This window comes from Lepisosteus oculatus, chromosome 1 (assembly GCF_040954835.1).
Source record: "Lepisosteus oculatus isolate fLepOcu1 chromosome 1, fLepOcu1.hap2, whole genome shotgun sequence".
Lineage (NCBI taxonomy): Eukaryota > Metazoa > Chordata > Actinopteri > Semionotiformes > Lepisosteidae > Lepisosteus > Lepisosteus oculatus.
Window position 1 is genome coordinate 66,731,299 of NC_090696.1, and position 144,179 is coordinate 66,875,477.

The following is a 144,179-nucleotide window of genomic DNA, read 5'->3' on the forward strand; positions in this document are numbered from 1 at the left end:
CGGTGTTTGGTCTGCCAAGTAGTATTGTGGGTGTGGGAGCTGCTCTAGGAAGGCATTCTGTTTTACAAGGGTGATAGTTACAGGTTCTTCTAGAAAAGAGCCGTTTCTTTCCCAAAACTGAAATGCCTGCCAGGAACAGAAATGGCAAGAGACAAAGGACACAGAGGAGCGTTGGAGTGTGTTCACGTTCCTTTTCTGCCGAGCTGGGCTTCTTGCTCCTCGTCCACTGGCTCCTGGTTATTTGCGAGTGACCTGCAAGACTAAGGTTTTGGCAACGTTTACACCAGCTGTTCTCAGCTTTTTATTTTGTAAATGTTTTCTGCACGAAATTGACACTTGTTTTGCACCTTCTTTGACTTCTTGTGCAGTTTTTTTTTTTATTACTTTGTAGCCACCCTCCTCTCATACCCAGGTCTTTCAAGTCGCATATCTCAAACACTGAAGACTTGGCAATTTTATGAAATCACGAGACTTGGGCTGAGTATGTCATTATCCTAGGAAACAACATGGCTCGCACTTTTCAACAAACCTGGGTGCTCACTATTTAATATACAAATACAATTATATGTGATAAATAGTATTGATATAAAACGTAAGTCCTGCAATTTCACTGCACATCAGTATAAATCTAGGTGGGGAGCTGTGTCAGCATGTGTGGCCTACAAGTAATACAGTAAGTTTATTCCATGCTGAAAAGAGAAGAAAGAAATCACAACATTTCGGCTGTAGAGCCTTCTTCAGGTGTAAGCCCTTACACCTGAAGAAGGCTCCACAGCCGAAACGTTGTGTTTTCCTTCTTCTCTTTTCAGCATGGAATAAACTTATTACGTGTTCCTTCGCAGTATGTATTCTATATTTGTTCATATCTTTAAACTCTTCACCTCTGTCTTTGTTTTTGGAAGTATCCTGTTTTATCTGTATTGTTCCAATGACATTTAACCGACAGAGCTCCAGTCTTACTCATTCAGGCAGAACAAAACTGAGACGAGACTGGCCTACAAGGACCAGGATGGAAAATATCTGCTACAAACTGAAGAAAGGCAGATGCGGGCACAACAGTTGTTACTATTGTAAGGTCAAGTCATCTCTTCTTTTAAAGATTGATGAGGAAACACCAAAGATAATTGTTAATTTTGCATGAAGATAACACTGAGGGCCCCTCTTCAACAGGTGTGTGTACTGTAAATCAAGAAGCATCTGATTTGCAGAATTATGACAAATGCATTAAGAAAAGAAGCAGATGCAGATGTTTGCCAGAAGTGAAACAAAGCTTTCAGCAAGCAGCAACTTTCTAGAAAAACAAAGTTTACAGCAGGAAAAAAAAAAAGCTGTATCAGAAGGTTTACACTTTGCTTTGGACATAGTGCCGCTGTTCATAATCTGTTCTTTTTTTTACCCTATAAAGTGTGTAGTTGCTGCATATATGGTGTATATATATATATCATTCTTGCTGTGGGTGATGGGTAATTAAATACTATGACTACTCTCAGCATAATCCAAGAATTCCAATGATTCCAAATGAAATAGGAAGGAGGGTTTAAAACCACTTGGACACACTGTAGGGAAAAAAGAAATCACACCGGCTTCTCTCCACTTGTATGTTGCCACACTTCCCCTCCGATTTCCATCTCTAACTCCTACGTTTCCATTTGTCTTCCCTAGCCCTTCCTTTCCACAGAAAAAAAAAAAACATTTCTTTGTAATGAGGAGGTTTTGCTTATGCAGTATCACACATCTGATATCACACTCCATATTTACTGTAGGCTTTTAACATTTCAAGTAGCTTGCACCACATTAAAATTGGGAAAAGGGGCACCGATGCACTGTTAAAGAACTGGGATTTAGGTGATATTTGTATGGGCAGGAGAACAGTACAATGCCCAGTTTTCTTGGCTAAATCTTTGCAGTTCTGCTCTGCATCACCGCCGCCCTATCAGTATATCGCCGAAGAACAATTTCAGGTGCTTCTGCACATATGCATGTAAATAAGTAGGAATTCTAAATCCTTGTTGCTTGAAAACTAAGGAAATACATTTCTGTGCAGGCATTTGGATCACAGTTGGAGCCTTGGGTGCTTGGCAAAAATTAACATTGCCCTTTTACCAAAAAGGTAGAGAAAGTTCAAGAGCTTCTACTTTGTTTTCTTTACTTCTCCAAGTTCATTATGGCAACTACTTTTTAAACCAAAGTATCCACTGCACTCTCATTAGAATACAACTTATTACTAAATACGGTTTTCCCCACTGATGCTAAGAACATTCTGAGGATTTATGGAAAAGGTAGTTGTCAATGTGTTTATCAAAATAGGTTAGAAACATCTCATTTAGCTGTTACTGGAGTTTAAAAGCAATGTTTCAACAGCACTTAAAGCCATTGTCAGTCACACTGTCATTTAAATGTGATAACATGATAAAATTCAGATGAATATATCTATTAACTTGATTGTCAAAAAACTCATACGCAGCAAGTCTTTTTTTTTTTTTAAAGCAGCATGCAATATAGGTTACTGCACTGCCACATTTTATTTTAGGGCACATTTTCACTTTACAAATTCTTACACTGCCATCTAGTGCTCCAAAGCACCATTGTCTTTTAAAATGGTATCCTTGCAAAACTGACAGGGAAAAAATGCACTAGAGGTAAAAAACTATATATATATTTTATATATATAAAAGCTTTAAATACATTTATACTGGAAGAAAGACAAAAAGGGGAATTCCTGTATTCCCATATAAATAAAAACACCTGCCTCAGTGAAGAATGAGTGTCCTTGGACAAAGGGCACTTTGTGTGTTACATGGGCCAGTGGTGTTGACTGGTACAAATGAAACTACTTGAGATTAAGTCCAAACATTCATGCACACAAAGGATTTGTTAACTTTCTGTGTAAATCTTCTTAGGGAAAATCAACACCACAGCAACATTTGAATTTTTCTAAGATGTAATTTCTAAATGCTGTTACTCTTTTGTAGCCTTAAAAAAACAGCTTGTAACTTCCAGCAAGAGATCCAGCCTCTTTTCTGTGCCTATTCTTGCAACAGAGAGTCTATCAGGCGACTGACAGAAGTTGGGCCTTTCAAAACTCATTCCAGACAAGCCAGGAAAGCTACAGTCCAGACTGCTCAGCTTTGTTGAAAGGATATTTAATCTAGCTGTATTCAAATCCTCTTTTCACCAACCACCTTTCAACAGTACTCCAGGGCTAGAAATCAATATGAATAAATGCTACAGTAGATTAGAGCTTATCAAGGCTAGTGTCAACAGTTTATTAGTCCTCTTAAACAAAGATAGTTGAGCCTGATGAATTGGAAATGCTGGGCTATGCAAGTTGATATTCCTTGAAACAGACAGATGCTTTGCTTATATTGCACCTAAAGTCTCCAATAACATTTTATGCTCTACTCACCATCTCCTTATCATTGTGGTTGCAGGCGTTATTCCAGTAACACACCGACTGCTTTGGCTGAAGGCTTGCAGTAAAGAGTCAGCAAAATAAGATGACGATTAACACTAGGAGCTAATTTTAGCTTGAATTAAACATCTCTTCTTTACAGCTGTACATTATTATCCAATGATTCTGATCTCAAAGGAGTTCTCTGCACAGTATCTTTGCTCTTAGCACTGAGTCTCTATATACTGAGGTCACTGCACTCAACACTCCTTGACCATCCTTCTTCACATTCTCTGGTGCTCTCCTGACACTTCCAAGTAGACCTGTTGAGCAACAGACTTACAAAAAAAATCAAGAACTACATTTCTGCTTCATCTAATGATGACCAATAATCACCATCATTTTAAATTGACATTAAATATATTGACATATATTTGTTTCATTTTTGACAGGTGTACCATACATTGTAAAAGACCTGGGTCAACCAAAAGCAGCTTGCTTGGCTCAACTTGGAAAATACACCTTCAACTCCCAGTGAATGAGCAGGGATCTGTGAGCGAGCTGCCATAAACTCCCAGAATGCCCAGTCTGCTGAAGAGTCAGATGTCGATACCATGTGTCAGGCAGCCTTTTACAGGCCTTCAGAGCCTCCCTTTCATTGATTACCCCGTTCTGAAAAATCCCAAAATGGTGAAATTCGAAAAAGAGAACACAGAAATCCCAATTCACAGATTTTTAACCATCGGAGATACCTCTTGATAACCAAGTGGTGATTGTTGGGAAAGACACATATTATAAGTTGGTAATATACTACTTCAAGTAAACAGTTTAGGACAGGGATTGAAGAATTACAAAACCTAACTACAGACTAAACCCCTTCTGTTAAAAATATGTATCACCCCTTCACAACCACAACTGACTGCCGTGAACAACACTGCAGTTAGCTGCTGAAACACACTTGTGTAACTTGTGCTATGGAAGCAAGTTTACTTAGCTTGGCAGGTTTGATAAAGAGACCCAACAATGTTCTTCATGGTAACCTGTCTGCCAATCACTTTCACACCCCACATTATTTCGTATTAAACCTTGAAAATAACAAGCAGTTCATTATTTTAGGATTTACTGTCAGTGATCATCGAATTGTTCTCGCCAGAAAATCTCCTGGAAAATCAGAATAGGGATATTTCTGATTACGTTACCCAATCAATCTGGGAATCGCAGACATTATTTTTACTCAGGAGAAAACATTTCTCAGGAACCACTGCTGAAGTCCCCCATCAAATCAGGTCCGCTGAAGGGGTGAGAAAAGACTCAACAAACGTGATTAATCTGTAAGAAAATATCTGACTGTTCTGAACGAGAAACACTGAGCATTATGAAAACGGATGTGTTTATTGAAAGGCTTTGTTTTACTGGGCAATAATTATACAGATTTTGCCCCATTCAATTCTTGTACAATTTAGTGATTAAGGTTTTGTCTGGGAGGACATAAAAGGTAAGATTATACATAACTGTTAAAAGGCCTCTAATGTTTTGGTTATAATTTGAGCCAGAAGACATCACTCCTACACCACTGTCTTGCACAGCCCACTGTAAAGTATTCCCTTGGCTGTCCCAGTCCTTAGATGCCAGAAGTGTCACACAGCTTCAATTATTAGCAATTTTACAGACTCAAACAATTAGTGGCAGTCACGACACAAGCACCATTTCAGTAACTGCCAGTGGATCAGGGACTCCTGTTTTGAGTGGTTTTTGATCTGTTCTCCACTCTGACAGACTTTTTTTTCCGGGGTTTGCCTGAAGGTTAACCAGGTATTGGGACAACTTGAAGCAAAGGGTGTAGTAAATTTTCATCTTCACACGATGATCACACTGCCACTGAAAGGAAACTGAAGAAGGGCTCTCCTGCACAGTCTCATGACACACAAGCTTTTCATTTCGTGAGTGATGATACATTCTGTCCTACTCTCTCAATTCAATGGCGGTTCAAACACACGACATTACTGAGCAAAAAAAAACAGTCATCAGATGGAAACACTAATCCTCATACCTGGTTTTGGTAATGGTTCTTTTTCAGGGCAGGAGAGTCACTTAAATGTAATTAATGCTCAGCTCATAAACCTTTCGTAGAGATTCAGAAAAGTATTATGCAGTTCAGGTTTCATTTGCAAACACAACAACACTGGTTTCAAATGACAAGTGTCAGAAAACCAGCTGATCTCTAATACTACCAATACCTTTTGCTGATGCTTTTGTAAACATCTGCACCCATTTACGCTGCTGGGTAACTTGCTAGAGTACTTCTGGTGAAGAACCTTGCTCAAAGGCACAAAATCAATGTCTCACCTGGGATCTGAGCCCACACCCTTCCATACTGTGTGCAGAGAAGACAACTAAATGAAGGGAAATACCAAAAGGGAACAGTGATACTGAACATGATGTTTTTTGGGGGGCAAAATACCACTGGAACTGGTTTGTTCTTAATCTCAACACAAGCTAAATCATTTAAAAGAACTTCTGCCAAAGGTTATGGACGAGGTTTACGCCAGCTGGCTTGAAAGCGCCACAAAGGCATTTTAACTAAAAAAAACGAGGCATTTAGAAATTATCCTATGGGGGAACCAAAAAATGAGGCATAGCCAGGAAAAGCACAAATGTGTGGGAGCTGAGGCATTTCAGCAGGAGTCAGCAGTGTCACTTCTGTCGCCAAAATTGGAGCCTGTCCACATAAGCCAATACCAGGGCTGGGAGAGAGTGACCTTGCCAAGAACAACAAGCAGGTGTAAATATGCACCAAGTAGTATGTGCGTCTCTGGTACAAGACCTCTGCCCTTCCGGCTTGTACCGTCACTGTTTCCACTGCTTATAGGTCTTCTGATCATTCTTGGGGAAAAAAAAAACATAGAACCTAGATTCCAAATAGGGGAAAGAATCCCTCTGGCCTGCAAAATAAGGGGAAGCTAATAAAGAAGCTTGGTTTTAACTCCGTGTTTCCACCTTGCACTTATCTACGCCTTCGGGTAAGGAGGTCGGAATCTTCTGTTCCGCACAAAAATTAAGACAGACGTTTCAAAAACATAACTGCAAAAACAGGCCGACAGGTCTGTTGTAAAAATGTGATTAAGACATTTGCAGACCCTTCTTTGATAAACACCAAACTTGTTTTCCCTTCCTGAAGCAATGCTATTGTACTTTCTGCCTCTTTTAATGTCAATATACCTGAATGTAGTCGTGTTTGTATTTGAAAACATAATACCACGAAAGAGATTATGCTAATATGCAATTTAAGCTTCCTCTTTTAATTCTATTATATATGCACTTGTGGCTCTGTGTGTACTCACACATGAATATCTCAGCCGCGGTTAAAATACTGTGAAGAACATTTGTTGACTAAGCCAATGTGAACATACATACTGATACACCCCAACACTCCAATGAAGTGACTTAAGGAGATGATCGTGGGTTCACCACCTTGTGGGACACAAGAGTCAGATCTCAGGGTGTTTTCCAGGTTTTTAGAAGTCGAGAACAAAGTCAAACTGAACCCTCGACACCCTGAACAATTTACCTGTTCTGCTCGGGTCATTAGAAACCAATTCCAAGCTGTGATATTTTAGAGACTTCAAACACTGAATGCAAGTTAGCATAAAGAAAACCCACCCTAGTTGGAAAAAGTGACCCAAGTGATCAATTAGCAATAATTAAATATATTTGCATTAACATTTGTATTCAATCGACATGATGGTAAAATAATTACATACACAGTTACAGACAAAAAAAACTGATAAGACCATCCCATCACCAATCTAAAAGTGAACTCTGACCAGAGCTCTTTAACACTAATTTCTAAGAAAGGTTTTGTAGGTACTGTACTTAAATGTTCCTACTTTAGTCCATATGCCATAAGTAGTACAGGTCTTCATACTAAATCACAGTGGGTAGCCCTTAATAGCACATTACATTACTAGGTTACCCCAGGGTAAATATTCCATATTGTTTACAATACCCAAACATTTTTCCAACCTCTGTGCAGCCTCTCCAGAATTCTGCACTTCAATGTCAAATAATGACGCACAAAAGACATCAGTTGTGTTATTCAAAGAAAAATGATTTGCTACTTTTCTATATACAGTATATATATTTTAGCCCTTCTGTCATTGAAAAGTGGTCCTTGACAATATCATCTTTAATGGAGATGTGAAAATGCAGGCGCTACAGAATTCTGGAGAATCTGTGTTCAAGTACCTCACTGCTCATCACATAATGCAGCTGGTTGCAAACAAACTGATTCACTATAAACGTGACAATCATCTTGTGATAAGACTCCGGCTTTGGCATATGGGATAGGGCAATAACAGCCCTCAGTGATTCGCATGCATTGGCTGGAATTATATGTTTGAGAAACCAAACCTATTGATTCCTCCTAGTGTTTTACTGGGACAAGGTTCCGATTTTACACGCGATGTGGACGCCTAAGCCTAAAAAAAGATCTGAGGCCTGTGCCAAAAGAACCTCATGGGTAAGAAGAGACAGCCAAAACAGCAAAAAAGAAGTTTATAAAATCACAGACATACAATAAGTCACATTGCGGATAGTGGTGCCTTCCCAACACCCTGATTTCTTCAGCACTGGTCATTGAGAGTTTGAGCCCTTGAAACCAAACACGGTCTGAGCAATCCCAGAATGCACTGTGTTGCAAAGGGAAGTTTTAAGACATCCGTTCAGCTGGAGAGCAAACTTTGTATGGAGGGGGGGAAAAAAAGAAAAAATGCTCTTTACATTCCTTGAGCAATTGTTTTTTTCTCCAACAAAAGTTGTGATATAACGGCGAAGATAAAAACATCATGCATTTGCAATAGAAAGTTTCCCGATGAGGCTAAAAATTCACTTTTTAATTCCATGCCTTCGCCATTAGCATTCGGTGTGCAAAACATTTGAGAGAAACGGAACAAAACAAGATAAAGACCAGTGTACTGTACTAGTACTGTATAAATATCACAGGATTATGCGTTGCTCCTTAATAAAGCATGGTCGCGCGCACACACACTTCTTAACGCACGCAGAGACACCTTGTCTCTCACCATCCTGCCAGCCCAGAAAGAAACACAAAGGAATGTGAGGCAGTTACTCACAGACGCATATCACTCGCATATACACATACGCACTCCACTCACAGTTTTCTCATTCCATAGTATACATCGCTGTATTGTTTCAAGCTCCCAGTTTTGTTCCTTCTTAATATATAGACATTTTTATTATTTTTTTAAACATTTTTTTTTCCATATATAAAAAGCACATGCTCAAAGACCACCTCCATTGTAATCTTTTACAGCAACGCTCAAAACTCGGAATGCTCACACGAAAACCAGGGAATGTTAGTGCACACAAATCCAAAAAAAAACAAATTAACGTAAAAAAAAAGATGCAACAGGAAAGAAACAAAAATAATCTTTGGAGTTTCAATCACACAGTTAGTATAACAATCCCGCAATTTGTAATTCTGAAGACTAGTATATATATATAAGATATATAACTCAAAGTCACACAGTGCAAAGGAAGGTTCACTGACCCTTGTGTAAAAAGGGAGAACTGGAAGCCAGAAAATGAAAAATAAAATAAAAACGAAAATACGGAGTAGGGGGATGGAGGCAATGTAAAAGAGTCTGTATATACATTTGAACGGGGAGATCCGAACGGGAGCCGTGCCATTGCTCCGGTCATTCCGAATCCCGGTGAACCTCGGAGGCGTCGGCCCGGCAGATAGGGCAGGTGCGGTTCGCCTGGAAGAGAGAGGGAGAGAGAGAGAAGACTGGAATCAGTCCGCTGGGCGGCAGGAAACCGTCCTGGGGGCACTGGACGTGCCCGGTAGCTACTCGCCTGGGGACCGCAACGCCAACCTCTGTCCAGCTGCTTCCTTGCGAAACATCCTGCTGCGGGGCTCAAGATTAGGGAGGAAATCGGGTCGAAGCAAAATCGAGTGACGAAAACCGCAGTCCTCCTTCTTGTGTGTTTGGAAACCTCCTACAGCTCCTACAGCTAACCTGAATATCGCTCCCACAATGCTCCCTGTGCCCGTTACAGGCTGACCCACTGATGCACCCGTGACTATAAACAGTCTATAAAAAAAGGTCAAGCTGGAGCTTATGTCCTTATCCAAAGGCAACAGTGATAGCCCGGCAGGAGCACAAAGCACCAAGTGGACTGAGTGACACCAGGGTGTGTTCCAGCTGGTTGAGTCAGGACTCTCAGAGGCCCATGGGATCTGACAGTCCGGCCAACAAGAGCCACACCTCTCCTCCTATCAGCAGTGGCAGTGGTGATCAAGCCGGGTCGATTTAAAAATACCAAATTACGAGCTTATGTAAGCTCATCTGCTGCAGATCCTATGTACCCTGATAATACTGCACTTCATACACGGCCGTTCTGTATTTTTAGCGGAAAAAACAATGCACAGGCAGAAGACAGATTCAAATTGCAAGAGCTATCTATTCTTCTCTACTGCTGTTGCCATCATCTAAACTTACTGCATTTGGAGGATTCTGGATGTTCTTGATCATTGGCAAAAAAGACTAACCCAGAGGATCTGCGACACTAAATTCTATTATACACATAGCTTGAGTATCCATACCTTTCCAAAACAATACGACAGAGCTTGAGCAAGCTAGAAAAGAAGAATGGGAGAAAAGTGCACAGGTCCAGTTTGCAAAGTTGATAGAGATTTATCCAAAAAGGCTCACATCTATAATTGCTGCCAATAGTGCTTCCACCAAGTTTTTTTGAATTTTCTTTGCTATTGTTCCTAATGTTTAACTTCTTTTACCCATAAAAAAGTGTTCAGTTTTAGCAATCTCAATGCTCCAATAAAAAACATACATTGCCATTTCAAAACTTTTTCCTTACCTTTAACTCAAATAGGGACAACTGAAATAAAAGCCTGTGACTTCTGTTGCATTTCTGACAGAAAGAAATCCTGGAGAGGTTACTGCTGAGCAACAGGCGATACGATATAAGGAGTGATGCCTCAGTTCATTGTTTTCTCGAACAGTAGCTGCTTTTTTATTTTCAGTTCAACGCTTGACCTATTCTGGGACTGAACCAGAGTGCGCACTGTGGATCAACCACAGATCACAAATTCATTAACAGGCTGTGCATGTTCTCCATTTCATTAAAAAAAAAACATTCTTTCAGATACTACTCTACTCAAAACAATATGTGAATTAAGATACAGAAGAACAGTTACAAATAAGGAAAGCCTGTTTGGTAGTTGGAAGTTAACTGATTCCACGATCTCATCCAGCTGTTTCTTGAAAGAAGCCAGGGTATCAGCTCTGACAAAATGGCTGGGTGGCTTCTCCCGAACTCCCACAATCCTGTGCGTAAAGAAGTGGCTCCCATGGTTTCCGTGGAAACTTACCTTCAGCCATTTGTCAACACACTTGGCGTGGAATTCGTGGTTACACGGTAGGACTCGAAGTAGTTGTCTGGACTCAAAGTCACACATACAGACAACACACCTGAAACAGAACACAGCACGTACACCGTGAACATCTGTCTATTAAGATGATTATTCTGTGCCGCTAACGAAAGTGCAAAGTGCACTCTGCATTTGTATCCAATCTTTAAAAAAGCAGTAATTAACATTTCCACGGGGATTCAAGTGAAATCCTGAGAAACTGCACTAAGTTCCTTTCTAGGCCTGAGTCTCTTTATATGACAGTGCTAACACACCTGAACAACTCTCATAAAGAACGGCAATATTAATCTCAGTGACAGACAGCAAAGGTAAATAAGGAGATCCCGAAAGATTCGGCCATCTCTTTTGCACTGCATTCTTTAAAGTTGCCCTAGTTTGCATCATAAAGCACCCTTCTCTGGTTTCCTGGGAAAAATCTACAAAGAAAGAGACAGGCTATACAAAAACAAATAACTGATTATCTGGTGTCAGATGAGCTGATCAGCACGTCTTTACAGTGCTTCAGTACTCACAAGGTCTGCTCGGACTGGTGGTTGTTGGGGTTGAACCGATAAGATGGAAGCTGTTCAATATCGGCTTTCATCAAGCCTCGGGGTTTGGCTTCTCCAAGACGCTCCGCCAGGTTCAGCAAGGCCTGGAGTGACACAGGACGAGAGCCATCGTTACAAAGCCTGTGGGAAAATCGCCCCCTTCCAAACGTGTTGGGGAGACCACCGTGTCGAATGCCAACCCTAACCTTTTCCAGTTGCCACAACCTTTAGCAATTACAGCTTGTAATGCCATTTCAAAAGTCTAAAAAATAAACTAAAGCCATCACCCTCGCTCCGTCTTTTGTTAGAAAAGGGCTGGTGTGTCTGGTATGAGGTCAGTGGTTGTCTTTCATCGTCTTCTGATTATAACCACGACAATGAAGAAGAACGTTCTAGGCCATTCAGGAGCCATTACAAACTACAACTTGAGAATTAAGTTTGTATTTTTTTGTTTTTTGAAATTACTGTATGTTTTACGTTATTATTATAATAGTTAGATTTTGTGACTGGAAGCTTGTAATAATTCTACAATTATACCAAAAACTGTTCCGTTTTGAGAGTAAACGTTTTCTGCTCATTTGAAAGTCTGACTTTCTGCATGTTATGCAGTATTAATGTTAGCTGCAACCCTTCACACATATTGAAATGCAGCCTAAGGCAATTTATTTCATATGCTAATAAAGGAGGGACTCCTAAGAGCTACAATCCTGGCTTTCAACCAGTACATTTTTGTTCTCATGCATGCATTTGAAATTCATCTCATCAATAAATCTTGAAAGCAAGTCCACACGAGAACATTTACATTTATGACAGCTGCAAAGCTGTGGGCTTACTGACCAACAGCCACAACCTCTTGACAACTAAAAAAAATTATCTTCGTCTAGCTTCAGCACTTAGTTTTGACCGTTTTTGGTAGAACAATTTCACGCATTTTCATCTTAGAAGACGACTACAGAAGCAAAGAACCCGAAAGTAAGGATACAAACGAAATGAGGCCATCTTGTTCACATGGTTGCTAGTAGGGATTTCATCTGGCTTTTAAAAGCACCGACAGCACTAGGGAAAAACACTTGTCCACGCAAGCATATTGTAATCGAGAAAAACAGAACAGAATGTAATGAGAACAAGCCTTGCCTCATAATTTTCTACTTCACCATCATCCACATCAAGCTCTAGACTAATGGCTGGTCCCACTGTGGGCTGTACTGGAAGCATTGAGCTGAAACAGAAGAGGGAAGGGAGGACAAGGGGACAAACAATTCACAGTTTCAATCGCAAGTTGTCAAAGTCACGGCCTTTGGCTCGTGTTGTCACAGGTCACTTGACTGCAAGCTGTCAGATGCTGGGCGGCAACCCCACTATTGGGAGGCTTACTGGAAGTGTGAACGTTCCTGCCTGTCAAATTAAAAGGTTCGTGAAAATCTTTTTTTTTTTATCGTGTTGCGTGGTAAGGTTTAGCTAACCATGAAGCCCAATACTTCATTTTACCATAAAGATAGCTGACATAAGGCAGAAAGACTCGGAGAAACAGCTTAGTCATCCATGCACCTTCACTGCAAGCCAGATTTTGCTTGCTGAAGCTGCTCTGCGACTGTAACCAAAAACCCACTAAGCCTGTCATAAAATAACAGTTCAGTACCTCCAGGTGTCTTGAGCAAACTATCAACAAAAACACACTGCGTCACGATTGATACCTTTTCATTTTCCTTTTAAATCTTTAGGAATTAGTATTTGAGTTTTAGGGTAAATTAAGGCTACTGAATACTTAATGCATTCATCCGTATTTAACTCGTATTTCATTCGGGCAGTTTTCAGGGTTAATGCAATTTTTTAAAATAGTATTTGAGGGGGAAGGAAATGGAGTTTAATAAAGAATGGATGGTTATACGCTGGGCCATGCATTATTTTGTGATGTGTAAGCAAAAGCAACCTAATTTTATGTCAGAGACACGCCTGTAACAAACTGTTTATAGAATCTTGATCCTTCAATCTGAGACTGATTTGCTTGGCTGTTCTTTTAAATAACATTCTTATTTCCTAAATACACTGTACCATAGGAATTTCCTAAATAGTTCCAAGGATTATTTTTAAACATTTACTTCACATACCCCTATTACATAACTGACAAGCACCAGAAACGACCTGCCAACCTTTTCTGTTGAGACTGCAGAAGCAGCACAACAGCAAGAGCAGTGCTCTGATCTGGAACATGGCTGGCAAAAATGTCTTCTTGCTACAAAACTAGCACACGTTTAAAGTTACTCTTGTCAAGACAGTGCTGTGTTGAAGACACTGTGGTGAAATGCTGGAAACTCGGAAAGTAGTATACGTGATAACAGGAAACGCAGTTTTCATTTTCATTCCTGCATGTGCAGGTGTGATGTTACGAAAACAACAAACCAATCCTAAAATGTCAGACTTAACACTTCAGGAACACAGTAATGAAACATTTGGCCCGTGCTGTCCGTGCCACTGATTGTTCTAGAAAATTAAGCTTAAAAGGCTCTAGTACCTCAAACAATAAAGATAATAATGAAGAGTTTATAAATGACATTAAAAGGGAAAATTGTACCTAAATATTTATGTTTTCACTGTTTTATATATAAATATACATTTTTTTACAATATTTATGTAGAGTGTGTTTAATTAGAATTGTATCACCTTTTGATGAGCATCTTTTGATGGGTACAGATAAATATAAATTTAACAACACTGAAAAAAAATCACTTATTATTAACTACCAGATGTTCACAATTTTGCTTTACTTACAGGAAGTATGGCAGGAAGCTGGGGTGATAAGGTGGAGGGGGCAAAGGCTGCTGGGATCGATATCTGCGCCCAGTGATGCGTCGAGGCATGAAATGTGGATAAGGCTGTTGGCGAGACACGAGACAAACCCTGTCACCCACTCTCCTAACACTGAAGCATCTTGACATCATGAGGTTATACAGCACGGTATTTATACTGGCTCTTAATGAGCGTAGTTCATTCAGTGTAGACATTTTTTTAATTGCTTTTGCCTTTACAGACAAGGTATCATACTTATGTTTAGATTTGGGGAGTGGACAATTACACAGGACCGTAATCCAAAACAACCTGATTGTGCAGGAGGGGTTTGCTGTATCCGTAATACATTTCTCAGACTTTCATGATATTGAAACTTGCATGTCATAGAAACGGCTCCATGGTTGTTAATCCATAATCAAAACAACAGTATCAAGGGATCCAAGTGGCTCCTCCTGTAAAGGATGGTTATGTAGGTTGAGCTCTAGGGGTCATAGTTTCCTAGCTTGAGGCTGGGTATTGTCACCAGCAGACTGCGAAATCCAGGTTTTGCTTGTATCCAAACAGTTTTAGTCAAGCAAGGGCTCTCTCAGCTTAGTGGGTACCCACAGGTCTGCAGTGACCTCAGCGAGAGACGAGCCACTCCTCCAATAGGACCGAACTCTCCTATGTACCGCTATGGAGCTCACTATGAGTCAAAAGACAAACGGCTCTGTGTAACAGCACCCCTACAGGTCTCATTGATGGCAGTTTAATGCCAGACCCCCAGTCACAAAAAAAACATCTGGTGGGTGAATCCGCAATGCATGGTTGCATAATACATTTCTGATTCTAAATTTTAAAAAATGAACAGCAAACAAGGAGTAAACATCCAAGTAACAGTAAACCGCACTAAAATACAAAATGTGAAAATCTTCCATTTTTAGTCTTCTGCATGAGCCAGTAATATGGCACCAATCGGACCAAACAACAGAACTCAAACTCTTCTTTGACCATTCATTTTCGTTTTCCCCCCATTTTCTCACTACGTTGGTATTTTTTCCATCTTTCTGCAGTTCTTTGTTCCATGTTCTGTCGTCTCAGCACATTTCCAGCATGACTCTACGTCTTGGTTGCGTATAAACAGTACCCTGAGGCAAATCTACAGAGCTTTGTGAACTTAAGCCGAGTGGGAACTTACAACTCCGAACAGCTCTTGATGCAGGGGGTCGTGGGATAGGAACTGGAGCGGTGTGGAAGGGGGCAGGCTGGTGGGGTGTGAAGAATGAGGGTAGTTGAACCCTCCCCCCACTGACAGGTGGTCACCCAGGAGCTCCACCTCGTTCTCTATCCTTTGTAGTGGCTGCAGAGGAACAAAGGCAGGAAGGCCCGGGGGTTAATGTACTGATATGGCACATTCTATAGACTCCAACATGCTGGACCCTGTGAGAGCGGTACATACCGCAAGCACACAGACCTAAGAACTACTGAAATTCTTCCTACATAATATCTGAACAAATCCAGCAAATTTTACAGAGAAGCTCACACATAAAAAGCTCAATCACAATATAAACTTCCACTAAACTAAGTATTCCAAATACAGGCACCAGCACTGTAGGTGCTGTGTGTGTTAACATAACCCCAGAATTTTTGGTCTTATTATTGTTAAAGCAGAGAGCATCCTTACTTTGTGTTTGGCAGATAACTATAAGATTGCAATTCCACAGTGCTAATTAACTATTATGTCTCGCCTCACTGAGTAGACAACTATCTACTAGCAAACCCTAAGTACTGGACATTTGATCTGACATTTATCAACAAGTAGAATTAAAGCTCATTTAAGTAGAACTTAACAGGAGCCATAGATTTCAGAAACAAATATATTTAGAATTAGAAACAAAACCTGCCCTACAAAAGAATAAACCTGGATTTTTCAGAACACTTTAGCTCAGAATTACAAATATAACTAGAATAGTCCTAACACTAAGAAGCGTGTTACTGTTACGACCCAGGTGGAATTCTGGATCCAAAAGTAGGACATTCACCACCTCAGTAGCACGTCCATCTGTGCGTTTTCTAACGGATTCACAGCCACCCAACGAATAACAGGGTTGCAGGAAGCCTGAACCTATTCTGGCAAGCAACGAGCGCAAGGCAGGATACACCCTGGAAGGGACGCCAGTCCATCACAGGGCAAACACACACACACACCACACACCAGGGCCAATTAACCTATCAGTATGTCTTCGGACCACGGGAGGAAACTGGAGCACCTGGAGGAAGCCCATACAAACGCGGGGAGAACATGCACTGAATCGAGCCCGGGGCCCGAGCTCCACTGAGCTGCTCTCCCCCCCAGAAACACATCTTCCCTTGAAAGACTTTCACCGGTGTGGAAACCAGCGCGACACTCACCGATCGGGACTGCTGGGTCTGGAAGGGGACGAACTGGCCGGGGGGAGGGAGGTGGGGTGGGTGGTGTGAGAGGTGGGGGGGGTGTATTAGGAAGGGGTCGCTGGAGATCAGAGACGGGAATGCATAGGGAACGGGCAGGTGCTGAACAGAGCATGCCTGCAGCATCTGAAACAAAGCCGAGAGAGAGAGCACTGTTATATTCAAGAGAACAGTGGACACCCATACCACTTTTTACAAATGGCCTTTCAAGAAAATGCGAAACCAGGACGCGTGTGAATTGTTACCCACGTTTCGAATAATCAAAGCCAGCTTCTGAACTCTGAAGAAAAATGCGATTGGAAGAAAAAACTCTTTACATTTGGCAGAGGTTTGGAAAGTGAAGGGGAAGGCGACTCATATATAGTGTTCACATCACCTTCCACTAACTAGTGTGGGTGAAGGCTAGCACAGAGCCTTCGAAATGGCACAGGAGACAAGTGTGAGACCGTTTACTGCGTCTTGCTTCGTGCCCTGTTCAATATTGTGTACACCCGTACGTTTCGTGAGAATATTTGTGTCTTAGACTTTATCACGGACAGTAAGGGTGTTATGAAAATTGTGAATGTGTGTGTAATTACATAAAAAGAAAACAAAATGCTTACAGTACTGTAGTTAGGTATGCTGACTAACAAGGTAAGCAGTGTTATTACTAAAAACACAAACCACGGTATGAATGTTAATTATTGTTGGTACTTTTGTCATTTTTTGGTGAATTAAAAATTAAAAGAAGGGGTGGCATTTTTGGGGTCCGGAATGGTTCAGAATTTTCCCCATAAGAAATAATGGAAAGATTTTTCGTTTTAGAAATTTTCACTTTTTGAAAGGGTTATTGGGAACGGATTATGTTCACAAATAGAGGAACTTGTGTATTCTATTCACCTTCATCTGAATCACAGAATGGAGACCGATATGTTACAGTTCTAGAACACATCCATTTCCTCGACAGTGAGAGATTGTGTCAAGGGGTGGACAATGAACTGCTATCTTTCTTTTTCCAAATGAATAACTACACTTGTTCAATCCAGTCAAGAGCTGTTGAGCCCGTCTTGGCAAAATATTTTTTTAAAAATATTGTATCTCCAGGTAGTTTGTTTAAAAGAAAATTCTCAACAGACTAAAGGGCATTCAAGTGTTCAACACTGAACAAGCCCTGAATCACCTGATAATCACATGATTTTCTTTTACAGCCATTTCCAAATATTCTTAAGACAGCTTTGAATTGTGCGACATTTTATCCTTTCATAATATCATATAATAACATTGGGAAACAATGTGCATCATTGCAGAATGACCTGCGTTATTTAAGTTTTTAATTAGAAAGTCATGACCCCAGAATTTGCCAAGCTTCTGGCACAGAAACCTTTGTCCTTTGAATAATTCAGAAAGTCAAAACTTCTTTTTAAATTTCAGATTTCTTTAACTGCCATGTCTTATGTGTCTTCGTTTGATAAAATATCATCTTGCTCAGAATCCTTTAAGTTTAAATACTGTATGCCTTTGATATTTTACATTTGACAAAATTCTTCATAATAAGATATTGCAGAAGTTGAACAGGCTCACCCATCCTGAGAATTACTGTTGCAGGCCACTAGAGGGCACCAATGTACAGGTTACTGAGAAAACTGCTATTGACTAGAAAGGGTTTTGCTGTGGAAATGTGTCTGATCAAACTACAGTGACATGGACCTCATCCAAAAGCACATGGAGCACCACAGCTAAAAAGATGCAAGCACAGTGAGGTACACTTTAAGGGGGGGAAGCAAAGAGATATTTCACGGGAACATTTTAAGCTGTTCCTGGGTGTAGGGATTCATGGACATAGAAAAAATAATTACGGGACACATCAAAGGCAGAAAATTAGATAAGACCTCTCTGTCTCGGTTCAGGATTCCCACTTCTAAAATAAAAATTATATGAAATTACCAGCTCCTGGTCATGCAATTAGTACCATTACTGACTGAAGCCATGGGATTCTGTGTATTCCTCATCTAGAAAGTACCAAAATCTTTATCTGGAGCTGGCTTTCCTCAAGGTTTCCTGTCCTTTAGGCCTGCGTTATGACAGCTCTAAAGCAGGGCAGGGAGATCGCATCCCTGTGGGGCCAGTGTGTCTGCCTCCAGGTTTTCATTCCAGCTCATCTCTTAGCAACCTAAAAACCAGCTCGTTCCCTAGCGGCCCAACGAGATCGACCTGACAGTTTCTCCCAGCACTCCCAGCATGCAACGAACCTACAGACCAGAGCCAGGACTGGATACCCTTGGTCTACGTTGTCGGTCGACACGCTTGGTGTACACTGGGTGCAGGCGGCGTGCGGAGGACTCACCGGGGGTGGGACGCTGCACACGGGATAGTGCTGCCCGCTGAAGACCACCGAGCAGCCCGGGACCTGCTGCGTGTGCTGGCCCGTGCACAGGGGGATGCCGTGAGGCGCCACTGTGGTGACGGTGTACGACACGGGCACGGTGCCCTGGTGAATCTACACGCAAAGCAATGGGTTAAAGGTCACGTACAGCCCACCACAAGAAAACACCACATCGCAGATGACGCAGCGCTTTCTTTCAGCTGCTAATTAACGGCGTTCGATATCTCAATCGCTGCGCCGGAGCTCAACCTGTCGACCCATGAACAGAGCAGAAGCCTGGACCTCGCTCGTTTGCCTTAATTAACTCACGATTTCTACCGCAAATCAAGAGGAGGAAAGGAAACGCAGGAACACTTCTACATAAAGCACTGCTTCCGATTTCACAGGAAAGGCGAACGTGGGAGCAGAAATGAAAAAGAGTTCTCCGGCGCATGTACGTTGAAGACCGTCTACATAAAGAGGACAGAGGGTTTAGGAAATGTTTTTCACAGCTACGCTAAGAGGAGTATTTCACAAAGAGAGAAGTGGGACAAAGTTTTCTTTTACACAATGTTGCGAACCCACATTCATAAAACAGAGAAGTTTCCAGAAAGTTTCTCAGATTTTTTACACCACATGGGGAAGAGCTATTTCTCTTTGTAGTTAGTGGCTTGTGTGCCTGGAGCTCGACAAAGGGATGGGTGGAACTGAAGTACCAAAGCTCGGCTGGAAGAAGACATGAAAGTTCTCGACGAGAATGGTGCAGTCAAAAACGCGAAGCCCTGAACGTGATGATCAGGTGATTTTCCATTGACCTCCATTTCCAAATATTCTTTGAATTGTGCACCATTTTATCCGTTTATAATAAGTAAAATAACACAAAAATGTGGGAGAAGGCTTTCTTCGACACCACGCAAACCCACATTCATAAATGAGAGGAGTTTTCCAGGCTGTCACATTTTTGACACCACAGGCGGAAGAGTTTCGTTCTCTTCTTCGCAGCGTGTGGAGCTCCACACGACAGACCCCCTCCCCCCCCCCCGACCGCGGCTCACCTGGTCGTGGATGTCCACCATGACGGCGCTCTGCTGGGGCGGGTGGGCGGCGGGGTGCAGGAGCCGAGGGGACATGTTGGGGGGGTGGAAGGCGCGGGGCTCCTCCAGGCTAGGGGGCTGGCCGTAGGGCAGGTGGTGGAAGTTCTCGTCCTGCCCGACGGCGCTGTGCCTGGACAGCCGGTCCCTGCGCCCCCGCTGCCGCCTCACGGGAGGGCTGAGGTCAAGAGGAAGAGGACGACACAGAGGTCAGAACAGCACTGCGCCTTGAGGAACAGGACAGCTTCTTCTGATTTCGACCTTTAAAACCACTCCCTCGCAATGGTGACCTGAAGAGTATCCAATACAATATATACAATATACGAGAAGATCACTTCATTAGCCATATACAATTTCTTGCATTAGGAATTTGTCTTTTCGCATACCCCAGCTTGCTCTCCATGAGACACACAGACAGGGAGAGAAGCTTGGGGTCAGATCGCAGGGTCAGCCATTGTACGGCGCCCCTGGAGCAGTTGGGGTTAAGGGCCTTGCTCAGGAGCCCAGCAGAGTAGGCCAGTTGGGGTTAAGGGGCTTGCTCAGGAGCCCAACGGAGTAGGATTCCTCTGCCAGCCGCGGGATTTGAACCGGCAACCTTCCAGCCACAGGCGCAGATCCTTAGCCACAGAGCCATTTTTCTTCTTTTGTACGTACATTAAACATATACAATAAAAGCAATGGAACAGGTAAAGGTCTATTCCATTCTGAAAGGAAAAGGAAAACATTTCAGTTTCTCACACTTGTGTCTTTTTTTTCTTCTCCTTTCAGCACGGAATAAACCTTCACCTGTTCCTTTGCAAGCCTATACATGCTGACGCAGCCCCCCACTCAAACTTCTACAATAAAATCATATACTGGGGCTAGGAAAATCACCTTGCCCAAGGTTTATCCCCCTTTGGGCTGGAACGCTTGACCTTCGTGTCTGGAGTCTCGAGTCCTAACCGCTACATCAACCAAATTCAAGACGGGCTTCAATACAGCCGGACTGTGACCGCGAGCAGAAAGCAAGCCTGGTACAAACGGACATTGTGATGACTGAGCACTAGGCGGCACTCCTTACCTTGTACCACAAACGAAAACGCCCATGCACAAGCACAGGCGTGTGCGACAGACAGTACAAAATACAATACTATTACAGTAATATAAATGATTACATTTTTGTTCCAACAGATGACAAAAAACAAAACAAAAAGAAGAACTGGTATCATTATTAAAAATGATTAAGGACGACAAAGCTACACTGGAGCCTATATTCTATAGAATTGGAGCTCAGAGCTACTGTTCATACAGAATCTGCGTTTTTGCCATTAAATCATAAAAACTTTCTATTGGGCACAGTGCAGAAAAGCTTGAGCTGAAAGTCAAGAATTTGATGTCCTCCAAACCTGAAATTGCGTGAAACAAATCAAGAACCACAAAGTAAATACTAAGACAATAGCCGCCCCAAGTGAAACCAAACTGTAGGGGGCACTATAACAGTCCCTTCCTCACCAGTCTTAAGCAACTGGTCAGATTCGGTCTCGATGTGTTGTCACAGCTTGTTATGGCGCAGCTTGAAGCTGCTGTGGTTAAGACATGAGCACTCCTATATAGAAAGCACAAAAATCATTGTTCCACTAAGAAAAACAAATCTCGGCAACAGTTCTAAACTGTTTCTGCCAAACAACTACTAGGTTTCATAGCAGAAAAGTTCCTTCTGTAACTCTAATCAGGGCAGCCTGGCTTGGGAGCCTCCGGGCCCAGTACATTTTAGGACACTGAGAAAACTCCGTTGTGTCATTCAGTAGAATCTGGCTATCTTATCATGCTGGAGTGGGGCTTGATTTCTGCACACTGCCAGTGTCACAACACTCATGTCCTCCCACTGCTGGGACACTCAATCATGCCAGGGACAGAATTCCAGAAGCCAGTTAACCTACGGTCTCTTGACTGAGGGTGGAAACCCTCTTCTCAACATGCTGCCTGTTACTTGTGCCTTAACCAGCTCTTACTAGCTGATGAGCAGACACAGGTAGCAATGATACCCCACAACGGGCATTTTTTCCTTCTCCGACTGGTCACATTTCAGGCACAAAGACTGACTGAGGTCAGTCCTGAAGCTCAGAATTCAGTACAGGATTGATACCATAAAAAAAAACCCATCTGACCTCTTAAGACGCAAAGGAAAACTTACAAATATGTCCCCAGACAGAAAACGGACAACCGTGAGGCTCGACGACAGCAAGAACTCGATGAGAGCAGAAACCTGAAGGGGCAGTGAACACGAGGAGGACGTACAAACTCCTCACAGACAGCACCCCGGGTCCAGAACTGATCCAGGGCCCCAGCACCGTGAGGCAGCAATGCTGGCCGCGGCGTCGCCATGGCGCCCCACCAGTCGTTTATGACGGAGCCGAACACGTGGACGCGCAAAGGGAGCTTGGAGCGCACGGTCCCGTCCCCCTGTCGTCTTAAAGGCGGCGCAGCGTCCCCAAAGGCTTCAAACCCACTGCGGCCCCCCCTCCACCGCGTACCTCCTCCTGTTGCGTGCCGGCGTGTGGCACCTTTCCCCTGAGAAGTGGTGCTGGTTGGGCCGGGCCGAGGGGGGTCTCCGATTGGCCGGCATCTCCCATGGCCGCATCGGGGGCGAGGGGGCGGGCGAGGCGGAGGAGAAATCGAAGACGGGGTGCGAGAGCCGCTGGCGCTTGGGGCTCGGGCTGTCTTCACTCTGAAATGAAGAGGGGGGTCAGTGGAGAGACGAGGAAATCAGGCCAGGCAACGGACTGGAAAACATTCCTGTCAGAATCTCACACTGCGGCTTCCAAGTCATAACACACAGACCTGTAGAGAACGGTTCACTCGTCTTAATTAACCTTTACCGCCCCGGGCTCACTGCCAGCCTGGTGCCCGCGGTTCTCTTTTCAGCGAATGGCCTGTGCTTTTAGGCTGTGGCGCAGTGACACCGCACTACAGTGTGAAAATGTTAATCTGACATCACCAAAATCTCAAACACTGCTCATGTTTTTTTGTCAGCCCCCTCCCACGCTATATGACACTAAGACCCACCCTGGTCCTGGATGAACACAGCTGCTACTCGTTTTCATTACAGCAGAGCTCTACATCTCCAGTGCTCAGTAATGGCTTCATTTATCTGCTTCTTTGTTCACACAAACTTTGTTTTTGCAGTTCTGAGTGTCACAAACACCTGAATTCAAGGGTACGGCTTGGACCAACTTCAGCATTAAGAACTTTACAAAGCCTCTTCTCAGCCTGTTGCCTGTTACTTGTGACTTATCAGCTCTTACTAGCTGATGAGCAGACACAGGTAGCAATGACACCCCACAACGGGCATTTTTTCCTTCTCCGATTGGTCACATTTCAGGCACAAAGACTGATTGAGGTCAGGTCTGAAGCTCAGAATATAGTACAGGATTGATACCATAAAAAAAAAAACTTTTGACCTCTTCAGACACAAAGGAAAACTTATAAATATGTCCCAAACAGAAAACTAAAATCAATGAGCCTCAACAAGAGTAAGAACCATCTATAAGACCATAAACTAGAAAAGACAGTGATCCCCTAGGGACAGGGTGGGAAACTACTTTCTCTATATCAAGAAAAAAAATAAAGCTATTGAGAGCATAAAAAAATGCCGGAGCTGCAGCAATGCTAGACCCAGCAGAGCTTGCTTCAAACTCAGCAGAGACACCTGAATATCTCTAGACTGATTTAAGAGACAGAAATAAAAGACACGGAGCTGTTTATCACGGTGTGAAAGACCGGCAACGAGAATGGATTACTGTTGCTTCTACACAAGTTGTCCACTGTCATAACAATATAATTACATGACTATAGCTGCAATCACAATAAACCTATGTAAAGCATCAGTATTCACCAAGATAATCCTAGTACATGGAGAATAATGATCAAACTAAACCTGCAATTACTGAGTTTTCATTCAAAGCCTACACAGATAGCGTAACAACCTGTATAAAACCACAACAGCCTAGAATTCAGTCATACTTCATTCTTGCTTTCCCTCTGCCACTAAGTTGTGTGGGACCTTTAAAGAACACACAGTCCATGCCAACCTCAGCCAGAGAAGCAGGCAACTGTCGCAACACGCCGATGACGCACGCGCACAGCGCATGCTTTGGCTCACTCTGCGCAGATTAGTCAAGCTTGCGATGATGTCACTTCCTGAACTGGAAGGTGCGCTTCTTGCTCATATCTGTGACTTACGCAGCAGCGTAATCGGACAGCACCATCGCATCCCAAAGCGGAACGGCCAGCAAAAGGGACCACCAGAGCACATGGCACACATGTCCATCCTACAGCCCAATGATCTCATTTCAGACTGCCTATTGGCACTGGAGGAAAAAGGAATTAGGGGTGGATCCGGAAGAAGAATGTTCTGGGGCACTCATCCCCTTCGAAAGGCAGAGGGCATTGCTCATCGCTTCTGAATAAAACCGAGTGATCATCTACACCCCCATGACACGGCACTGCTTTCCTGCCAGAAGGGGTGTTGCTCAGAGGATTTGAAAAAAAATTGTCTCAGGAGTACTTCACAATCCAGGCAGTATTTAGGAGACATTCTGGAACTACTCCCGAGACCCTCTTCTTCCTCAGTGAACCAGAAGTGAGCTGGCGTGCTTGTTTCCAAACACACTTTGCAGATTCTCGTAAACTCTACGCCACTGTGCATACAGGCCCTAGGTAGTGGGCCAATGCTGTAATAAGTGACTTTATATTAGAGCTCCTTTTCTGGTCTCTATCTGTATACTAACTGTTGTACATGTTCAAAGATTTGCTTGCTGTAAAATTAAAATGGTCAGATATTCGTGGCTTTTGTTTACATCCATTTACTTTAATGTACTTTAGCATATACTGAGAAAAGGAAGTGACATCTATGATTCAATCTATGACCCCCCTCAATGAAAACTTAATAAAACTGAGATGGTTTCCTTCCCATTTTCCTGAACTATAGTAGCAAACAGCTGAAATAATAAAATAATTCAGAAAATTCTCTGTTTATCCCACGGGATACTGTTCACTGTGTGTGAAAAACAGAAACGGGACAGCGAGCCTTTTTTAAAGCTCTAAAAAAAAAAAGCTAAGCGAACACAACAGAAACAAAAAGGGAAATGAGGCTGGTCACATTCAGGTGACTCAGGCCCTGCAGGGAGAGCAGGACTGGTTTGTTGGGGTTTTTATTTTTTTAAACGTGATGAAATGTTCTTCCTGGGTGAGGCGTCATTTTCGCAATCTTGTCTCTTCTCTGCGAGGACACCCCTTGGGTTCCAAAACAGATCCTCCGGGCCTTTCTGGAGGTTTTTTTTTTCTCCTCCCTCCTCGGAATCTGATGAGAAGAGACAGCCCCTCCCCTCCACAGAGGAATCATTAGGCCAGTGTTGCTAACAGCCAGAGGCTACAGTGAAACCAGGGCAACACACCAACTCTATTCCAGGACTGCCAGACCATAAGCAGCCTGCCCGCTCTGCGAGCTGAAATACTGCGGCCTGCTCTCAGTTTCATTAAACCACGCTGACAATTTACAGAACAGGGGCTATTTGTAACCTGACTGCTAAAGCTAAGTGTTGTCTGTCCTTTGAGCAACTCTTCTTACAGGCTCTGGCTAAATAGGACACGTTCAGATACAGAGCTGGGCAGGAGGCTGCATTTTGCCTGACAGTGCAATGATGGGCTCTGGGTAAATTAATCAAATCAGTGAAATACAAGCCTTTATTAGATTATATTAGTGATCTACTCTCAAAACAGGATGACTTTGGTAATGCTAGGGAGGGGGTGGATTTGAAAGATACTGGGCTGTCCTTATTGAGACATCTTTGAACTTTAAAAAAAAGCAGAAATTGTAAACTCCTCATTAAACCACTCTGGTTTTACCTGCCACATCAAGATGCTTGCTCTAGAAATGTAAAGCTTTTGGAAACAGCACAGCCATTAAAAGTGTTGTGTGGTAAAAAGCACTCAATGTTCAAGTACAGAATACTCTATTCATGTTCACGGTGACCAAGTCACGAGGTCTCTAGAGTTGTTTTACAGGAGGGCTTCCTCATCCTCAGTTCCTCAGGCTGTCACCAGCAGATCTCCCTAAACCATCAGCAGCTCAAGACCTCAACAAGAAAATGGCTGACCTGAATCGCTTTCCATCACAGTTGAAGCTGCTGCCGATGTACTGGGGTCCTGTTACACGCTTTCAGACACACAGCGCAAGCACAGATAGGAGGACAAAACGGAGAGAGCCAGGAGCCCTATATTTATGCACAGATCTACCAGCTGTAAGAGGCTAAATCAGCTTTGAAATACAGAAAATCCCAAACAAGCTGAAACACTGATGCTGCTCTAAAGTGCACGTCATCAGTTATAAACAGAGATACAAGCACAATTAAAGAGTAGCCCTGGAACAAATGCTATCTTCTGGAAAAATACTAACTGGGTTTTGGCTATCCCAAATTCGCCATATTCAAAGACAGAAGACATCATCTGGGACACAGACGACCTTCCTGTGCTTTCAAGCTGTTCTGCACATTGCCAAACCTTCACTCTGAGCTACAGTAAGCCTCAGTCTCAAGCCAGCGTTCCTCTTCTCACCAGAAGGGGACGTAAGTGGAATTTGTCCAGTACTGCTAGATTACAATTTGACTATCGTCTTGAAGAGCCATGGTAGATCCCATCATTATACTCCCAAATGATCACATTTGTGCAGTTAATCAGACATTTGCACAGATTTTTAAAAGCGTTTTGTACAGGAAACAAAGATCTGCACGCGTTTCAGTCCGTAAATGAATGGATCAGCTGCCTGCTCAAAATCGTTCAGAAATCACAGATGATTCTGCTTCCAAAAAGCTAACAAAAGAGGCATCCCAAATTAGTTCTGAATGGATCAGGAGGAGGAAAATGGGTTCATGAATACTAATGCTACCATATCACATTCTTTTACGCTAGGGGGTCAAGTTGAATTTTTAAAGTGCTGCATACGTCCAAATATTTCTCCCCTAAAATTCCAAGTTGTAGTTTACCATGCAGGTGAATTTTTTGTTTTGCTTTAAGATGTCAGTAAAGCACTGGCTTTTAAGCTTGTTGATAATAGGAAATACCAAATAATACATATGTTGACTGAACCTGTTGTTTTATTTATGTGTTAAATAATTCTGTGCTTTTCCATTAGGGAGATGTCTATGTTTAAAAACCAAAAATCCCATTTACTCTACGTGACTGCCTTATGAAATGTAGTTTCATCGTGCAACACAGCTGGAATACATTTTATTTAATGGACTACACGACGGGCAGGGATATGAATTAGTGTTTTCTTGAAATGTACAGTGCTTTTTTGCATGCATTAGCAACTGCATCGGTAAGTGTTGATGCTCAAGACAGGGTATGAAAACTACATTTCATGCAAAACGCTGCAGTTAGGTTAAGTCATAGACAAAGAGGACGGCAAAAACTACAAGCAATACACTATAGAGATTGCTCTTCTTAGTCTGGGACACCCCACACAACTTAATAAAATTATTTCTATTATGTTTTGTTTTTTTACTTACTATAATGTACAGTAAACTAGCACAATACATTAAGTAGTGATAGGAAATCCACCAGTACATTCAGTCTGGTGTGTCAATACTGTCCACTTTAATTACATAGAGCCCTAGGTAAAGCTCAAATCAATAACTGAATGGCTTGAGAAAAATCAATGTTTTTTCCTATACTCCACACCAACATTTCTCAAGGCAAAATAAAAACCAAGAATCTAGTGTCCCAGATGCTCTTATAAGGAGCTGCTGCTCCCGAGTCTCGGTTATTCTCGAGCTGTCATTCAGCAACGGCAAACGTTCCAAAATGACCATCAGTAGGGCGATGGCCTCCGTGTTACAAGCTGGAGTCTGCGCTGGAGGAAAAGCTGGCCAGCTCGTACAGATCACCACAGTGTACAGTTACAAACACGCTCGCTTCCTAGCCTGTATATATTTCTCTTGTCGTGCTGTCACCCCTGTCAGGCTGTTGCTGTTCTGAGCTCCTGCTGCATCAACGATTACACCTCAGTATATGTGCGCTTCATTGGCTGTGCGTTCTGGAGGTGCACTCAGTATGAAAGACTAACATTGCACAAGGAAGGCGGTTCATACTGAATCCTAAATGAATCGCATTTACAGTCACTAAACTTTTTTTTTATATATAGCTCCGACGGTTCGGGCGTTTCTTCTACAGCACAGAAGTTGCTAATAAGACATTTCACAGGAGATGTCTCGGTGAATGAAGCAGCTCTATAAATAAATCATCCCTGCGACGGTGTGACTGGCGGGAGGCTAAGTTTTCTGTCATGAGCAGCCATATCAGGATGGCACAGACACTCGCAAAAGAGACATTTCATTTACACTTCGCCCGGGTCTCTTTTTTCCCCCCCGCCTCGCTGCCGTTGGTAAAAAAAAAATCGACAGCTGGAATGGTCCTAACAATATAAACTATTAGCTAAAACACAAACCCTAATGGAAGACAAACTATAGTTTGTGCAATCTGTCTTCTTTACACAAGGTAGCATCCTATGACATCCAGTATGATCAGTCAAATATTTCGAGTGCCTTATTTACGAGCTACTGTACCACCACACTTTCAGCTTTGAACTGCAAACGGTGCTGAAATGGAGGGCAATACTCTCAGATAATCCCCTGAGAACCTGTATTTTCCCGAGCAGGAGACATGGCAGGTGTGAGCTCGAGTAGCAAGGGCTGAGCTGCTGTCATGACATGTTTAAACACTGGCAGCGGGTTTGGTGTGTGACGGGACGCCGTCTTCACCAGGTACTGCATGTCGTCTCGGGTTGTCATTTATCTGCTGCATCCCGCAGTAAAAACACCGCACCTGACAGACAGACCTCCATAAAGTTAGTACAATGTACACGGTGCTCCCCAATGCTGCCGGGATTAAACCAGACATCAATGAGAAACATGAGTTGTCCTTTATTAGTTATCATTTAATAAAAGATTAGTCATCTAGGTGACTAATTCTTATCAGACTTACCCACTATCCTTCAACTGACTAAGTACCCAACAGTCAGAGACATTTCTGTAGGTGGACATAGCTCATATCAAGGGCTCTGAAAATCATAATTAGATCAAGCCGGGCTAGGGATTTATTTTTGCAACAAGCTATCTTATTTTGATTGATACTGAAACTGAATAGCAATTTAAATATGGATATTTGACCGTTTACACTAAGAAATGTAAAGTATTCTTACCATCCGCAACAGAAGACAAACTTCATACAACGAAACTAAATTATTTTATTTAGAGTTTTATCATTCATTTGGTTGACAGTATTTTTTTCCCTCCCAAAATGACTTACATAAGTAATCATTCATACAGCTGGGTATGGTGTTGGCACAATCGGAGTTAGTTACCCGGCGCAAAACTACACCAGCAGCAGTCCCATACAAGTTTCGAACCTACAACCTTTCTGTTAAAAGCCCAAAGCACTAAATGCTCCTCCACACTGAAACTGAACGACTGATGAACACTACATCAAATGAAACCACTTACAGTATGAACACTAACTACTCCTTTTCCGTGTTAAAGTTAAAGGAGGGAACGCACATTGTCCGATTGCATTGTTAAATCTCTGGAGTTACCATTTTAATGATTTTGAAATAATGTTCAAAGACGTTCGGTGAATTCAAGTGGCCTGTGCCATATTCTCACGTGAGCTCTATCTAAACACTGGACACAGAGTTCTAAAACACCCCCTGAAAAAATATATATCTACAGCTCTCTACATATGCAATTTCTTGACGTACTTCAGATTCCATCTATTTTTATCCAATTCAGGGTCACTTGGAGCCCGAGCCTATCCCAGCAAGCAAAGGGGCAAGGCAGGGTACACCTTGGACAGGACACCAGTCTATCACAGGGGAGACACACAGACAGTTAGAAGTCAATTAACCTACCAGCATGTCTTTGGACTGCGGGAGGAAACCCACACGAACATGGGGAGAACATACATACTCCACACAGACAGTCCCCCAGGTCTGGAATTGAACCCAGGGCCTCAGTACAGAGAGGCAGCCAATGCCAACCACTGCATCACGATGCCACCCTTTCATTCACTTCATGTCAAAAAAGTATTTTCTTCTTGAGTCAAAACAGAATTCACATTGCTATACCATAACTGTATAGAAATAATCATGTGTCAAAGTTAGCTAGTCGCAAGGACTCAACTATAACCAGTAGCACTGGGACTTAATCAGACTTGCAAAAAATAACTCTTTTTCTATTCTAACTGAATTTTGTACACTCTCCCTTTACCAAATCAAATCAGATCTGTAGTTTGATGAGCACCTTACCTACTGTTTAACCAAGCAGCTTGATTAAAATGCACAATTATAGGCATTAATATTTATTATAATAATACTTAAATGTTCTTTTTTTCCGTTTCGCTCCTCTCTAAGGATACCCTTTTTTACAGAATTTCTCATTTACATAATCAATGTGTGACATTAATATTCCAAGTTACAGCATTGTGTGTTGCAAACCTAACTTTATTTTCCTATAACATGTAATTACAAGCACGTTGTCAAGGGCTGTGTTATAAATTACTGTGAATTCTAAAGGCAGGTAGGCAACAGAAAGCCATTACATTTATCCTGCAGACAAGTAAAGTAAAAAGTAAGTAAAGCTGTACCAGTCTATGGCTCAGGAGTTCCAGTTGGATCTCATTCCAGCTCTGGACTTAACTGAACAAACAAGTCTCTTGGCTGGATCCTCTGCAAAGTTTTTTTTCAGAGGATCCGAATACCTACAAGTCAATCTCCAATATGTTTAATTATGTTGTAAAGTTAACTAAGCATTCAACAGTCGAACTGGAGAATAAAATGAGATTAAAACCAGCCGGCTCACTGGTTTCTCAGGTAGGCTTAGGGTACCCCTGCTGTCAATGTTACCTTATCTGGCCACTCTTCTGCATTGCTGAGGATTTTTTTAAATTAAAGATACCACTTCACATTGTATGGTTGTCTTTTACCTGCAAGTTTCTACATTTTAAGCCTAGGACAACAAAGGCATCCAAAAACGATGCTACTGAGGCCTGAAGGTTTTAAATGCCACATCCTGTACCTTCAGGCAAAACGGATATTTGACTTCCTTGTTCGAACTACCCAACACCTACAACGCGGATTAGGAGAAGCAGCTCACAAGTCAAAGAGTCCGGCCCCTTAATTTGTCCTTCAAGGTCTCGAGCTGTAAACAAAACAGGAACTGATATATCAGGTTTTAAAAGTATTAAGATTTATTTTTTTAATGCCACATGCTGGATGTGTTGTGCTATTCCAAGCCTTCTTCTACCACAAACTATGGTACCAGCTACAGCTCTTCTGGAACAAACCCATTCAGGAGGACACTGCTGGTGTTGCTCAGGCTCCTGAAAGCTACTTTGCAACCGATTCCGAGTGATGATATCAGGTGCCGGAAAGTGAGACTGAAACGGGATAGAATACAGACCCATTAAAAACCCACTGGCGTACAGAAAACAGTAGCTGTTCCTTTTCCGCTAGCTTGCTCTGGAGAAGCTGCACATACGTTAACTGCTGGAGCTGAACATGGAAGAGCGAGCTGATCCAAGACACAATAGACACCATTGTTTTGCCATTTTATCATTCACTGGAAAGCACAACGAGCAAACATTTAGGCAAGCTAATATGATCTAAACAAAATATAGAGGGGCGGGGGGAGTGTTAAGTGAGCAGTCAAACCTCTTTATAAAAGTGGAACACTGTAATGCTATTTTCATATTTTGTTATATGAAATATTTGTTTTTTGTATATGTGTTATTGGGTTTGAAAGAAACAGCATTGATTAGTGCATTTCAAACCGCAATAAGGTCAAACGTACACAGTAACTTGTACGTTGGAGGTTTTTACATCATAAAATAGAATAAAGTCCCAGGTAAGCACAGTGCCATGTTCTGCGATTCAGAACTAGGCAACAAAACGTCCGGTGACGTGTGGAGCCCTACGATTGCGTAAACAAGCAGGCTTGTGAATACATCTCTTTAATCCAACAGAAACATTGCTTTCGATTTCGAGATGGTTTTGTAGAGAAATCTGTCTGCTGACTATGTTGGAACATTCCTGCAGTGAAACATCTGCTGCACAACCGGTATTTATTCGCTCACACATCACATTACGAAAATCATTACAGGGACTAGTGAGCAGGAAGGGCTGCATCGCCTTGCAGTTTGTGGGAACTCGAATGGGAGTTTGGACACCATGCTGCAATCCTTTCAGAATGTTCACAATTTAACGCCGAGTTCGAAATTTGACTTTTTTTTTGTCTATTAGGTCAATGAATTTATTTCGTTACCAAGACTTAAATCACCGGTCTGAAAAATCCGGACTACAATTCCCCTTTGGAAACCAAATGAGTCTGGCATTTTTTCTGAAAAGGCCGGACCAGGAAACTCATTCTCAAAACATTTCAAGAATGAACATCCGATATTCGAAAGGCAGCTACAGAAAGCTTCATTTCGAGAGTTCAAGCATTCCTGAACAGGGTGGTTTGTGTGCGCAGAAGGTCTAGAAATGTCCTTCATTTCCAGCCTCGTCCTTTGTCTCCCACTGAGGACTCAACAGCCAGGGACTGCAGCTGCAAGAGCTCTGTCAGGCTGGGGCACAGGGGAACCGCAACACTCCCCCACGCTTTCAGACAGCCAAGTCTGTGTGAATCAGTGGCAAACTGAGTGGCGCTCCAGGCTAGGACCCTGCAGTGTCAAGAGAATGCATCTTCGTTCAAGACGAACGGCGCGGATCCCGACAGTACAGCCAGTCCGCCCTTCAGCTGTGAAATGCACCATCCAGACCTGCCACCACTCTTTCTCAAGGCCGGGCGAGAGAAAGAGAAGGTCCCGTCTAGATTCTCCCAAGGTGCCGGCTCTCTGTACTCAAAGGGCTGCCTCTCGGGACGGAGGTGTGATCTAAGAGCGTGCTGGGGACACGGGAGTGACCCTCGAGCGACCTTCTTCAGCAAGCCCCCCCCTGGGGGGACCCCCAGACAGTCCGCGAAATGAACTTCAATTCATGGCTTCGCGCTCCGTGCGACGCTTTGTCAAAGAGGGCTGCATCCCCCGTAATCTTCTGATCCGAGGCTTGAAAATACAAAAGCTCTGCGTGCAGTGTTTTTGACACACAAAAAAAAAATCAACCGCTCTCTACATCATAAACGCCAGGAAAAAAAAAATCTCTGAATACTGCATTAAAAGGAATGTTTTATTTCCTAGCCTGAATTAAAAAGATTTGTTTGAGGTCTGAATACATTTACTCGGCATAGATTTTTTTAATTGCCTGTACTTAATATAAAAGTGCTTGTTTGTTCTGTGTCACCGCTGAGCATCGGCACTGGAAACATTTTGCTTCATTGATTGCTGAAAGGTATTTAAATGAACCTGGAGTGCTTACTGAGCACTTCTAAGAGCCCGACCGGGACGTCTCGCCTGGTTTTCAGAAGATTTGAGAGGTGAGGATGCCCGTGGAAAGAAAGGCTTACCTGGTCCGTCCACCCTCAATGATGACACAACGATAATAAGCCAAGGGAAAAGAAAAACATTAAAACCATTGAGCGGCTGCATTCGAGGAAAGCTGCCTGCATTTCTTTTCATATTAAATACTGCTTTTGTTGGAAGCATTTGTAAGGCACATGGCATTGGACGAGAAAAGCAGCTCGGGAGTCAGAATCCTCAATTTAATCCTGAAGCACGATTTTACTTACTGTACGGGGAGAACTCCTGCCACATGCCGAAGGCTCCAGATCACACATTACGGTGATGAACACCCCGGCAGAGCGCACCGTTAAAGGAGATAAGCCGGTTCCGCCTTCAAGGGCAGGTGGACCCGAATGCCTGCACCACCTTGGGCCGTCCCGGCTGGCGGTATTGTCGGCCGAATCGGGAGGCGCCGGCAGCCCCCTTGGCTGTTAAAACCCTGAAAGTCTCCCCTGGGCAAGCTCTCAAGTCTCGGCGATCAGTTTTTTTTGCAGCGAACTATAGCCTCTGCCCCCCTCCCCCACACAACCCTGCTCTCTGCAAAACCTCCAGGAACGCTCACGTTCCCACTGGGAGCCTGGGGATTTTCCTTAAACCACAACCTCCCCCCGCCGCCTTCCCCTTTCCTCACCCTGCCACCCCCACCCTAACTGCACTCTAAAAGAGAGCCACGGCCCATTTCAATCAACCGGCCTCGCTGCCCATTTTGAACCGTAGGCAGCTCCAATGCACACAGACAGGGAGTCCTATTATCATAAAACTTTTATAAGTCCGCCTGGGCTTATCAGAGAGAAAGGGGAAAGACAGGTTTGAGAGCGCCGAGTTTTTTTTTTTTAAAAAAGAGGCCATATTCAAACGTCACATTGAGTTCCAGGAAAGTAGGGGGGGGGAGAATTTACTGGTTCTTACACAGGACACAAATATCACAGTGGCTCTCAAAATGGTCTTCTCCAGCACCCAAGGAAGTCCCGTTTTCCTTATCTCGAAAAATAAACAACTCTTTGACAGAACTCAACGACGGCACGAACCCCTTCTGCACCGCGTGTTGCAAACGGAAGCCTCCACTGATGGGAAGCGAGAGAAAGGGGGCAATTTTCAAAAAACAGATCAAAAACTACACGCCACGAAATGGCGGCCAGGCTCGCTGCATACAGACACAAACGCTCTATTCTTTTGCTCCTATCTTGTGCAATGGTTAAGAAATGGGAAAAAAAATGCCTTGGGTCTTTGCTTTTTGTTTACTGTGCACAGAAACCACAGGTTTCAGCAGAAGTCAAGCAATGGACATTACAGATTTTTCACCCCATTTTGAATGGAGACCGTAGTGCAATTTTATTCCCCCCACTTGATTTCACAAGTTGTACACGAGTCAGCTTCTCCTACCTAGACGAAATGGAATCAAGCCATTGTGCACAATTTGTTCTGCGGCAGCGCCAAGTCCTTTCGCCGTCCGCCCTAACGGGCTCGCAATTATCTCCAACACAAGGGCAGCATGTGCTGTGTGCCCATGAGCTATCCATATTACACCACGTCAGGCGGTCTTATACCACATGGGTCACTGATGGAAAGTACAATCAACAGAACGAAAAGGCCAATGGACCCTTAAAAAGCTACTTTCCAGTTTTAGGACACGGGTGGGAGGATAGTTTCATGGAAAGGGAGCTAGCTACATTGCTTTAAAAACAAAACCCCCGGAAACATGTTCTTGCACTACACAATGCAGGGCAGCCGATTTCAAAGCAAAGCTATTTTGTCATGGACCTCCAGCAAATGTCTGAACACAGCTATGACACCACTTTATTGTTAACCTCCATCAGTCACTGGAGTCGCAGCTTAAGATCAAGGTAGGAAGAGGATGCTACTTTTTCTTTCTCCTCTGAAAACGGTTCAGAAGTTCCCAAGAAGAAACAGCTGCAGCTGAATATGCAGATTCACGCATAAACATTACTCATCTGCAGGGTTATTACAGGTATACATGCATTAAAACCAAAGGAGTTCTTTACACATTTGGTTCCATAAATCCAATCACTAGTTTGTATGATAAACATCACTGTGCCATTGCTGTAAAGGAAGCACAGCACATCTAATGAATCAGAGCAAACAATGAAATGCCCTACCCACTCAGACATCATGTTAAAAAACTTTTTTTAAAAGTATAATAAATGAAATGCATTTTTTACAACAGAGCATGTGACAGAAGACAGAATGCATACTCAAAAATACAGTAAGAACAACTCGAGCCTTATTTATGTACAGTGAAAACAACTCCAATTCAAAGAGAGAGGTATAGGCACCTACAGTCATATTTGAGTTTCTCGCAAATATGTCTGATGGACAAAATTACTTACTGTGCTTTGCAACACTAGTGTTACCATGCAGGGAGCGTAAATCAGCTATAGGAAATTGCTCCTCTACATTTCTCAAGCCAGTTCCTTAAATGCTCAACCTAGTTCTGATGTTGCTTTTTTGGTTCACTTCCATTTTAGTTTGTACAACAGATAACGCCCTCAAACTATTCATAACCGATTGGACAACCCACAAAGGGTGTGATTAAAGATGGTTTTCTTCAGATACAATTCAGTCCAAAAAAGTTATCAAAACCTTCTCTGTATTACACCCCATTATCTTGTGCAAATCATTACCTGAAAATGCACAAAGTGGAGGTAAAGGGAGCCGACACTAAGCACACATGCCTTAGTGACAGTAAGAGGAATGTGGTGCAAAAAATGTCCCCATCACAAGCGCACTACCCATTTTAAAACAAATTTAGAGCGATAGGATAGGGGAACATGCTTGTGCTCGCTGAAGAAGGCTTTTTTTGTTGTGTGTGTGTATTGCCCCTGAAACAATGCTCGCAAACGCATCAAAAACAGGACCATCTCTTGACGCATCAAGAAAGGCCAACATCAAGACACAATGAAGGTTTTATTGTGTGGACTCAGTGGGACGGGGTATGATATTCCGTTCCCAAACTTTGACCGTGGAAATCAAGCCAACAGATCCGGCAGGACTAAAAGACCAAGTGATGCCCAATCCCAACCGTGCAAAACAAGCACGGCAGGGGAAAGAAAAAAAAACAGGGCGTGAAGAGGGGCGCTTTCAAAATACATCATATAAGGGACCAGAGCCTTCTACCGGACCCGAAGAAAGATAAATAAATCCTGACAAGTTACCAGTGTTTGGAGCTCATTTAAAAGCCATTTGCATCTCAAAGACAAAGCTTTTGGAGACGAAAAGATTTTCAATACAAATAGCAACACGCAAATAATCATATGCAAATTGTTTGAAATACATACAGTGGACCTTGTCTTGCTCCTTTCGAGACTGGAGAGGAAGATGGGTCTAATTTGCTATGCGGCGTGTCTACAGGAAAACTGGGTCGTGTCAGCTCACGGCCATCTGGCCACAGCCAGGGTACAGAGCTGGTGAGAGAGGATAGGAGGCCTCACAAATTAAGAGCACCCCCCCCCGAGAAAGCGTTTGGTACTCCCTTTCCTTTGCCTGAAATCCGAACCAATGGTGACCAAGATGACAGTCGCACAGTGTCCAGGGGTCCTGCCCTGACTCGGACGAGGCGCCAGGTGTGTGTGTGTGTGTACGTGAATGGTGGGGGAGGAAAGGAGGAGGTGTATTCGTTAATGAGGGAGTTAATGAGATGCCAGTCCCCTCACAGATACTATCATAGGTTCCTATGATAGCAATTCTGGATGGCACACTTCCTGGCTAAAACTATGGAGAAGAGGGCATTAAGATATTCAGGAAAGGAACACACAAGGACGTTACGACATTTTGAGGCACTTCGGTCCTCAAATAAAACAAAGTTAAGGGGTTTCTGGTCTGAACGTGGAAAATTACATAATGATAAAGTAATTTTCAATTCAAGCTTGTCGAAAGAAAAAGTGACAGGGCAGCTCATTACCCCCATTTCTGATTATTTTACTTGGAAGTCTTAAGTGCAACGGTATCGAGTCCGTCGGCGACCTCTTTTGAATGTTTCATTTATTTCTAAGTTCTTCCATCGCAGCCCAGAGAAGAAGCTCGAGTTAAGGTAGATGCAGCAATTTAGGAACAAACCACACTTCAAAACACAAAGCAGGGCCAGGTCACCTCACTGAATGCAGGACAAGCAGCACATTCTCTTCGTACCGGGAACATTTCTGGTAGCCTGAATTCAATTAGAGTGGAATGACCCTCTGCTTCTTCCTTTATTTTTTTAGCGATTGGGAAACGGACTTAAAAGCGACCAATGCCAAAGCTTAAGAGACGGCCAGTACTACTTAGTCTACCTCAGTAGAATTTTAAACCAGGGAGCGAAACCTGACTGAAAGTGACATTTCCAAGCTGAACATAAGCGACAAAATCAAACAAGCGAACCAAAACTGATACTTTCAGACGCGATGAACGCAATGAAAACCGCCCCCTGTCGCTACACTACATTCTGAGAGCCCAAGGCGCGGTTTTCTGTCTGCAGAATACGTAGCGCGTTATTTTACTGTGCGACAAGAACAAATTGTCACGTTTAATGCAAGAGCCACCCATAGAGATAACTACCTTTTCAATCTTAAAACAGCATAACGCCGCTCAGAGATCATCTGCCACTACTGCGTTAACAAAACGCTCTTAAATATTCCCCTTTTCCAGTTGCGACACACATACAGATCTCTCCTTGGTGAAGAAGTTTTATCAGCACCTTGGTAAACAATTAATAACACATCCAGCTGAAAAGGGCATCATATAGCGAAAAAACACAAAACCAAGGTCGCATTGCTTTCCTCGTAGTCCGCTTAATGTTAGCATGAACTTTATCTTTGGCAAACAAGAACAAGAAACCCCCTCTCTCAGCCTGCTACACAATGCTGTTTATGCATGAATCAAGACAAAGCACAAATTTAACAAGCAAAAAACAATAAAAACAATATATAAGGCCATGTCACCATCTGGGAAATCCACTTAGCCTGTAAAAAAGCACAGGTGCAAGCCTTTGATGACACACAGCAATAACACACCTGGTTCTGACACGCTGATGAAAAAAAAAAAGATAAAGATAACAGGAAGCGTTTTGCACTTTAGGTTTTCAAATTAGCCATCCAACCTGTACGTCTAACGATTAAACCGGTTTGTCACCGGTCTTCACCACGGCGCTGATACACACAGCACATTTTCTGTTAGAATTGAAGTCAAAAGGCTGTCGAGGTGCGAAAGAAAACATAACTCTCTCAGCCTTCACTGCACAGTTGAGTGACAGAGAGTAAGAACCACACACAAGACAAAAAAAATCTCGATATAAAACATGGAAGCCATCCTCTAGTGCAGCGGTTTGCAGCCCACTGATCACAAGCTACATTTAGATATATACTTTTTATGATACAGCCAGTTATTACGACAATTTTCTCCAGGCTCCAAAAATTAAATTACAAAACAAGTGGTAAATAATGAGTTGCAAATCTGGAGATGCATTATGTAAGAAAACAATGAACAATTCCAGCAACTGCCAAAAATATCAACGAGCGTGTATTTTATTGAAAATCAAACACATTCTGAACAAACCCAAAACTTATAGAAAGTAACTTCTACTAAGTCTATTCCTATTTTGTTTTTCTATTTGCGGCTGTTGATGGTCCATGCATGAGGTAACTGCTTTAAATCCTCGCAAACGGATGAAAAAAAAAAAAAACTACCACACCATACAGTATAGCAACTGTTTGTGAACTGCTTTACCACGCTAAAACATGCCTGCTTCGAGGAAAAAAAAACAACACATCAGGCTCCTTTTTTTCCGGAACAAAACGTGTCAGAAAATCTCAAAATTATACGTTTCAAGAGATTTTGCATTGTTATTATTATTATTAATAATCCGTTACTATCTAGAATGGGTGTTGCGTTTTATCGCCTTCCTGGTGTCCTCCTTCCAGTGTGTCAGTCGCTGGCGGGTGTGGACAACCCACAGCTGGAAGGTTTTTTCCGGCTTCAGGCTCGGTTGAATTCTGAACATTAAGTTAACATGAAGGCTCTCCACCCGCGTTAAAACTCATCGAGCTTGTGGGTGACGCGAAGCTTTTGCAGCCAGGTGCTTCTGCTTTTGACACACACCACGCGCATATTATTACTATTTTTTAGGAGTCAAATTATCTGTCAAACAAAAAAAAAAAGTTCTATTTCAATTTTCAAGCACATCTTAGTGACGCTGTTGGATGCAAAAAAAAAACCCCGTTGAACCCCGAACCCACGCGCGGTTTTTAGCTCCGTGCATTCAATCCACGACGTCAGCAGTGGCATAAACATACTTTTTTTGTTTTGGCTGTTTTTATTACAGTTTTTTTTAAAAAAAACGCTACTTTTCAGTGACATTCACAAATGCAAGCTTAAAAGGTGCACCCGAGTTCCGTTTATTTCACATTTCGCCCGGACCGTGCAAGACCGAGTATAGGATGCAAAGCAACTGCAGTTTTAGTTCCGTGCACCTTCGAATCCGTCTTTAACTCCGGCTCCCTGGGATCATTTCCCACTGCCGGACTAGATCACTCGATCACCACTGGGCTCAACACCCTAGTATGCCGTTTGCAATGCGCCCTGCACACCGACAGCATGGGGGTGGGGGGAGACAGGTGCCCCCAGTGGTTTAAAAGGCTGCATGACAGAACCAGGAGGCGCCCACTCGATTCAGATCGTTTAGTCATCATACATAAACAGGAATGACTACACAACCACTCACTTTCGCAGCCTTCCGCCACCCTCTCCATTTTGTCTCCGCTTCCGACTGGTCCCTCCCCTTTCCCCCACAAACCAACCAAGCCCGCCTGGCGGTGACGTCACCAAGAGCCCGGACGCCATCACCCCCCCTCGTCCAATCGCACTCGAAGGGCCCGCCTCCCCCGACCTACACCGGCCAATCAGAACGGAGAACGGAACAACTAGAAACAGCTGACCCTGTAAAAACAAGCTAGTGTGAGAAGGGGCAGCGCAAGCGGTTCTTTGTTTTTTTTAAAAAAAAAAAACTGCACGCATTCCCAGCACTCGGCCGGCTATTCAAGCGGGCATAACCGCTTGGCCTCAAAATGCAAAGTGATACAGCCACACGGTTTGCTGTGTAGAGCTCCAGGACTGCCTGGAAACCAGCTCGGTGTGGCCTGGGGAATTAATGGGGGGGTGTGATGAGCGAAGTTACTGGGCACGGCCCCCTTTGTGTCGAACTGACATGTACAGTGCCGAGGAAAATTCTCATTTCCAGAAAAAAGGTCCCCACAAAAAAAACAGACAGACAGGGGAAAAAAAAACTATAAGAACTTCTGTTGTACTGCTTCTGTTTACATGCCTGAAGATGGTTTCAACCCCTACAGCAATGCGTATTAAAAAAAAAAGTATTTTCCCCCCTTGTTTTTCAGGAGTAAATTGAATACTGCAAGTCTCGTCTGCAACACTGTCATGTTTTGTATCTCTAATTATCTATTTGCAACTCGAATTATCTATCGTTTTTAATGTAAGCTAGTTGATAAAGTCGTGTGGCAGAGTAGTTCGATATACATTGAATACAGTTTTCCTATTAAATTCAAAACAATATCAGGAGAAGGTTATAAATGATTGACGGGCACGGCGTGAGTTGACGAATTGCGCAGGGGAGCTAGCAAGAAAGGCCGTATGGTAAAATAACTTTTTATTTTGTACAGATAATATGATGTGTTGTTATTGCAAAATTGCCTTATTTTCTTGAGATATGTTCTGGATTCTAAGAGGCTTAAATTCTCAAGATGATACAGTTTAGTCCGCGATTTGTTGGTAAGTAAACAATCCTTCAGCACACTCCGACCTCGGAAGCCGTCGTGTGGATCTCACTCTTGATTTGCACTGAATGCTCAAAGTGCAGTTTCAGGCAGGCTGCTGCAGTTAAGAGTGGTAGTAGTTACCCGAAATATGACAAAGACGGAGAACAAGACACCAACATTTTTGTGTGAACTGAATGAAGGTAAATACTAGGACACCAAACTGTTTTTTTTTCTTTCTGGATTGAGCTGTTGGTAGCTTGCATTATGAAATCATAAAGGTCACAACCGAAAGAGGCCATTTGGCATTAAGTTATGAAACTCGGAACAGAGGAGCCGCATTCAGAGTTACTTTATCAGCAATATCAATCAATGTAATCCTGGCCTGAAGGAACCAAGACCATGAAAACTAAAAGAATGAAATAACTTAAGCCCAGTTAATAGAAATAATTTAATTTTTAATACTGGTATTAGCACATTGAACAGCTAGCTAAAATATTACAGGCACTGTGTAATTCGCTACAAATGAAAAGTGTAGACTGACCACAGAGTTCATAAGTCCATTTTAATATTTTTTTTGTTATTCCAAAGTCATCTGCACTGAGTTAAATATATCTGCTTTTGTGGGGTACATCTGACATGTTTCCTTTACCTAGACAGGTTAGACCTTTATAGTAGATTAGAGGGAAGGAAAATAAAACCCAACTAGTTTAGAATGCAATCTACTTCAGAATGCTAGCTTCAATTAAAGTTTGTATTTCAGCATGTAAACAGACATTAGGGTCTCACTGCTATCAAGCCATTTCCACTTTTAAATTGCTTATCAAAACTTTAGTTTTGCTGTCTTACCTTGTCGCCTTCTTCAGTGCAGGCATGCTCTTGGTGGGCAGGTTGAGCAACAATTCCACCTATTGGGGCAAAAAAAGAAATTGTTTTTTTAATTTCTTCAAACATATCCTGTAGCTAAAAGTTTAATTGAGTCTGAGTGGTAATAATCTTAGACACCCACTGTTACTTCAGATAAAACTAATATATCTTCACACAATCCTGGTCTGTGAAACCAGCCCAACACACAACCAACTGTATTTAAACATGGCAGTTTGTCACTGTGTTGTAAATAGTACTGTATGCGAGTCTCACAGCTTCCTTCTGTCCAATAAAACAAAAGCAAATCCTGGGACAGCCAGTTTCTTCCTCAGTGTAAGCAGCATAAATCAATTACAGGGAAGGAACAGATTCATTCGAAAGATCAGAGATTAGCATGGACGGAACTCATAAAGTCTGCACTATCAAATGTTATCAGGTACTGTAAAATCTAATTTAAGGACTATAAAGTAGTAAAATAATGTATTATTTTCATTTTGGGAGAATAAGGTAATTAATTTATCTTTTGGGCAAATGAAAACAGAGTAAACCTTAATCCTCCAATGAGACCTTTCCTCTGTTGCTTTGAGTTTGCTGTGAGGCTCAGCAACTAAAATTATTCTTCACGGGCAGAGGCAATGTTTTTACACACTACAATGCGCCTGCCACTTTTCACTTCTGTTCACTTTGAAGCTGGAAGTATCACTAGGTCCTTGTTAATATAAATACCTTTAATTGTTAATAGGAGAGTGAAGGATTTGGCTGGGATTCGATGAGATATCAGGAGGGCTTTTCTAAATACAGCATATTGATTTGCTTTACACTGCATTCATCTCCGCTGGAAAAGGTCTGAACCCATCCATTCTCTCTCAAATTTGAATAATAAAGCCAAGTGCCATTTTAACTGAAACATTACTGCGGTGGGCCTAGCATCAGATTAGGCATTTATTCATTATTCGTTTAAAACACAGCAAAAAGCTTTATATTGAAAAGAATGACCAATACTGTAACTGTTCACTACACGTACAATTTGTGTTTATTTTGTCACTTTCTACCCCCCTTTCCTTTTACTGCCTCTTTATCAGCAGAAACTGTTGCTTTTCAACTACTCACATACCAAAACGTGTGAAAAACACAACAAATGCTGGTGGTTCCGATTCACTGTAAGGTCAGGATAGCCCAAACACTATACAAGAACTACTGGCGAAGGCAGAACTAAACATGATACTGTAAAATCCGTAAAATTAGAAGAAGGTAAAAAAAAGGCACTTTATTAAAAAACAAACAATTACCATTGGATTTCAAATTGGACACAGAGTACATTTTAAAAAATGACTTTGTTGTAAGTTTCCTAATGTCGCTTATAGTCCACGAGTTAAAATGTCAGTGAACTTTATCATTAACGTTTTGATACACACTCGCTAGTCATAATTTGCGGTGACAACATCCGCCCTTTAAAAATTTGTCAAGAACAAATTAGCACAGAAAACAAATACTCTACGCACGATGCTGGTTTCTCAGAACCAGTTATGTTTTCTTATGAACAACGTCACACTTCCAATATTTCCACAGGGATACCTCTCCCCATGTCCCCAAAGAAACCCCACAGTCAGATCAGAAGCAATGACATCACCGAGTACCAGGGCTTTGACTGCGTCTACAGCAACCAGACATCCAGCTGGACTTCTGAATCGCTCTTCTAAAGAAAAAAAATACATATTTCTTCATGCCGAAAGCGAGAAAATGAAAAATGTTGAGCTCTCGATAATGTTTAGCTTACGAACAAGATGTTCTATCGAATGATCAACAACAACAAAAAAAAAGTTCCCAACCTTGGAATATATTTTGTTGCAAACATCCAATAGCAGGTGCTGCTGCCGCTAAAACTCAACTATTGTTTTTTGTGGGAAGGGGGGCCAAAGCCAACATTTGTAGACGCAGGTGAAACTTCAGCCGCGGCTCGTTCAAGACAAAATACGAGACTACGTCGATTTTAGTACACAGTACACTTCACATCGAATTATATTTAATCTAAAAAAATGTTGCGTACAATGGATCATCATTCCTTCCTCTGTTGCACCCTGTATGGCCACCGCTAAGTCGTCCCCGCATTATCCAACCAGTTCGGCAGAATGAACAAGCGAATTGTTGTTTTCGTGGTCCGAAAACGTCCTTCCTTTTCAAACCCGTCAAACCTTCAATTTGTCTTTGCTTAGGTTGTGGTTTATGTTTACGTACCGGTATTGACATATTCCCCAAAGTTACGTTTTGAACCAGGAGTGTAACACCACATATATATATATAGTATTCGCAGTTTACTGAAGCCGCAATAAAAAAAAAACAGTAGTGCTTAACTGAACCCTTCATTTGCCTGCAGCCCGGAGTTCAAACCAGCGCAGAGCTCAAGTCCTAACTTAGAAAATAATTTTCAAAGACTTGTTCATCTTTGATATAGAAATTACTGGCTGGGGGACTGGCAAGCAGCAATGAATGACTTATAGTCTCTTGGTTGCTTCCCTTCATCAATCCCTTTTTTTTTACATAGGAACGGAAAAGCCCAGACACAAGAGTCATTTAGTTCAGTCCCCTGGAGCCAATTTCAAATTGCACCCAGTGTAGCAGTACAAAACAGAAGCATTGGGTCCGCTATACACTCCACTGCTGAGATAACCCAAAACGATATCCCCAGCCCCTTTAAAGTGTCCACCAGATTTGTCCAAATGCCCATTAACCCAGCACTGGGGAAATGTTGCTCTACACAGGACAGCTGGGTTAACCCTTTAGTTTCAGAAACATAACCCAAACAGCAACTAACAACCCCACAGCCATTTCAGTATTGTTTCTCCCCTTTCCAATATTTGATTAAGTAGAAGTTGCCAGAATGAGCCGATTGTGAACCTGTACCATCCTGTAATTTTGCACCAATGGAGGTTATTCGTCAAGCCAAATGCAGTAGGATTAGACCTCCGGCCTTTCCGACTGGTTTGGAAATAAATGGGAAAATGTAAATGTCACATTCTCAAAAAAGGAAGCAAACTCCAATAAGCGTCTTGCAAGTAAAATTAAAATGATTATATTTTGATTTTGGTGTTTCAAAGGTTACCATGGAATCGGAGCCAGTTAAAGCAGCATTTTACATTTTTAGACTGACTACGGGTCGACTTCAGCTGATCAATTACTGAGAAAACGCAGTTTGTACTGTGCTGTCTGTACCTCCCCTTCTTATTTGCTTCAGCACACCAGATTCTGCCATCAGCTGAAAAGCAGCAGTTCTGTACAAAGTCTAAAACATGCTCTCAATGTGCTCCTGAGCTCCCCTTTAATCATTATTTTATGGAGGGATGTGTCCTGTTCTTTAACACTGCAGAGCTTGTATTCTTACTGTGAATCCTAATCCTTCTGGCACGTCACGCAGGAGTAAATAAACCCTTACGTTTTGATAAAGAAAAACATCTGGATGTGATGAGTCCTGTTTCTTTATAGTTTCCACCGAACTGCCATTTGTGTAATAAGATACCTGCAAAACTATAGGTATGCGTGGACGTCCTCAGCAGTATTCTCCCATTCCAGGTCTTCTCGGATATTTCCTATCCGCTGCTAGGAAGAAAAAGGCAAAGCAGTCTGGCAACTGCTTGTGGGAGAAACTGTTATTAATTAACACCTTCTCCTTTTGTAGTCCTGGCAAGTGAGAGGAATGGGTAATACAGAGAGAAGTGGGGTATTCATTCCCTCCCAGTGATATAAAAATGGCTTTGTGAAACAAGTCAGACTGTGGTTCTCTCGCCCTTCCCCGCTGTCATTCATAAACACAAGTCCTGATGGCTTCTAACATGGAATCAATTATTCATCACGGGGTCATTCCAGGGGTCAGGACGCTATTTAGTTTGGTTCCCTCATTCCTTCTGCCAAACAGTCGGCCTGGGCCGCTGAAAATATCGTGCCGTATAAGAATCCGGAGTAAAAGATGGAAAACTGACGGCTCACGGGTCTAGCGCATGAACCTCCGCTCCGTTTAAATACCGACTGCTGTAGCAGATGTTAGCTGGTGTTGAGACAGAACGGGGAGCTGCCTTCAATACAGAACTGAGGGCGGGAGAGTGTCTCAGCTGTGTGCAGATAAGCGGTTTCGTATCATTGCAGAACAACAGCCCCTCACCCCAGTCTCTCCAAACACATACCCCCCCCCCCAGACAAATGGGGATTTTCAATCCAAGCTCTGGGCGTACTTAACACAAGCCCGTGCTCCGTGTGCCAGTCTCTGCTCTTTGATACAGTCAATAACACTTGGGTATCATTCTCCTCACATGGCTCCTGTGCAATTGGAATCACTGGCTGATTCCAACATCCAAATGTTTTGGCAGTGTGCATGTCAAATACCTCACAGTGAAAGACTGCTTCACTGTATTAGCGAGGAACACTTTTTGAAATTAAGTGACCAGAAAGCCAACAAGTCTGGCTTGTTAATAAAGGGAAACCAAACACTGCAAGGTACGTCATTTTCTGAACAACTGACATTTACTTCCCCTCCATCAAAAGCCATCAAAGGTCTGATTTACATATATGGCTTGAAAACTGTCTCCTTTCCCCCCTCTCCATCTTCCATCCAGCTGTTTTCTGATTGCTTTATACAATATAAGGTTGCAAAGTTGCTGGGCAAGCAGTGGGCAGGATACAAACATGGGGGGGACATCCAAACTCCAGACACACAGCAGCCCCCCAGGACTCCAGTGCTGCCAGCTAGCAGTGCCAAATGCCACCCTTGGTTCCAGCTTTTTGGCTTCGATTTGCTGCTGGTACAGCGCCACCAACGCCCGTAAGGTTTCCAGTCCACCTTTGGTAACCCGATCTCGCCTGCATCTCTCGCATCTTTAAAGACACAGGCCCCTGCTGGGCTGCTGGGCTAACCAGTCTGAGCTGAGGAGGAAGCCCTCTATTGTGCAAGAGCCTGAACAGGAGGCGTGGAAGGCCGGCGATCCAGAGGAATGATCTGGCTGGCCTTGAGTGAACTCGCTTTCACTCGGGCCCAGGCTGTCCGCCTCGAACAGGTGTCCCCTGAACCACAATGGGGCGAGCGGGCCTCGGGGCACACCTGTGCCGAACTCAAACCGCGGCTTAATTGACTGCGCTGCCACAGCACACAGGAAACCGTATCGAACCCCACAAGCGACTGACGCCGCAGAAACCCGCTCGGGGGTCGGCCACCTGGCTGCGACGGCAAGGCGGTCAGCGCCGAGAACAACCGCACTGAAGAACCCCGCTTAGCTGCAGCGAGCGCGGGTGGGAACGCACGTTTCAAAGCTTGACTCGTCCTGGGAATTACGAGGAGAGGTGGCAGCCATATCTCACGCCCTTGTGGTTCAATAACCACAACACCTAGGTGCTTCTGCTGCCTTTATAACTAAGGCTGCCCTGCAGTTCCTCCTCGCTGGACAAAGGCAGGAGGGGGAGTTATCTGTCCGGGTCCTGTAGGCGCAGGGCAAACAGAGCCGTCATGGTCATGAGGACTGCACCCAAGCCAAAACTCCTCTCCACCCTACTACTGGTTTGCACAGTGCTGTATAAACACACTCCTTCCTAAGCTGAGGCTATCTGGAACACACGACAAGTGTGTGATGATGAGCTGAAAGTCCCATGCAGCAGGGATCAGGACATACCCAGGTGGGTGCTGAACCTTGATTGGACAAAAAGCACTCGACGGATGCAAGGAATTATGAATTGTAACAATACGCAGAAAAGAGGAGTTAGCATGAATTACGGTACTGTGTGGCAAAGATCCTAATAAGCTGGCCCATTGCTCCCAATTTGATTCACCAGCAACTGCACGTGGTATTATCCAGCATGGCAGGTCAGAGCAAAGCAACATGCAGCATGTTAACGATGCTTCTGTGAGCATCCAGACAAAACGGTTTGAGGGTATCCCTAGACAATTAGGGTTTCAAAGGCTTTTTGCTTCGCACTCAACTTTGTGTCGAGTTCAAATTAAAGGTGAACCTGCAGACGATTAAATATCCGGGACATCGTGACAGAATTCTGTAAAAAGTATAGCACTCCTATTTATCTTCGTCATGTTCCAAATGAAAATATTTGGCCTTTGAGACAAAAATGAACATTGTACCCCATTTAAAAAAAACAACAACAAACCAATGAAAAGATTCTGTCCAAGACAAGGCTAAGCCTTTTTTATTAGTGTGCAAGATACTTGGTAGAATCTCAGAGCTCATCTGTCCACCAGCCCTGTGCTCCTTTTTCACTCTGCGGTTTTTCTACAAGACACTTTTACAGGTAAAAAACCCCCCGACTAATTCACACTCTGTGTAGCAAACTGCAAAGAGGCTCTTTCCGAGTCCAGTTGACCGCAGTGAAATTAAAGCCCAGGCCAGAAGCAAATCTGAAAGCTCTGTGAAAAAAGATCCGGACCATTTTCACCTCGGTTCCCCGAGGACGAACACGCAGAACCTTGAGTTTGCCTCCTGGCTGCCATGTTCACACCTGTTTTCTCCCCCATGGCTCCTCCATTCACCTCCCATGATGCTTTCACCGTCTCACCCACTTCAGTCCAGCCCGAGCTGTACAGAACATGGAGTTTGGTGCCAGAGGTCAGCTTGCAGGCTTCTTTTTCCTCTCTGGCTGGGGTTACAAGGACAGCAAAAGGCACTTGATAACTACCAATGGACCCGGCTCTATCATTCAACCCCAGAGCTGTTCAAAGTCTTTTTTATAACACTTCACACTGGCATGTCCCACTTTTTGTTTTCAAGTTGTATGCTATTGAACTTGTTGTTGCTGTACTATGTTTATGTGTTTGGCGATTCCTTTAATGCCTCTGTATTGGAGCACACAAGTTAATAAGCATTTCACTGCACTTGAGCACATGAGAAACAAGCTGGACTTGGAACTAAAAGGAGGCCCTTGAATGGAAACACTACCCTGGCGATTGGTTTTTCCTCCACCGCAAAAGTAAAAATCTTTTCCACTGCATGGACGCTCGTTTATAACCAAGAACGGGAGACACTTCTTTACCCCAAGGGTTATGGGAGTCTGGAACAAGCTTCCCGGCCATGTAGCCCTGGCGTCTTCCGGGAAACAGCTGGATGAGATCCCTGGATCAATTACCTCACTAACTACAAAGCGGGCTGGATGGGCCTCGTCTCGTTGGGAACTTTTCTCCTGCTCTTCTGGGTGTTGCGGACAAAGGAGATTCCTCCTCCAAGGCCTCCCCCCCCCCCCGCAGCTGTCAATCCGTTCGCTGCCCTGAACAAAACCGATCTGCTGTGCGCGCTGCTGGCGATGGCTTGGGAGGCTGCCGGGCCACAAAGGCAGGCAAGCTGGAGCTGCAGACCCTTTAGACTCTGAATCGCAATGAGGCGACTGTCCCCATTAATCTTGATCAGCTCAAGGAGCAGTGGACACAGCCGGTGGCCGATGGCTGCCGGAGAGGGTGGAGAGGCAGGGCCGAGAGGACGCTAGCCCCCCCCAAGTCCACCCGCCTCAACCCACTGCTAGGATGCCAAATACCCAGATACATTGCTCTCCAGCCATCCTCGCAGACAATAGAAAAAGAGGCATCACCATTACGAGACATGGAACCACACAAACAACCAAGGGATTTCCCTTACTGGGGGGGAGGTGAGTTAGTATGTTTTTTGAGACATGCACAAACCCGGAGATAAGGGAGGTATGTGAATTTTAAGTTCAACTGAATACACGTGCGCACGCAAAAATCTGTCCCTCATTGAAAATCCTATCTAAACCATTAAACTGAATGAAACAGATCATTTAGGTTAGGCCAACCCGAAAGAACAGCAATAGCTTGCTCGCGTCGCTACCGAGGACAGAACCAGGGCTGACATACCCGAAGGGCTGTCATTTTGTTCAGACTATGGGGCATCACGACGAAGAGCTCTGCATCTCCGTTCCCAGCGACGGCTTCAGACGAAGGCCTCTACGGTTCTGCTAGGACGACTTGAACTTTAAAGCTTGGAAGAAGCGCGTTCGAGTAGCAAAACCCGGGGAAACCGCTCTCCCTTCATCCCAGCCTTTAGAGCTTTAGGTTCAGCAAAAGATCCAAGCTCAGGGTTCTCCACAGTCATAACATCCTTTTGGCACAACTGAAAATTAAACAGCCGCCAGAGACAGCTACCTCAGGGTGGACCATAAAAATACAAAAGCCAAAGAATGCGATAAAACCAGTCTAATTGGCCACTTGGCCTTTGTTTTGTTTTTCCCTCCTCCACAGAAAAAGCTGTGCTCCCCATCAAGAGCACGGTGACGTCACACACAAATAACCTTTTATCACTTCACACCTCGAATTAACACCAGGCTGAAAGCACGGCAGCTAGCGTCTCAGATAACAGCTGCGGCCAGAGGAGATTGAATGTGTCTTGCTGCACCACCGGTGACTTTAGTTTAAGAGGGAAGGGGGAAAAACAAAAAAACAATTGCAATTTGCCACGAAAGGTTAATTTAAATACAGCATTATAAAAAAAAAGATGTATGATTCTTCTTACTAGCAATGATAAGTAGAGATTTCTTTGAGCACCTCTCGAAAACATTGTTAATAAGAGTGCCACCATATTTCAAACAGTGTTTGTATTGCAGCAGCTCCCCATATTGAAAGAGCGTACTTTCGGATGAAACCAGTTATTTCCAGGATCCCATTTTGGAAGGTACAGAAGTGGTTTATTGACTTATTCATTACAATTTCAGTAGTTAATGTCAGTGCTCTCACTACAGGTAAAAGTGCAAAACGTCCGACTGTCTAGTTTTCAACCCATTTATATTTAAATGTTCTCAACTGAAGTGAAAATTATCTACACATAAAAAAACAAAACGAATCCTTTCTTGCAGCACGCTGGGTAAAAAATAAAATCTTTTTTGTTCGGAAAAGGCCTCATTCTCAGAGAGGAGAAAAACACTTGCCGTTAATTCAAGCCTATGATGCTGAAAGATCAAATTCCCAAACACACTGTGTGCCTGGAAAACACTATGCCTCCTTACTTTTTCAGCAATTCCAAAAACTAAAAAAAAAAAACACACCTTTCGGCTTGAAAGCTCTTTCGCACTTGCGTTTCAGGCTCAAGGGAGATCCAAAACTTCTGAATTTGACCCCCTCACCCGCCACCCCTTTCCAATGGAAGCCTTTAAACGTGTCTGCTGGTGTCGAGAGACAGCAGAGCCGTTCACTGCAGGTGCAGCAGGTGAAACGAAACGGCTCAAGTTGCTGGGAGAAACGAATCGTTTACGAGGGCTTCTGTACAAATGGGACCCCGGAGAAACAGAAGAAGGGGAAAGATGTTTTAAATCCTTTTCAATAAATCATAATTATTATATATCTAATTGTAATCAGGAGGAATTTGTGTCAACTCAAACAGTAAAGACAGTCCTTATGATCTGCTTCTCACGAGGCACAGATGCTTTGGACTTGACGGGTTGAGAAGAAAAAACCAAAGCAGGTTGTTACTCATGTGTCAGTCGGCACCCAACAAACCGTAAACACCCCCACCCACGGAGCGCTCTCCGTTTGCTACTCTGCCTTTCTGCTTTCAGAAACCGAAGCAGTCACGCAGGCCGCCACTGAAAAGGCAGTCCCTACCACTGCACACACAGGAGATGGAGAGCTGCAGCCCTGCGCCCATATCTGAATTTATGCAAGCAGGGCAGCGGTCCATATATCCCCTGCCTGCCCCTAAAGGATTGCGCTCCGCACAAGGAGGGCTGCAGCCAGCCTAGAAAAATGCAGAAGGGATCAATGGCAGTGGGGGAGGTGGGGGGCCGGCCTGTGCACTGAGGAGAGAGGAGCGGGGAGGGAGGGGGGGTGCCTTCCCTTCACTACTATCGATTTTTGCTCTCCTCTCCGGCAGATCAGCTCCATTCCCCTGGCGCTCTTCTCCTGCCTTCCCCCTTCCCATCGGACTCCGGGAAACACGGCTCGGTTTGAACACCGGCAGCACCCTCCCTCGCCCCACCGGCTCCGAGCTGCAGAACGGCGCAGGGCCTGCGGGTTTCCAGAACCGCCATGGGGGCAGGAACACACCCAACACTCCCGCGCGCTGGCGTGGGTGGGCCGGGCCTCTACGGTGTACACCTGCCTGGCTGGGGGCCAAACCCCGCTCCCTTGAGCTCCTGCGGAGGACTGGACGACCGCCGTTGCAGAGCCAGGACAGGAGGGGAAAAAAAAAAAACAACAGCAAGTGGTAGGGGCTTGGAGAGACTCTAAATGGGCAAATCCAGCCCCAGAATCCACTCGCTTCGATTGGAAATGGACCTCTTCAAGAACCTCTGTTAGAGAGAGCGCGTGACCCGATAGTGTGTAGGCTCAACTTAAGATGTTAAGTGTGAAATAAAGTTGGTTTTGTTGGGGGGGGAATATCTCCCCTCTGTGTCAAGGTAAAGATGGAGCTTTTTAAGGGAAGTGGTCACAATTTCACTGGTGTCCTGCAGCCACCACACTCCTGTCCTTGAGCTGCTCCTGGCTGAAGTCAACAAGGGGGGGGAGTGTTGTGTAACATTTAAGCCTTTGGGCTCTTGCCTGGCAGGTTGTGGGTTCAGGTCCCTGCTGCAGACACGGCTGTTGTGCCTTGGGTGAGGCGCTTTATCCCAGATGCTCCAGTTTATCCAGCTGTGCAATGGGGACCAGCATTTCTGGGGAACAATCTCTGCAATGGAGGCATATGTTCTCAAGTCCCCCCCGACAGCTACAATAACCAGGACGGGCTCTGGCCCGATGAGCCTGTGTGTCCTTTTTACTGTGCTGTGGGGTCAGTACTGCACTGCAAGCATGCCATGTTAAGAAGCTGGAGTTAGGATCGTGCACATATACCGCCTACCTTATGGATCTTAGAGACAAGGAAAAGTTTCAACGAGATTTTACAAAAGAAGTCTCCCACATGTTAATGAGAGAACAGGGGCATTAACTGCTGTGCATATGAGCAGTGACATCTGAAAACACACACAAAACTACCTTTTCCCCACTAATGTAGCACCTAAACTACACTACTACAGACTGGATATAACTGGGCTAGATGACGTGTGTCCACTGAAGAGAAATTACATTAGGCTCTAGAAGTCATTCATAAGATCTTCCACTGGCCGTATCTCTATTACATCTGTACTCGCAGTGTTTGAGGACTCTGTTCAATGGCCGTTTTTCCTATTTGTAACTACACTGCAATCATAGCTATTTAGGGAGGGGACTTAGAAAAGCCTGGATGAGATGTCACAAAGGAAGCTTCCCTTCTCTATGCATTAGTTCAGCTTTGCCAGCGGGGACAGAGGTGATTTGAGTAGCATGTTCTCTTCATGCAGGTGTGGCAGGAAAGGCGAGACTGGCACACACAGTGCACTGCTCAGCGAATGGAAAATCAGCCACAAATTAAAGAAGAAACCCCCCAATTTTGCTAGCCATTGGCAATTAAGCACCAAAAACACTACTCTTCGGTAGAAAACCAGAAATGCTTTTGATCCTTTTGCAAAAACGTTCACCAAATACCGGCCAGTGGAGAACAGGGTCTGCAGCCAAGACTGTTTTGTTCACAGCCCTCGAGGTAATTGAAACTGTCCATCTTCATCACAGAAACGTCTCCGAAAGTTCAAGTTCCTGGTACAGGAGAGAAACCAGTTAGAGGCTTCAGCTCCTGACAGTTCCTCTATACAGGGTCTGAGCGGAGGATAAAACGTTTTCAGACGAGATCTCATCCAGGTATTTCCTAAAGGATCCTATCAAAGTGCTGATAATGCTAGAGTTGTCCCAATGTTATACTGTATATGAAGTTGAAGCACCTTGTGGTTAGACAAAGACAGGGAGTTTTTTATATTGCTCTTTTCCAGTCTGTTCTACTCAGTTGTTTTTTTTTTTACAATAATCCTTAAATCCCTACATGTAGTACAGTTTTCGTCTCAAAGCAGGTTATTCCCCAAACTCTCAATAAAATGACCCACAAATTCAGAATGGCTATGCAAACACAATCCTACAGAGTATCAAGCAAGGTAAAAGAAATATTGCCAATAAAGGAGGTGTTTACCTTCCTTGGATTAATCACTTGCGCTGAGCAGGATACCATACAGAGCTTTGTTTCTCTCTGCACATTTCAGCATCTACGTCTCTCAAAGTCAGGTGGCCCTGACACACGAAAAACTGTTACCATCTCAGGAAGGTCATGATGAGCCCCTGATTTTTCAAATATTTATTGAGAGCATCAACTGTTCCTTCTTTGACAGAGAAGAATTGAATTGGGAGGCAGCTTTATTTTTCACTCAAAAAATATAAATTTGCTAATTGTTATTGTAACATACCCACCCAATTGGCAATCAAATCCCATATCCGCACAAATTAAGTGCAGACAATCACCCCAACCCCAACCACTGTACCGCAAAAGCACCGTAGTGAGGTACAGGAGAATCAATGCTGATAGGAGGAAAACCACGTCCTTCAGTGATCCTTCACAGGGAGTCTGCACCCAATCAGGGGGTTTGCAGAGGTCACCATCTATCGCCATCCAAACCAATCCCATCGCTACTCACTGGTGGCATTAAGCAAAAGTGTTTAGCCACAGTCAGCGCTGACATGACCCAACCACGGCTCGAACCTGCAACACATCAAGCACAGATGAGCAGACGAGCAGTGCGATCCGAGAGGGAGAGCCAGATGGAAATCCCCCAAAGTGATTACGAAACTCCCAAAATTTGACACACTACACAAATGAGGTCTCTTTCTGCGTTTTTAATCCACTGTTCTTAAACCTTACTGTGCTGAGCAGCAATTACAAATTACAATGGCATTACTAAGTACATCTGGGGTAAACCCACTCCCATAATTGAATTAATTGATATTGATAAACCATAAAAAAACTTCATTAGTCAGACAAACAAAAGGGGTTTGTCATTCAGTGGAAGAAATTACAGTTTTTTACAAAAATTACAGACGGTCTACCTATTCATGTCGCTTTCATGCATTGAATAGAAAAGTATGTTCTGTACCTAGGTCAAAATAGGAGAGCATTTTTTTTTTTAAAAGACGTGTCCATATTTGTCAAAAATAAGAAACAGCATGCTGAAAATTGATCAGACACTGCAATGACGTAAAACTTGCATGGTGTGCGCTCTGGAAATTCTATATTCTAGCATTTAGGATAATCTAGCATAGGACACAATGCATTTTACTATTCAACAAACTAACCTTAAAAATCAAACCAACTCCTATACCCACTTATTTAGATTTGGTTTGGTTTCAATGCCAACAAGCAAAGATGTGACTGCTAAAAGGAAATATATCCTAGAACTGAATTTTGCCACACAACATTTTTTATGCAGTACAATATATCACAAAAAAATAAAAACCCACTCCTTGTACACGAACAGACAGACCACAAAACTGAAAAGTTTGCATTTAAATTTCAGAATTTTGTTTTCTGCCTTTTTTGCTACTTTACACATGAAATAGCATTCTTAACCTAAAAAAAAGACATAATTGCACAAAAATGATATAATATTGTCTGGGAGTGACTTCTGCATATTTCAAGGTCAGAATCTAATCGTGATTAGGGCTCAAGATTTTCAACCGACTTGAGTAAAACCTGCGCATGGATTAAAAGATTTACATTCTTTTGAGGCATAAGATCTGTCGCTTTGATTTTTTGACCCCTAGATGACACACGTTACAAAGTTACTGCTCATTGGGGTAGCTTACAGATCACAGACGTTTTCTATATCATAGCAGTACTTGCTGCATGTCTGTGATTTGCAGCCTGCCTGATGCCGATATTGATTCTGCTTATGTTGTCAGGGGTCATGGTAGCTCACTGGTAACAAGCCTAGCTCCAGTTCCAGACAAGTCAAAGCTCTTAAAGGAAAAGTCAAGAAGAAGCAAACAGGTGTTGAGAAATGCTACAAACCCCACTGCTGAAGTAAAAGGCACACAGGTGTGTGTGTGATTCTCCTGCTATCCTTCAGATTTCTCCCTCGGACACACCACCCAATTAAAAAAACTCAGCTCTTAACCCAAACATGAGATCTTCACCGGGGCTTTAATCACACCAAGCTGTTTGGGATGATTTAAGATTCCCAAGTTTGTGAGCCGTTTCTATTTTCTATAGGGATAGAGAGGATCCTAAATATATAATAATCTAACGACTGCAGTAAGAAGTCGCATAGAAAACGCGTAGCTTGTGAATCAACAAAAGTCTGTTTCACCATTGTTCTGCATGCAAAAATATCTTTACCGTCTCGCTTTCCTATGGCATCGATATATTATTTCTCACTAGTGTGCATTTCCGTTTTCTGCAACGCCCGATTTTTAGACTTGCATACTAGGGGCACACTGCTGCTCAATGGAATCACAAGTCAGGCGTGTGAAAAACTCTTTGAATCAGTATATTCATTGTGAATATTCAGATATTCAAAAAACATTTAAGAGTTAGCGTTATGTGTGCCACAATGCTTCAGAGAGTTTCTCCTTTTGCACAGATCAGATCTCGCCAGTGAGAGCAGTGTGGGAACACTGCATCTACCTTTATGTGACGCTACCATAATTAGATTTTTAAACATGTGCATACAAAAAGCAAATCCTAAAGCATACAAAATCCTCTTGCATAAGGTGGTGACATTTTAAACATTATTGAATAGTATCTGCGTAGCAAATCATACATGATAAACATCACAGTACACAAACCCTGTTTAATAGCCCTGCATATCATGGTCACTCTGCACTTAAGACTCTCGACAATACCTGCAGACTGCCTTGCACACCAGCTCAGAGAGAGGCTAATGCAACAAGATGGGTCACTGTGATGAAGCACCCTTCCTGTGCAGAAGACACTGTACACAACCATTTCGAAATAAACCCCCCTCGTCTCGTCTTGCACTGAAGTCAGGAAGGAGGTGGATTCATAAGCAGAGACCTGTGACTTTCTCTTGCTCTTTTCAGACAGAGCTCTCTCAATGACACTCCACTGCTACTCGAGTGTCAAATAAAAGCAAAATACACCCTTTGCAGAGAGTCTTAATTGTTGCAAAACCTGAATCTCTTCTAAGACTTACTGCTCTGATGCAGATTTTCAGTCAGTTATGCCATGTTTTTGCTCTAAACGCTGTTCAGCATCACTTATAGGACAGCAAGCAATTCAAAGTAGACTCAATCTAATCGTATTACATGATGAATGTCACCCCCTCCCCTTCCTATTTGTCTGCTCAAATAAAGACACGTGCTTCATGACATTTTACATTACGTCTTCTTCACTTTCGTCGAGCCCAAAGTGAATTCTATTGTGCCACTGGGCACTGTACATATCTGCGTGCGACTCACCGTCGCTTTGGAAGGAAATACAGACGTGTGCGAGTCCTTGCACAACTCTCCAGCTGGTGGAGGAGTGAGGCACATGCTGCAAGAAAACATCAGACCCGGTCAGACGCAAGTTGTCAGCAGATTCTGAAAAAAAAAACTTGCATAACTGCCTCTCCGAAGCAGAACGATGTACGATACTGGGAGAAGTGCCCAGCCCAACATCCACATACTATAAGGGAGTAACAGCATATGTGCTTTCAGGCCTGCTGTCGAAACCATACCATAACTTCTTTCACAAAGTCCCTGTAGAAGATCCTCAGGTCAATTAGCTACTAGATTAGCTCAAGGCAGTAATGGCTTTGTGGTTTGCAAACGTTGTGCTCTTAATATCTTAGAACTCATCAAACGTGTCTGTATTTTACAAAACAAAAAAGTAAAGCTTTAAATTGGGTTTAAAATTCAACGAATTCAACTTTCTCACTCACTAATATTCGACAGACCTTCAGCTTTAGCGAGAGATCCTCTCTGCAGTTTCATGTGCAGCACACAGTGGGGAGAAATGGATTCATCAGTTTTTAGCACAGGGCAGATTTCAGACCCGTTCCACTAGACGACAAACAAGCCGATTCATTTTTTACAGCACTGAAGGTAAAAGAGCACACCTGAAACAGTGCCCATGACATATTTATAAGAAGAGACAAAAATCAGTTTTCTCCTTTTCTAAAACACAAATGCAAATCTGGCAGAGTGCTTAACATTTTAAGCATCCAGCCCACAGAACGTTCTGCACATTCAAACACTATGTGTGTTCCTGCATTATTTTATTTAGAATGATAAATGGGTGCTATTGTGGATCCAACAAAAAAAAAGGAGGGGGAGAGATACTCAAGCACTTTTCACAGCAGGGCAAACGAGTCTCAATCATCAATTTGTCAGACTGACCTGGACGCAAATTCGCTCTTTTCAGCCACAACCTTGCCATCTCGTCCTCTTGGTGCATGGAAATAATGTAAAACCCTCCGTCTTACACTACAACAACGTGTAACACGCAGGATATGCAAACTGTTGTGTCAGGGTCCTGTCTGAAGTCAGGCTCCAGTCGGTGTCAGATCTATCCCAGCCTGGCACTGGGCTTATACTGTCAAATAGTGGGCTTGCTTTTATTTCTATCCCCACCTGGGGCCAGATTATCAAGGATACGGTGTCGTCATTGTGAACGCGAAGACGCAGCCCAAAGCGAAAAAAAAAGGCTTGGGTTTCAACCTCCAGAGGTGGTATACACTGACAGATTCCAGCGCTGAGCCATAAGGATAAAACACACACACACACACTTCCGTATACCGTTGACAAACAATGCTGCCAATTCTAACTTGGAAGTGAGGGGGGGACTCTCGATCCACGCCCGGCCGGCTTCAAATTTCACCGCGCGCACGCACACATTTTTCACCCCGCAGACCTCGGGTCTGTGCGTCTGTTTCACGCCGTCTCCACCGCTTACTTTTTCGCTTTTCCCACCCAAAAAAGATCTGACAGAGTGGTGGGCACGGCAGCCTAACCCCCTGCGCCAAAAAAAAAAAAGCGGAAAGGCTTCTTCTCGGATTGTCGCCCGCGCATCACCGATTTTCGATTTTTGATTTTTAAGAACTTTATTTTCTTTTCACAAAAAAATACAGGAAATCACAAATCAGAAAGCTTTACATTAATATACATACTTAAAACAGTATATATGATCACATCTCATTACATTTTGACACGGTAACAGTTACATAGCAACAATTTTCTTTTTTTCTGGTGCAAATCACTTCTTTATTTAAACATGATAATGTTTTTCACAGTTTCTTGAGATATTGACCTATGCTCTCTATTTCCCACAGACTTTCTGCTTCCTCCCTCCCTTCTCTCCTCCCTTCTCTCCGCGCATCACCGAATCCCCCGCTCTGAGCGAGCGATGTTACCCGGGCGGGAGCAGCCGCTGCCCTCGCTGTAAACCACACGGAAGTCCTGTCTCCGGCAGCTGGGTCTGGGGTTACTTTTTATCACGCACCTCCCAGCTGCTGCTCGCACTTGCCATTTACATTTTTTGCCCATAAATAACGCCCGCCCTGCGATGTTTCCTGATACCCGGCCCTGAGTTCCAAACGCAGGCCAAGGCCCCCTAAAGCCTCCCTCCCTGCCAGCACTGGAGGCGTCTTCCCTTTGTCGTGGTTCGGCAAAAGAGGCCTCGGTTCAGGTTAAATAGGTCACAGACGCACACACAAGCAGCCATTCTCTAAAGAGCTAAAAAAAAAAAAAGGGCGAGAAAAAAAAAGTCCCTGAACCACTGAAGAAACACAAATGACACCTCCACTGAAACCTGATACCCAGGCCGGGGGCCCCATCGCCGTCCTGAGGTCACCCACGCCCCAAAAGTCAGAGTTTTGATGCCTTTGTGGGCTCGACTTCAAAAAAAAAAAATCAAGCTGATGTAAAGAAGCCTGTCCCTGTCACTTGCCCCCAATCCTCACGACCCCTATTTCCAGGGGAGGGTGAGCCTCCCAAAGAGCCGAAACAAAGCCCCCCCCCTCACCCTCCGGGCCCGACAAGGCCGCCCTGTGAACGCCACTCAGGCCCAGGCCGCAGCAGCCAGGCCCCAGAGGCCCCAGCAGGGGGAAGAGAAAGGCAACAGGATACCGGCCGGCCGGGCTCCGCGCAGCCTGACGGGAGATGGAGCAGGGAGAGGAATTAACCCAAGAGCTTTTCCTGAGCTTTCGACACCCAGCTGCGCTGGAGACGGAACAAAAACCGCTCGGCGGGCCTGAATGCAAAGCCGCGCGTGGAAAAAAACGTGGAAGAAGGGCCCGGCGCGGAGCTGATAAACAGTTAGTAAAGCAGTCTGGTTGTTTAACAAAACGGAGACCACCCATCCTAGCAGGGTCTTCCCAGAGACATTTTTTGTTTGACCAGCCTCTCCCCCACCCCCCCACCTCCTCTAATTTGTTCACAAAGAAAGTGCAATTCTCTGTCCCCCCCCAATGTTTATCGCCCACTGGAGCACTCGCAGCCACTGATGACTTTTCAGACCACCCACAGTATCACGAGACCCTCTCGACCGGAGGTGGGGGAAAAAAACAACAACAACAAGTGCGCAAAATGAAGGTTTCTTTGAAGTGTCTGGACACTGGTCTCAAAACCTGCCAACCACTTCAGAGGGATGAAAGGAACCAAACAGCGGTTTTCTTTCACAACGTGTAATTGATATTATGTAAAGGGCTATTTTAAGCAAGGCGACAACATCCATGGTGTCGTTCTGTGGAACGAGGCCCCGGCACAGCAAGGGGGAAATGAAGAAGAATCCCATTGTGCAGCAGTTTGGGCCACACCACGGTTTAGCGGCTGCCAGCCCCTGGCACGCATTCAAACACATTAAACTGAAATGCATCCAAGTGCTGGAAACATAAGGTGGGGGTCGGATTTTGTTTAGAAATCAGGCTGACAATGAAACCCATTTTTTTTGTGAACGTGAAACCGAAGACACCTGAAGTCACCAAAGGCATCTGAAATGAATGAGGGGCAGGATGTAAATATTCACTGCTGATAATGACGATCATTTGTAACTTCACTTTTTCCAGCATCTCCCTTCCAGACACATGAAATATAAATCAGATTCTAATATGCCACAATACCAAAACAATGCTCCTGACAATGAACAGTTCTCCAGGGGTAAACGCATCGATTCTACCAGATGCTGCCATATTTCTGAGATGGTACTGGACCAAAAAGCTGACAGAAGATTAATGAGATGCGCTTTTGGTTCAGTAGTTTACAGCAACCTGAACTGCATTGTTCTGATGTTGATAGGTTATCATCTACCATAAGCAGCCTGTATACCCCCAAAATGTCTGAATTGACATTAGACGGGTCTGCTGTTGCTTTCCATAGTGTGCTGCATTCACACGCACGTCGTTCAAGCTTGTTGTGAGGTCACTTTCATTCTCAAGATCAGCATTTGAAAAATGCAACCGACATCTCTGCCCCAGGGCTGGACGCAAACTGATTCCACACTCGAACCCTGTGCCGCCATCAGTAAGCCAGGCTGGATGCTTGCCGCTCTGACTTGGTTTAAACCCTGCTTTGTTGCAGTTTCCAAAGAGAGAGCTGTCAGACACACAGCTGTTCTTCTGAAATGTGCCAGGAAATACTGCGGCGGCAGCAGCAGCTAAGGTGCAATAGGCCTAGCAGCTAAGTACTCCCAGCTCTAGAAATCCCACTAATGTGGCACCTTGGCCAACACACAGGACACTGCTCCAAACACTGATTGAAACTGGGCTAGACTGTGGCCTGGACAGGAGCATGTCCAAGGTAGAACAATTACAGAAAGCTGTAGAAGTAATGCATAAGATCTTCCTCTGGCCAAGTCTGTACTAAATGTGACTTAAAATCAAGACTTCGCAGAAGCTGAAGCATGTAACTTGTTTTAGGACTCTCTTCAGTGAGCACTGTATTGGCCCTGAATGCTCTGCAATAAAAGCTGGCTAAGGAGAAACCTTAGATGACTGAAGTTACAAACTAAGTCACTTCATAAATGTAAAGAAATAGCTTCCTCCAACAAAAACAAAAACCGGCCTTTTTATACCACATAATGCAGTATCTGTACTAACTTTAAGAAATATTTTTTTAGGCTCATGAATTATACCCTAAATCTCGATGCCTTACAACAATGCATTTAAATAATTTAAGTCAATTTTTCTCTTAAATGCTACGGGCAGACGCATCTAGAGCGCTCTTTAAAAATCACAGAGCTAGTCAGCTGCTCCATATACTTTTACGATACATGCAGTAAACAGAACGATATCTTTTCAACCTGTCCAAAAAGGCCGCAGATGGTTCACAGTACCATTGCACAAACACCACAAGTGAAAACACAGAAGCTCCGACTTCAAAATAAACAGCTGAACCCTTCGGTTTGCTTTCTTTTTACCAGGCTTGCTGCATGACAGAGGCTATACTGTAGCCCCGACTTTAAATAACAGGGCCAGAGACGACCACTGTACTGGAAAGTTCAGACTGTGCAGACTTTGCTATAATTAACCTAGATAAAGGCGTTTTGTTTTGTTTCCTCTTAAAAACAAGAGAAACTGGGGGCAACCTTTATGTGGCTCTAGGCCCAGATGTACTCGTTGCAGCCTGGATTCTCCCACAAGAAAGTTCTGGCCTTGCCCTTGAACACACAGAGCCCTGCACTGCAGTTAAAGGGACTGCAGCACGCCTGACAGCCCTGACAGCTATTTTGCAGCTCAGCAGGAAAAAAAAAAAGCTCGCAAATATGCTTCAAAAACCAAAAAGTACATGTTGGAACAGTTTAGCACAGTCGAAAGCCACTACTTGGTCCAACAGGCCTTGCCTTGTTTCTTTTCCTTAAACAGCTCCCAGCAGCTGAAAGGAAAGCCAATTTCTGCAGCAGTTCCTCAGCACTTCATTTTCTTCCCATTTTCTTCTTCTTCTTCTTTCGCTCCCAGAAAGCTGTACTGTCACGTACAGCTGCCGTTGCAGACTGCTTCAAAAACTATTTTCAAGAGGCCGGGAGCAAGGTGCTGGGGTGTGAGGTAAGCTACACAGGAGGCGCGATACGCCAAGGGTTGCAGGAGCATGGAACAAGCTACCCAGCCATGTTGACAAAACCGATCTTCCCCTGTAGGTTAGCCATTTGTGTCCCCCCAAAACCATTCATGAGGCAACGCTCCCTGCAGAAAATCAGATCAACGTATCCAGAACGCACTGCCAGTGAACCAGAGCACCGTTCGCACGTGCAATTGCACTGTTAAGATCTAAAGGTCTATCAGCAGCCTAAGGGACCACAGCACATCAAAGCCACAAGGCCAGGGGCCTCCAGTGTGGCATCATTGTTCAATAATACATGACCAGCATTGTTTACCAGGCAGGAGGTCCTCAGCTTTCTTTGACCTCGTCCTCAAGAGACCCGCTCTCCAGCTCTAGGTCTGGGAACAAACAAAACAGAAAGGGTACGCTTCCAAACTTCAATTTTCAATTTGGCCCTTAATGAGATCTGCTTTTTTTAAGAAGACTCAAGGCTGGAATCTCCTTATGAGGAACCCAAGCCTGCCATTGATGGGCAGTTTAAGCTGCATTACAAGGTCATAGATGAAAGTAATTTCCAGCCTTCCTCCGAAACAATGTTCTTTGTTCATTTGTTTAATGTGTGGATCAGCAGATAAGGCTGCGGACACACAGCTAGACGGTTGCGGGTTCAAATCTGAGAGGGAGCACAGCTGCTGCATCCTTGAGTAAAGTACGCCACTCAGATTGCTCTAATTAAACACCCAGCTGCATAAACAGGTCAAAACACAAACTGCTTTTGATAAAAGCAGCAGCTTAATTAATCGAAAATGTCATGATATCTCTCAGTACATTTATTAATGATATTTTCCAATTTTGTTGAACTCGTCCCAGTGAACGACAGTTTTGATTCCAGGAGAATCCGCGGCCATCCGGCGAAGGGGAGAGATGGGTCATATTTATATCCAAAAATCCAAAGATAACGCTGACAATTAACCACAGATTAATACACAATTATTAAGCTAAGTAGCACTGCTTCCATTGAGAGCATTTACAATGATGTGCTATAGGTAGACATGCACAGATGTGAGCAGGACATGACAAATATGTTGTTTAGGGGGGAAGTGTATTTTTTCCCCAATAACAGCCACATCGTAAATTTTAAATATCAACACAGAGGAGAAACGAATAGTTGGCTCTGCACATGAAAGCCCAGAGGAACCTCCAAAACTCGACTGCAAAGATTTCGCTTCTAAGTGCCAACTAAATAAAATAAGAATTTAATATCCCCCTGGGGAGGCCCCCTCGTCTCCCCTAATGAGTTACGAAGCCAACGCCAATTACAGCGAGTTCTGAAGAAAGTGCCACAGCTCACAGCGTGACAGCAAGACATGAGACACCATGCAGCAGGCAGACACCACTGAGGTCTTAAAAAAAAACACAGAACTCGCACCTCTCCCCAGCTGGGAAGAGTGAATGACACTGTCATGATGCACAAGTCACAGTACAATATGTACCATGACACAGCTGAAGGAGCTGAGAAGTTATTTTGCGAGACGAGAGGGAAGGTAGAGAGAAGCATTTTCCTGCAGGGTGTTCTGCTCCACTTGTTACCTACTGCAGACACTGTGACTGCCAACCCTGGGCTGCAGGTCCTGCCTTATGACACCTATCCTGCCTGCTAGCAAAGAAAAATCCCAAATTACCAAAAGACTTTGTATTCCTCCACATCTAACTTACTACAATGGGTTTGCTTTAAGTTCACAGACACCACCACTTAATGTGTGATGAATCCTACCTGGTCTAATTTCCACAACTGAAAGGGTCCTGTAAGTCTAAGGCAGCTGATGACTGGTGTCTTTCTAAGCTGGGGTGGCTACTTATTTGAACCCTTGGGATTACTTTAGTATGGCGAAGAGGTTTTTGGTATTTGAGCGTTACAGTTTATTAAATACTGAGGCTCCCACAGCTGGTCAGGTCCACAAAATTCTGCTAGTTCTGCTACCTGACGGTGTAAAATGTACAACAATCAACAGGTTTTTTGGTTACCTACATCTAAACGTTGTGATTCTTCTTAATGATCTGCCATAAAAGTTCCATTAAATGCCTAGTCTCCAACACACCCCAGTGCCACAGTCACTAAAAACGAATACCTTCATATTCACCAGTGGAAAATGGTAAAAACTAAATTTTTGTGTATACTTTTGTAGTATAGACATGCTACCTATTGGCAAAGTTAAAACCTGTTAACATTTGTGTCACCTTTTTGTGACTTAACTGTAACACTCTTGCATTATTGTTAAAAGTGTGATGCTGTGGAGTTTTAGACAAATATCCAGTGTGTGTTCATTTTCTAAAGTTTTGCATACACTTTAACTGTAGAAAAGAAAAACTGAAAGCATTTGTTTAATATTTTAGGTATATATTCAATGGAATGGATTAATCTAGGTATGAACAACTTGACATTTTCAATGCAAGTTATTACGTTTATATCGATATTATAGTTTATGTAACCATGGCCCCTTGGTAGCTGGATTATAACTTAAAACATTCAGAAAATGTATTAACAATAAGAGAAAGATTACCTGTAGTACCTGTAGAACAGAACTACACTGTAAACCATTAATTCAGCAGTGTGGTGGTGCAGAGAGGTCATGGTAACGGATCATCGAAATACAAGCCTTTACATGAAAAAGAAAAACTCAATCACCAAAAATATGTCTTACAAAAGTGTGCATCTTACAATCACTTTCCAAAAGTCAGTAACATTTTTTAGTTATGCGACCCCAGAGTTATGCGAGAAAGTATTAATAAACGTACATTGTTGTTGAGTGGGTTACCACTTGCTGGGTGGATGATTATTCAGTGTTCACATCACCTTTGAGAACTGCTTATCCAACACGGGCTCAAGGTTCCCCGAGCCCATCGAGGGAAATATCAGGGACACATCCTGGATGGGACAGCAGTCCATCACCAGGGACAAACAGACACAGACACATACACTCCTAAATACCTGTCTGAACTTTTATCGCCCTACTCCCCACCTCGCAACCTCCGCTCTTCAAATTCTGCCCTCCTTACTGTCCCCCAAGCCCATCTACATTGTATGGGCGACAGGGCCTTCTCCTGCTATGCCCCCAAGCTCTGGAACTCCTTACCCAAGGATATTAGAGAGTCACCTTCTCTAAACTCCTTCAAATCCAGACTCAAAACCCTCCTTTTCAGAAAACCCTTTACTTAACTGGTTCCATTCTTCACCCCTCTGCTCTTCTTAATACCATCTTCCACGGTCTCCTCTATTGTTATTGTTGTATTGTTGTAATTATAATTGTGTCCTGTCTTGTGAAATTTTCTTATTTATTGTTGTAGTCTTCTTATTTATTGTTATTGTCATCCTGTAAAGCGCTTTGAGAAGCCACCTTTAAAGGCGCTATATAAAATAAAGTTTATTATTATTATTACTCGCACCAGGGCCTAATTAACAGAAGCCAATTAACCTACTTGTATGTCTTTGGACCGTGAAACCGGAGCGCCTGGAGGAAACCCACACAAACGCAGGGAAGACATACAAACTCCACACAGACAGCACCTCAGGAACTGAATCCAGGGCCCTAATGTGATGAGGCAGCAATGTTAATCACTGCACCACCCTGCCGCCTGCTTATGCGGTATGATTAAATAAATAAACAATCAGAAATGAGCAAATCGCTCCAAGAATCAAAATCAACAACTGTACTCAATACAGTCAATAATAAATATTTGGTCAGCCTCACGTTGCCGCTTAGGAGTCTGGACATGTTTTGGTGCCTTTAGTGCCAACGACTTCTAACAGAACCTGACACAGCAGATACAGCCCTGCACTTGCAGGAGATCTGCCCAACTCCATCCACAACTGCTACGGGAACTCCTGTTCACACACAGCCCATATCTTACAGAAAAGCCGGTCACCCTTTAACCTGAAAACGGTAAAAGCCTTTCAAACCTGCCAGGTGATTTATTTCACTCAGTCCTGCAGCTTTAATAAACAGCCAAAAGGCACGACACGCCGGCTTAGCCCTTAACCCAATACAACCCACGAGGCTACGTCCTGTATTGCGCATATAGGCTTGGCAGCACTTTCGAAAGGGAATCGAGAGGCACGCAGGTATATTCATGACAGGCTGTATTTTTGGCCTTGCGTCAAAGATCCTGCTTCTGGATTACAGCCGAGGATTTCTCCCGTGCAATGCTGTCAAAGAGCAAGCTGGCTCTCCGAAAGGATAAAGCCCCCGCCTGCGAATCCTGCTCCGATTGCAAATTCTCTCACTAAACATTACAGCAGGAGCAGAATTTAGGAAAGACTTCTGAAGAGCATAAGCCAAGGGAGGGCACGGCCAACCGGCAGATCAACCGGACAGGGAAGGTCATTTTCCCAGGTGGAACTTCATAGGAGGCAAGGCGGAATGACACAGAAAGCATGCATTTAAACAAACACGGCAATTTTGACTTCTTAAAACCGGCTTACAAAAAAGGCTCCTTTGCCATCGTAAAACGCACCGGGACCCAGTTTTGCTGCCTCTCGCTGGAAACCGTCAGCCGACGACGCGCCTCAAGAACAACGCTTTGTCTGCCACGAGCATCAGTTTAAGCGCTCAGTCGTTTCAATCCCAGTCTCCGCGCAGCACGCACCCACGTGCGACGATGTCAAAAATGCTAAAAATACAGTAAGGCTATAAATACTCTGACCCCCCCCCCCCCCACACACACACACACACACACTACTCATCCCCAAACTCTGCTCCTTTCTCGTGCTTTGAAACCATTCTTAACATAGACCTCACGACTGAGCGTCTGAAGTCACTTGTCCAAGGTCTTCGCAAAGTCAGCGCAGAACCAAAGTCACAGTCCCCGCCACCCTCGGGTCTCAAGCTCCGACTCTAATAAAGCACTGCACCGGCCAGTATAGCAGGAGACCCACTGGACATTTCCCCAGACCGACAGGGGGCGACTTTCTGAGCCAGTGCAATTTTGGGGACGGTTTCCACCCCCCCCCAACCCAGCACCGGTTCCTTGCAAATAAATGCCCAGGACACGTCAGGAAGTTACTTCACTCCCAGGATTACCTCTTTCCCTTCACATCCCTACACTAGACTGGCTTAAATATAGCTCACTTCCCAGAACTCAAGCTGCAGTCCTTTATACTCAATTCTATAAATACACGCTTTGTATACTGTATGTAGGCCCTCTATATTAAATGCATTCACGGAAGCGTACATCACCCGCTGAAGGGAAAAAAAAAAAAGATAAACCTCCCAGCGGCTACAGCACAGAGAGGTGTGAGTTAGTTCAGGTTTACCAGCTGCTGGTTCTTGTGTGTGCCAAGACCAGGTGCGGGATATTTCAAGCTTATCTTACCTTATTTTGAGTACATTTGCATAGACAGATGCCTGAACTCAAAATAGTGCAAAACAGTTTATTACTTCAGCCTAATGTAGGTCCATGCAGTCGACAGGCGGAACACAATCCCACACGATGAGAGTCTTATAGTATTGCTCTGGTCTCTGCACACAGTTGCCTCCCTTTTTAGAATAATTCTTATTAAGAACGCAAGAGGCAGGGTTAGGGTTACCATGGATCTACAAACGCCGTTTCAATTCATAGCGCATCTCCCTATTCATCAACGCCACACCTCCTAATCCCATTTCAACCAAACACGATCCGCGCGCCTGGGTCGAAGTCAACCTGCCCGTGACCGTAACTGCGAAGCGTTTTCCACACAAGCTCAGCCGCTCCAGTGAATGGATCTGGGGCGGGTGAGGGGTCAGCGAGCATGTCTCTCACAGGTGGGTCGGACGCAATCTTGATCAAATCTGCATTTGGCCCCCCCCGGCTGACTGCAGGAAGCGCATGGCGTCCTTCAATTTGGAGCTCTGAGTGAATAGCCAGGTCACCAACAGTAGAGTTTTAAAACTGCATGAAGTTATGCGCACAGCCTCTTGTGACTCAGACATTCGCACTGTTCCCATGTGCATCAGAGAATGTACATGTTAATGTTTACCGTCCCAGGCAGGAATTTCTTGTTAATTTAAGCTAGATGTAGTTTGCTTTGACGAGAACTAGGTATCAGATACCCATAGCGCTAGCGATAGGGATTTTATATGCATGCATCTTAAAATGCCATTACAATTAAAAATGGGTCTTGATAGGTTCTATTAAGCATACACACACACACATTAAAATGAAAAACTACATCGGGTCACCAGCATACAGGGAAAGAGAGCCGGATTCTGTAAAACACAGGGGCACAAACACCGCAGAGCTCTTGGTGTGTGACAACACTAGGTTCAGCTTTTCCTGGGCAGATTTGCATATACAAATGTGTGAAGCAAACATGACACTGCATCTCTACCGCTTTCCTGTTTCACTGGCACAATTGACAGAGGAGTCGAACCATCTCCAAATGGATCGGTCTCCCATGCAACGGTCGGGTTTGCCTGTAAAAAGAACTGCAACTGGAGACAAACGATGGATCAGCAGCTCTAAGGAGCTGTGCAGAACATGTGGCGGCCAACCCGTTGTAATAAAATAGAAACGGTCCCCCCCCCCCATTCTGATGCCCAGAAAATCAGATGTGCTTGCAAGCCCAAAACATCGGCATAGGCACACCAAAGAGGCCTGCAGCCAAACAAGACAGCACATGGTCTCAAATAATGTGATCCAAGAGCATCCCAGACATGGTACTGAGAACAAACGTTGGCAGACCTAGCTATCCTGGATCGTGCTTTCCTTCCTGATGATGACAATGCCCCATCGGACTCAAAGAGGACAAGTGTTTACCATCCATTCAACTAAAGCCCTTGCTACAGAGGTTAAGGGGCGAGCTTGAAAACTGGATACCGTCTCTATCCATACACTTTAGAAACCAATAGGGATCTTATTGCATAGCCTCTCTTCAGCTTTTCTTCGAGGGCTTCAAGTCATGCAAGCCAACATCAGATGCCAGTCTTTTTTTTTTTAAAGACTTTATTCGGAATAAATGTCAGCGCCGTTTTCTCCAGCAGCTAGGAATACCTTGGAATGGCTCAAGCTGCGACACACTGGGTGTGCACACATCCCCTGGGCAAAAACCTGGTGCAAATTTGCTAGGTAAATGCTTTGTTTCGACGGTTAACACAGAAAGTGCTTCACAGAAGGCAAACCTGGTAAGTTCACAAGCAGTGTTTCTTAGTTGTAGCCTAGTTTTTTTTCTATTCACACCGAACCCCTAGGCCGTACAATTCCAGTTCAACTCTATAAAGTTATGCTGCATTACGTGGGGACCAAACATCAGTTATCTGTAGTTGTGAATGAATGCATACAACTGGGACCCACACCGTGCGAACAGCTTTGCAATGCTGTCTGGAGCCATTGTGACTGGCCCACACGCTCCAAGGTGGCAAGAAACAGGCAAAGACACTCCCTCCCCTTTGCCTCCAGAAATGGACAAACTGCTCCCTTAATCCAAGATGGTGCGCTGACCGTTCTTTTAGAAAATCCCATCACAGGTCATCAGAGTTGCATCCAGGTTTAAAAAAAGAGCTGTGCATAACATGATAATGATAATAATCATTGCTTACACTTATATAGCGCTTTTCAGGACACTCCACTCAAAGCGCTTTACAGGTAACGGGGACTCCCCTCCACCACCACCAATGTGCAGCCCCACCTGGATGATGCGACAGCAGCCATAGTGCGCCAGTACGCTCGCCACACATCAGCTCTCAGTGGGGAGGAGGGCAGAGTAATGAAGCCAATTCATAGATTCATAGATTGTGAAGAAAGCCTAGCAAGCTTACCTTCAACAACACAAAAGCTGCTGAGTTCTGGCCCTTGCGAGACTTTGGGGCACAAAACCTCATACATTCCAGGGCAAATTACTGATTTCTTGACTTAGCATTATCTAAACAGTAAAAAAAATTACTGATTTCTTGACTTAGCATTATCAAAACAGTCAAACATAAACCATGCCCAACATACGTTATAGATTGTGAAGAACAGCTAGTTATCCGTAAACAACGCTGTGGTGGCATTGCTAATGTTGAACTTGCCACCACAGAAAACCCTTCAACACCGCCCGTTAATTTCCCAAAAATGTACCATCACAGCTTTGGTCCCCAATGTGGGCCAATGACAAAAAACTTCACTTAAAAAGGGGGAAACCCCATCTTATGTGACACCTCAGCTCTTTAGGAAAAAAAAAACAACTCCAAAGTATAATCACCAGTACTTACAACTGATAACACTGTCTTACTCTAAAAGCAACTTTTTCTAACAAAACAGATTGATCACAAAAAAAAAGTTACAAGGGGTCGGAGACTATCTGGCCTATGTACTTGGCTTGGTTTAATAGATTAATTGATCCAGTGATCGGATCCAGACGTTTCTTGCAAAAAACAAACTAGGATATCCGCTTCCACAACACGACTGTGTTAATTCCGGCTCCTGCCACTCTCCGTGTCGAGGCGCGCCTCTGATCCCCGAGTTATTAGCTCACTTGCTCGTAGATCTGACATGTAAAACTCCATTTAAACAAAAAGTTGGCTGAAACCGAAGTCAGCAACTCCTGTCGCCCTCAAACTCCACCGTTTGATTAGTAGTGTCCGCGCTGCAAAAACAGCGTTCAGAGTGGACAGGAAATGAGAGGAGTGCACCCCTCTGAAAAGTGGGAGCAGCCTCCGTGTTTTATTAAGACGGATGTCTTTTTGGATCAGGGCGCGGGTCCCGAGTTGAAACAGCAGTTCAGCCCGGACCTCCCCATTCTGCATGACGAGATGTCGTAACACACAGAAGCAGCCGTAGCCCCCCCCCCCCAACGGGGTACCCCCCAATTTCCCCTGCCTCTCGCCAAAACCACCAACGGGCTGGTCGGGTCTGCCCGTTTCCCCCCGGAGCTTACCTGCGGCCGGCGCTCTGCCGGCTCCGGGCCCCGCGGCTCTCGGGGTGGTGGTGATCGGGTTACCCCCTGGGGTACGGTGGTTCTCGGAGGGGCTGTGGGCTCCGAGCGCCACGCACCCGGAGTTGTGCTGCTGAAAGTGGTTGACTCCGCCGCCGCCGCTACCACTGCTACTGCTGCTGCTGCTGCTGCTGCTACTGTTATTACCGTAACCGGGGTTGCTGCCACCTTGGTGATTGTTCATGCTGTACTGGTAGAGCCCGGACCGGGACCGCGATCGGGTCCTTGGGGGCTCCATGTGAGGGGGGTGGTGGTGGTGATAGGAGGGGGCGAAGGAGGAGGGAGTAGGAGGGGACTGAGAGGGAGAGGTGGGCCCGGCCGCTAGCAGCCTGCCGCCGCCGCCGCCGCTGCCGCTGTGGCTCCCAGATCCCCTGCCCCCCTCCGCTCCCCCACTCCCCCCGAGCTGGGCCTGGTCCTGCGATCGCGCCCCCCTGTCCTCACAGACATGGCCCTGCTTGGGGACGGCGTCGGAAATCGGGTGCAAGCGGGAGTAGAGACAAGGTTCCTGTGCGGGCTGCGAGGCAGTGGCGATTGGCATTTCCTTTCGGGATTTTTCGTTGGGTTTTTTTTTTCCCCTTGTGTTTGTTGTTTTCTGAAACACTTCAAAGAGAGTTCGGAGCTAGTTGGGGAGAGGGGGGGGGCCGGGAAGAAAACACAACCCCGGCGGCGCCTGGAAATTACTCCTCAATCGCGTGGGTCACCAAAACAGTAGAGGCTGTGAATTCTCCCCCAAGTGAGGAGGGAGGGTTTTAAAAAAAAGGGGGTAAAATAATAAACCGCTCTTTTGCTTGTTCAGCTGTTTCCTTTTGTTACAACGTTTAAACCACCGATCGGCAGCCCAAGCCCAGCCGAGAGAGGCTGAAGCTACAACCGCAGTTTTAGCTGGAGAGAATCCCCCAGGCGCCTCGTCTTCCCAGTTCTGGATTATCCTTGTTGTTGTTGTTGGGTTTTTTTTTTTAAATACAGGCCAGGTCTCCCTTTTAAAAAACTGTAGCTCCAAAGGCGAAAACCCCAAATCCTTCCAGGATAAACGAGATGTGTGTGTGTGTATATATACACGCACACGGAGAGGGGTGAAAAGCAAGCTCGCGTCTACTTCACTTCCGCGAAAAACTCGTCCATTGCATCGGATTTCGAGAGCGCACAAGAGATCCGTCTGCAGTCACAAATCTTTCCCTTTTCTGGTGGTGGTAGAAGAAGAAAAAAACAGAATCGGCGTCCGAACTAAAACCAAAAAGTTTCTTAGTTTCCACTTTTCTTCGTCTTCAATCGAAAGACGCCGCCAGTCGATGTTTTTTTTTTTAAAACTCTCGCTCTCTCTCCCCTCTTTATTTATCGGGTGACGGACTTTTTGTTTTCTTTCTTTCTTTTGACCGATCTCACGTCCTGAATGTGATTCATCTGCGCGTCGCGTTCTTTCTAGGAGCCCTCTGCCAAAAACATAAGGAGGTGGTGGTGGTGGTGGTGGTAGTGGGGGGTGGGAGAGGAAAAAAAGAAAAGGAAAAAAAAACGCTTGGGAGGTCTTTCAAAAAAAAAAAGTAGCCTATCGCGCACACAGGCAGATGAACGGATCTGAAGGAGTTCGGGACCGGCAGCGCCGTCTTTCCAGGGTCCTCGGGTAGCAATGTGCGTCTTGCCCTTTTTTTCCCCGTCCTCTCAGATTTAAAACCCTACCCCCAGCATGGGAACCCCGATCCGACTCGCTACGCCGAGCGTATCTGCCTCTGGTCGGTCGGTGTCGGTGTGAAATGTGACTACAGATCAATGGGATTTCAGATCTCTCCCCCCCTCTCTCTCTTCGCGCACACACACACATACATACAAGGCGCAACACATCAAGCCTGGAAAGTCAGGATCGCGAAATACCACTCGTACGAAAACCGAGAGAAGGCGACCGGGTCGTGGTTAAATCTCCCACGACGTTATGGCGAAGAGTTGTTTTTTTTTTTTCCTTGAGAGAGAGCCGAAAGGGGGACAAGGCCACTCTACTTGCAGGTCCTCCTCCCCCCTCCTGCTTCACTCGATTGCTTGCGCCTGCCCGGGATCCCTACATGCGCACAGCCCCGCCAGGCTGCTCAGCCAAAGGAAAGGGAGTTGTAAATAATTTACGAAAACTGTATAGTCTACAACCGGCGAAATTGATTGGACATGCCTGGTCATATTTATTGAGGATATCGCCCCTTAATCATATTTCACAGATTACATTTCATTATTATTGTCCTCCACCCCTCCAGCCCCCACCCAATGGACGTATAACAGGCGCTATATAAATCTATTAACGTGCTAATTAAAAAAAAAATATGAATCTATTTCGGCTATAGAGAGACAGAGGCATTCAAATTATTGTAATAGCCGGAAATCAAACTAATGAAGATGGTAACGTCATTAACTGATTTGTATGGTATTTTATTTACCTCACCTCAATGAATATTAATTGGGCATGTGTTCCCCAGTGCTGGGTAGATTGATCATAGCACTTTATTTCTTTTGTAGTTTTGATTTGTTGTGCACTTTGGATCAAAGCACAAAAGACTGATTTGACCGATGAGGTTTCTGTGCTACAGATGCAAATAAGTTTGAACTGCAGGAGAAATGAACACCTTGCGTACATGGTATGATGCACTGTACATTTTAAGATATACCAAAGTGTAAATATATAGCATTGTCATGCTAGAGTACTTACCATTTCATTATTGCTAGTGATTTGAATTCTCACACGCTGTGCTTTTCATGAAGGTAGACAAATAGGGTGATCTCATTGCTGCTCGATTCAGATATATCTAACAGGATTTGTTAATATCCATTTTCAGGCATCAGTAACATCATTCAACGGGACTGACTTTTCACTTGATGCTCGGTGGAGTTTGAGAAAAATTGTTAAAAGACCTCAACAGTACCAAGTACCGTGGAATGCACTCCACACACTGATAACAGGAAAACCAAGCGGATGACATACAGATGCAGAGGAACCTTACTGACAGAGATATTGCTGCCAGACATCTACAAAACAGTTCCTTGTAAAACCACATGAAAGCTGCAGAGAACCTGGTGACGTAATTCAGTCAAGCACAAATCAAGTTTCAGGGAGCACAATCATTAAAGTGCTCTACAGATGTAGTCTTTGGGAAGAGAAAGAAAAGAAAACAGTGTTGTGGAAAAAAGGAATTCAGCTAACATAGTCCTTTAAAAAAATCATGTCCTAGTTTTTGACACAAGATGTTGTGAAGTGAAGAGAGTAATTTTGCATTTCTTGATTGCAGTCCAGCTCCATTATAGCCAGCAGCCATATCATGAAGGTAGCCATATCAAGAAGGGACATTGTGGTGGCACTGTGGCTAAGGATCTGTGCTTGTGGCTGGAAGGTTGCCAGTTCAAATCCTGCCGGCAGAGGAATCCTACTCTGTTGGGCCCCTGAGCAAGGCCCTTAACCCCAGCTGCTCCAGAGGTGCTGTATAAATGGCTGATCCTGCACTCTGACCCCAAGCTTCTCTCTCCCTGTTTGTGTGCCTGAGTGTCTCATGGAGAGCGAGCTGGAAAATGCGAAAAGACAAATTCCTCATGCAAGAAATTGTATAAGGCTAATAAAGTGATCGTATATCACCCTGTAACTCACAATTAGCAGCCCACTGAAGCTAAGCAGGTGTGAGCCTGGTCAATACCTGGATGGGAGAAAAATAAGGTTGCTTATTTGCCGCTGGAAGAGGTGTTAGTGGGGCTCACCCTGCAGTCTATGTGACAGGGACACTATACTGTAAAAAGGCGCCGTCATTCGGATGAGACATAAAACCAAGGTCCTGACTCTCTGTGGTCATTAAAAACTCCGTCATTAAAAATCCCAGGATGTTTCTTGAAAAGAGTAGGTGTGTAACCCTGGCCAAATTTCCCATTGGTCCTTACCAATCATGGCCTCCTAATAATCCCCATTTATGAATTGGCTTCATCTCTCTGTTCTCCTCCCCACTGTTAGCTAATGTGTGGTGAGCGTACTGGAGCACTATAGCTGCCATCGCATCATCCAGGTGGGGCTGCACATTGGTGGTGGTGGAGGGGAGTCCCCATTACCTGTAAAGCGCTTTGAGTGGAGTGTCCAGAAAAGCGCTATATAAGTGGTAAGCAATTAATAATTATAAAGTGCCACAGACAGATACATATATAAGGAAACAAAATCCCCACTTGCTATCTTATGTGATAGTTCATGACAGCTGTGTTTGTGATGTGTCAAAAGTATTGGAGAATGTTCCAGGGATAACTCAGCTTGGTTTTGCACTTATTGTGCTCCAGTTCAGTTGATCAATTCTGAATGATCTGTCCAGAAAAAAACTGCAAAAGCTACACAGCTCATTCTATATCATGAGAGTTAGACACACTTCAAAAGGAAATTCGGAAAGCCAGCAAATGAGCTGAATCGAGGAGGGCTCGATCCAGGAGCCAGGATGTTAAAAAAGTGATACGTGTCTGAAAAACAAGAATTGGAAAAAAAACTATATTGATTGGAGTTTGGGTTTTGATGGAGATCACTTCAAATTCACATATATCACAAGAATATGTGGCACAGACAGCTTGAGTTTGCATTGCGAACAGGTTCCTTTTCATGCATTTGAGTTGTTTTAAAATTCTATATGAGGCGGCTCGCGTCTGTTATTATGTGAGTTATTTAACGGCTTTTGCACATGGTTAGCAGTTAGAATCTTTGCTTCCTCACCTTTAAGGCTCTGCATGGCTTGGCACCTCAGTACCTGTCTGAGCTATTATCGTCCTACTCCCCACCTCACAACCTACGCTCTTCTAATTCTGGTCTGCTATCTGTCCCCCAAGCCCTTCTACACTCTATAGGTGACAGAGCCTTCTCGTGTTATGCCCCAAAGCTCTGGAATTCTATCCCCAAGGAAATCAGAGAGTCATCTTCTCTAATATCCAGACATAAAACCTTCTTTAGAAGAGCCATTACTTAACTGGTTCTGCTCTTTACCCCTCTGCTGCTACTGTATTCAGTAACCCCATCTACTGTCTCCTCTCATTGTGTATTCATATTGTGCGTCTTGTGTATCTTTTTTATAGTTGTTGTCGTTCTGTGAGGCACTTTGAGAAGCCACCTTTAAAGCCACCTTATTACTGTGAACAAATAATTCTGTTTTTTAACATTCATTCATCCATTCATTATCAGAATGCTTCTTGTGGTGGTCAGAGCCTTGACAAGCCACGTATAACCACCAGACAGAATTGTTGTTCCATTTCATGTCCCTATACCCCCTCTTATTAATGTCCAAAATCCATCTGCTCGTATAGCTTTATGTCAGATACTCTTGTGACAATCTTCTATTTGGTTTTCACAAATTACTTTCAGAAATGATTTGCACTTTTTAACTTAAATCACAAAATAGACAACAATGCCAAATCCGTGTTCTAGATTAAGCTTTTGCTCCATTTTTATATTATCTGTCATATTCTCAACAAGAAGAGTGTACCACAGTCATGCACTTTATTTCAGGCACATAAGCAGAGGGGGGTCACCCTAATTCCAATGTGTGCTTTGTTCTGGTGCTCATTGTAAAATGTGAAAGTTTTAATTGTTAAGGTAGCATTTCCAGATTCATGAGTAAAGTGGACATGTGAGACTACAGGTTATGGATTTAGCTGTGAATGCCCCCAGAGGTCAGAGAGAGAAGTTTGTGAACTCTTTGCAACACAAAACATAATACTGACAAAATAGGTGATTAATAAAACAATGTGAAAAAAAAATAAAAAACAAGGCAGGAGCATATTTAACTATAGTTGCAAAGGATATAATTTAAAAAACTGTTGTCATTACTAAATGTGATGATCTGGTATAAAGATTTCAAAACCTGAAAAAATGGTCTGTTGACCAGTGATTTAGGACTTGTCTGTTAAATGCATGAGGTATTCATATTTCAAAACTGCATTATCATGCTGTACCATGATTATTGTTTACAGTTGTTCTTTATTGTACTGTATGTGGTACCATGTCATTTTCTTCCATCTTGTCTGAAAATCCAATACACAAATTGTACATAAAACTGCATCATCAATTGTTTTAAAACAGTTGCAAATCAATTCCTTTAAATCTTCAAAAGCAGTCGTGAAACTAAAAGACATTCATTCTAAATATGACAAATGAAAACTTAATCTTCAAGCTCAAGCAATGCATTTCTAAATTGAATATGGGAGATTCTAAATGTAGTTTAAAAGGATAATTCTTTTTTTTCAGTGTGGAATAGTGTTTACAGGTGGACTCTAGATCAGGACACTGTGGGTGTTGTACCCTTGAGTTGATTGTGTTTTTTCCAGTAAATGGTCTGTCTTATAAATCATTAGAACCCATTTTTGAAACGTTCGCTTATTGATAACAATAGGAGACCCCTACAGAGAAAAAGAGACTTTGTATGTGTGCAGTTCTTCATTTGGTTAAATCAAGTTAATTCTAGCAAAGTAAAGCATTATTTTTGGTTGCTTGGATCTCTTTTCATATTTTATTAAATTGTAGGTACAAGTGACATAAAAAAATAAAAACCCAGTACTGAAAAAAAAAATTAAATGTTACTTATTGTGTGTAATGACTGTAGGCCCCGTAGGAGTATCGCGTTTATTCACCCTATTTGAATATAACGCTGCTCTGCCATTTTCTGTCGAAATTCTGGCATGCAAATGACACAGTTAATTTTGCGAGCCTTCACACGAAAGCGAATTAACAAGACCAAGCGAGGAAGATCAATTTTTCACCCACTGTGCCGCTGTTATTCATGAGATAATGCGATAGAAGGAGGAGGGAGGGGAGGGGGCAGAGAAGGAGACGAGGGGGGTCTCCCGGGCTTCCCCATTGGCTGATTCAAACGCGGGGGGAGGGGCATCTGGCGAACACCCCAGCGGCACAGTATGTTATCACGAGCCCCCTCGAACCCAACATTGCTGAGAAGGATTGAATCACCACCACCAATGCAGGCCAAACAGCATGGAGCCTCTGCCTTCCCAGCACATGGGGGGTGGGGTGTACAGAGCAGAGGGAGGTGGCTGAGGACCAGACCAGACAGGACTTCTGCAAATTTAATGAGGACAAACACTTCTCTTTCTTTAAGGCAGCCAGACAATAGCAGCCAGTACAGTGCCTATGCATTGTGGGTGATGCAGCAAGAGATAGAGGTCTGTATCTCTTGATGCTGTTGCTGTTTGAGTAAATAAAAGAATAGTGAGCCGCAGATTAATTATTTCTGTTTCCTGCACATGAGAGAAAGAGTAAAACTAGAAAATGTTCTGTTTTATTTACACATGACATGGATTTGCACAGAGACTGTTTTGTGCCATGAGAGCAGACTACTGCCATCAGCGTATGAAATTTCAGTGCCCCATTGTTTTGTTTCATGAGCATAGTGATGATCCAAGTGCCCCATTAAAGATATGAAACCAGAGTGTTAATGCTGAAGTTCCCTTAATAATGAGCTAAAATGTGTAAAGAACTGCAAGGAGATACTGCAGATACATTTACTAAATGAATGCTTTACATACTTGTTCACAAGTTATGCCAATGTAAAGCTTACTGTTATATTCCACCAGTGTGAAATTAGTCGAAATGTATTTCAGGTCCCTAACAGTAAACCTTGACAAGCATTAAAAAAGAGAGATCATAAACGAATGAACTAAATTATCTGCAGAATACAGTGTTCAAGGCTCTGTTGCTTTGTGCTGGCTGGATGGGCAGTTTCAAACTCAGGTCCTGTAGGTTCTATTGTCTTCTAGATTATGTACCAGCCTGGTCTTTCAAACAATGAACCTGATTATTTTCTTACTTATACACACAAATCCAGGATATTTCTTAAAGTAGTTTGCTGCTGATAAACTATCCAACTCACTGTAAGTACAGTTAACTATAAAACAATTTGAAGACAGTTTAGAGATATTACAAGATATTCTACAGTTTGTTAAATAATTAGACCCCCTCTGTAACTGAGTTCAAGCTAAACAAAAACTAGAAGACTCGGATACCTGGAACTGAGTTTTCCACTCCTGTCTTAAAGCTTCTAAAACCTTTTTAAACACCAAAAGTAATTCCCCTGGATTTAGCGATGCAGTGGCTCTGTGGCTAAGGATCTGCGCCTGTGGCTGGAATGTTGCCAGTTCGGATGGCAGGCAGAGGAATCCTACTCTGTTGGACCCCTGAGCAAGATCCTTAACCCCAACTGCTCCAGGGGCGCCGCATAAATTTGATAAATAAACTTTGATTGATTGATTGATAAATGGCTGACCCTGGTCTCTGACCCCAAGCTTCTCTCCCTGTGTGAGCGTCTCCTGGAGAGTTAGCTGGGGTATGCGAAAAGACAAATTCCTAATACAAGAAATTGAAATATGGTCAATTCGGTGATCTTCTCTTATCTTAGATAAATTGAAATAGGTGACATCTGAATTTGGTCAGTGGCTTGATCAGACCTATGCTAAAAACCAATGTCAAGCTTAAAGGATGTGTAAAATAATATGGAACACTTTTCTAATAAAAGCTGCCATCAAACTAACTAAATTCAGGGTTTGCCCAGACAAAACTGATCAACTTTAGTTTGAACTAGTAATTGTCCTTATTTCATGTAATGCATGCAATATTGCATTGTGTGTATTAACACTGTACTTTAATGGACGGTTTCTCTCATTTCCAAGTGAACTAAATATTAATTTCATTGTTTTCTTGCAGCTGATAAAATGGTTCCACTGTTACTGTGACAGCTGTAATGTTACATAATGATTAGGTTTCTGGACCTCTTGCTGTTTGGATCTGGGTTCAAATTCCTGTTGCGGCACTGCTGTTATTGAATTATGATAGATTGCATCAGTTAAACGTCCAGCTCTGTAAATAAGTATGAAGATACAAATTTGGATAAAAGCATCAGTCAAGTAAATGAATATTCTTTCGTATTTTCCTGTCTACTGACATTGTGTGCTGCAAAAAAACAAACAAACATTTTTTCTGTTCACGCTGGGAGGATCCAAAATAAAGTGATGGCCAATGACAATCAAATTGCAGCAAAACTGCTGTTAAAATATTCAAACTTTTTTTTTAATGACGCAGAAGTAAACATCCAGTAAACTGCGTTTCAAAAGATTAAGGAGCAAAGTCTTTCAGCTTGGAAGACATAAAATGTCAAAAACAAAACATAAAAATGAAAATCCTCCCTTCTTCCATGCCTTGTCCCATTGGCTTTACTAAATAAAAATCGTAAATGACCTCAACTTATCAGTTTAAGAACTCTCAAAACTAGAGGAAATGAAAAGTTTATAAATGCAATACATCTGATTCTAAGCTTTTATGTTTATATATCACGTTTATATAGCATAATGAATGCTATAGGCAGTTTTTTAAGATAAGCGTTATGCACTAATACCCTCTGAGTATGGTGCAAAAGCAAAAAATCCCCAAAAATGAAAAAATCCATGCATGTCAAAGTTCCTTAATAAAATATCTGGGATGTTTTTATCATTTGTTTTGAAACTAATATTAAAGAGCTTCGTAACAGACTGCCAAGAATGGGATAACGCAAGTGTCACTAGGGATGTGTCTGCCAAACTTCTCAGAGTCCAGACTATCCCGGCAAATGTGAATCTGAGTGTGTGCGTGCGCGTGGGTGTGTTTGTATGAGGAGTGAGGATTGGGGGCACAGAGGATTGGCTCAGGTTAAAAGGAAAGATATAAACCAAAACCCACAAAGAACATTCACTCGGGGTTTGTGGACCTACATCAGCACTTGGCAAATTCACTTAAACCTGGGATGCCAGAAAAACAAGCAAAGTATATAAATCATTTTTTTTTAAAAAAAAAGAACGAGATTTGAGGCAGTTTCAATATCCAAGATGAAGTTCTGTCTGCGGTACAGCATTTCTCTTTCCCTCTCTCTTTGTCTTATTCCCAGAACCGCTGGAAACGTCACACAGAAAACTACAGCAAAAGCTATTCTGGTCAGCTCAAGAGGATCAAATGATCGTATCCTCACCAGTTCCTGGAGAAAACGAGGGCGGCAGATTGTGGAATGTGTGCGAATTGTAAAGAGGGGGGTGGTGGAGAAAAACAACAGTCTGGGCCTCTTGTCTTGTGGATTTATTACGGAAAAGGCATCGGGGAGAAGGCAATTACTGGACCTAACTTTCTAATGGTTTCTACTCAGACAGAAATCATCAGGAAAAACAAAATGGTTAGGAAACAACAGCAGAAAGGAGGCTTGGAGTCAACAATGACATACAACGGTTTGTCTTTACTTCTTTATGAAAATGAGCAATATGTCCTATGCAGGTTTTTGCTCTGTCCTCAGGGAAATAATTAGCAAATTCTGGCATCCATAACCACCTACCCAAAAAACAAAAGTTTCTACCCTCAGACCTAATCCTGAGTGGCAATAAGAAATGATATGTGAACACTTTTTTCACGCTCCCCAAGTTTTGGCACCGTTAATTCAAAACCAGCTTGCCAGATTACTACAGTCCTCATACTAGCATAGAAAACATGTTGACTAAACCAGCACTTTCATTGTCACCTGTTTCCCTTTCTGTGGAAACCGTGGAACCACAAAACATTTATTGGACACATTAGTTTGTTCTAACTAGTTACTGTCTGTAGTGAGCATCATTTGAAATGGTCCCTCTGTACTTTGTTACAACTATTGTGAGTTGCACAAAGAAATGTTTTTTTTTTACTTCCAAACTTTAGAAATTACACTCAAGGACCAACTTAGAGACAACTACAGTAAATATCAAGCCTCTCCTGCAACATAAACTTATACAAATTTCAAAATTGAGGAGTTACTCTGAGTCTGGTCTCTGTTTTTTTTAGTATCCATAACCCTTTCTCTGTTGTCGACGGTCACGTTATTGAAATTAATAAGCTTGTCACAGTTATTATATCTTAAAGGGCTACACACTGTCCCATGGGTCTGACAGCTTACAGACATCTACAGTGTATTACTCTCGAATGTGATATGCTTATTCCTAAAAAAAAGTTGATACAATTCCATCTGTGTGTATTTTTCTATGCATGAGCTATGTGTCATAAATTAATTGGAGAATGCTAAAAATAAAATATAAAAGATGTGATTCCGCAGTGATTTAGGGAAAGAGCTCATATAAATCTGGAATTATGAAGTGCCTCTTGAATATTTATCTTTAAAAAACACTTGTTCTCTTCAGTGTCTGTGCTGCTTTCCTTTTCTCACTATTTCCATCCACAACATGTCAAGGTAGTGCAGTGTTAAAGGCTTTTTAGCGAGAGGTGTAAGAGGGGACATTACACTTCCTTCTCAGACCACCAACTGCGATCCTTCAGTGATCCAAACTAAACTGCACTTCAAAGGAATGTAGAGAATTACAACCGTGCCGAGGCCTGGGCAATCATTAGGCATGAAACCACTGAGTCTGTGTGGGCTTGACCAATCTCTTCACAAAGCATCCCAGTAAAGCCAGTTCCCACAAAAGCTGTGTCCCAAAAACTGACCTAACAAAGCCATGGAAATGTACCACAGGAAGGCACCATCTTACAGAGAAAAGGCACATCTCTATGATCTTCATTTCCCACCATTTCTTCTTGATGTAGTTCCTGAAGGTTCCAGCCTTTTCAGATGTATTGGTTGATTTATAATGTCGGCTAACACCCACTGTTTTACAATTTGCTAACGCTGAGGTGAGATTTCAGACAACCAAATACCTTCATTATCTTTTAAACCATGACCTTTATGGAGATATCAATGGCTGGAAAGTTAGTTCATTGATGTACCGAACCACATAAATCACTAGAAACAATTTGTCAGAGCAGGCGTTTCTGAGATCAATATTCAGCAAATTCACAGAAGAAATCTGCACCACTGGAGCTCATTCAGGGTTTTGTAGAGTAAAGTGGACTGGAGAGCACTTTAAAGAAGCACCGATAATTTGTTTTTTTTAATGAATCAGATAATTATGTTTAGGTAGAATTTCCTCTGATTTCTCCAACAGGATTTGCATAAATATGTACAAATATATTCTACATGTCTTCGCAAAAAAGATATAATTTAATTCCCTTTTCCTGACCTATGCTGCCTCAGATTAGATTTTGCACCATTTTGCAGTAAATTAGGTAATAGATAATTGATCCAAGCATCTTATCCAGCCGTTTCTTGAAGGAAACCAAGGTGTCAACTTGATTTACATCACATTACCTACTCTGTTTTAACGTTTTTACCTAAATGTATTTTTACCCAGCCAATTCAAAGTGGGAACAGAAAAATTGCATGCAGTGTACCCTCAGCCTAAAGACTTATCAATAAGTCTCTAGACTACATTTAGTAATACAGTGTAAGAATGAAATGAGTTCTGACAGTAAAATGTTTACAGGCACATTAATTGGTGTTGGTAGTAGTGTCTAGGTAATCTAAAACATGTACTTGTATTAAGCAAAATATATGCTTCAAGAGCAATTAGTTACAAATAAAGATCAATTTTCCTCTTGAATCCTGAGCTTTGTTATAAATAAATTGATAAGGACTTCAACTTTACATTGAGGATTACCGTAATCATTTCTGAGTGGATGTATTCCACTATGGGGATTAAAAATTCACATTTTTCCATGAAAGGAAGCATTAGAACACCCTTGCCATGGTTTATTAAAACTCAGCTTGACAAAATGATATCAGAGAAATAATTCTTTTGGTGATCATGCATATTTATAGATTTTACAGGTGTCTTACAAGGATCATTTTACTTTCCTTGTTGGAAAGCCAGAAACTCTCTGGCTTTTTGATTACGGAGTAGATGTGAAAGAGAATTTTATGGTGAATGATGAGTTCTTGGTAAGATATCTCTTCGATTTCAGGCTGGTCAAATAAAGTGAGATGATGCACCTCATACACAATACACCTTCTTGCATAATACACTGTATAATTAATTACACATTCATAGCACATGGATCCCAAGAACAGTATCTCTGGTAGCACAGGCACTTGTTCAGAGCACAGGCTAAAGAACAGACATGTCAATGGTTCAGATATTGCCATTGGCTAACAGCTATGTAATTAACTATTTGGACGCGAGATATATTTGTTTCGGAATTCTGTTCAAGTTTTTCTTTACAGTCAAACCTACTCAAATTAATGTCAAACCACTTATCATCTTCAAGTTAAAATGTCCCAACTGTATTGATTGTAATGGAAATCAATGGAATCAAAGCAGGGTTAATTTCACTTCAGCTACTGTCATTCCTCTACAATCATAATGACATTTGTTGGATCTTACAAATAATCTGGTACTGTAACCTTTTCAGTTATCACAAATTAAATCAGAAGTCTCTAAAACCTAAATCTTAACCAACGAAAAAGCTTAAGTAATAATAATTGCTTACACTTATATAGCACTTTTCTGGACACTCCACTCAAAGCACTTTACAAGTAATGGGGACTCCCCTCCACCACCACTGTGCAGCCCCACTTGGATGATGCGATAGCCATAGTGCACCAGAACACTCACCACACATCACCTATCAGTGGTAATAGATGGGAATTATTAGGCAATGATTGGTAAAGGCCAATGGGAAATTTGGCCAGGACGCAGGGGTTACACCCCTATTGCCCTGGGATTTTTGAATGACCACAGAGAGTCAGGACCTCGGTTTTACGTCTCATCCGAAGGACGGCGCCTGTTTACAGTATAGTATATAATGCCCCAGTATAGTGTCCCCGTCACTATACTGGGGCATTAGGACCCACATGGACCGCAGGGTGAGCGCCCCCTGCTGGCCCCACTAACACCTCTTCCAGCAGCAACCTTAGTTTTTCCCAGGAGGTCTCCCATCCAGGTACTGACCAGGCTCACACCTGCTGAGCTTCAGTGGGCTGCCAGTTGTGAGTTGCAGGGTGATATGGCTGCTGGTGAGCAATGCATTCGGCAGATATGGAATAAAGGAAAAGGAGGAAAATTCTGTGTTTTACTTGGAATCTGCAGGTTTACTCCTCTGAAACCTTGAATATAGTTAATGGTGATAAAAACATACCAAGGTTCAAAGAGGAAAGGAGGCCACTTGGTCCACCCGGACAATTTGATCAGTGGATCTCATCTCATCATTTCATTTCTGAAAAAAAGCCAGGGCATCGGCTTGGACAATTTGACTGGGTAGCTTGTTCCACACCCCCACCACCCTTTCGGTAAAGATGTGCCTCCTGTTAACTGTTAAATGCACTTTCATATATTTTCTACATGTGTCCCCTGGTTGGCATTTTGTTGTTAAAATACATATTTTAGAAGATTTTAGAAGACCAAGATTGCTTAAAGGAATGTCCTTCACTGACAGGCTGAAATGTCTTCAGGTAACATGGCAAAAGTGCTTCAAGGTTAGTAATGGCACGACAAGTTCATTTTGTGTGATGACAATGGTTCTTAGTCTTCCTCTCCATACTGTTATTCAATTAGCCAGCAGCCATATCACCCTGCAAATCACAACTGGCAACCCACTGAAGCTCAGCAGGTGTGAGCCTGGTCAGTACCTGGATGGGAATAACTAACATTAGGAAGGAAGAGGTGTTAGTTTGGCCAGCAGGGGGCGCTCACCCTGTGGTCTAGGTGGGTCCTAATGCCCCAGTATAGTGACGGGGACACTATACCGTAAAAAGGCACCATCCTTCAGATGAGATGACGGTTGTAAACCGGCCTGACTCTCTGTGGTCATTATAAATCCCAGGGTGTTTCTTGAAAAGAGTAGGGCTGTAACAAGTGTCCTGGCCAAATTTCTCATTGGCCCTTACCAATCATGGCTTCATCACTCTGTTCTCCTCCCCCCTGATAGCTGGAGTGTTGTAAGCATGCTGCTGTTGCATCATCCTGGTGGGGCTACACATTGGTGACGATGGAGGGGAGTGGAGTGTCCAGAAAAGTGTCCAGCTATATAAGTGTAAGTAGTTAAATAATTAACTGGGAAACTGATTCTAAAATGCTGCTTGCTGCTCTGAGACAGGGAACATCAAAGACACTGGGAAGGTAATCAAGCATTTCAAGGACCTTCAGCTCAGCTGTGTCCTCCAACTGGCCACCCTGACTGTGTCACTAGTACTGTGAATGCTGTCCATCAGCCTATGTGTTCTGTGCACAAGGGTGGGCTGTGCTGTAGGCTCTCAGTTAAAGTACACAAAGAAATATTTCCCATAGGGAGCATAAAAATTCAGTGTCTGTGCCTGTTTTGCCCTAAGACCCCTGTTACTAGGCTGTGTGTACAGCTGTGGCTTGTGCCTGAGATCTGTTTGTTGCTAGGCACTGCCAAATGTGGGGCCTGCGAGCTTTAAGGACATTGCACAGATGCACCTAATGAAGAACAATCAATGTGTTGCTCTCCTAATTTCTATACCTCTCTCGGTGCTCGGTAGCTCCACGACACCCGTAATTTATCCGATACACACCTGCTTTGAATAACAAGGCTGAGTATTCAATCGTGTCGCAAGTCGGAATTGTAGAGAGCAAAGTTGTTTACAAATACTGACGGCGTAAGAAAAGTAGGTTCGTATGTTTTACGTTTCGCAAGGAGTAGTCCCTCAAATCTACAGGTGTCATGAATAATCCTGTAAATTAACTGCCATTAGCTGAAAGAGTTGAGCATGTTTTCCAGTTATATCTGCAATATACAGTGTTACGTCCCCTCCCTGCGTTGTCTAAGGAATAAGTGCGCAGTTGATACAGTCTACTCTGAACAACCTGTTGCCTATGGTACAGACATCATCGAGTGCATCAATTAAGCAACTGCTGCTTAGACAAAAGAGAAAAGAAGTAACAACATGTTAAAACACGAACTGTATGCCAAATCAAGGTTTACCATGTCTTATGAAAAAGCGATCATTTGTACAATAGAATTGGTGTTCCATACAATGATAAAGGCATTTTCAGGAATCATAGGAGTTTTCACTCTGTGAATATGCAAATGAATAGTCCTGGATTAACAATTCAGCCTGTCCTGTTATGGTACTCTACGTAACTTTGTTGCATTCTGAGTGAACTATTGTTTTTTAATGAAATAATACAGAAACTAATCTAACAATAAACGTATTATCATTTGAAAATACTAAAATCTGTTCAGTTATTGTTTGTTTTATGGTGCTTTGTCGTTCGGGGTTTTGCCCAGTTCCATCTCTGAGATAGAAATATTCAAATACTCAGTTGATGATTTGTTCTAATCAATAGTCTACGACGTCTTTCTTTTTCTGCGGCGATGCAGAGGTTAATTTCATACTGAAAAGGACATATCGACTGTTGTGCCTTCTTCATAAATTGGAAGTAATCACTACTTATTCCCCCGTCACTCATTTCCCCGTGATTCAATTCTTGAAGGATTGGTGTTATTTTCGAGTTGTTTCATTTTATTTAAAGTTGCCGTGTTTCGTCTATCACAGTCTGCCGTCTGCATTGGGGAAATGGGGGAATGAAATGATCCCGCACGGGTGAAGGGGTTTTCACGGTGCGGCCCGTTTCTAACGGGTAAATATCAAGCGAGGAAAAAGCAGCTTCGTTTACATTTTCATGTACAAAGTATTCATTGCCAGTTCCCAAAGCAAATTAAAAAAACGATACAAGGTTAAGTTAATGCGCCATGGTTTCTGCATCATGAAATATTGAAAAGTTAAACTGTTTTTCATTATTCTTATTCAGCAATATAAATTATACACATTGGGTCACTGTGGATGTTCATTTAATCAGATGGATCCAACACGAACACTGCTTAGCCAAAAGAAAGGAGAAGAGAAGAAACAAAGTGTTAAACACGTATTGTATGCCACACAAATATATTCAACGCCCACCATAGCCTATAGTTTGTTATACGACTTTTTCATTTGATAAGTACGAGATACCATAGCACGTTTTCTTTTTTTACTCCCTGGCGGAAACGTGCTTCCGTACATACTTATACAGATTATTTTTTACTAATACCTACACTTTTACATTTTGTCTTTTTCCAGGAGCTTTCAGATCACCGTATTTTGTAATATCTTCTAAGTCTCTTAAAGTGGTCGATGCAGAAATCACTTTGTCCACAGCAGCCTGTCAAATTAGACTTTTCTGTAAGAAAAAGAAAAACTTTATTCAACATCAATAACCAAACTTTATGAAAATCAAATAGAGAAATATGAAAAAAATATCTGCACATTTAAAAAATGTATAATTCAATATATATGAGGATGAAAATGATATAAACACCTGAAAATATAATAAAATACATATTTATAAATGTAATACTTTATATAAAATGTCTTCTATTTTTATTGATATGTCTAAAATGTCCTTTCAGAACCACTCCTGTATCAATAATTTAAAAATGTCTTATTCAGAATTGTGTTTTTGCTGTTTCACTCCCTGGGCTTAAACAGAGCTGGATACCATAGTATATCTAATACTGTGTACCTGTGCTAGAAACCATACAATGCTGTAGCTGAAAATCTGCAGAGAATTCATAACTGAGTGTAACAAAACAGGGGTTTCATTCCAAAGCAACAGTCACCATGTTTATTCTGAATTTTCTTATTCATTCAGTTGAACAATATGAAGGAATATAAGCACAGCCCACGTGATAGGGGAAATAAAATACATATTTTATAATTCAATATTATAATGCAGCCGCCTATATGGAGTGTGTGTTCTCCCTGATTTCCAATTTCCTCCCACAGTCCAAAAACATACTGGTAGGTTAATTGGCTTCAGGGAAAACTGACCTTGGTGTGAGTATGTGCCTGTCTGTGTGTGTCTGTGTGTTTGCTTTGCCATGGACTGGTGTTCTCTCCAGCAAGTACTATACCTTGTGCCCATTATTTGCCGAAAATAGGTTCTGGCTTCCCTGCGGCCCGAAGAGGAAGGAGAGTTTAGAAAATGTGTGGACGGATGGATAGATGGATGAATAATATAACAGATATATTAGCAGCATATAGCCCAAAACTTGAGAAAATATAGTAGAGCATGCAAATACCAACTGCCCCAGCAGGCAAAAGTGAAAAACCCTGCAGTTTTAAGTGATCATGCCCCACAAGTTCCCAGAACATCGTACTTTGGTATTTAGATAAGCTTTCTCGTGACGTGTGCTTATAAGAAAATGAGTAATAAAATAATAACATTAACAGTCGGTAAAGTGCCCCTCTCAGCATGGCTGAAATGCCACACTGCTTCAGTGAAATGCCATGCTGCTTCACTCGAAAACAGATCAAAAATGATCTTCTGGTAAGTAACATCAATTCCATTAGCAGGATTAGGGGCGTGCAAAGTACCTTTGATTGTTCTTCAAAATAGAACGTTATTTTCCTCACTAATGAACGTGTCAGGGAAAAATAAGTTCCAAAAAGGCTTTTGTGGAGAGGTGATTGCCGCAAAACGCACAAGGGGAGTTAATTAGTATTAGAAAAAAATCTAATACTAAAAGAATTTGAATCTTTATAGCAGGTAAAATGCTAATTAATTCACTTACATTGTCAGGATTTTCTTTGGAGTTGTTTCTTTCAGCTTATCAGCTTATGTCTACAGAGAATAAGGGTGTTTCTATAGAAACCTATAGGTAATTTATAGGTTATTTTTGTAAGGGAGGTATTGCTGTGGTGTGCATCACTTGAACACATCATTGTAGTCAGTATCGCTTGCCTACATATGGCACACTCTCTAATCTAAAGACAAATGGTGTTTAACGGGGTGTGCAAGAAGTAAGAGGGAATGTTATCTTATTCTGCTTCCATGTTATTACTCTAGATTGTGAGGTTCTTGTGAGTGAAGCTCTAAATTATACCTTACAGACAACCGTTAAGCAAATGTTACCATTGAAAGGTCTTTATAACATCTTCCTTCAATCCCGTGGGGCATTCTGACAGGCAGCGCATATTTTTAGTACAAAACCGCGCAAGGTTTTCTCCACCACAATCATTTAGGCAGACCTGCACAGACGAGGAAGAGACACAATTCGACAGGTCAGAGCTCTCTGACGTGCATGTTCTCCATTACACGTTTTGTTTGAAGGTGGAGAAATCCTGTCTATTGCATGACTGTTTTTTCTGACCTGAGCCACAATGCGGTTTAGAAACATTGACTTGTTTTAATCACTCTACTGCACCAGTTCTGTGATACTGTAAACTTGGGCAAGATTGAAGAGCAGGTCCCACTGCTGGAAATTTGACTCAACTTCAGGGTTACCAATTGGGCAGGGACTGGGACTTCATAAAGGGACTGCCACAGAGCTAAGACAGGGTAATCAACTAAAGCTCAGTGACACCTTAGGGTCTGCTGGTAGGATCATCAGCTTCCCTGTGAGAATCTTGGGTACTGGTGGGAGGTGCAACAAGGAAGCTGATTGGTTGCACCAATCCAACACACTCCAGTCTATCCCTCCCCTGGATTCCTTGTTCCTAAGCACATCTTTCAGCAGGTCTGTATGCACACATGATCAATCCTCCCACTGTCCCCATCCTGTCACAGCAACCTCTGTGTACCTGCCTACCTGACCTGGCCTGTTTCCAGTGTTATAGCTTGGATTAAGATATTGTCCATTTCTAAAACAAAAACACTTACATTTCAACACCTACCTGGCCTTTGGAACAAGGAGAGTCAACAGGAGTGGAGAACAATTTTCTCATGACTAACCGCATGCATCACCCCAAATTAGACAATCAAATAGGCTTAAATTACCTAGCCAAGAGAGAACCCGGCTGAACATTTTTAGGAAAGGCCCAGGTCTATCTGCAGCTGATGATCATCATCATCACGAGTTCTTCAAGCAAACAATTAGCCATTACTTTGCTCCGTGGATATGCTTTTACTGAACCCCAATCTTAGACCTTTCTTTGCTCATTCAAAGACAGTTGACCATTATTATCCCCACTTTCACCAGCAACACTTCAGAAAGGACCATTTTTTCCGAACCGTGCATGTGGATTTTCTGGACACAGCTAATGGAATAGTCAATAACTGACTGTCAACTTCCATTCAAGGAATGATTTAATTGTTTTTCCAGTCAATTTTTTTTTATGGCATTATTGTCAACTGGATTGTCCATTGATCTTGCACCAGTTTGCAAAACACATGCCTTTGGGTGAACCAGGCTGATGTGCCTCAGTTGCACGGAGGCCAGTTACTTCCAGTCTTCCACTCTGTTTTGCTCAAAGACAGGCTGATGTCCAGCCAACAGGATCAGTCTAAAGCCTCCTCATCCCACTGAAAACCCTGCAGAAAAATGGGGAGAGCGAGCCAGCTTCATTCCCGCCAAATAGGCCGAGAAGTTGGCAAGCATGGAATAACCTTGGTGTGTAGTCAGAAAAAAGAAACAAGAGAGAAATATGCAGAGAATGCAATGACTACACGTCCTGTTGAAAGCATTTTCTGAAGAGAGCGCAAACAGATTGTGCAGGCAGACCGGCTGGGAAGCAAATGAACAAAACGGGCAATTTGCAGACAGCCCTTCTGAAGAGAGATCTCCCAGTCGAGCACGCAGGCGGGTCTCCAGGCTCTGCTCGTCCTGATCGGCTGTTCACCGAGAGGGATTACGCCTGGTGTCAGTGGTTTGCTACGGTGAGGAGGAGTGAGGAAACAAACCTAGAAACTGTATTTATTTAGCTGCATCAAATTAATAGTTTTAAAAGCTCGTCGTGAGCAGCGTGTTTTCTGCCAATTAATTAGGCAGGTGTTAATTATGATGGTGCTCTAAGGGTGCTGTAGGTTGAGGCTCTGCCAACCTGCTGCCCACACACAACAGATGACTGCTGGTATCCCTCCTCCACACACACTGTCAAGCACAATAAGGTTCCTTTTCACAATTTACAAATAAACAGTACCAAACAAATTCAACATATTGGGAAAGGATATTCATGTAGTTTTCTGAAGTCCTCTAAAAAAAGGTCTTCTTGTATTTGTGTTTTGCAGTTTGTTCTTAGCCTTCGTCTGAAGCTGCTTCGCTGAACCCATCGTTTTTATTTCTCAATGATAATGTTCCTGTCAGCGTTTTTTTCACCTGGCAGGCAAGACCGGATGAAATGGGATCACGCAGCTGCTCTCAGACAGGTACATGAATCCACATGGCAAAGACAGAAACCAGCACCCTGCAGTTATTTTGTTTTTCCAAAGATCCCTAGGTTCGGTAATGTCAAGTGTTATCCAGAGCTGCTCATTTTCATAACCCTTCATAGCACAGGGGAGACACGAGGCAACACATACAGCACATATTCCAACTTGTTTGCAGAGGCCATCCACTTTCTGTTGCTTTCCAAATGCACAACGTGATCAGGGATGAAGTGTTTTATGTGATAACTGCTGAGGTTATTGTGGTTACGGATATCCCGTGAAAAATAAAAAAAAGTGGATCAGTTATTACAGCAATGGCCTCTTCATCTCCCTGCTCAAGCCTGCGCTCTAGACAAGTTGGAGTGATTCACCTGAGCTGATGACTGGCACTGTATCATGTGTGCCCAAATGTCTATTTCTGCAGAAGTCAGGATGACAATAACATAATGACGGTTAGAAACTAGTGTCAGCTATTATAGGTTGCATTCTGATAGACTGTCTAGAATGATCTGGAAGATTTTAAATTAATGTCAGTGCACCTGTGTCTCCACAGGTGTGTGAAAACATGAGACTTGAAATCCACCCTATCACTCTGCAGAACTGTATCACTGCTCATACGTGATGGCTTTAATGTCAATTAACTCAAGTGGGCTGGGGTTAAAATGACATTTCTTTCCTTCAGTGTGTAACTATCAACTCACTCTAGAAAGAACAAAACATGAGTTTCCCTAAAATGGCAGCGATAGACCCAGTCTGAATAACAATTACAAAAAATGTAGCAGTATGCATTCTTTGCTTGGTGCGTTGTCACAGTTCACACCATCTTTTCTGACAGCCTTGGACATGCATGCAAAAATAAACAGCAAAACTACTGCATTCCAAGCAAAGGTGGGAAAATGATTCACGTTTCATTTTATGGTAGGTTTCACATTGCTCTGTTTATTGCTGGGTAGCCCTGCTGAGGCCATAGAGCACTGGAAAGGAACTTTCAGCAGTGTCATAACAATAATAATACAACGGATTTGGCTTTTTGAGACAGAAACTAAAACATGTGAAGGCTCCCCAGTGTCTTGCTTGGTTGGAAAGCAGCACAGTGGGCAGAGTGATTCATCCCTTCACAGGCTGCTTGAAGTGACTTTGTGTTTAACGGATTCATGCACAGACCTGCCTTAGCATTTCCTCTTCCATTCTCAGTAGATGATCCTGTTGACCACACAGTCCAGACAGAAAGAAGACAGCAGGCCAGCTCAGAGTCCCGCATCTATATTCGGTAGAAAGAAGAAGGATGCTGATTGGAAGCTCTCCCTTCTCCCACATTCAAAAGTAGACCAGTTGAAGATCTGGACTGCCACTTCAATCAGGAAGCCAACTCTGCAGTGGACCTTTAATAACAATAACAATAACAATAACAATAACAATAACAATAACAATAACAATGACAATGACAATGACAATGACAATGACAATAACAATAACAATAACAATAATTGCTGACACTTATATAGCGCTTTTCTGGACACTCCACTCAAAGTGCTTTACAGGTAATGGGGATCCCTCCACCTCCACCAATGTGCAGCCCCCACCTGGATGATGCAACGGCAGCCATAGTGTGCCAGTTCACTCACTACACATCAGCTGTTACTGGGCCAATGGGAAATTTGGCCAGGACGCCGGAGTTACACCCCTACACTTTTCAAGAAATGCCCTGGGATTTTTACTGACCACAGAGAGTCAGTTTTACCCGTTTTTACTTCTCATCTGAAGGACGGCGTCTTTTTACAGTATAGTATAGTATAGTTTAGTGTTTGCCATCGTCTTGATGTCAGAGGCTTTCATGATCCACTCAGACTCAATGTCCAGGACCTGGGACCTGCAAGAGAAGTCATTCTGGAGGTGGGAGTTGAAATCCGTTCCACAGAATAAGATCCAACTCACCACCAAGTAGTGATCAGTTGACAGCACTTCCCTTCTCTTCCCCCGAGTGACAAGGCCTTACGGCCTTAGGCTCCTGTCCTATAATGAGAATTTAATGCTCTTCAGATTTCAAGGAGGGCTGACACTACCTTCAATAAAAGGCTCAGTATCAAATGAACCTTGATAAACGTGCAACAGAGATTCCAGGTTGTTTTCATGGTGAATCAACACATAAAAGAGCAGTAGAGCAGGATGACATTATGGCTGTCCTCACCATGGTATTGGGGTAACCAAGTACCCAGCTCCAATAACAACAAGCTGTATGTCTCAAGTTCATGTTCAAGATTATTTGTCAATCCAGCCATATACAAGTATACACAGGAGCGAGATATCGTTCTCCAGGTCTACAGTGCGAATACAGACAAGGCACTGACAAGTAAATGCTATACATAGACATTTCTGACAGGGTACAGGGTACATAAAGTGCAGTGTGCATAGTGCAATTTACTTTACAGGATTGTGCAAAAAAACTGTGCAAAGAATACATCAGACAGTATGCCTGACATTAGGCAAAAAAGAACTAAGTTTCCACATTTGGAGTAGGTAAAGTAGGTACCAGGGTGTTGAGGAGCCTGACAGCCTGTGGAAAAAAGCTGTAATGGAGTCTGGTGGAGCTGACCCGTATACTGCGATATCTATTACCAGATGGTAGGAGGGCAAAGAGATTGCAGGAGGGGTGGGAGGGATCGTCCACAATACTGGAGTATTGTGGAATACAGTACCACAATAGAAGGCTGCAGGAGGGGTGGGAGGGACCGTGGAGTACAATACCACAATACTCAACTATGCTGACCTAACATTTAACTTAAAAGGGCACTGAACGTAATGACCCTTGAAACTTTACAAGATGCCCGCCATTTTGGCAGGGAGCCGCCAAAATGTGTGAATTTTTTTAAAGTGCTATTTATATATTTTTTCCAATGGTAATATCTACCTGACTAGGCTATAGCCAAGGATAAATAGAGGGATTCATAGATACCCACAGCACAAGGTGAAGTGTTGCTCAGTTTCTTTTCAAAAAGAATAAAGCGAAAGAGAATCCTAAAACAAAGTGATGATTTCCAAATAAAAATGAGAAATGGTTTTCTGCTAGCATTTCAAAACGACTGCTGGCTAAGAGGACAATAGCTCACTGAAAACAGGGGGGCTTTGAAGTAGAATGGTACTCTGCAAATTATTCTGATTGGTCAATCAGCTCCCCACAGAGACTGTCTTAATTGTTCTTTCAGTGGGTCTTTTTTATTGTTTGCAATCTCTCTCTTCTGTGCGTTTCAGTGGCTCCTCTCACTGTTCTTTCCTGGCTCTGCATTGTTCCTCTCTCAGGCTCTGCTCGTCAATGTTTTATAACAGGACTGAAACTGGGAGCCAGCAGTAAATGCATAGTCACCTGTCTTTGCTGCCTCATGCACAATTAGACATCATTCTTAAATAACCCTGTTAACTGGGCTAGCAGACCAAAGTCTTGCGGCATTTCTCAGACCCAACCACACAATCTCATTGTGCATGTATAATCTATATACAATATCTAGCTTACTATGCTGTTTAAGGATATAGTATAATATTTAATTTTCTGCAAACATCCTCCTCTTGTACTTTTTGGCACAGAAATGCCAGAGGAATCTAAATGAAGATGCAATTTTCTTCAGAAAAATGAGTGAAATGTATTAATTTGAAAAAGAAAAACAATTCATAGAATCCTTTTGTTAGCAACTTTACATCTTCCGAATTTAAATGAAGATGGAAATTGATTTTTTCCCAAACTTTTGAGAAGCCATAAAATAAGCTCTCTTTTTAAATGTTGGTATTTCGCGTCATAATTTCAAATTCCGTTTTTGCTTTAAAATGCCAAATATGTCATTCGTGTAGATTAGTAAGGGAAAAACATCTCAAATAACTGACAACTTGTATTTTTAGAGTTTACTAATGTGCCAAATTAGACCTTAAAGACAATATTCTGAAATGTGTCTTATTTGTCAAAGTACATAGACATGTCAACAATAGGACCACATTTCTGATGCCAGTGTATTTTAATAAATGGCTTTTAGTGGTTTTAAGCTCAGAATTAGGTTTCTGTGAAACAGGTTTGGAAAAAAATAAGCAACTAACTTCTCCATTGCATGAAGTTTTATGTAAAGGCGTTCTAGTAAATTTGTATACTTTAGTATCTACACTACCATTCCACAGTCTAAGTGAAGGGTATAGAATATGTTGCATACATTGCATGACACATCCTGTGCAAAAGAAGTGGGAATGGCCAAACATGTGGAACTGTAGGTCTTTTCTTTAGTTTACTGCGTTATAGGAAAGTAGAGTGATGCAGACCTTGGTCATGTGTCACCTAAGACACTCATCTGATTACTGTCCTTGGTTGATGGATAAGACAAAGAAGACACAGGAAGCACACATCAATTAGAAACCAGAGAATGAGAAAGGTTTCCTCTGGGATAGACTTTCGGAGGCTTGATTATTTTGGTTAGCTTTCATTTTTTTTTAACCAAGTTCTTTCAAATGTAAGTTATGATTGCTCATTAACCTTTCCCTTTGGGTTTTTACCATACTGCAGAATGTCGATAACACAGAAGAACAGATGATTGACAATCTGGAAAAACTGGACTGTTCCATTATTCAGCTAGTCTTTCCTGCCACATGAAAAGGGTGAGAGAGCTGGAGAAGTACCTGGATGCCATCTATGGCAGTGAGCTGCTGGTTCCCTAAGAGGTCTGAACCTTATCTGTAGCCTAATAACAGAGTCTCAGCTCCAGAGTGTGGTCCTCTACCCTATTAGAGAAACTAATAACACAGACGTACAAATGACACAGTGCAGTGTCCTCTAAACGTACTGGGAAGCAATGTCATTTTTGCTTTGCAAATTTGCAAGCAATTTGTATTTGTGATCATGAGTATACAGGAACACATATGTGCTTTTTGTTCAGCTCAGTAAGTGCTCTTAAGTATAGGGCCACATTCACTGTGAGTAAATGTCACAACGTAAAAATCTGTATTTGGTTTCATATCTCTTTGAAGCAAAAACATCACGAAGTAAGCAAACTAATGAGCACACCAAATGCACTGTATAATAATTTGAGATGCTTTGCTGAAGGCACTGACAATTCTTGGCTCTTCTTGAGGTGTTGACGTCAGTATGTAACATGCATGCTCAGTTGGATTTAAATATGGAGATTGACTTGACTGATCTTTCTAAGGTTTTCCACTTTTTACTCCTGATGAACTCCATGGGAACATTGGCTGTATGTTTTGGCTCATTGTCATACTGCATGATGAAGTTCCACTCAATATGTATGGACACATTTTCTTCCAGAGGTAGCCATGTAAGCCAAGGGTAGCTATTGCTTTTCGGGGGGTATTCTTGGGAACATCTGGAGTTTCTTTCTCCACACTTACCTTTCCATCACTTTGGCAATGGTTTATCCTTGTCTCATCTGTCCATACCATTCTATTTCAAAACTCTCCTGGCTCACATTACTTCTGAGACAATTCTGAAGTATGGTGGTCATGGCCTGAGAAAGCTTGGTCGTTCCTAGAACTCTCTTTATTGATCTCATCTTCATTAAAGATGGAACACGGCTGCGTGTATTGAAGCAAGGAAGGCGAAATTGACCATTTTTGTTGTTGCCTCATGGTTTACAGGAAAAGATCTTGCTGTGCTGTATCCTGTGGTTTCTATCCCTTTCCTCTAAGATCATCATCCCAAAGGTTTTGTCAGTCACCTCAGATCATCAGCTGCTAAAATCTCGAAAAAGTGGGTACATCTTAACAAAATAATTTGAATTATTGCATTTCTGTATTATTCTTTAAGTTATGTAACTGAGAGTTCAACTGAAACAAAGCCTTGAGGAATTTACAGCTTTGAAGGACTGGATTTTGACAGGTCCACCTTCTGGTAGCCACCTCCTGACACCCCAGCAATACCATTCAAACACATTCCTGCTCATTTCAATAGAAGCTTTTGTTCAATTCCTAACGTACGCAAACTCAAATAACTGAACAGGCTTCAATTACATCTTCCTAGGAAGAGTACAATATTAACCTGCTTAGAACTAGAACCCAGCATCCACTAAACTCTGAACACAATAAGCAAGTAATCTTATCCTAACAGTGCAGTTTTTCACTATTCTCCGTGTATTACCGTGATAAGCGCAGAAGATTCTAGTTGAAACACGCTTTTGTAATTATATAGTGTTTTTGTGTCTTTCTGATATTCGGAATCTGAGATACATTAGCTGTGTTTAGAATACAAGGTAATGCAAAGAATTTGTACTTTTCAAATCAGAAGGTACACTAAACTAACGAACAGTTCAGCTTCCTTTAGCACTGTGCTTTCTAGGGCTTTAGTGGATGGAACCAGCAAGATACGTGCTGCCATCTGGTATCCATTGCAGCTGAGTTTCCATTAACTTAAATGTACGAAGCCTTATGTTGATGACACTGAATTAATGTGATCCTTACCCACTGGCTGAAGATTCATAGCATTTGAGTGATGTAGGCTCTTCAGGATTGAACATCAACTCATTTAGAGGCTATATGAAATTGAAATATGTAATGTATTATAATGTAATATACAATAAAGTAAATATACAACAAAGATATCTATTTTTTTTCTACTCCACATAGGAAAGTTCTTGCCTGTTAAATGCAACCAAAGTTTCAGACTTGGTAGGCTGTCAGTGGTTTGGTATAGTAAATATTTAGGCATGACTCTGTGGGCTGTTTCATCATGAAAAGGGCAAGATGTGCATCTTTTTCTCCAAACCACAGCTCATTTAAATAAGCCAAGAGGTAGCAAAAGAAGGATACTTCTCACTGCCCTCTAGTGAATTTGCTGATGCAACCACGATGTTTCATCAGTCCCTCTGTAATACACCCCACTCGTCATTCAAGTCTTGAGGGACTTGAGGTTTTCCATTCTCTGCTGCTCATTTCAGCAGATGCAGGTCACTCCTCAAGAACGCCAAGTCACTTGGGGTTCCAGCTGGAGGAAGTTAACCACAAGCATGAATGATGCTTAGGAATCACAGTCCTACAACAGTATTCAAAGGGTTTGAAGAAAGTTTCAAAACACATTATGTTGGCCCAGTGTGAATGCTATTTCTTTGCTTGATGAATTATTTGTGCTTCATATGTTGTTTATTTGATATGCCACTTCCTCCTAAATGAAAGTGTTTTCATAGCATGCACAGAGATGGTAAAAAACCAGAGGAGCTATTCTGTAGAATCCATACTATAAGTCCATCCATCCTATTAATTGTTATTGTGCAAATTTAAATTCTGAACCTTTCAGATGATGCAAGCCTGGACTCAGTTAACATTCTTCCAACTGGAGATAAAAATGCTGGTGGAATCTTGATATTTTATTGGTATTTTTGCCTGAGAGCGAATGGCAACAGTGAGGCAGGGGAGTTTGTCTCTGGAAGAAAACATGCATCATTTTTCCACAATGTACAGTACTTCTCATTTTAACATCACATGTTTTGAGGATGTTAATAGATTTTTTATTGCAAACTGACTGCAGTATTAGAAAATAACCAAATCATCAGTATGTTTTAAAGACCACAGCTACGACATCACATGGACACTAGGAACTGACTCACAGCAGAATACACAATAACAAGTCTTGAATCTTGAATCAACAGGAAGAAAACTTTGGATCTCTCATAGTTCAGTTTAAAGCAACACGAATGGAGTGCTCTCTTTGTGTCTATTTTAAGCTGTTCTATTTTTAATTATTCAAGTACAAGCACGAGAGGATGAAGTACATTAATTGCAAACGACCACTGGGGTCAATCCCATTTTTTCCTATCTCCAGGAGAATATACAGTATAACGTGTGGTACTGGTATCACATTCTGTGATTTTAAAGAAGTATTTGGCATTGGTATTTTTTGGAAAACGAATTTCAAAAATCTGCTTACGAAAATATGAGCATTTCTAAGTTGCAATTTCATTAATATAGAACAAAAGTTTTTTTTTGCAAAGTTCAATCAATCAGCAGTTCACCACACTTCATATTATTTTACTAATTCCTTAAGGGTGCGCTGTGTTAAAACCTGTACAAACAAGGCACTTCTAAAATTCCTTTTCAAAGCTTACATGGGTGCACCGTTCTTGATAATCTTTATTTTCATTATCTTTAAAGAACAAGAGAGAAACTGCTCAAAGTCATGCCTTAACACAAACCCAAGACTCCAAACTGCAGCGATTTCCTGAAGTAACTGAAATACTGTTCTATTGATATAGGTCGTTTGGGGGTCATAAGTAGCAAATGAATTCACAGATGAATGGAAATCATTCTAGATGAGTTGAATGGCCGTCTCTTGTTTGTAATTCTTCTTATGTTCATGCAACAATGTCATTTTCTGTAGGACCAAACCACAGTATGGAGTATACCCCTATGACAGACCTCATTGTCCCCAAGGGGCAATTTGTATTACAGCAGCGGACCATAGAAAGAAAAAACACACAAACAATACACATAAACATGAGCAAGAAAATCGACTGTTGAGCAAGGCTATGGTCATAGGTATTAAAGAGAATCTGGACCTGTTTAAACTGGGATGTCTATATCTGGGTATCATGGAGTAGTTCATTAAAGATAGGGTGTGAAGGGTCATCTATGGCGGAATATACTTTATGGAAGACTCATAACTCATAGACTTGGGGTAGGGTCAAAAGATCAACACCAATGACTTTTTGAAATAGTTTGACAATGCTCCACAGTTTGTTCTTACTGCTCAGATTCATATTCCCAAACCAGCAGATCAGGGCAAAAGTTAAAGCAGATTCAATGAAAGTCTGCTAAAACTTGATCAACAACAAATAACAAACCTAAAAATGCTGAAGTTTTCTTAAGAAAAACATATCCTGTTGCCTCTAAAAAGTTAAACTTCTAGTCCAGAACAGTCACTGAATACTTATATTTGCCAAACATCTCCATTGATTGTCCAGTGATGCATGGTTTGATTGGGGACTTTAGGGTTCTTGAAATTATTCGCCATGTCTCATCTACAATTGGCCTATGGCCACCCTCATCTGCTTGCTGCAAACTTACAATAACAGAGTCGTCTGGAAATTTAATTATGTGTTTTGAGTGGTGATAACTCTTACATTGGTGTACAGGACAGAGTCAGGGAGGACAATACATATCCTTGGAGGAAGAAGGAGGAAGACTACGGTATGAGCCATTTAACAAAACATTTTTCATAAAGAAAACAAGAAACAACAACATGTAACTAGCTGTTTCACAGACACGTAACTAGATGAACTGCAGTAATGAGTCTTTTTTTTGGCGTTTGCTCCCGAATATTTGTTTGACTGAATGGACAGTCACATCATAGCCACACTCCATGTGATAGTTTGGTGTTTCCAGGAAGGGAAAATATCTCTAAAATGAAAGTAATATAAATTTATAAATTATTTGAAAATTGCCTTCCAGAATGCACATTTTTGGAAAACAATTGGGCCATATTAAATCATTTGAGTTATCCCGGTGACTAAGAAAAGGTATTTAATATTGTATTGATTGGCGTAAATGAGTACATTTAGACTAAATACAAAAACACATGGTAGATTAAGAAATATACATCAATAAAAGATAAAACACAAACAGGGAGAATAAAAGGATATAATAGTTCACTCCAGCAATACCAAACCATCTGTACTGCCTTCAGCATTGCCACTGATACCTGACTGTGCCTTTCTTAGAAAGCTGGACTGCATTGGACTGACATCATCAGCATCTGAAAAATGATAAAATTGTGGAAGATGATGCTTATGAAATTGTAAAGGAATGATGGAAATTGATATAGCTTCAGCATGTTCTTTTGTTTGTTTCAGACACAGATTCAAAGGTGACATGTTCTTCAGAGCATAAAATGAATAATTCTGTCTATCCATTCTTGAGAAAATTCCCCTGCCCCTGCCTCCACAACCCCAGTTCACCAAGCACTTAAATTGTGCAACAAAGATGCTCCTCTCTGTGGCATAATCTGTGTTTTTATACAAGCATGCAATTTTAATCTTCAGACCAGTCATAATTTATGCAGAAAGTGTCTTGATGTTCTATGGGAAAGCAGTCTCCACAGAATGAGTATAAGCTGCATCAGTAACCAGCCTGCTTTCAAAATTGGATCAGTGCTTAAGATCCCTCTTTTTTTAATTCGTTCATTTAATCTACAAGGTGAAGGACAAGCCTGCCGCAGAAAACGGAGTGCTACTCTTCTCAATACAAAACCCCTGCAAGGTGAGGTTTAAAAAACAGATTTTTGCTTACCAGATTTGCCAGCAAAGCAGGAAGCAGGAACTAAAACTTAAAAAAAAAACAACAACATGTTTTAACTCATACATCAACTGTAATATGGTTTTATGGTTTGACTCTTTTTTATTGGGTTTTAAGGCTCCTGAAAGACTGGAAATGAAACCTTCCACAGACCCCTCTCCCCAATCACAAATACTGTAAGTGGCCACTATTGAGAGACCACAGAGACTGACGACTGACAGAGATTTCTACCTTCAGCTCAAAGAGATCCCCTTGTCATGTTTCAGATTGGAGATTTGCACTTAGGTTTTGATTTAATCCTTCCAGACCGAGGATGGACGTTTTTTGATTAACATAAGAAGTTTTTGATTTAAAAACACTTTTAAAGGAAATTCATCCAGACCATGAATGAGATGCCTGAACATGTGTTGTAATACAGAACTTGTGTTGTCACTTTGATTCTGTGCTTCGATTATGGCCTAAATTTTCTTGTCAAATCGGGGGTAGTGATCCCCATAGAGATGTTGTGTGTAATGCTTTGAATGTAATCTCTGAAAAAACTTGAGATTCTGAGAGGTTCCATAGGGGACTTTTGTGACTAAATTCCTGTCCTGAATCTCAGAGGTTTTTGCTCCTTTCCACACCTTTTTCCTAAGGGCCAGTAACTGTGACAAGTGCATCTCTCCCTGACACCTACCTGACCTGACCTGAAGTCGCTCGTGGGCAGTCGCTGAGGTCACTTCTGTAACTCACCCAGCTCCCTCTGTGTTACACGACGACAATACCTAAGTGAGCACAAAGTGGTGCAAGCCGTTGTCACAAAGGATAGAGTAGAGAAAAAATGAAAAACGCACGTTGGCGGTATGCAGTGAAATGGCCAAATAAGGACGCAGAATCTTCAAAGACCTTCACAGGCCCACATGAAAGGAAAGTCGGGATACATAATTTTCAAGTGGGACAAAAAAACATACGTACTTCAGTTTGTAATCCACACAAAGTAAACAGCGAGCACAGAAGGCAACATCCTGTGTTTGCTGGTCTAATCAAGTGCTCATCTTCCCATAATAGAAATGAAGTGTTCTTGTACCCTGCTGCATTAGTGCAGCGAACTTCTGTGACCCCAGCTGAAATGACTGACACAGCGGGATACGTTATCAATTGTCACGAGGCAAAACTAGAGGCAACTTTTCCATTAGGCCTTTCCATCACAAGCCTAAGAGAAATAATTTTCTTTTAACCTCTTCGGGTACAAAGCTCAGGGCTGCAACCCAGTTACCGAATTTAACATTTATTATTGAATCCAGAAGAGGTCAGGTGTGATTCTCAAATATGTGACCTTTCTGGTTGGTCTGGAGATTATCATAGCATTTTTGGCGGGATCCTGACTTTACATTAATTAGTACCATTACAAAGCATTAGTTTAGACTTCAAGCACAAATGAAATAAAGTCAAACAAATTAATAACATTATAGCAGCGGCTTTACAATTGCATTTTAACCCAGGTGCTGTGCCCTATGCGGCTTGCATTCAGCTCCATCCACCAGAGGAGTCGTAAAGAGACAAGAGCTGCAAAGCATTTCACTGTCTGTCTTGGCGTTTGGTCCATGACATGCTGTGACTTGCACACTCGCTTTGTCAGACAGGATTCTCACAGCCATCACTGCACTCTGGGAGATGATGAGTGACTGATGTCGAAACAACCCGAGCTTGTATTCCGTAAGCATGCAGTTGGTTTCAGATGCTTGAGGCTTTGTTTTAAAAACAGTAAAAATGAAATGAATCACCTGGCAGACAGGTTGGGCACATGATTTGATGGATTTCGCAAACAACACATTAGCCTTGGGATCTCAGAATCCTGCTTCAGTCCATTAATAGTGTCCAGCACAGTCTCCCTGATTTCTTGCAAGCTTCTCTCTCTCCTGCTGTATTAATCGTCCTTTGCATTGTGGGATAGATTGCAATGGCGTTAAACGAACTGAACTAGCGGAAAGCCGGAAAACGAAAGATCAGAAACATCTGTGTCGGCTGATGCCGGCGTCTTCAGGTTTTCAATTCTCCTTAATTACAAAACTATTTACAATTTCATAATGAATCTTGCATTCAACGATTTAAAAGTTCCTGGAATTCATTGACTCCCTGTGAGGTAAAGTATCTATAAAATCTCAGTTTCTAAATTCATTAAGAAACTGAAAGCTCAGCTGCACCCTAAACCCGAAAGCAATGCAACCTATTTTTCAAGTTAGGAATCAGTATTTTTTTCCACACAACCTTCTCCAAGCATTTGCAAATTAGCAGTTGTTAGCTGATTGGTCGATGGGTTGATGCTAGGTCCATCTCACTAAGGATGTTGAAAACATTTACACCTTTCTCCAAAACATACAGCATGGGGCCACCTGCCATTTTTCACACTGTGAGCCCCATAGCTCTTACAGCACAGTTAACGTAAGGAGGCAACTGCAAATCTCACTGAAAACACCATAAACCCCCAGGCTTCTGTTGAGACACCTGGCCAGCAGCTGCATGATAAATTGAACATACCAAATCAGTCTTGAACTGAAATTGGACAACTATACCTCTTCATTGTTCTCTGCCTTTTGGCTAAGCTCAAGTGTAGTACCTGTTCATATCAGTTAAATATCTGATACGTCTTCATTGCTGACTACTGGCATTTACAAGATTCAACCAAGAATTCTTAGGTCTACAGCAATCTACTGTATCTGCACTCCATACTGTGTGTTTACTGGCTGAGTCACTCACAGTCCCAAAAGCCATTGGCTTTCAATGATTTTTGAAATTTTGTTCAAGCAGATGCAGACTGGCAATGCTTGGGTAGCAGCCCATTTCTTTTATGACTGCGAAAAATGTAACATGAAATCCATTTAACATCAGGAAATCCAGCCTTTGTTGCATCATGTTAAAAACACCACATCAGGAGAAGACAGTATATTACCTGAGTTACAGTTTCGGTGTTCAGCGCCTGTCACTAACAGAATTAGTTCAACACAGCCTGTCAGGGCTGACACACTCTCTGTCTGCAGAGAGAGCTGTCTGATTAACATGGGCAGGCTTTTGTATCACAGTGACAAGGTGACAATCGGGACACAAGTACAGAACATTCCATTCTTATTTCTGTCCAGTCACTTCTAGGAAAATGCGTAACCTACTAAACCAAAACAATTAAAACACATTAAAATTAAGAGCTGTATTTATTTAAATTAAATGTTGTTTTGCTTGTGAGCAAATGTGCTAAAAAGAAAAAAATACATTTCTACATGAATTTGTTGGACATCATCTATCTAAAGATGAAAGTAAATATCTGATTTACTCTAGTGAATGTGTGTTGTCAATTAGGTAACACATGCAACCATCAGTGAGATTTTTCAAACTGAAATGGTTTTAGAGATTCTTAGCATTTAGTTTGCTGCTTGCATGTTTTTTATTTAAAAATCTATTTATGTTTAAGATTAATTTAAGCTTTATTTTTAAGCTGTTATATACGATTTCAGAAAGGTTTCAAAACAACTAAGGGCATTCAGCCTCCACAGTTATTTTGGTTGCTTGTAGCTAATAGTTAGAAGGAACTTATCCAACTGTTTCTTGAAGGAAGTCAGAGTATCATCCTTTATCCTTCGCTTTCCATGAAAGGGAATGATAGCTTAATCTGCTTCCTGTTTCCCTTAGTTTCTGCTTCTGTTGAAGCTCATTATTGAATCTGAACATTGGGTTGGCTTTGCTTATATGTTTGAAGATTCTGAATACCTGAATCAGGCCCACTTGCAAGATTTGGTCAGGACAACAGCGATTTAGTTCTTTAACCTGTCAGCATACCGTAGGTCATTTCTTCAGGCCCAGAAATGTCTGTGAATGATCTATTCTGGATGGATACCAGAGCCACAATGTCTTTTTTGAAACATGGTGACCAAAGCTGTATAACATTGTAAATGAGGTCTCATGCAGTACTTAAGGCATTGTATAATTTACAAAATAATTTGATTTATCTTGTTCACTTTTATTGATTCTAACATTTTGTTTATGTTTCTTATCCCTTTACATCTTTAAGATTGAGAACAATTACGTCAACATAAACATCTGAATATTTTTCATAATTTCTTCACACTCAATGTTTCTCACTTTATAATTATAGCTTACATGTTTGATACCTGCATGTGATATTGTGCACCTGTCTACATTAAATGTCATCTATCATGTAATGTCTGAGTCTTTTCAAATTTCATTTGCATGTTTTGTATCATTTGCTGGTTCTCCTTTTTTGTTTTAATTTGCTAATTTGACCAGTTTACTAACTATACCAGAAACTATATCTTGGATTTTAAATTAGGAAAACTAATTCAGTTGTACTCATACACATGTCTGTAGTAGTCTATATGAGCATTAACGTCTGAATTGCTTTACATGTATTACCATAATTACGGTTTTAAATCTGAGAATTAATCTTTTATGTGTAACTTCAAAAGTCTTTTCAAAACCTAAATATACATAATTATATATAACATATGTAAAGCATAATATTCTTGGGGTGTATCCATTGGTGCTGTTATTTGTTCATTAAAAATAAAAATGTAAATAGCCCCAAACTTCAAATTTAATAAAACATTATGAATATGAAATGTCTTAAATTAGATTTCAGGGATTCAGATGCAATGTGTTAAAAATAGTAAGGTATTAGCATTAGCAAGGAAAGTCATATTCAAGACAAAGTTTTAACAATTGCCTTCAACAATTTAGATACATTTTTGTGTTTCTGACGGCTGAAATGTTAAGATTTCATTCCCTGAGATTTTATCGTCAGATACATTTAGGAAGAGGGTTTCTTTGCTTCAGAGAAGCACGGCTCTCTCACCACAAGCTTACTGAACTAGCAGCCACTAGATGCTCCTAATGGAACATCAATGTTTTGTTTGTCATACCAGTCTATCAACACGTTAAAAGGGATTGAATTTAGTTCCCCTGCACACCATTAGCAGGTTAGCCAAATTAGCCAAAACAGACTTTACTGGACATGCTCCAAGATACTAACACTGTTAAATGAACAATCTGTGTCTCTGAAGTCATGATAAATTTGCATTTATCAAATTTTGATAAATAACTCAAGATATTTGTACTTGAGAAAGTGGTTCAGGTGATCAATAATTGTTCCTAGGAGAGAGAGAAATGCTCTATACAAGAAGTAATTGAAGCACTCTTCCAAGATAAGTGTAGAAACCTAATTTTGCTCAAATGTACTGTTAATTAGTATACTATAGGATAATAATGGTCTGTGTACGTGATTTAGCATCATAGCTTAATATGTTTAAATGTTTGTTTTATGTATGTATAAATCCAACACTTTCTCATGCAACTATTTTATAAACCAAAACACTTCAAAGTGAAACGAGAGGAACCATTTGCAGAGAAGTAGCATGAAATAGGTTGGAACTCAGCTACAAATCTAATTTAAAGTTAAAGCTAGTTAAAGTCTGCAGCCAGGAACATTGGAATAAGACAGCATTATAGATATGGCTCAAGATCTATTATATTCCATATCTGAAGGGTGTGCTGAGCAGTGAAGTTTTAAAGTTTGTAAAATATAACCACTCAAAGAGACCGTCAAAGATTAAAACTTTTCTAATAAAAGGCAAGGAGTTACAGCTATCTGCATCATAAAACTTTAATCCTTTTCTACTTGAATGCATCATTACAAAAATAAAGCACCTTGTCATAGATTTTCATCTGAACAAGAAGCACCTCTGCAAAAGAGCAATTTTCTGGTTTTCATCTTAAGATACTGGCATGCTATAGTCCTAACCCTGATCAACACTGATAATATTTCTTGTATGAATGATTTTTCATACATTTTTTTTATATCATATTATAGTTTTTCAGATTTAGGTTTCAGTGAGGTGCTGAGGCATTAAGGGAGCAATTTTTATATTTTTTTTATTGTGAGCATAGGTTTAAGACAAATGAGGAAAAGCAATTATTGTTGCATGTAGAGCAACTTGCCTTCTGAAATTGACTACTGTCAGCTGAGATAAAACACTCCACTTTTAATAAATTGAACACAGTCCACAGGACATAGAATAGTCCACTGTGCTTGGAATATGTCCTGCATTCTGTGCAGATAACCACTCCCCAGTATCAGAAAGAGTCTGGCAGCTACAGAAGAAATAAAATAATTCAACCACTTTAGTTCATAGCAGAGAAGATTGGTGTGTATTAGCTCCAACAAAAATGCTAAAGCAGGCTATTTGAGTCAATACCTTTGGACACATTATACGCACAGCGAAATAAATACATTTTTTTCAATATGCTCGATCTTACATACAGCCCATAAGCCAATACCATGGATCCTAACTTTTTACTTTATTTCAATTAAATTTGTACCGACAGATATAGTCACTGGCACTTGTGAAAATGCTTCTGGGTGAGGTCTTTTAAACAGCGAGCTAGTAGGAATAAGGTGAAAGAATCAGTTTGGTCAATTAATATACTACGCAGTGCCTGTTCATTTACTTGATGTGCTATAATTCTTGTTTTAATTTCTGTTTCTGTTATTTAAAAGACTGAAACTTGATTTATGTTTGAGAGAGGGCCAGGAGAGACATTAAAGAAAGTCCATCATCAGTAACATCAGACTCTAAAACCATTCTTTATCAGATTAATCTTTTACCACACATTGCTCCTTCCAGCTCCTAATACTTTCTTACGATCTGTTAAAAATAAATCAGGCACTTCTGACTTCACTTAAATTGGCTGCATTACGATATACCACTCTGTCCACAAACAATTTCGTACTATGAATCTTTCGATCCTTCCTGTGGCATATTTTCTCAGTCTTTGTAAATATAAAAATTTGCTTCATTCTGTAAAACGCATGCAAAGAACAAAAATGGTCTAAAATTGATGAAGGCATGAGGCAGTAGTGTATAGAGAAAATTAAATGTGGTTTATCTTGACATCTGTGCTGACCAATTTGATCTTTCTTTCTAGTCTTTCTGATGCTTGCTTACCTTTAAATCTTCTCTCTCATGGGTCAGCATTTCACATCTTTGTTATTTATTTAGATTGCATCTACCTTCAATATAATTTAACAAGGGCCTCAATTCAAGAACAGTGCAATTCATAGCCAACTAATTAAAAGGAAAAATCATAAAGGTCTAATAATTACGTAATGTAAAAAACATACAGTTCACTTAAGGATTTTACACACTACACATACTCATGGAGAAATACACTAAAAGGAGTGTAACACAAATTCAACACAATAGACAGGGCCATAGAGAACAGGAGAGACAAGTACAGCAGTCATTGGATGAGCAGAGTTTGCGATTTGTAGGTCTGTGGGTAAAATCTGAGCAGGCTGTTTGAATACTGTTTCAAATTCTTTCCTTCTAAATAGTTCATTTGAAAAGCACGTGGTTTGATTAGCAAGCAGGTGAGCTTAGATGGGCTGAACGACTTTGGTAATTGTTACAAATGAGAGAAAGCTATTTGGCCCATCTAGCCTGTTTAGTAGTTGGTAGCTATGGTGTCCAAGAATCCAGCTGTTTCTTGAAAGAACCCAGGGATTCAGTTCAACAACATTGCTGGGTATCTTGTTCCATTGTCTCAGCTATAGCTCCGAACTGTTTTCTGTACTTCTCACTACAGTTTTTACAGAAGCTGTCATTTTACAAAAAGCAATCTAAACAACAAACCTGCTTATGTGTCAATTGCTATGGTCTTATTTAAAAAACAAAACCCTACAACTGTTCAAAAAAAGCCTTTTATCAAACACAAAGACACTAGCTGGTATAGTCTGCGTTTGGTGGAAAGGTCAGGATCAGGTTTCATTCAGGCCTAAGTTAATTACAAGGATTTATACTTGTCAAAATCAAACATTAATCATGAAAATAGTGTGTATATACACACTTTACATGTATATAAGTATATCTAGAAAAATCCTAGATTGTATATAGACAATGGAACCTTACTGTAGTTATTCTTAGGAAATTTTATTTTTTAATTCTATTTAATTCCTGGGTTTGGCCCTAAAACAAGTGTCCTCTTATAGTCCAAAGGTTTGTTGCCGCTCCAGTTTATAATTTTTCAAATGCACCACATATGGAATTACAAATAAATATGCATGGCATGGACATTTCTAGCTTGGGCTAGAACAGCCTTCTCCCCTGTTCTATAAACAGTTTGTTGTCTCATAGTCCCGCATTGTGCAGAACGCTCAATAGACACCTCAGTGCTATGTGAGCCTGCACCACTCCCTTGTATGCATAATGGTAGCTCTGGCACAGACTGATTATGGGGGGAATCTGTCTTCAATATTGAGTTTCTGCTCTTTCACTGCTATACAATCATACAGAATTTTATCTCTCGGAAACACCTGAAATCTGAGCAAGACCCATCTGTTACCTGGCCTTGGTCATCTTCCTGCCACAAGAATAGGCTTCAGTCCCTAGTGAGGAGGCACTGCCTGGTTAGCCAGCTCAGTCTGGGTCAAGGATGGTGCCAGCTGTCAGGAGAGGAGACAGGAGGGGTTCTGAGAGTCCCAGAGAGACAAAAGGTGAAGTGTTCTGAGCTGTAATTCGGTGCGATTCCCAGAGGTGACTGTTTACTTCTAACTGTGCGGTGATTTTTCTTTTTCGATCTATGAATTTAATCTTCCTATATAACACCACACTTAACTCACTAGTGTCTAGCATCCTGTGTACATGAGTGATGAAGGGATGGGGGCTTGAAGATGTTTGTGTGTGTGTGTCCTTGTTTCTGTGTGTATTGAAAGGGAACAATGAAAAGGCACCACTGAAGCCTGTCTCACAGGTTGTTGCTCCTTCTAAAACATGGAAGCAGGATCCTTTTGTCTTTTCAACACTAAAACTCCACATTTTCTTTCACGTTAACTTTTACCACTAAACAGAAGCTGGGTCATTAATTCTGACGTCACTTTATTCCTTTGTTATTTCATTTACCTTTCTCGTTATTCTTGCAAGAATATATGTGAGTAATTGACCAACTTAACTACAGGTAATCTCTTTATCCAAGAATCCAACCATTTCTCGAAAGAATCCTGGGTTTTGGCTTCAGGAACATGGTTGGGTAGCTTGTTCCATCATCCCAGGATTCCTTCCGTTTGGAATAAGATGTTTAAGGAGCTGTTATTGAAGAATAAGTCAGTTTCCACAGATGTTATTATTTAACTGTTGTATACCCTGTTTTGCCTGCAAAATACTATGTCAGTTTTTAATTACTTAAAATATAAAAGAGCCTCTCTGTTTTAAAAGCTACAATCAAGTACGACACTCGAGACACCAGCAGAACCTTTTGAATCATTTCTGCTCTGGCCTGTTTTGTCTCTGCAAGGGCCATTCCTGAATGATCAGCACAGGCGCTTGCACACTGACAACGCACATTACAACAGCAGAGGGGCCTTGAGGTAATGGTAGGCAATAAAATACAGTAACAGTAGAGCCATCCAGAGCCATATTGTCATTGCACTGTCCAGTTTAATAATAACACAGAACGCCATTTTTTGTAAGAAAAGGCCAATTAAGGAGACGGTGTCATAGTGTTTCTGCAATTCATTCGGCACCAGGGATATACTGGAATAATGGGGGCCAAACAGGATTTTAATATTTTCGCACTGTCCTGAAAGCAATTGGCCTATGTTTACAGATAATACCAAATCCTTTCCTCCTCCTTCTGCTCTTAGCCAAATAATCAGTAGAAGATTATAAATCATAATCTATGAGCGGCAATTTAAAAAGCTACCGTGTGACCCAAAGTCCCTAGTCGTCTGGTAGGTAGTTTCAGTTCTAAGAACACTTGCAAGCAATATTCTAGTTCCTGTTTGTATGTCACCACCAAAGTCACTTACAAAGTTGTAAATTGCCTACGCCAGGCTGGAGCACACTTTTATCTCTTCAGTAGAATCACAGCTACATTTTTTACCGACAACACCCTTGAATTTACCCAGCAGTCTTCCTTTTTTCTGCCTGATTTTGTGATGAATCCGAAGTAAACGTGAGTCTCGCAAAGATTTCTCTCTCTTCTATTTCAAAGCTGCAGAGACTCCTGAGCAGCTGCCTACACCATACCACATCCTGGCTGTTGAGCCGAACACATCAGCAAGCTGTCTATGGGGTAACGTCTTTCCTGTTCATTAGCAAACCTGTACAGACACAGAGACAAGACCGAAAAAAGATGGTGGCTTACTGTCCGATTTGTGGGAAGCCTGTCTATTTTGGTGAGTCCAGGCCTTTGTTATTTATAGGAATAGTTATTCAGGAGGTGAGCTGGAAGCACAAAACTTTAATTCATCGTCTCCTTCTTTCTGCTTGTCGCTACTAAATATGTTTTAGCTTTGCCATGTATGCAAAGGGCATAATTTCCCTTATCTGACAATCAAAACAAGCACTTGTGTTTTTAGTGCTCAGTGTTAAAAAAACAAATTTGAAAACAGTTTGGCCGAACATATTACAATTAAAAAATAGGACAGGTGTTGGGAAAATGAGGGCAAAAGGTCTTAATCACATTTATTGTGTGGTTTACTGCTTCAACTGCTAATCTCATAATGCAAGGCTCACGGTTCTCTTACATGAAGGTGCACATAGGAAGAAAGAAGCAGAGAAACATGTCAGAAGGCTCTGGATGAGATTATCAAAACCATTCAAAATACCCCAGCCTCCTGTGTCAGAGTATTATTTTCATATTTCTGTTAGTCCAGAAATGTTTTATTTAACAGAACAGTGTTTTCACCGCAGAGTCAAGACAAAAGAATCACAGACCGTTACTTCACTACATTTTTTTACAGAGTGCAGTCTCAATCTTACAATCAATAAAATATGGCTTTTAAAGCAGAGAATAAACATCAACATATAACAGGGGACTCCAGACCTGGTCCTGGAGAGCCCAATCTAGTTATTCCCTATAGTTCTCCTTTGACGTGCCTTATTTAAAGATCAGGAACACTTGTTTAAGTAGCTGTCTAGTTAAGTGAGTAATGTTTTAATGAAGGAAGTAATGTTTGAATGAAGGGAACACTGGTCCAGAAGGGCAGAAGGACATTCTGACTGTTGTCAAAAAGATCTCTAAATTACTTTAAAAGATCATAATTAAATTGTTCCAGGTTTACTTATAAAACCTGCTGGACTGGGAACTCCAGGACCAGAATTAGAAACCTGATGTATGATGCATGAAGACCAGTCAACATTCTGAAGTACAGACGAATTCCATGCTTTTCTCTTACTCATTTTAACTCAAGATAACTGGTCAGGACACCTCCAGGATAACTCTGCTGTTCTGTATTTCTGTAGAAAAAATCTGAATTTCAGACAAATGTCTGTACAAAACAAAAAGGCACAAAGCTTTGAACGATACTGTCGTCACATTTATATCTAAATTAAAAGATAATAAGCCAATTGGCAGTCCGATATATCCTGAAGAGCCAAGCAGTTCATGCTGAGGAACCAGTGGCTGTATCTGTCATATAAACAGGCCTGAGGTGAAAAAAAATCATACATCCTCTTTCTCTCTTCTTGCGTGGCCTGTGTGTTATCTGGAGATGCTTTTAGAACAACTGAAAGGCAGAAGGATTTGCCTTCTTGCCATTACAATTTCACAGCTTCGTAGTGAATAAGTGTGCATAGGTGTCAATTTACACATTCATAAACTACACGGAGACAGCTCCAAAATTGTATGCAAGGGGAGAAAACAGATTTTATTTAATCTTGAGGAACAAATGTTACATAAAAAGGAGATAAAATGTAACATGTGTCGCAAATGTTTCATGACATATTACATGAAGTCAGTTAAGAAGGAAGGCTTCGAAATAGGATGTCCACAATGTTTTCTACTAAGATTGTAGTCCAGCAGGTTGTAAGAACACAAGAACAGTTACAAACGAGAGGAGGCCATTCGATCTGACGAGTCAGTGTGGTAGTTCGTAACTAAGTGATCCCAGGACTCTTGAAAGAAGCTGGGTTATTAGTTTCGACGACATGGAAGGATAGTTTGTTCCATATTCCTACAACCCGTTGTTTAAAGAAGTGCCTCCTGTTTTTGGTTTTAAAATGCTCTTTCACATGTGTCCTCTGGTTCATTCTTCACTTCCTTATTCTGGAGAGGTCTACCAGGTTGATGCTTTCAATGCCCTTGAAGATTCGGAGTTCTTGTAACAAGTTCCCTCCCGATGCTCTCTGGTCAAGACTAGAAAGGTTCAGTTTCTTCAGCTTGGTAGTGTAGGACACTCCCATTTCTCCCAGAATGTATCAGGTTGCTCCCCACTGGACTCATACCAGAGCAACAGCATCTTTTCTAAAACATGGTGACCAAAATTCTACACAGTATTCTAAATGAAGCCTTATTATTGTATTATTCAATTTGACCATAATTTCCCTTGATAGATATTCTATGGTTTCAGCATAGAATATCCTAACATTTAAATTGCTTTCCCACATTATCGAGAAAATGTAAATGATTTTTTTATAAGTAGCCTCTCATTTTTACATTTTGTATTTATATTGCTGCCTGTACCAAAAACCCTGTATTTGTCTACAGAAAGTGCCATCTTCCAGGTGTTTGTCCAGTCTTGTATTTGGTCTAAATATTTTTTTTAAGTGAATTTGCTTTTACGATGTTTGCCAATCCTTTTCTAGTTAGAAATAGGCCAGCATGGACAGGCTAGTGCCACCCCAGTGCCTTATCTCTTGGTGAACGACAGCTAGCACAGTAATAAGCTGTGCTGAACAATGTTGAAATCTGAGGAGACTGATGACAAACAGGAAGTGGCTAGGGTAAATTGAACAGGAAGGAAGTGCTTGCCTGAAGCTGCCTTAAACCAATAACCAAACTGCAGCTGAAGTCTGTCACTTTCCGCCAAGCAAGAGGATAGAAATCATTCATTTAAAAGGTTAAAAACTGGAGTGTCGTTTTACAGTTCTAGGCAATTTCGCTATGGGAAAACATACCATTGAAATAAAATTACCCAGAGTTTATTAGGTTTGCCTGGTTCAGTTTCAATTAATTGAATCGAAGGTTCCAGAGCAAAAATATAATGCATCACAACCTACAGTATACAAGAAAAGGGAGAATTTCATAGCTGAATTCAAGACCAGTTTTATAATAAAGAAGAAAATTCTTGTATCATCCTCTCAAGGCATATTCAGTTAGGATAGATTCTGGTGTTATCTGGCCTCCTAAATAAAGATTGCATAGTCTGGTTTACCCAGAAAGTGTCTTTCCTGTAGATTTTTTTGCTTCATTTTTCCTTGCAATCAGCTAATAGTTTTTCCTCCAGCCCTGGTAACTAACAGCCTGGTCCTCCCTACAGCGCTACAGTGGGATTTAGGTGCAGTGATTGTAATGGCCAAAAATGACCTTTTTTCCTCTTTAATAAGTTCTTGGTCGTCTGCTTATGATCACTGTCAGGCTGAAATGTGAAGCTACATCCAAAGACTCACGGAACACTGTATAGTTTCAGGCAATAGTGTCTCTATGTTTCCTTCAGTTCCACTAAGGTATCTAAACCCCAAAATACTGAAGAAGGCCCACATGCAGACGAAACTTCCACATTGCTTGACAGCAAGACCTTATAATGACCTTTTCCTTATAGGCCTCTCATTTTCAGTTTGCACCTACAAGCTATGGTCCCTAGCTCACATATTTTACTTATTAATATGACATACAGTATATACAGTACTTGTTTATGTATACTTTTGCACACTGAGTGTGTCTCCCGGGTGTGTTTGAGATCTATGAAGTACGATAACTAGATTTTCTTTCCTTGTAACTTATCTTGCTGCTAATTGCCCGTGCTTTTTGTATCCAGTAATGTATAGCTTTGTTATGTAACTTGATTTCATACTCAGTATTATACTCTTTCTTTGTGCCCCAATTTGAAAGTTTGGTTTCCACAGAATTGTTTGTGCTTAAACACTCTATGTGGTAATTAATGAACAATGTTTGTATTACAGTTGCATGTACATTATGTGTAGTGGTAAACTATATTACTGTGAAAATGCATTTGTTCATATAGAGTGTCTAGTTGGGCCCCAGACTTAAATCTCTATCACTGGCATATTCCCAAGCCTCTGATTTGCACTGCCCATGCTGGAAACATACCCTCTACTCCTGGTGACAAGATCTGGCATTGTCACAGACGTATTACACCCATAGTACTGTAGGTGCTTTGCACGTGCATAGTTTCAGCTTCTGCAATTCATCTTTGCTAAAACAATGTTGAAAATATCGTATCTGTTATTTGGTGTTGATCTGTTTCCAGTTACGCAAAAATAATAGCGTATATCTGAACCGGTTACTTGTGTGTATTCCTTATTTATTCAAGTTTCCACAAGAGAGCATTCTTGTACTTTCATGTATTCATGTAGTTTATCACCCCGAGACTGAAAAGTGCTCAGCGCTGTTCGTGTGGAATGCCCCTTCCAGTGCAACTGTTACAAAACAATCACTCTCCAATCACAATGGAAACTCATACCACAAGAGTCACGCCGCTAGTTTCCGTTCTGTAGTGCTTTAGATGATATGTCATTGTCTGTCATTACTGGATAAGGATTCTTTTTGCTAGTACGTATGAGATTTGTAAAGTGCTCTTTGGCAAAGCACCTTGAATCAAAGTCATAATTCATGCAAGTTCATACACTCTACAATCTCTCCCTGTCTCAGTGTTTACCAAGGCCACGTAGGAAATCACCGAGTTTTCCTGGGAGTTTGTTACAGTTTCATCAGCACTTCAGAAGCAATCAATCCTACACAGGCAACTTTGGAGCATTCCCAAATTGAATTTCGCCAGGTTTAGATCTTTGCAGAGGGAATCATTTCCTATGCCCTTCATTTCTCCCCGTGGAGTGAGGAAGAGATGCTGGAGGATCACCCGGAGACTCATTTACTTCAGAAACCGACCGATTCGGGGACTGCAAGGTTACCTGGCGACCATAGCACTTCTGCATTGACTGAGATCAATTCCCAGGCGGAGCGTCTGATGAATTTTGTTTTAGGTGGAGATACCTTAACTTCCAGACTTTTCCTGGGCGGTGAAGGCAGTCCTTTGCAGACTCGGAATGGTTTTCTAAATCGGACGTTCCTCTCGCCTTCTTAGGGGAGAAGAAACGCTCTCTGGGCAGAGACTACCACCCGCTATGTCTGAAGTGCCAGCAGTGCAAGAGACAGCTCAACCCAGGACAGCATGCTGAGGTAAGTGGGTAGGAACACCATTCTCAGCCATGATCCTGTTCTTGTGAGAACCATCTCAATACGGGACTTAAATTAAAGCTGGCTCATGTCCACTGTTTATTTCTGTCCTGCTCTGTCCGTAAAGTGCAAGTCAAGGAAAATTACATTTTTTTAATTTCTAAAGCACATAACAGATATCTCAAATAATGGAGTGAACGCCAATATTTTCCTAACAACTTATTGCTTAACCTCTTCCCAGTAGGAAAAACCCCAAATGACTATATAATAATTAGATTTCCCTTGTTTTAAAAGGAGACAAAAATGTCATTCACCTATGATGTCAACAAATGTGGAATATACAGTAATTGATAGAACTAAATTATGCCCAAAACACAAAACTAATTTGACGTTTAATGACAAGAGGGACAATTCAAGGACTTACTTGTCCCAATACTTTCAGAAAATTGTGTAGCTGTGGAGAGAGAGCTAGAGAAACAGGAATCCATTGTTGTACTGCAAAATAAAATGCAAGCCCATTGCTTTATTTAATAAGGGTGCACTCAGGTTTTTTCCAGATTTAAAAAATGTGTATACTATGGGCACGGCGTTAGGAAAAGACAGAATGCTCGGCCTTTGTTGTATCACACACTAACAAATTAGTCAGATGCTCCTTCTTGGTCATTTCCATATTTACATGCTTAATTCAGCTATTAGTCTACAGCACCTCAGCCTCTTGGTTTCTCTAAAAAAGAGAAAGGGAGAAAAACAGACAGGCATCCTGCAATGAGCACTGGATTAATTGACTTTAGAGTCTTGGACTTGTGCCAACCTCAGTTCATTGCATGCCTGAGAAAATGATCCCTTAAGAAGGACCAGAAATACTGGTTACAAAAGTATCAGAATGCCTCATTACACCTACCATTTAAATCAACAGTTTGCGGATTTGCCTTCTCAGTTCTGTAGCTGAATGCAAAGCACTGTTTGAGTGTTTTCTGTTTACGTTAGTTGGTTCAATTAAGTTGGTTGATTAAACTGCAAATCTTACATAACATTCAGATATTAAATTGCTTTATCAGAACTGATTCTCCAGTGCTAAAGAGAATTGTCCTCTTTTGTTTCAGCATGATGAAAAGCCCTACTGTAATTATTGCTACATGAAGCAGTTTGGCCCCAAAGGTAAGAAGTGCCTTTTTCTCTGTCAGTAAGGTGCATTCTGGGAATTCCCTTTGCTTCAGCAAGAAAAGCTATCAATAAGGAGGGCTCATAGCCAAAGTGTTGCTATGGACACCTTTATGGTTGGGCAACCAGCAGTACTGTGAGACTGAGGAAGACAGTAGGCCTCAATAATATATGAGCACTCAACACATAGTATTTCAGCACAAATATAAAGTCACTCGGAATTATTTAACACTCTTTGTTCATAACAATAATTCATTGCATTTGTAAAGTGATTTTAATCCTGAAGAATCCCAAAAGACATACTGCATACAGTTTGTCCTAAATCCCATTTTACCCACCACTGAAGGGTCACACTCACTTGGGTCAAGTGTAGCAGAGGTTGTGAGCCAGTTACTAAATACACAACAGATTCGTATCAGTTAAACTGCTAGAGAAATTTGAGATGTGAAAAGATTGCGCAAGCCTGAAATGGAATGTTACCAGGACTCAAGGTTACCATGCCTACACATACTACATGGAATCACCATACGTGACCATACGTGGGCCCTCTGTTTGACCTCTCGTCAATTTGACAGTTTGTCAATTTGACAGTTCTGACCTGTCCTTTATGAGACATCAAGACCCTTTTTTTATATCTCAGGGCCTGGAGGCTGTGCATTTTATTTGAGAATGATCGCTGGGAATACAATTGTATAACTTGGCTGAAGCTAGTGTGCTCCTGCGGAAACAACTGTTTCTTGGATGCCCAGAAATGGCCCAAAATACCTGCTGTATTTAAGATTTAATTTAATATTGGTGTACACTGTGACAGATTGTGCAGAATGAACAGGAGAGCATGGTTCATTTTTAATTACTGTAGGAATGAAAGATGTAAAGTTAACCATGCCATGCACATCACTTGGCAATTGATCAAACACTAATCTTACCCACATGCACTGACATTGACCTCAGTCAATTCTAAATTCCAAATGGCCGTGACAAAAAATACTGAGCAAAATCCTAACAAGCTAAAGACCTGTAAAAACCTGTTACATCTGCTGTCGTCAACTGGAAGATTTCCTATCCTCTAATTATTAATTTAATAATCACTTTTGGATCCCTTCCAAGTGCAGTGTGCATTTCAGAAATATTCAGCTAGCAAAGTGAGCTCATTGTGTGATTTGTCTATGGACAACTTAACCCAAAGGGACCAGAGGTTTGAGCTGCCCATTTCCTGGAGTTATCGTTCTGTTCAGCAGTCTTAGCAAAATCCACATGGACAGAGGATCACAACCTGCTTTGGTTCCTCTAGACATCACCTGTGTCTGATTCAATAAATGGCTGCATTCTTCATAGCTGACTGAAGGCCCATACTGGTATCACTGAGACTGACTTGTCTTAGTTTTGTCTGTAATATATCTGACAAAGTCCACGAGTTGTGTCTGCTTTGGTGACAGATAGTTACTGTTGCTCCTGTAATGTTTAGGGCCAACATTGCCAATGAAGTGTGGGTCACTTGAGGCAAATTAAACTTCAGAAAAACTGACTTTTTCATATTGTTTTACTATAAAGCTAACCAACCCATGTTTTGGAGAACCTGAAGGCTTGTTGATCTTTTCGTATTCATGACTTTTTCTACACTGTAATATTTGCTGTGGAAACTGGAAATGATTTTGAACACTACTGATATGAAAGAAATAGAGGTTCTCTCAAAACAAAACAACTGTATGCATGCTCATAGCCTCCCAACATCGCTTTTCAAAGCTGATGCCTTCAGTGTTGCTGAAGACGGAGTTAAAACCCCAAAACACCATCTTGGTATTCACACTGAGTCTGGAAGATATCACTATTTGAATTCAGCTTCACAACAAGGGAGAAATCTTTTATTTTCATTACTTTTAAAAAGTGTCTCTTTCCATGGGTTACGGTTTCCTTGGGTCACCAAAACACAGCTTGGTGTCAGTAGATCTGAGGTGTTGTCCTCTGTCTCCTGCAGGTAACCGGAGGCCGATGCCAAGTTCTTCTCTAGGAACACCTTCTTAAAGGCGAAGAGAATGGTCCAAAAGGCTGTACTTTGGTTATGTCACTGTAGGCATTGTGAATTGCAAAATGCCTGACACGCAAAGGGTGTGTGTAAATGGAAACCTTTATTTACAGTCAATATAACTATAGTTATCATTAATTGCATTTTGTTTTATTTTAAGGATGTAAAATATTGTTTTCACAGCATTTGGAACCTGTACATACATAATAGAGGTACATAGGTAAATATTAATCTGTCTGTAAGCATGCATGCCAGATCTATATTGCTCCTGTCTTTTTATTTAAAAAAAAGAGAATCCTAAATGAGAAAAAATGCAATCATTTTGCAGAATTTTGTAATGGAAGACCGAGCTTGAAGCTGGTGACTCGTAGACACATTTTAGTTCATGTCATCTCTATAAGCTCTAATCATATTCTATATGTGTATTGTTATAACAAGGGTGACTTTCACAGAGTCAGTGTTCTTGTTTTTGACAATGTGAAGTTAGAAGCTGGCTTTGATAACAGTATAATGTATAACAGAGCTTTTCAGCCTTGGTCCTGGAGAGCCCTAGTCCAGCAGGTTTTAGAGGTAACCCTTGAATCAACGATTTCTCTAAACCTGGCACAATTCAGCTATGATCAGTTGAACAGGTGGCGTGTTCAATTCAGTAATTTAAAGACCATTTGGATTAAAACACGGAATATCCTTCATCGCTCAATAAACACTGTGCCCCCCACTGAAACATTACTGTTTAATCGATCAATTACTTAAAACCCATGCTAAGTATTACATGAAAAAAAACAGTGAGTATGTAAATCATGCTACATAAAAAGTAGTTGCGTAAAAAGTAGTCTACATTTTAAAAAGTGTTCCTAATCTTTAACTAACAGGTGATTAAAGGTGACCGGCTAAAATAACTGGACTGGGTCTCCTCTGGAGCAGGGATAGAGACCTCTGACGTATATTATTGCAATAATAAAATTATTGCATAACACAACTGGGACAGGTTGGACAACCATGCAAAACTCTGATGCTTTGTAAATTATGTATTTTTTAAGGTTTCCCAGCCTTAGCCATATATTTTCAGAAGCAATTAGAAGATCTCCGTGATTAGGAACTGACAGAATCATTGTTTTAGTATCTGCCTTTAGATTTGTTAATATTATTGCTTGCTTGTATTTGTTATTTGAGTTTTGTTTGTAATCTGCATTTCATTTGTCAGAACTACAACCAAATGACAAGACCCAGCTCATTTAAATCTAAGGTTTCTAAAAGAAAAAGAAGTCTAAAACCAGCTGAGGTTAAAATTGTGAATCTATTAGGAGTACACTGTATGCAATGCAAGAGAAGAGTAACAATAAACTATTTTTCTTATTGATGGCTCTGTTGTTCATTCATAGTGATCAATAAGATTAAAAGATTACCTTTCTTATTTTTGTTTGAGATGTACTTTGACTAAATATGATTAGATTGCTTATGACTTATGAAAGTAGTTAGGTTTAATTTTGGTGGGTAGCTGCGTCAGCATGCGTAGGCTGCAAAGGAACAAGTAATAGGTTTATTCCATGCTGAAAAAAAGAAGAAAGAGAACACAACGTTTCGGCCGTGGAGCCTTCTTCACACCTGAAGAAGGCTGCACGGCCGAAACGTTGTGTTCTCTTTCTTCTTTTTTTCAGCATGGAATAAACCTATTACTTGTAGGTTTAATTTTGCAGAGTATTTACGATTGTGCTAAAAAATAAACACCTACAGCCTTTACACCCCCAGAGGACTCGGCATTGCACCTTGCTTTCCAACACAGTCCCCAATTAGCTAATTTATCCCATCTTATTAAATGTTGCTTCACAGTCTCCCCTGTGCTCAGTATTAGGGTTCTTCCTGGCTAGAGCTACTCTTATTCTTGCGATTACTTTCTACTTTTTTGGCTTCCTGATCCTGGTTTGTTTTTTGACCACGTCTCCTGGTGTTTTGGTTTTGGTACTTCGATTCTTGCTTTGGTTTCGACTCTCTGCTTCCTCATGGCTTACGGCATCACTTCTGGTTTTGTACTTTTGCACCAGCTTGTCTACCCTCGGCTTTCAGACCTCGGATTGTTCTATTGACTACGCTTCTGGAAATCACCCTGGTTTTCTGCATAGGGTCCTCACTACTAACTTGTAACAGTCTCTCAATCCACGAAGAAAGCTGCTCACTGCACTGATTACACCATGGCAGAACAAAATACCTAAAAGGGGAGTAACACAAAAAACAAAAAACCCACCCACCCAGTGGAAGCACCTACCATTATGTACACAACTCATGTAAACACAGCCCCCCTGCTGCTCACTGACTAACATGAAAGAAAAATGTTAGGCCTGGGTCAAGAATAGCCCTGAAACTTTTCATTTTCATTTCATTTTCATTTTCAGAGGAGAACAGCTCACATTCCAGCAAAAAAAAAGCAAATTCAAAGATTTCTGCTGAGTATGTCACTAAGTTATCATTAGACTTCAGAGGATGTGAATAACATAATCAGGTATTGTTCCACAGGTTTTCAGTCAGATTGCTGTATAAACATTTGTTTCAGAAATTATTTCAAAATGTAAATAAGGCACCTAAATTTGCATTAGCTAAAAAGGCTGGGGATATATATGTTTTTATTTTAATAATAAAAATATGTTGCATTTCTACAGCAGTTTTCATCTCAAACGATACTTTATATAAATGATAATGATCCACTTTGACCAGAGCTGAAGTGCAGAAATTGAAATTGTTTCACCAATTGAATTAAGGGGAAATTTAGGGAGAAGAGATTCCCAGAATGGAAATTAACCAGGACACTGGGGTAACACCCCTATTTTTATGAAAAGTGGGATCCTTAATGTTTAAGTTCTCGGGACCTGGGCTTAATGTCTGAGCCAAAGAAAGGCACCTCCTTCAGAAGGAGGTTTCTGATCACCATAGTGGGGGCACTGCTTTTATGGAATGTCTAATCCAGGGAGTCACCTTCCGGTCCAAAAATCCCACTAACAGCAACTACATGGTTTTGTTTCTCAGAGGTCTCCCATGCAGGATCTCGCTTAGCCTCTGAGATTTGACAAGATCAAGCTAAAAGGTGGTAACACAGCTACTGTTACACAATCAAATCCAATGTACAGGTTATCGAAACTTTATTCAGCCATTTGTGTAGAACTAAATTAAAACATTTAGATAAACTAATGAGTTGAGAATTAGATGTTTAGATTTAAATCTTCATCGTTCTACTGGAAAAATTAAAAGTCAAGCCCATGCTTATCTTATAAGTAGCAGCCTTCTTTCTAGATACTGTACTTAAAAATCCCTGTAGAACAATGCTCGTTTTCCAAAAGAAATGTTGATGGGCACTTCAGAAGAGCACACAGTATAAGGGATTTATTAATCTGTTAGGTGTGAAGACCAAAAATACAGTCGTGTTATGACACAATGTCATCAAAGTCCTGTGTTGAGACTCAAGCACAAACTAGCTCTAGCCATGGTATATCCCCAGGTTAAAAACCAAAACATAAATAACATGTAGTTCATAGCAGTTTATTTGAAATAAAATAGAAATAATAGGATAGAATAACTGCTGTGGTATACTATTTCACTGAAATCACAACTCACAACAGCACAGAGATGCTTTCATTGTTTATTCTAGTTGTTTATTCTAGTATTTATGCATGCACAACATCATACATATACAGTACCTTGGCAAAATATATATGCTTATTAATAATAAAACTAACTTTAAAACATAATTACCACGTTGTACCATTGCTTACACAACACAAATCCTTTAATACTCATTTCATCACCGCACTAGCACAGTAATGAACATATTAATTTTATAATTAACATTTTAAACTGGCCGAATCATCTATTGTTTTTGGCTCAGAGTAAACACTTGGATTGGCTCCCTGGTGTTGTGGTCAGCTTGTCTCCACAGGAAACAAAATAGATTCCTGTTCTGGGAGCAAAACTGAATTCGTTTTGTTCTTCCACTTCTGTTAAGATTAGATCATGTGCAAGGTAGCAAACAAGAGGAGGTTATTTGTCCGGTCTACAGTAGTGGGCTTGATAATTAGCAGCAAACAGATCCAAGAACCTGACCCAGCTGTTTCTTTAAAGATGTCAGGGTATCAGCTTAGGCTACATGGTTTGTTCCAAATTCAAAAAACGTGTTTCCTGTTCTTAGGCTTAAACTAATTTTTGTATGTTTTCCACGTGTATCCTCTTATTTAACCTTTGAAACTCTTGAAATCACTCATTCTATTATTATTATCATTTGTAGTAGTAGTAATAATATTATGAGTAGTATTACCTGTTTGCCAGCATGAAGCTGTGTAGTTTACGTTTGGAGTTGTAGCCATTATTCCACACTGAAAGCTTCTAAAGCTCACTTCAGTTAAGCCTAGCTAAAGGGACGTTCCTGGGATAAGTATCTTATTTTTATTGATCAATAAGGTGTTTATAATCCTGGCCCTAACATAAGGCTACTGAACTTAAACCAATGACTTGGAATTATGTGAACGTCCTGTGGGTATAGAAAAATAGGAAGCACACTTGCTGCACATAGGAGGTGGAAAAGCGTGCCTGAATCCACTCTTCCTCGCCATTGAATGCAGGAGACATGTGGTAGGGAAATCTGGACTTATTAGGCTTCCCTAAAACTCCAAGCAGACTTTCTTTTTTCATTATGGCTAGACACGTTATCAGAGCTGTAAAAACCCAGCTGAACATCGGGCTGAGAAGCATGGTATTGTGTAAATGAGGAAAAACTGGCTTAAGAAGATGAGCCCGTACTGTATTTACAACAGTCTTGGAGACATATTGCAGTATATACCATGGAACCATTGAATCTCTCATTTGTCCTCAGGTCCTCTGTAGTGCTGTCAGGATACCTAGCTTCAGAGCTCTGAATCAGCTCCTTGCAGGCGTCACAGGTAATGTTTTTAAGAAGGTATTCATCTGAGCCCTTCATTATCCTCCCTCTACAAAGAAGGTCCCTGTAACTCCGGAGCTAGCTGTGAATAGAGATGCCAATTTCTAGAAAGAGAAAATTACCATACAAGATCCCAGGGCTGATTCTGATGTGACATGGGCACCTTAGGCAAGAATGGATTAAGTTAGCCAGATCAAAGCTGAGAATGGAAATGAAGAAGGGCTGCATCATAATTTGAAGGTGGTTTCTCGGCTTTGCCAAAGAGAAACACAACCGCAAGGATAACAAGCTCACACCTGCTTGAGGATAAAAGATGGCTCATTTCAAGGCCTCTTCACAAACAGCCTTGCAAACAACATGAGTAGCAGTCTTGTAGAGACTCGGGCTCATATGAATGTCCTATTCTGAAAAAAAGCTACAGTAAATCTTTTCAGCGTTGAACAGAGCAGACATGAATTGAAGTCTTCAAAAATCTACAGACTTTTTCCAAATCAGCAGTAAAACATGAACACACATGTGCATTTGCATTTAAAATAGATATCAGGAGGCACTAGTTTAAACAAAGAGTTGTGGGAGTTTGGAACAAGCTACCCAGCCAAGTTGATGAAGCTAATATCAATTATTTCAAGAAACAACTGTCATAATCAAATCAATTATCTACCAAAAAACAAATCAGCTAAATATGCCATGTAGCCTCGTATCATTTGCCTTGAGTTCACGAGAGGAAGTTATGGTGAAAATTATAAGATCGTAGTGTGATGTATGGATTTTAATTGAATCTTAGCATTAGATCCTAAGGTAACAAAAGCTTGAACAACACACATTACAACTTAAACATGTCAAAGAAAGGTCTAAACTAAATAAGTGTCATCCTTAAATTTAACTTAAAACCTTTATAAGTTGAAAATTAAATTAAAAATGCCAATATTTTTCAAATGCAATTACAATTTCAACAATTTAGTTTTAAACTTTTCTTACTTTAAATTAGTGTGTCTATGAGTTTTGAATATGCAGTACTAGCCTAAATCTCTTAGATTCCACCTCAATTGAATAAGCAAAACTTACTTTCTGCCATCTTGCCACTATCACTAGTTAATATCACTATGGTTAATATACTGATTTTAAACTTTCAATGCATAGTCAGTTTTGATCCCTAATTGTAATGCTTTGTTACAATCAGATTGTAAAGCTCCCATTAGAAATCAACTAACATTATTGCTTGGATAAACATTTAACAGGCAGTTTTCAAGACGAGCCCAACAGAAACAGGGTGGGATTAACATTCATGATCGACAGAGGAAAACCAGAGAGGAAAGCATGATACTGTAACGCAACGGGGGCTCAGGCGGGCGCCCTTGCCGCATCTGGTCGGCCCAAAGTATAGGTGGCTCGAACCCGGGACTTCCGCGTCTCTCTGCAGCGACCTAGCCCCGTGAGCTAGAGAGAGATCTCTCCACAGCCCAGTAGCTGTGGTCCTGCTATCACAGGGAAGGGCGGTGACATCACCCGCTCTGGTACGCCGGCTCTTACACAGTGCCTGTCGGCCGTAAGCGTTACAATACCATGTCTGCACCCCACAGTTAAGAGAAGAGCTTTGGATAAAATAAAGCCATAGTCTTAGGTCCAGGAGGGACCCGACGGCATAGGCTTCACCACAGCGTCCTGACCATCTGGGTCTGGGGCTCGGAGCGCCTGGCCCCATTAACCCTTTTTAATCCCTGTCCCTGCATCAGATCCCGCTCCGGTTTTTAAGCTTTGTCTCATCTGTCCTGGATGGATCACCCGTCTCTGGACTCTTGCTATTCGCTCTGGATCATCCCTTCGGACTCCTTTGGACTTGTTTGCCTTGGCCACCCCCCCGCCCCCCAAGCACCAGTGCGCCGTCGTCACGCCCCCCCTGTTCGTTAACCTGCCCAGTTCCTAGTCGTCTCTTCCCTGTGCCTGTTTCACTCCCTTCCGGATTCTGCCGTCTGCATAGGGTCCTGATCCACGCTTCGTGCCGATATATATATTTCAATTACTTGTTCTTATTTATTACCATTCTCTGCTCAATAACTTACGGAATGTCACACAATATTTTCGCTGCCAATAACATACAGTATGAATAACATGGGTGGCCCATATAAAATCCAGGGGAACTCAATGTGGCTCCTGGGTGGACCTACAGTACACTGTAAGGCACTTTGAACCATGTAGTCAGGATTTTACCTGTTTGAGTTTGGGCTCAGAAGTTATGGGATGTCTTTAAGCAGTGGCGCGCAGGGTGATCTCACAGTATTGTCAGTGAAAGCTGCACTGCTCCTTGAGCTGGTGGTAATCCGACTGTGGGCACTATGGGAGTCACACTGAGAAAAGAGTCAGAAGACTCTGGCAGGAACTGTCCTTATTCCTGCTGTGCCAGTAAGTCAAGCCCAGTTCATGAACAACTGGTAGGTCAGATTTGGGGTGTAAAAAAATATACCACAAAATGTAATAAAAAAAACTACGACCAGGTGGTTTCAGAACCACCCCGAAGAAGCAACATTTTAAAAGGTGAAATGTGTAACACCTGAACCATATTAAGAAATGCTTCCCTCATGTACAGCTATTTTTAAGAATTTTTTTAAGCCTCAGACATGTTTTATGCTTCCCAATCCCAATAATGATTTGGTTCCAATTATTCCATTACGTTTTGTTCCTATTGCAAAAATATTAAATGTACGACTCAAAGTGATTTGAGGAAGATGACATTTGGAGATAAATGACTGCATTGAGCTGAGTGATTCATTACCCTTCAGATTAAACAATGTAGAACTCCTCAATGAAGTCAATATATTTTATTCTCAGCTTTCCGTAATTATTCATTCCTTTTTTTTCCACAGTCCTGCCATTTCTAACAGAAGATGTTCCATGACTGCTGAGCCATTAAAATGACAAGAAAGAATGAACTTTTTTGATGAGCACAGTGATTTGTTCAAAGGGATAAATGAACTTTGCCATTATATTGGAAATAATTTGGAAATGTATTATAATCAAATGCAATGTGTTACCTAGATTTAGTGAAAAAAACAGTTTTTTATATAGCAAAATAGACTTTATTTCACAAAAAACATCTTACACACTCTAACAAGTCATGCAAACTTTACGACATTACAAAAGTTCTTAAAAAGGGTGATTGTCCTTTATCAATCTGAGCAAAGTGGATGCTGGGACTGGTTTTGGACCATGAAAGAGTCCCTCCAAGCCCTACCACTTGCTGTTGTACATGTCATTCCCCTGTCCCGGCTCCGAAACTGCGGTTGTCCAGTCCTCCACAGGAGCCCAGAGCAACAGGGTTTTCCTCCTTAGTCCCTGTACAGGGCCCACAGTCCCTTCAAGCGCTCCTTCACCCTCAAGAAGCCCCACCTAGAGACATCGTTCTCCAACCTCCCTCTGAAGTCCGCCAGGATCCTCTCCTCCAGGTCCCTCGCTCCCCACTCCATGTTGTGCTGGATGAGAGTGTTCCTCGCCTTCCACAGTCCTTGTTTTGTTAGAGACACCAGCAGCCACAGCAAGTACCGTGTCCCCTTGTCCACTCTGGTCAGTGCCAGCCCCAGCAGGATGCTCCGATAACATCGCACCCTTCCCGCTCCCAGGAGTTGACTGCGTTGTCCATTCTTCCTCACACCGCTTTGGCGAAGGGGCAGCTCCAGACCACGTGCTCCTGCGTCTCCTAGACACGTGTTCTGGGGGAAATGCGGGTTCCTGGTGACCGAGTGTCGGTAGAGGACCTCTCTGGTCATCACCCTCTGGTGCACTGCTATCCAATTGAGGTCCTTCAGCTTGTTGTCTAGGTCTTTTGGCTGCGTCCTTTTCCAGATTTGTCCGGAAACTCCCAGTCTCTCTCTGATGACCACCTCACCTCTCTCCGGTTTCCTCCTCACCTCCTTGTACAGGGTAGGTACAGAGTTCTGGCTCCACTTGACAGCATGGGTGTAAGTCTCCGGTTGCTTTTCTTCTTTTGGTCCGGTGTTTGTCCTTTGGCTGTAGCCAAACAGGTGTTATCTTTACCAGAAAAGAAATAGTGCCAACAGTTTGCAATGTCAGTGAAACACAGTGCTGTTAATTGGCTCTTTTGCACTTTTCAGATGCCAATAGAAATTACACATTACTAACTTCATTAATAATGAGCAAGATGCAACCTTATAACTTCACCGAGAGTCCAGCCCATGTGGTTGGACCACAAAAAGTTATCCTAGGCTCACCTCCAAATGTCCAGCCTATATGTCCCAAGTGAGCACTGAGCCAAAAAGCCAGTCCTCTGTCCCAGAGTAGTGATGACACCTTCGTTATGAGACGGTAATGAGGCTGCACTACCCTGGTGTGGGCAGCGCCAGTAGACGGGGGAATTACTCCACTAGCTGGGCTCAAAGCGATCACCAATCGGCGAGCGAAAGTGAAAATGAAAGTCCACAGCACAAAAAGAAGACCCAGAAGTCGTGGTCAAAGAGCAAGCAAAGGTCTGTACAGAAAAATGGTTCCTTTCTACAGTGAGCATCACCAGACCATCCATCAATTGTCTAACCACTTTATCCACTACAGGGTCACGGGAGAGACTGAGCCTGTCTCAGCAAGCAACGGGCGCAAGGTGGAGCACATCCTGGATGGGATGCCAATTTACCTACCAGTATGTCTTTAGACTGTGGGAGGAAACTGGAGCACTCGGAGGAAACCCACACAAACACGGGAAGAACGTACAAACTCCACACAGATAGACCTCCAGGACCATGGGCCCAAGCGTTGCGAAGAGGCAGTCCTAACCACTGAACTACCATGCCGCCCATCGCAGAACAGTCTTTTAAAAAAAAATGAAACCTGTTACTGAGAAAATGAGAAGACTGAAGACTCGAATATTATTACAGTATATTCTCTTGAATATTCTTTCAGTAGGGTAACATCAGCCTGTCCTCAGGTGACACAATGCACGTTCTTGAACTCTCCTACAGAGATGAATATCAAACAAGTATAAACACACCTTTCCAGTACGATGAATGCATTATTAGTATTCTAGTCAAAAGGTTCCAGAAATTATATTGATTAAGTGGAAGAGATTCCCTGCAGATGACTAAGACCTTGGAATACTGATTGATGTTGATGATTTCTCCTTCTTATCCACAAAATTTAGTTAGATTTGCAATGTAAAGCTCTATTAAGCGTCAACAAAGAAGCTTTCAGAAATTGTATAGAATCAGGGTTATAAATGAATAATAGATCACAACAAAGAATCCATCCAAACGTTCTCTGTAGTTTTCGGATCCCGCGGTAGATTGTGTCCTTTGATGTCATAGTTCACGAGAGCTCAGAGAACAAACAGGGAACCCTTCCATGTATAACCAATTTTCCAGGACTCACTGGAAGCAATTAAAAACAATTCCACCACTAACGGTTACAATTTCAAAGAAAATGCTGATGTCAAAACACACTTTCTCTTTAACCTAATTGACTTACCTGGTTCAATTCACTGCGTCGATCTCCCATTTACTGTGTAAAGGACAGAATTATTGTGGATCTAATCTAATTAGCATCCAGTGTAATGAAGTGCTTGCTTTTGTGTTGCTTTCCTGAAATAAAATAATATAGTGCTATAAAAAGAAGCATAAAACGACATTATTTTTGGAAGCTGGAAAATTCCTTAGTTTGAGGCCGGAGAAAACAGCGGATAAAAACGTCCACCCGGAATGCCATTATATTCTCACATGTCCACATTTTTAGATCAAGGCACCAAATAAAGAAGGCAGTGTACAGAGCCCCACAGATAAAAGATGAGTGGTTTAATTAAGGAAGGCAATAACACTATATTAAACCATTCTCATTAAAAACAGCTTTCCTTAATTACAAGTGCCTAAGCTATCTCTTGTATTATTTATTTCAAAAGAGTACATTAAGATTTCGAACACTGTATCAGCTGTAGTTAACTCCACTGGGCAAACAGTGCAGGGTCATTTATATTTTAATTAGCAATACATCCCATTCAATGGACAGAAAATATAACACAGGATACTGGAAAATGGCACTGCCAATTACTTGCACCAGGATGCATGAGGTTCATTTCAAACACTTTTTGCACACATGACATATACACTATATACGTGTGAACTGATCGTTTTTACTTGAAACCATCTCAACCGGTAACGTCCTGTGTCCTCTGTGCCTAGTTTAATTTAGCATGGACTATCCCGAGAACAAGACGTTTCTGTCATATTCATATGCTGATTATATGGTAAGCTGTCACTGAGGTTGTCTAATTGCATGTACAACCCAGCGGTGAAAGAGTGAGATGGATTTAATGAGCTCTTGATATAACTGGCTGTCATGTGTCAATCAGGTAGCTGAGTGGTGGATGAAGCAGCTCACCTTCTATATGTAAATACTTTGGGATGCTTTGGGATGAAAACTACACTATATAAATACTAGGAAATCTTATTCTTAACATCATCTAATAAACAGTGTCGATATACTATTTGTTTGAGTCAAAAATGATTCCCGTATTACCATGATCTAAAAGACATACTTCCCTGTTAATATTGCATACAGCACCAGTGGGAACCAAAGACATGTGACCTCCATTACAGCAAAGAGTTAAAAAAGCTGCAGTTATCTGAAAGATTCGATTCACTGCCTTTTCCTTCATTTTCAACCTATCTGTCACTTATTCGGTACTATTTAAAAAACTGGAATCACCAAATTTTAGGCTTCATAGATTCTTCTCTGAGATTCTTCAATGATTATTCTTTTTAGATGGTTTGAAAGCATTAGTTGCTGCAAAGGGATGTGCTCTCAAGAAATAAATACAGATCCTAATTACACATTCATGATTGAATCTTCATATCAGCACCACAAATGTGAACCAATACAGCAAATACATTTTATTGCAAGTAAATAGCATGTCATATAATTTCGGATTTCCTGTATATGAGTAATACAGCTTTATTTACTGTATACCCTAAAAAGTTCTAGGCCCTGTCACCTTTCCATCCAGTTCCTAACCTCTTCATCAGGTTCAGGGTTGCGGCGGGCACACACAGACACATTCACACACACTCTCACACCAGAGCCTATTTTCCCAGAGGTACATTACCCTACCAGTGTTCGGAGTGTGGGAGGCAACAGGAGAGCTCAGGGGAAGCCCATGCAAACACAGGGAGAACATACAAACTCCACACAGATAGCACCTCAGCTCCAGAATTGAACCCAGGGCCCCAGTGCGGCAAAACAGTAATGCTCCCCACTGCACCATCCACCCAATTGCCCGTGTTTTTCAAAACAGGATTGTAGGTAGGCTGGTCCTGCATGTGAACATTGTAAATCAAAACATAAGGCATTCTAACCTCATAATAAAATGATAATGCTTTATCTTCAAGAGAGGGTATATACTACATCAGGAATCCTAGGGCATATATTCTAAATATGTGTATTTCAATTAGTATTTGTGATTTACACTGTCAGTAAATCAGTCCAGAGAATAAGAGAAGGCACACCTTCTGCATACATTTTTATATTTCTTATTGACTAGATTCTTAATCCTCTCTAAACAAAAAATGGAGAATTATTTTTAAAACGTTAAGATACAGCACATTTGGGACATATCTAAGACACACCACATCTGAGCAGTCACTGACAATGAAGTGTAAGATGCATTTTATTCCCAATCACTGATTGGTCATATCTTAAGAATCAGTTCTTCTTCTGGAATAACAGATCCCACATATGTACAATGTATCATAAGCATATATTTAATGGTAATGGCAGCAAAAGAAGTTACTGCATATTACAATAAATGTAACTGGTTCACCCTAAGGAGAAACATACATGCCCCAGTGAATTCTGCCCATTTTTTCCCCCACAGTTTATTTTTGCCTTCAATTTTCGAGCAGCAGCCCTGAATTCCATTTTCAGAGCTCCAAAAAAATAATAGGACCGGGCCCGGAATGAAGATTTGCAGGAGAAATCAAAATGTAGATTGAGGATCAGGACCAATTTGCTGCTTCCAATGAGCACAGCACATCTTCCCCATGGGAATTTACGACCCCACTTAAAACAATAAATAAATAAAATAAAAGGAGTTTCACCTTGGCTTTGATGAGTATGTCCAGGCTTATGAAGGACAAAAGAGACATACATTAATAAATGAACTGCAAAAATAAAGGGGAGGGTCTGTGTGTATTGCATAAGTATCACAGAGGAACTGCAAGGCATGTCAAATTGCTTTTCCAATTCGCTGTAAATTTGGCCCTCCAAAACTGACACTTTATCTTTGAATGTAAATCTGCCTGAAAGCCAATTGCTATGCCCTGTCAGAAGAATCTGTTTGCTCCCTGGATAGCATAAGGTTGATGAGGAGAGGATATGCAAATAGGTTTCGCCTTGATGAAGGCAAAAGAGTGGGGGTGGGGAAGGAGAGAGAGAGAAAGAGGGGGTGGAACATTACCAGTTTCACATTTGAAATGCAGAAGGATCCCTACCAGCTACCCTCATCAAACCCAACCTGGTCTTTGATCACCGGCTCCTTTCCTGCTGAACGCTGCGAGGCAGGGAGAGCAGGCAGACCTGCCAGTGGGGCTCGGCTCGGCTCGCCGTCCCCCGTCTGTGTGGGAATGGAAAGGAAACGGACAGCACCGTGCCGTCCAGTGGTTCGGATCGGCTGCCAGGGCCACGGTGAAGGGAAGAGAGAAAAGAGCGCACCTCACAAAGGGAAGAGCGGTGGCACTCGCTCTTTGAACACCCCTTGAGCTGTCATGTGACACAACTCCGACAGCCGGGCCCTCTAATTTACATCTGTTTCAACTCCAGCATAAATTCATAATTAGGGGGGGGATTGACGCAGGCAGTGGTTTTGCTGCAGATTGCCGCTCGCCCAATTTCTAAATAGGAACAATATGGAATTGTCATTCGTTTTATTCTAACACGGGCTAATTTGATATTCATGAGGGTTATACAGGTACAGAGGCGCGCCGGCGTTAACACGGTCAAATGCAAATCGGAATTAAGCGGACAACATTGTTACAGATCTAAAAGCTAATGAGGAAAAGAATACCAACAGTTACAGACATGTGAAAAGGCAGCTTTAAATGCTAAGAAGGACGCATGGTCTCAAGCATGGTAGTACACTCCCCCGATACGGTTTTGGGCTGCGTTTTCAAAAAGATATTAAAGTGAACTGATCAAAATGTACAATAAAATAACAGACTGAAATGCTTCTTTAAGACACATGCAGCCTATTTGCTATATACTGTATCTTACATCCTTTACCTATATTAATATGTCCATATATAAAAATGTGTCGCAATATATGAAAGTTTTTGTTATATCAATTTTTTTTTACATGATTCTCTCGAAAATATTACCGTATGACTACAGAAAGTACTGTAGGACTAACATTTATCGTTATAAAATACAGTATGTACGATGGATGAAAGAAAGACACATATCATTCTAAATATGTGTTAATTAATAACAACTTATTGCTTCTGTTAGTTGACCCAAGCCTTACTGTTTGACTCGCTTTCTGGATATCGTGTAATAAGAGATGAATTGTACATGCTTTGGGAGAAAAGAAAAAATATTTTGAACCTGAACGTCTTTGATAACTGTATGTACATATGTACAGTGGAATAACTGCTAATTGAAGGAAGCAGACCAATGTTTTAATTTATTAACTGTATGCATAAGCATATAGATAAACATAGGGTTTTGACATGTTTCGTACAATCATTTCAGATGCAAACAAAATCATCGTCAATCAGGAATGATGAATACTATTATTCTATTCAACTATATTCGGACAGTGAAGAAATATTCACACTGTCTCTTCAGTCTCTTGCTTATCCTCATTGTATTGCAGTCAGCTGTACAATCACCAGTTTTCAAAATCCATAAAGACATTGAGGAAGACAGCCCTGTAGTTCTTCTGCATGGACAGTGAGGCACAAACCAAAAGGCACAGGAGGAAATGAGGTGGAAATGCATTGAAAACCAAGAACGGGGGGCACTTCTGTACTCAAAGAGTTGTGGAGGGAGCTTCTCCACCATGTTCTCAAAGCCGATGCCCTGGCCTCTTTCAAGGAATGGCTGGGTGAGACCTTCAGATCCACTGACTGCTGACTATCAGACTAACCTGTTGGATCGAATGGACTCCTCTCACTTGTAACTGTTCTTAAGTTTTTGACATTTTGTGGGCGGGGGGCAGATTAAGCCTATCGCTGGCAAGGGCAGTAAAGATTACCCTAAAACCATGTATTAGCCTGAAATACTCGGAGAAAAAGGAGTGGACATGAAGGCAGATTAAGCTAATGAGGCTGTAACCAGATGGTTTATTTCTGTAATTCCCTTGCTTCAGTTACAGTAACAGTGCGTTGGAGCTATTTGCAAGGCTGTGCAGATTAGAGCTTTCATGCTAAAAAGGAATCAAGAAATGATGATTTAGGATTTTAACTTTTAAACAGCTGTGCCCTGCTTTGTGTTACTGAAGCTACTTAGACACATGCACTGCAAGCAGCTGCTGAAATACAATCTACCATTCAACTTCTGCCAAAGAGTCACAAAACAGGTCTCCTGTGCAGGACTTTCAGACAGAACTCACCTTCCCTGTTTACTTTTTTCAAGTATTTTTTTTTTCTGAACAGTGCATTTGATGTTCAAACGGGGGAATAGAATTTAGGCTTCAAAAGGGTTCTCTCCAGAAAAAAAAAAAAGATTAAAGGCAAGCTTGTGTATTAAAAAAATGCTTAGGTTGCAAGTTCAGGTCCTTTGTGATCTAAAGCTTAGTATCCTAAATGTGATTTGGATCTTTTGTAGGGAACAACAAATGACAAGTTTATTACTGTGCGATATGGCCTACATATTTAGTTGATGATTTCAACACAATCTAGTGATCAGGTACAGTAGCTGAATGGGGACAACTTACAATCATAACATATTAGCATAATAATGTGGTTTTCGGACTACATTGTTATTTCAACAACAGCCTGGACTTGACTACTTAAACAGAACTACCAATAGTTGGCATTTCATGAAAATCAGTCATATAAAAAGACTCACGATACATTTCAAGGTGCAGAAGTCCGTGAATATACAATTTTTACTGGGATTCCATTTCTTACCTAGGGAGAATAGTTTCAATTTACTTTGCATCAAGGCATCCATTTTAATAGCTGTTTTCAGTAACTATCAAACCTACTGACTTGGTACTTTGAGTATGTCAGACTGTGTGAGCCCAGGGGTCAGGAAACTGGGGCTAATGCCACTCCACCTAAGAGCAGTGTCAAGTACCCAGCACCTTGTTTTAACATCTCAACTAAAGGATAGCTCTCCTACAGCATATAGTATCTTGAGTTATCATTACAGGGGCATAGCTAGCGATCCCTCTCCATATGGAAGAATGCCACTTATTAGTCAAGCAGCACAATTTATGATAGCAACCTAATTTTCCCCGGAGTTCAGCGATCCCAGCTCTGACCAAGCATAGCCTTGCTTAGTTTCTGAGATTCCAGAGATTAGTCTACAAGTTGGCAGTACTTTATTCAAGAAGTTCAAGTGGGTAGCTGCGTCAGTATGCAGAGGCAAACACGTAAGGGTGTATTCTGTGCTGAAAAAGAAACACAACGTTTCAGCTGTGGAGCCTTCTTCGGGTGTGTTTCTTTTCTTCTCTTTTTAGCAAGGAATAAACCTTTACTTATTCCTTTGCAGTACTTTATTTGCCAACATTATTAACTGGCTTTAATGCGATATTATTCTTCTTCTCTAATTAAGATAAATTATTATCTTTTATAAAGTTGACAGTATAAGCTCTGATAGACTCTTTTTCTGTTATTAAAGGTGTATCACAATATGGACACAGGATAATGTTTCATTTAATTAGTAAATCTTTTTAAGTTGTTTTAGTGTTAATTTTCTTGTAAATCTATCTTTTGATATTGTTTAGTTAGGACCTAAATGACTGAACTCGAAGTTTGGCTTTGAATTGAGAGAGAAAATTGTTATCAACACTGATTTAATATGCATTTATACAAAATCACTATTATAAAATATCGCTATTGCTTAAAAAAAATAACAGCGTTGCCCACCTTTTATCAGAAATTCCATTATATTCAGAGATTAATATAATTACGTGTTTTTGTTTACAGTTACTAACAAAACTCTATGAAAAAAAAAGATTACAGAAACTTTTATTGTGCTTTAGTTTTAACTAGAGGAATTCCTGTAGCTACAAATCGTACCCAGAGAGCGCGAGGATACTGAACTGAGCCAGCTCCCTATGAAAGGCTTTTTAATTGGACGATAGAGTCCGGAAAACGGAAGTACGTCATCTTGAGGGAAATTCAAACTTTCACTGTATTTCTGATCAAGAAAACAACGTCCCTCGTTTGTGTTCAGCAGTAAAAATACGAGCTGTAGTTATTGTGAAAAAGTTATTAACAATATATATATGTGCTTGAGGCAGAAAGGTAATTGTAAGTGAAGCGGCTTTGGGGACATTATATCTTTTGCTTTTCGTTTGACCTGTGCTGGTTAATGTATTTCTGCACAAATGGAAACAAAGTAATTGGACTGAAACATCATTGTCAGCATCCGAGTGTTATACTTAAAACGGCGATCTGAGAAACCGAGGTCAGTTGAATTGGCTACTTATATTTCTTTGTTTTTTAATTATTTTGTTGTAACTTATGTTCGTTGCGTGTTCAGTCCTATGAAAGCAGTGGGAGGGGGGTAACACGACACCCAATTGGTTTAGAATAAAGTTATTTAAACGCAAATTCAGTCAGTTTATAAATACAGAAGTAATCGGATTCCACATGTTACTAGTCCTTACGTCTGCTTTTAATGACAGCCCTAGCGACATATTCAGATTTTCAGTTGTTTGACCACATACAAAGTCGCGCTGAGCACTTTTCGCATATCGCTATAATTGCATGGAAGAGCTGTGATTTTTAGTGTTATGATTTAAAATGTTTGTCTTGATATACGGTGTTATCATCGTAGTCTAGATCCTGATTTAAGTTGAAAACGAGAGACCAAATACATATTTTTGTGACGGGCTCTTATTCCAGTATCGCTTATTCCATTTCTGTGGTTGGGCTGCCACCTCGTGACCTCGTCCTGCCATTTTATTGTTCATGTGGGGGCGAAGGTATTTTTTTGTTCGTGTTTGGGAGACTACCATGGGTTTGCTCTTATACCTCACTGACTTACCTTCATGTCTCACCCTGGAGCCCGTCGTCATCTTATCTGAGCCTAAGCAGATCCGTCTGGTCTTTTGTCAGACAGCAGGATAACAGAAATGTGAGGCTTGGGTTTTCCATTTTGACAAAGTGCAGACTTACAAAGTTACACAACGGAAGCACGCAGCATCCAAGTCATAATGGTTTATTAAGAAGCGATTTATGCTAAACCTGACTTATAAGCTGGTTTACAGTAGCAGGCAAGATAGAAGCACGCACACTGTAGAAGGATAAAGTACAAGCGTTCATTGAAATAAATATGGCTTTGTAAGAGAGTTTAAATTTACAGTGTCGAGCAGCACCACCACCCCAGAGTATCGAATATGATACCTTGCTTACCTTTTACATTATTTTCTTTAAGAAATGTGTATAACATAAAAGATCCAGGGCTCATTTTGCTTAAACTGGTTTTTTTATTGGCAGATCTGCGTTAGTTCAGCTCATTACAAGCACCAGTGAAAGGTGTGTGAAAGAGGTTATTAGGTTAGGAACCTTGTTTGATTACAATGTAAGAGAGTGAATTAAATTGTGAGGTTTTGTTCTTTTTTTTAGATTGTTTTTTCTGTACTTGACAACATGGCTTTAAATCCTATTCAACACTATTTTTATGCTATTTTGTTGTTTTAGATTTTTGTAGTATACAATGAGTAATTGATCTCAGAATATATTTATTTCAGCTTCCTTAAGATCCTTACATTGGTGTTTTTTGCGACAACATAATTGTCCAACTGATGAATATGCCATATGCTGGTTAACTTTTTGTACATGTTGTGGGAGTTAATGGCTTCCTGAATCGATTATGTTAGTATTGACAGTTCCTTTTCTACTACCATCCTGTATGTTTAAATAATTTAAATTGTTGCTTGTGTTTCAGTTTCTAATATTTCCGGAGTCAAGTCTTTCCAGAAGGATGTCTGCCGACAGTTCAGCAGAGCTGCTCAAATACTATGAGCTGTATGAGACCATTGGCACAGGTAGGGCTTCGGTGTGGCCCAGCCATAATTTCTGTGTATAACATCAAATTTAGAAAAACTGAAAGACTAAATATGTGAAGAAAATAGTTATAAGATTAAGGTAGCAATGATGAGTTGGTTGATATTTGTGGTACCAAAACACAAGATATTTCTTTGTGATGGTTTAAATCGGTAGCTTTTTTTCTTACTGAGCTTGGGTGGCTCAGCTCTGTCCAGTTAAGAAACAAGATTCTTGCTGCTTGTTGTTTATTCCTCTGTAAAATCCTAGGAATTATGTATGCTCCCTCTACCAGACTTGAAAAGCAGTTATCTCTATGTGCAAGAGCACCTGGGCAAGAAAACGCATTATAATTCCATTTAATGTTTCATCCCTGCTGTTTCCTCAAAATTTTCTCCAATTCATATTGCATTTTTTTGTGTTTCACTCCAATTCAGTTTTCTCCTCAATTTAATTTTCTAATTGCACGAGTGCTTGGCTACCTCTACTGCCTCTGTGTTGCCGTATATAGGGACAAGTTTTAAGGTGTTGAAAGACTTAGGGCACCATAGATACGAGGGCCTTCAACTTGTAATTCCATGAGAATGACATGATACCTTCAATAAGAAAAAAATATTTAAGTAATAGATAGTGATATCTTTACTCTATTTAAATGCATTAATTAAAGATTGAAGTAGTGCTGATAATTCTGGTTTAGTATTCATTCATTAAGGCAAAAGTTATGCTTTTAAATTTAGCGCAGAGACAATGCTTGCTGTTATAGTTGTATGGAGTGTGGTTTGAAACGTTGCTTCTGAGCTAAAACACCACTGCTAAGGCTTTTTTTTGCACAAATGTTCACCATAATTTGACCGCAGTTTGCTGTTTGGAGTACAGACTTCACTGTCTTTGACTTGACTCATCAGGTTGGACCATTTTTTAAAATATAATTAGAGATAGAATGTGAGGTATTTGTCTGTGTTGGGGTTGGGGATGTGGACAGGCAGGGTCTCACCGTTTTCAATTTTGTTTTCATCTCCTTACTGATTGAAACAGGTGGATTTGCCAAAGTGAAGCTTGGTCGACACATTCTGACAGGGGAGAAGGTTGCAATAAAAATAATGGACAAGAAGGAACTTGGGGTAGGTCTCTGGCCTCCATTGAATTAATTGAGTTAAATTGGTCCACACTCTGTTGGAGAAAATCTATGACCAGCCTACATTTGTTTTGAGTATTGTTTGAATGGAGTGTTTAGTGTATAAGCCGTACAGTGTTTTGTATGTTATGTATGTTAGCTTCAGTTCGATCCCGAACTGCGGCACCTTGTTTGGGTTGTGCATGCTCTGTCCATGTTTGTGTGGGCTTTCACTAGGGCGAGATTATGTATGTATTTATTTTTATTTATGTATTTAAGATTTATTTTGTATAATTTTTAGTCTATTCTGATGTCTGTTTTTGCTCGTCTTGGGCTGGACTGCTTTAACACATCAATTTCCCTTCAGGATCAATAAAGTCTTATCTATCCTATCTATCCTATCTCTCTCTTCTCCCAAAGACCTACTGGCTAGGTTGACGGGCATTTCTAAATTGTCTGTATATGTGCCCCAGCGATGGACCGGTGTCCCATCCAGGCAATAGTCACACCTTACGACTTGTGCTTCCAGGATAGGCTTTGAGTTGCCACAACCCTAACCGTTAATATGTGGTTTCTGATCGGGGATAGGTGGGTCTGAGATCCTTTAATTAGTCGTTCTCCAGGTTTGTGAAAACGTTTGTGGTTGGAGGAATTAGTGGACATGTGTGAGGTTACATTGGTTGTTGCTGGCAGGAAAAAATAAACATAAAAGGCACGGAACGTACCCCCTCCACTGTGATATTTTATCTTCAGCAAAATGGTTTTAAAAAGGATGCACGATTGTGTGGAATGTTACCAGTCCCTGGTGATTCCAGTAGGGGATGGGAGAGGATCATTCTGTAATGCAGCTGACATAGTTAAACTGTATTCTTCCCTAAATATGAAGTTGCTTTTAATATTTGCTCTTTGAAAATGCTCTTCAATCGCCTGAACTCCTGAAATCCTTAGACTCTCAGTGCTGAGAACGTGTGTAAACCCCAAATATAATTAGTGAATTCAAGTTTTTACCACTGCTAAAATGAACATTTCTCGCTGTTTGAACTTTGCCAACAAGCACCTGAAAGACCCACAGGACTACTGGAAGAATTTGCTTTGTCGTCTCATGACCTAGAGGGCTTGCCATCATTGAGTGAACCATGAATTCAATGTTGCAAATTCTGGAGGTGTAAGTGAGGCCGCCCGCTCATCAGCTGGAGCTGAGCTGACAGTGGATCATGTAGCAAGACAATGATCCTAAACATACAAGTGGATCTACAGTAGAACAGCTAAAGAAAACATTTCACATTTTGAATTGGCCAAGTCAAAGCTGAGACCGAAACCCTGTTGGAATGTTAAGGCAGGATCTGAAATGAGCTGTACATGCAAGGAAACCTCTCATTGACTTCAAGCGGTTATTAAGGGAGAAGGGGCCAGAATTTTTAGAATCTGATATGAGAGGGGGAGACATCTATTTGACGGTGGATGTTACGCCAATCCACAACAATGGGGGCAAAACTGAATCAGTTTGTATAGACCAATCAGTCTTTCTTTTCTTGCTGGTAAAGCTTTGGAAATGGATCTCAATTAGAAGAATACCTGGTAATTAAGGGCCTGGAAAAGCAATTAATTTGAGCAAGTTAATTCCTTCAACAAGGATAATGGATAATGCAAATTACATGATTTGTTTAGATTTCTAGGGTCCAGTGTGTAATAGGGTCTCTCTTAAAAGATTGATTCTAAAATTGAAAGTCACAGGAATCCTAGGTAAATTACTAGTCCATTTTGCTCATGAAACTACAATAGGTGGAGAGACAAAGAAAACAGCAGCAGTTGAGCTGCAAACAGACTTGGATAAAACCATGCACTGGGCTGACACTAGACAAATTGCTTTCAAAACTGATAATTGCAAAGTGTTCCATACTGGCAGTGGAAACACACTGTATACTATACATATTGAATGTTTGCTTCTGAACCGCAGAACCTTGCATACAAAAGAGATCTAGGTGTTGCACTGTAGATTCTTCTATGTCCTCATCAAGACTTTGTAGAGAAACAATAAAAAGGCTAGCAGAGAGCTTCGGCAAAAAGTATGGAATTTAAATTAAGGGAAATTATGGTTAAGCTGTACCATGGACTAGTTAGACCTCATCTTGACTATTGTGTTCAGTTTTGGTCACCCTACCACTGTAAATACATAACAGAAGATTTCAAAGAACACCAAACATGATTCCTGGTCTCAAGGGACTGTCTTAAGCGGATGGGTTGAGGGTTCAGTCTAGATCAGAGGAGAGTGAGGAGAGATGTGATGCAGGAATTCACAATCCCT

General features: G+C 41.7%; 3 protein-coding genes, 1 long non-coding RNA gene and 1 pseudogene across 7 annotated transcripts in view; 3 read left to right on the top strand and 2 right to left on the bottom strand.

Moving 5' to 3' along the window:
- Window positions 1-7,928: 7,928 nt before the first annotated feature.
- rnf38 (ring finger protein 38) lies at window positions 7,929-73,957 on the bottom strand. The gene is made up of 12 exons (XM_069191602.1): window positions 71,937-73,957; window positions 42,178-42,236; window positions 22,558-22,751; window positions 20,009-20,222; window positions 18,936-19,088; window positions 16,574-16,738; window positions 15,360-15,521; window positions 14,165-14,268; window positions 12,530-12,614; window positions 11,378-11,499; window positions 10,806-10,905; window positions 7,929-9,171 (listed from the first exon to the last, which is right to left on the bottom strand). The coding sequence occupies exons 1-12, from the start codon at window positions 72,529-72,531 to the stop codon at window positions 9,109-9,111; spliced, it is 2,016 nt and encodes a 671-aa protein (XP_069047703.1). The 5' UTR covers window positions 72,532-73,957; the 3' UTR covers window positions 7,929-9,108.
- A 26,417-nt stretch (window positions 73,958-100,374) lies between these two features.
- LOC107077134 (uncharacterized) lies at window positions 100,375-113,267 on the bottom strand. Of its 2 annotated transcripts, XR_001478245.2 has the most exons (5): window positions 113,214-113,267; window positions 111,657-111,756; window positions 103,948-104,035; window positions 103,266-103,301; window positions 100,375-102,732 (listed from the first exon to the last, which is right to left on the bottom strand). It is a non-coding gene; the product is annotated as an uncharacterized lncRNA (long non-coding RNA). The 2 variants fall into 2 exon arrangements; XR_001478244.2 differs by lacking the exons at window positions 111,657-111,756; window positions 113,214-113,267 and adding an exon at window positions 106,201-106,281.
- On the top strand, window positions 105,830-105,998 carry LOC138241454 (U2 spliceosomal RNA; annotated as a pseudogene).
- LOC107077133 (cysteine-rich protein 1) lies at window positions 113,105-122,992 on the top strand. The gene is made up of 4 exons (XM_015345386.2): window positions 113,105-113,487; window positions 118,357-118,451; window positions 119,552-119,606; window positions 121,585-122,992. Exons 1-4 carry the CDS (start codon window positions 113,445-113,447, stop codon window positions 121,629-121,631), a joined length of 240 nt encoding a protein of 79 aa, XP_015200872.1. The 5' UTR covers window positions 113,105-113,444; the 3' UTR covers window positions 121,632-122,992.
- Window positions 122,993-138,866: 15,874 nt separating this feature from the next.
- The window catches only part of melk (maternal embryonic leucine zipper kinase), a 24,585-nt gene continuing 19,272 nt past the window's right edge, over window positions 138,867-144,179 (top strand). For 2 of the 3 annotated variants that reach the window (XM_015345372.2, XM_015345374.2), the window contains exons 1-3: window positions 138,867-139,177; window positions 140,663-140,762; window positions 141,796-141,881. In XM_015345372.2, the coding sequence (XP_015200858.2) occupies window positions 140,699-140,762; window positions 141,796-141,881 (150 nt within the window). In that variant the 5' untranslated portion in view covers window positions 138,867-139,177; window positions 140,663-140,698. Of the gene's footprint in view, window positions 139,178-140,231; window positions 140,251-140,662; window positions 140,763-141,795; window positions 141,882-144,179 lie in introns of those variants that run through there. The other variant, XM_015345373.2, reaches the window with a different exon arrangement.

Excerpts from the sequence above, each read along its gene's own strand:
- LOC107077133 (XM_015345386.2), top strand. The coding sequence starts at position 113,445 with ATGGTGGCTTACTGTCCGATTTGTGGGAAGCCTGTCTATTTTG. Across the intron at positions 118,452-119,551 it reads ACCCAGGACAGCATGCTGAG|CATGATGAAAAGCCCTACTG; the intron begins GTAAGTGGGTAG and ends CTTTTGTTTCAG. Across the intron at positions 119,607-121,584 it reads GAAGCAGTTTGGCCCCAAAG|GTAACCGGAGGCCGATGCCA; the intron begins GTAAGAAGTGCC and ends TGTCTCCTGCAG.
- rnf38 (XM_069191602.1), bottom strand. The coding sequence starts at position 72,531 with ATGCCAATCGCCACTGCCTCGCAGCCCGCACAGGAACCTTGTCTCTAC. Across the intron at positions 22,752-42,177 it reads GCACTGAAGAAGGCGACAAG|AGTGAAGACAGCCCGAGCCC; the intron begins GTAAGACAGCAA and ends TCTTCATTTCAG. Across the intron at positions 20,223-22,557 it reads CCGGCACGCAACAGGAGGAG|CCCTCCCGTGAGGCGGCAGC; the intron begins GTACGCGGTGGA and ends TCTTGACCTCAG.